At 36.2% G+C, this 142,907-nt stretch overlaps 18 protein-coding genes across 22 annotated transcripts; 10 read left to right on the top strand and 8 right to left on the bottom strand.

The window, feature by feature from the left end:
• Positions 1-3,591: 3,591 nt before the first annotated feature.
• Positions 3,592-8,039, top strand: LOC130469327 (ribonucleoside-diphosphate reductase large subunit-like). Its single transcript, XM_056838490.1, has 2 exons — positions 3,592-4,006; positions 7,801-8,039. The coding sequence occupies exons 1-2, from the start codon at positions 3,784-3,786 to the stop codon at positions 7,806-7,808; spliced, it is 231 nt and encodes a 76-aa protein (XP_056694468.1). The 5' UTR covers positions 3,592-3,783; the 3' UTR covers positions 7,809-8,039.
• A 9,819-nt stretch (positions 8,040-17,858) lies between these two features.
• LOC110797214 (pyridoxal reductase, chloroplastic) lies at positions 17,859-27,713 on the top strand. 3 transcript variants are annotated; one of them, XM_022002311.2, is made up of 9 exons: positions 17,861-18,103; positions 18,205-18,442; positions 23,272-23,365; positions 23,669-23,792; positions 23,947-24,048; positions 24,280-24,431; positions 24,513-24,606; positions 26,481-26,662; positions 27,330-27,713. In XM_022002311.2, the coding sequence occupies exons 1-9, from the start codon at positions 17,972-17,974 to the stop codon at positions 27,331-27,333; spliced, it is 1,122 nt and encodes a 373-aa protein (XP_021858003.1). In that variant the 5' UTR covers positions 17,861-17,971; the 3' UTR covers positions 27,334-27,713. The 3 variants fall into 3 exon arrangements, with proteins under 3 accessions (XP_021858007.1, XP_021858010.1, XP_021858003.1); XM_022002315.2 differs by lacking the exon at positions 27,330-27,713 and having other exon boundaries at positions 17,859-18,103; positions 26,481-26,666; XM_022002318.2 differs by lacking the exon at positions 27,330-27,713 and having other exon boundaries at positions 17,859-18,103; positions 26,474-26,623.
• A 123-nt stretch (positions 27,714-27,836) lies between these two features.
• Positions 27,837-29,111, bottom strand: LOC110796848 (uncharacterized; the record flags this gene model as incomplete). The annotated part of the gene is made up of 2 exons (XM_022001937.2): positions 27,837-28,786; positions 28,931-29,111. Coding segments are annotated over 2 exons (954 nt in total), but the record flags the coding sequence as incomplete, so codon positions are not given.
• A 75-nt stretch (positions 29,112-29,186) lies between these two features.
• On the top strand, positions 29,187-31,467 carry LOC130468994 (uncharacterized). Its single transcript, XM_056838035.1, has 5 exons — positions 29,187-29,205; positions 29,306-29,560; positions 29,660-30,583; positions 30,695-30,751; positions 30,869-31,467. The coding sequence occupies exons 1-5, from the start codon at positions 29,187-29,189 to the stop codon at positions 31,465-31,467; spliced, it is 1,854 nt and encodes a 617-aa protein (XP_056694013.1).
• An 18-nt stretch (positions 31,468-31,485) lies between these two features.
• LOC110797203 (spore wall protein 2-like) lies at positions 31,486-32,813 on the bottom strand. The gene is made up of 2 exons (XM_056838034.1): positions 31,547-32,813; positions 31,486-31,493 (listed from the first exon to the last, which is right to left on the bottom strand). Exons 1-2 carry the CDS (start codon positions 32,811-32,813, stop codon positions 31,486-31,488), a joined length of 1,275 nt encoding a protein of 424 aa, XP_056694012.1.
• A 3,162-nt stretch (positions 32,814-35,975) lies between these two features.
• Positions 35,976-38,074, bottom strand: LOC110781534 (uncharacterized). Its single transcript, XM_056841148.1, has 2 exons — positions 37,205-38,074; positions 35,976-36,987 (listed from the first exon to the last, which is right to left on the bottom strand). The coding sequence occupies exons 1-2, from the start codon at positions 37,983-37,985 to the stop codon at positions 36,215-36,217; spliced, it is 1,554 nt and encodes a 517-aa protein (XP_056697126.1). The 5' UTR covers positions 37,986-38,074; the 3' UTR covers positions 35,976-36,214.
• A 2,607-nt stretch (positions 38,075-40,681) lies between these two features.
• LOC110796831 (uncharacterized) lies at positions 40,682-42,515 on the bottom strand. Its single transcript, XM_022001923.2, has 2 exons — positions 41,653-42,515; positions 40,682-41,505 (listed from the first exon to the last, which is right to left on the bottom strand). Exons 1-2 carry the CDS (start codon positions 42,440-42,442, stop codon positions 40,733-40,735), a joined length of 1,563 nt encoding a protein of 520 aa, XP_021857615.1. The 5' UTR covers positions 42,443-42,515; the 3' UTR covers positions 40,682-40,732.
• Positions 42,516-44,736: 2,221 nt separating this feature from the next.
• Positions 44,737-46,774, top strand: LOC110796524 (uncharacterized). The gene is made up of 2 exons (XM_022001586.2): positions 44,737-45,629; positions 45,824-46,774. The coding sequence occupies exons 1-2, from the start codon at positions 44,813-44,815 to the stop codon at positions 46,594-46,596; spliced, it is 1,590 nt and encodes a 529-aa protein (XP_021857278.2). The 5' UTR covers positions 44,737-44,812; the 3' UTR covers positions 46,597-46,774.
• Positions 46,775-47,558: 784 nt separating this feature from the next.
• On the top strand, positions 47,559-52,440 carry LOC130469326 (sugar transporter ERD6-like 7). 2 transcript variants are annotated; one of them, XM_056838489.1, is made up of 8 exons: positions 47,559-47,610; positions 48,424-48,489; positions 48,607-48,672; positions 48,794-48,869; positions 48,968-49,032; positions 49,109-49,201; positions 49,303-49,383; positions 52,089-52,440. In XM_056838489.1, the coding sequence occupies exons 2-8, from the start codon at positions 48,469-48,471 to the stop codon at positions 52,287-52,289; spliced, it is 603 nt and encodes a 200-aa protein (XP_056694467.1). In that variant the 5' UTR covers positions 47,559-47,610; positions 48,424-48,468; the 3' UTR covers positions 52,290-52,440. The 2 variants fall into 2 exon arrangements, with proteins under 2 accessions (XP_056694467.1, XP_056694465.1); XM_056838487.1 differs by lacking the exon at positions 47,559-47,610 and having other exon boundaries at positions 47,617-48,489.
• Positions 52,441-52,887: 447 nt separating this feature from the next.
• Positions 52,888-54,056, top strand: LOC130468993 (uncharacterized). Its single transcript, XM_056838033.1, has 3 exons — positions 52,888-53,014; positions 53,149-53,339; positions 54,021-54,056. Exons 1-3 carry the CDS (start codon positions 52,888-52,890, stop codon positions 54,054-54,056), a joined length of 354 nt encoding a protein of 117 aa, XP_056694011.1.
• Positions 54,057-65,144: 11,088 nt separating this feature from the next.
• On the top strand, positions 65,145-67,180 carry LOC130470642 (uncharacterized). Its single transcript, XM_056841147.1, has 2 exons — positions 65,145-66,036; positions 66,230-67,180. Exons 1-2 carry the CDS (start codon positions 65,226-65,228, stop codon positions 67,000-67,002), a joined length of 1,584 nt encoding a protein of 527 aa, XP_056697125.1. The 5' UTR covers positions 65,145-65,225; the 3' UTR covers positions 67,003-67,180.
• Positions 67,181-81,205: 14,025 nt separating this feature from the next.
• LOC130470641 (uncharacterized) lies at positions 81,206-83,395 on the top strand. The gene is made up of 2 exons (XM_056841146.1): positions 81,206-82,097; positions 82,355-83,395. The coding sequence occupies exons 1-2, from the start codon at positions 81,287-81,289 to the stop codon at positions 83,125-83,127; spliced, it is 1,584 nt and encodes a 527-aa protein (XP_056697124.1). The 5' UTR covers positions 81,206-81,286; the 3' UTR covers positions 83,128-83,395.
• An 18,019-nt stretch (positions 83,396-101,414) lies between these two features.
• LOC110783079 (uncharacterized) lies at positions 101,415-103,694 on the bottom strand. The gene is made up of 2 exons (XM_021987374.2): positions 102,013-103,694; positions 101,415-101,726 (listed from the first exon to the last, which is right to left on the bottom strand). The coding sequence occupies exons 1-2, from the start codon at positions 103,100-103,102 to the stop codon at positions 101,683-101,685; spliced, it is 1,134 nt and encodes a 377-aa protein (XP_021843066.2). The 5' UTR covers positions 103,103-103,694; the 3' UTR covers positions 101,415-101,682.
• A 614-nt stretch (positions 103,695-104,308) lies between these two features.
• Positions 104,309-105,209, top strand: LOC130468992 (S-protein homolog 24). The gene is made up of 2 exons (XM_056838032.1): positions 104,309-104,597; positions 105,100-105,209. The coding sequence occupies exons 1-2, from the start codon at positions 104,309-104,311 to the stop codon at positions 105,207-105,209; spliced, it is 399 nt and encodes a 132-aa protein (XP_056694010.1).
• Positions 105,210-109,695: 4,486 nt separating this feature from the next.
• LOC110783181 (probable inactive nicotinamidase At3g16190) lies at positions 109,696-119,682 on the bottom strand. The gene is made up of 5 exons (XM_021987501.2): positions 119,542-119,682; positions 119,250-119,363; positions 111,182-111,413; positions 110,945-111,061; positions 109,696-109,978 (listed from the first exon to the last, which is right to left on the bottom strand). Exons 1-5 carry the CDS (start codon positions 119,587-119,589, stop codon positions 109,908-109,910), a joined length of 582 nt encoding a protein of 193 aa, XP_021843193.1. The 5' UTR covers positions 119,590-119,682; the 3' UTR covers positions 109,696-109,907.
• Positions 111,420-115,256, bottom strand: LOC110783180 (putative B3 domain-containing protein At1g78640). The gene has a single exon (XM_056838486.1). The coding sequence runs from the start codon at positions 112,832-112,834 to the stop codon at positions 112,220-112,222; it is 615 nt and encodes a 204-aa protein (XP_056694464.1). The 5' UTR covers positions 112,835-115,256; the 3' UTR covers positions 111,420-112,219.
• Positions 119,683-121,164: 1,482 nt separating the features above from the next.
• LOC130469325 (uncharacterized) lies at positions 121,165-132,386 on the top strand. Of its 2 annotated transcripts, XM_056838485.1 has the most exons (5): positions 121,165-130,071; positions 130,158-130,256; positions 130,340-130,459; positions 131,118-131,182; positions 132,205-132,386. In XM_056838485.1, exon 1 carries the CDS (start codon positions 122,475-122,477, stop codon positions 126,063-126,065), a length of 3,591 nt encoding a protein of 1,196 aa, XP_056694463.1. In that variant the 5' UTR covers positions 121,165-122,474; the 3' UTR covers positions 126,066-130,071; positions 130,158-130,256; positions 130,340-130,459; positions 131,118-131,182; positions 132,205-132,386. The 2 variants fall into 2 exon arrangements, with proteins under 2 accessions (XP_056694463.1, XP_056694461.1); XM_056838483.1 differs by having other exon boundaries at positions 121,165-130,256.
• Positions 132,387-137,980: 5,594 nt separating this feature from the next.
• On the bottom strand, positions 137,981-140,482 carry LOC110783179 (ubiquitin-60S ribosomal protein L40). Its single transcript, XM_021987499.2, has 5 exons — positions 140,291-140,482; positions 139,390-139,476; positions 139,075-139,177; positions 138,387-138,453; positions 137,981-138,291 (listed from the first exon to the last, which is right to left on the bottom strand). Exons 1-5 carry the CDS (start codon positions 140,391-140,393, stop codon positions 138,265-138,267), a joined length of 387 nt encoding a protein of 128 aa, XP_021843191.1. The 5' UTR covers positions 140,394-140,482; the 3' UTR covers positions 137,981-138,264.
• Positions 140,483-142,907: the final 2,425 nt, after the last annotated feature.

Here is a 142,907-nt window from a genome sequence, read left to right as displayed (position 1 = left end):
GAAAATATGTTAAATTAAATAAAGCTTGTAAAAAAAGTAAAACAAGTCATTGTTAAGAAAATACATTAGAAATACTTCTTCGTATAATGAAGTAAAAACCTGTATGCATAAAAAATAAAAACCTCTGTAGTAAGATGTTAAATTGCTGTAAAAAAAAAGGATGTTAAATTGAGGAATTGAACTATGGAAGACACTTTAAAAATAAAGAAAAGAAAAAACATGGATAATAAATGACTGGGCATAGCCAGCTGTAGCAAGAAGTAATAAAAATGGAAAAGGTAGAAAAGAGACCCAAAGAAGAATCGAACGTGAGCCGCATAATGGCTTTCATGCTCCAAAAACCAACTCAGCCAACTTGATTTTGTGAATATTATAGACATCATTTAATTTATAATTTAAATCATAGGGGGGGCCTTGGCCACCCTTGGCTAGAGCTGACAAAAATTGACCCAACCCACCAACCCAACCCGAACCCAACCCAATAATAAAGGGTTGGGTCAAGATTTTCAACCCGTTTAATTAAATGGGTCAACCCAACCCAACCCGTTTAATTAAATGGGTTGGGTCAGGTTGAAATTTTCAACCCGAAAACAACCCGTCTAACCCGTTTAAGTGCAAGCAAGTATGTAATATATATATGTATAATGTGATTTGAAAGATTTTATTTCTCATTTTCCCTTCAACATTGAATAATTATTTGACGTTTTGATTCATGTCAAATACATATTGAAAAATTACTTTTTGCAATGAGATATGCCATAACAAAATCACCTCGCAATTCTATAGTCAAATCAATTTACAATTAAAAGTGGGAAAAAAAAATTAAACGGGTCAACTTCAGGTCAACCCGTTTATAGTTGGGTTGGGTTGGGTTGAAAATCTCAACCCGTTTAATTAAACAGGTCGGGTTGGGTTGGGAAAATCTCAACCCGTTTATAAATGGGTCGACCTGATTTCGACCCAACCCAACCCATTGCCAGCTCTACCCTTGGCCACCCCCTAGTTCCGCCCCTGCCTAGCTGTATAGTGTATACTCTTCCATTAGAAAGCAAATCTCTTTTCTAAAATTTCTGTTTCACCTAGAAATGACGTTCGTGCTCTTCAACAATTGTTTAGTTACCTTAGGAATGATCTTGACTCAAGTTATACAAGCCATGATCACCCTAAGTTATAAGTACATTGCAAACAAGGGGTTCGAGTTAAGATATATGATTGCCTACGGTATGATTATCGCAGCAATAATCCTAGTACCATCAGCCTTCATTCTTGAAAGGTAAAGAAAACATTTCGACCACTTTTCTTTTTTCAATTATTTACTATGAGTAAATCCCTACATAAGGACTTAAGGAGTATGTTATTTAATTCAAATTTAAATTTATCAACATGTGTTTTTCATTTTTCAAGGAGGAAGGATCCCAATCACAGCCGGTCTAAACTCACGTGGAAGGTGATTGGATTAGGCTTCCTCTGCGGTCTTTTTGGGTATGTTTAATTAAATTAAATACTCCGTATTAAAAAAAAAAATCTCCATTATTTTGTAACTATTGTAGGAAATGATACTGTAAAATCCGAAAATGTTAATAAAATGTGGGCCGAATATTTGATGTAAATAAAGCTGTGACGTGTTACGAAACACTGTCTTAGAAGCAAAATTCGCCCCGACTATGGTGCAATCGGAAAAGGCGTTGCCCCCCAAGATTTGACACAGCGTTTCTCCAAAATGTGCACTCAACTAAGGAGAAACATGGAACTCACAATAATGCTCAGAATAGGAGAAGAGAGAGTTTGATTTTCTGTGTGTCTTGAAAACTGACCCCCAAACTGATTATAAAGCCACAAAGATTTTGTAACCGAAAATCAGCATTTAATTGGGTAATTAAAAGACCTGTAACCGCCGATCAGAATTGATAATGCAATAAAACTTCTGTTAACTGAAAATCAGTAATTGATTTGAGTAATTAAAACGGAAGCGGAAATCAAGGGACGTAATAATAATGGACCGTCAGTTACGACTTGGTCCAAAAAGGAGGCCCCCACCACACACGTGCCACGAACACGAACACGAACCGGCCGGACAGGCGGCGGCGCACGTGGGGATTCCCCCTTCTAGCTCATACCACTTGGGGAAGTACTTCAAAGTATAAACATTACTTCCCTATATTTAAACAAAGGGAAAAGCTTGTTTTCTTTCCGTGTGAGACAAAGCTCTTTTCTTTAAATACTACACTTGAAAAGCCTCCTTTTCATTTCCACCAATGTGGGACATTTTCACAATATGGTAAAACTCTTTCTTTGCATTATTTCCAACAACTATAATTGATATTTTGATATTTTTCGTAAATATTTCATACATATAAACAGAAACTAATAGTAATATCCTAACGTCCTAATAAAAGTATGTTATTGTAAATTTTTGTAGTGGATCGTTGAATTATAACACGTATGTCATGAGCCTTAGTATGGTGTCGACTGCCACCACAACTGCTATATCTAACATGTCTCTCGCCATTACATTTGTAATGGCCGTTATATTCAGGTACAAATTACTACATTTTTTTCAAATTGTTAAATTACTACATTTTTTAAAATTGTTAAGTTACTATATTTGTGAAAGTTGTTAATGACTACATTTGTGAAAATTGTTAAATTACAACATTTGTGAAATTGTGAAAATACTATATTTGTAAACATTGTTAATTAAGGGGAAACGCGGGAAACTAACTTTGGTAATCACAACTCAAAATGCTCTACGACAGTACTCTGGCCCTGCGTCTGGATCCTCTGGAGTTGGCTAAAACTCTACAAAATAGAGTTGAGAAGATCTTGACCTTCTATTATATTTAATGGTTGAGATTTGCCCCACTAACTCAAAAATTTTTAAAAAAATGAAATAAAATCATTCTTCCTCCCTGATTCACGCCTTATTTCACCATACATTTTTCCACCGATTTTCATTCTTCCTCCCTGACTCCACAAAACTCCAAACATTTTTCCACCGATTTTCATTTAGAATCAGTCACCTCGTCGGAAACCCATATTGTTCAAGCATGTTCCGGTAAGCTACCTTCAGAATTCAAAGAGTTGTCTACATGAATCCCAGGTTATGGAGTATTTAATTTCATCAATTATTTTCCCAATTTGTTTAATTTTTCGAAATTTTTTGTTGTTTTATCTTGATTATTTATGCAATTGATTGAGGGATTTTGTTATTGTTGGTGTTTTGAATGATCTATTTGAAGCTATTATCAGTTACTCTATGTTAAACATCTCAATTCCAATCAAAACAGTAAAAAGGAAAAAGAAAAAAAAGAATAAGAACTTACATGGGAAGAGTTCATAGTTACAAGAATCCATAGAAATGCAATACAGAAGAAGATAGAAGACTCTGCCATTCCCATCACCAAAATAGTTTAAGAGATCATATGGAACTCAATTAGAAAATAAAGCTTTTCAAAATATTTGTTTTTTTGTAGATTTAAGTGGGCTAGATTGAGTAATACGAAGGTGACCCATTTGCAATTGGTTGGTTGAATGAGATATTGTAGTATTTAAATGTATATGTGATGTTTTATCATACCTCGTATGCTACTCAAATTGCCTTATTAGCTACTGATATGTTCTTTTTGGCTAAATTACTTCCCTGAGTATGCTTCAAACTCTTTGGCTTACAAGAGTTACAACCACAGATTTCTTAATCTAGCCTATTAGCTCAATATGGGAGAGCATTGTGTGACAACGCACAAAGACGTAGGTTCAAATCCTGCATAGGCTACAGAAAAAAATATGTATGTAGTGAAGAGAGATGGGCGACAGGAGAATGTTCATGTCCATAAGATTACTGCAATGTTGAAGAAATTGAGTTATGGTCTGAGTCTTGATCACTGTGATCATGTTCTTGTCTCCCAGAAGGTTTGTGCTTGTGTTTATAAGGGTGTTAATACTAGTCAGCTTGATGAATTAGCCGATGAACCTGCTGCTACTATGACTGCCAATCACCCTGATGCAGGTACGTGAGGCATTATTTTTTCTGGGTTTGGTTTTGTTTCTGTTGCTGCTATGACTGCTAAGACTTGGTATTCCATGAGCATCTGTTTAATCATAAAAGAAACTGAAACTTTGGACATGTATGTATGTATCTATGTATGTCAATATTTATAAAACTCCCAAACATAATTCTTAATCCTCTAGGGACAAAATTGACTTAGGAGACAATTGTTTCTTGAGGATCTGCCAACAAAAACTCCTTGCCACAGCTAACCCAATCCATCTAATGAGATGTATAACATCACATACCTGCATACACAGAAAAAAAAAACATATCTTCATGTCGTACCAAGGTCACACCCACACACCCAAATGACCGAGTTAATAAACATCATACCTTGCCAATTTACATTTGACATATCGCTGAAATTTGTTCGGGTGTGAAGCTCTTGAGTAAAATGTTGCACGTTCATAACCTACACGAAGCAATTGAACTCTAAACTCTTAAAACATGGAACGAATAAGAGTTGACCTCACATTTGGCAAAAACAATGTAGCTAGTAACAAAAGACAATTTCCCAATAGAAAATTTCCAAATTCCATCAAACCTAGTAACAAAAGGCATACTATTCCATAGGTAACTAACACCAAGCTTCTGAGTTGGTGCATTGTTAAAAACACCCAAACCAGGCAACCAAAAATAATTGTAAGGAAACATTTCCTTGAATCCTTGATATTCCAAGTAAATGAAATTAGCACTGATGGTGTCTTTTTACAGCAAGCAAACTATAGTGATGAGATCAGCAAGGCTGATAAAGCTTAAGTTAAGAACATAGTAGAAACTATAATAGGATCAGCAAGACAGACATAGAAACATCTAGGATAGAAACAGAAAATAGCACCAGAACAACAAAAACAGAAGAACATCCTATCCACGAATGTACAACAAATACCATGTCGAAAATTATACCTGACTTGGAAATGGAATTCCTGGCCACGAATCAAAATAAGACAGATCTTGACTTCTATTATGCTCCCCCTGAAACAAAGTTCAATAATTAAAGTAAACAATTAAAATATTTTGTGATACATTGTTCTATTTAGGTTTTTAATTCTTACCAAGAGTAGTTGTGTAAAACTATTGTTAGGGACTTGCAGATTTTGATAGTTATTCCCAAGTGCTACAATATGTTGTGGTACAATTCTTCGATCTTCTCCTTGCTAAGTAGCATCGTTTAAGGAATAAAAAGCACCAAGTTATAGTTAGAATTTAAAAAAAAAAAAAAAATCATGGTGTGATTATAGCACTTTTTATATACCTGTGGCGGTGTATTGTCTGTATTAGAGTGATTTGACATCTTCTTCTTTCTACTTTTTCTCTGATCTGTTGATCCTTGACTATCTTTATCATGAAATTTTTCTGTCCAACTTTTCCTTCGCTTTCCTCCTTTTCTCCCCTCTTTTGGCTTCAAAGTAACATTGTTAGGAACATTTGTTGGTGTTGATCCTTGTTGTTCTCTTGCAGTCCCCTCAGACAATAAAGGAGTTTCACCCCTTTCTCTTTTAAGGCTCAACACCAACTTGTCAACCTCAACACTCAAATTATTCAACCCTTTCTCTAGCAGTGACGACGATTCTATAAAATTAGATGCACCAGAAGCTACTTTCACAAATTTTTGACATAAAGCTTTGTATCTACGAGTAGCATCCAACCGAGGGTCCTCAAGAATAGTTCTCCCTGAGGTATCTTGCACGGTTTCAGCCTTTGCTTCTCTAGTCCAACGCTTCAAAATATATTTCCTAGGAATCAGTTTAATGTTCATGGTATCAAGAACCTTCAAAGCATGAGCACATAATAACCCCAATCTTTCAAACATCTTGCAACTACATGAAACTGTTTCGATCAAAGGATCACCGAACACTTGGTACTCTTTATTAATAGAGCTATCATTCTCAGGGTCTGAAATTACAACTCTATACTCATTTGTAAGTTGACCTTCAACAGGCGGCTTAATAATAGCTGTTGTTGACCATTCATACTCGTCTTGAAATGCTTCGAATATATTAGAAGTATATATTTGGCCAACTTGCCTAAGTAAAGGTGTTCTTCTCATCTTAATTCTTGGCAGTTTCTCCTTAGAATCAAACTCATTGTTTATCTCATTTTGACGCTTTAGACCCAAGACTCTCTCAAATTGTTTAAAAAATCGCATTATATCCATAGTGCATTTTAGATAATCTTTTAAATCTTTATTGAAACTTTCACTTAATTGAGTGCTACGCATCCCCAACGAAAACACATTTGTCATGTAACACTCTGCCCATTTTTCTTTTACTGCATATATACTATCTAACCATGTACCTTTTGAGACTTTTCCACGCATGCACTGAATGCTTCTTCAAACTCCGCCTCTTCTTTATACTCATACATACAAGCTTTGAATGCTTGAAGAAATTCTAGGCCATCACATAGCAAGTGTTTGGTTGCATTTTCAGTTATGTGCCAAGTACATAGTCCATGCCACACATTTGGCATCACCTCTGCAATAGCCTTACCCATAGCAATATCTTGGTTAGTGAAAATAGTCTTTGGCTCCTTGTTACAGTGCGTTGCTAGAAACGTTTCAAACAACCATTTAAAAGATTCTATTGTTTCATCATATAAAAGAGCCGCACCAAAAACCGTTGTCTCCCTAAAATGGTTAAACCCAACAAATACGCCAAGTGGTCTATGTTCTTTATTAGTACCAAATGTAGTGTCAAATGCAACAACATCACCAAATAAAGCATAATCAATAAGCATCTTAGCATCAGCCCAGAATATGTTAGTTATTTGTTCTTCACAATCCAATTGAATGGAATATTGGAATGAAGGGTTCTCTATTGTTTGCAAGTGGAAGTACTTTAACAAACTACCTGCTTCCCCATACATCAAATCTCTTTGGCGCTTACTTCGTAAATAGTTTTTATGATCCCGATGAGTGTAACCAAGATTGATAGATCCACCCACATGTGCACCAATGAACTCATGGGCTGCTCTAGGTCGGATTCCAGAATCATCAGCAAGTTCAATTTCAATGGCTTGTACTTCAGATATTTTTCTTTGTGAAGACAATAGGTAGCTAGTATCTGGTGAATGGAGTATATGATTGTGTTCGGATACAAAATCATGTACTTGGTACTTCCCTGTGGCCTTAATTAAACAAATCCCCATACGAACCTTGCAACCTACTCTTTTTTCAGCTCGAGAATTGATAGTTAAATGGTCTCTCTTATCAGGTGGACGGAAACCCTCTTTTGAACAGACATATCTTCTAGAAGTTACTTGTCCATCCTTAGTCTTGTTCTCATAATGCTTGCGAACATTAAAACCCAACTTCCCGTCATACTGCAACCAAAAATTCCAAGCATCCTCCACTGAATTCCATGCCGATTTGTGGACTATATTTTTCGAGTTCCTGGATATCCATCACTCTTTGACAAATAAAAAATATTGGTATTAATCATCAAATGATAATATGTGTTAAATTGCTACTATATAAACCGAATAATTTGTTAATACGCAAGATAATGACATTATAAGTGTAATCAACACAATATTCATAAAAAAATCATTGAAAATACACCACTCCCTAAACGAATGCAGCATATAAAATGTTTCAATTCTAAATATATTAGTTTCCCTTACTTACAATGGCTGCTCGAAGTTACGACTTCAATGTTCATCGGTATTTGCAGGCAATTGTGTCGATTGTGTATACAGAGTAATTGTCTAGTTCAAGGACACTGATTGTTTCGAAATTTTTTTTTTTTTAGAAAAATAAAAACTTGTGGCTGCAAAGAATTAGGTGCAAGTATCCATGATTCTTCCCGTGAAAAACAAAGAATTGGTGGGAAAAATTGATAATGATGAAGATTTTGGTGGGAAATACCAATAAGGAAAAACTTCCCCTATAATTTAGGAGCAGTCACGCTTGATAAAATCTGATTTATTCTGTAAATCTTTTTTTATTTCTTTTTCTTTTTTTTTTCAATTTTTGAGTTAGTGGGGCAAATCTCAGCCATTAAATATAATAGAAGGCCAAGATCTTCTCAACTCTATTTTATAGAGTTTTAGCCCAACTCCAGAGGATCCAGACGCTCTGGCCCTCTCTGACTCTCTTTAATAATTATTCCAAAACAGATTCAGTTTATGGGAATTATTATGTAATTTATGTGGCTATTATGTGGTAATTTATTTATAATTTGCTACGACTCGTAGTAATTAACTTAATTAGTAATTTGATTTAAGTTCTTTAGACGAGCATGTAGATCACTTAATTAAATCCAATTCGATTGTTGCAATTGTTGTATAGGCTAGAGAGCCTACAAATTCAAACCCGGGCAACCAAATACAAGATCGTAGGAACTTTGGTTGCCATATCCGGAGCCATGATCCTGAGCTTTTGCAAAGGTCATGTAGTCCAGATATGGCCGACTAAGTTTCTATTTCGTGATTCTAATGAGAGTACTGATGGTCCCGGGCTCACAAGCTCTTCCGACTCGCACCCGATTCTAGGCGTCATTTTGGCCCTAGTCAGTTGCGTTTCAAAATCTGTATCCACTATAATCCAAGTATGATATTCACCTACCTAAATATATATTTTCTCCATTTTTTTTTACTTGATCGAACAATTAATTGATAACGTGACTTTAGGGCCGTCTTAAACTTTTCGGAGGCCCTGTTCTAATCTTGTCCAAATCTAAAAAATGGGGCCCTAATTTTTAGTCCTTTGAACAATAATTTCCAAAATAAAAACCACAGCCTTATTAGCTTCTCCTAATCTTTAGCTTCAAAACAAAAGAAGAAAAAAAAGTCAGTAATGAATTAAAGTTTGTAATTAACAGTACCATCCAAAAATTGAAATTAACCAAAAATAATCAATTGTAAAATAACGAAATTAAGAACGATTGAACGAATTAAAATAACGAATCAAGAAAGAAAATAACGAAATTTGAACGAAAATAAATGGAAAATAACGAAATTTTGAACGAAAATAACGAATCAAGAACGAAAATAACGAATTAAGAACGAAAATACTGAAATTTTGAACGAAAATAACGAATTAAGAAAGAAAAAACCGAAATTTTTAACGAAAATAAATGGAAATTAACGAAATTAAGAACGAAATTCTGAACGAAAATACCGAAATATTTAAAGAAAATAAATCGAAATTAAGAACGAAATTCTGAACGGAAATAAATCGAAAATAACGAATTAAAATAAGGAATTGTTAAATTTTCGCAAATTTAATTGAAAAATAAATAAATCGAAAATTCAATTGTAAAATAAAGAAATCGGAAATTCCATGGTAAAATAACGAAATTAAGAAGAAAATACCTTTGCCTCTGTGAATCTTGTTCATCATCTTCAAGACTTCAACAAATCCCTCAATCCCCAAATCCCAATCTGATAATTATTTTCTTGGAATGAAAATATGAAATTGATGATTTGTTTGAAAAATCTAGCCGTTTGTTGCGAAAAAATCGGTTCCATTGATAGTAAAATCTTTGTTTTTTCGGTCAAATTGATAATCTGATGTGAAATTTCAGTTGAAATTTGAAAATAATATTTTGGAATTGAGCATTTGGAATAGGAAAGAAAATTAAATTAGGGGAGATGAATCATGGTGATTGAATAGAGTTATGGAGATTGAATCTTGAGTAAGAAAAGTAGGAAAACTAAATTTGGGAAGTTGGTGAGGTGATTGATTTCCAATGCCGTGATTTCCGAATTCCTAGAACTTGAATTGAATTTCTGGAGTTTGAACGTCTGTTTCGCCGAGATTAACACGCATTTTCATTTTTTTTTTTAATAGGTGGTTGGGCTTTTCGAAATGGGCCCTTTATTTTTTGGTGGCCCTGTGCTGTTGACCAGGATGCACAGGGCCACCACCGGGCCTGCGTGACTTTAATTTCATTTTATGATGTTAAAAGGCAAAATTGTTAGAGGAATTTCCAGCCCTCCCATTTTGGGTGAGCAGTTGTATGTTGGAACTTGGAAGGTACATATACGTTTACATAATTTTTATTTTAGTTTGATTTTTTTAACCATTTTATTGTATTATTATTGTATTTTACCACCTTAAGTTTTTTGTGCCGCCAAATAAATAACATTGTCACTCTACCATTAACAAATTGACACATTTTTGTGACGGATAACGTTATTTGATGGCAAAAAATAATATGTATTTTAATATTTTTTAAAGTACAATAAAAATTAAGTAAGGTGGTAAAAATAAATTGTGTTTTTTTTAAAGGTGGTAAAAAGTTAAAAAACTTATCCTTATTTTTGTGTGAGTACGATTTTTTGTTTTTGTATTTATTATGGAGTACTAATGCTACGTACTTGTGGCTGATTTATCTAAAATGCATTTTGTTGCAGCATTTTGGGGGCTGTAATTATAATATGTGGCGTATACCTCGTAGTATGGGGCAAAAAGGATGATGATGATTCGGTAGATGAGGCTGAACAAACAGAACAAGTTTAGACGTAATAAACTAGACTTTACTTATAAATTGTAGATGTATTTTTGTGATAAAAACACAATCTAATTGTACTTAGTTGTTTAGTTTTCTAGCAAATGATGATAAGGGAAATACAAACTTTTATTAAAAAGTACTCTTGTAATTTTGGTATTTACGTAAAATGTTTATATTACCTTTATTTATATTGGATGCTTAAAGAAGATTGCCATAATAGTTAGGATTGTTCTAGATTAATCTGTATTTAAGATTAAATTGAGAAGACGGCCAATAGTTAGAGTTATTCTTCTTAATTTTTCTTTTCATAAAAGCAAGTGTCAAATTAGGAATTCCTTATTAGCTTTCTATTAATTGTGGAAGGATTAGTAAACACAAAGTTATTATAAAATATTTACTTTATAAATTTAAATTTGATGTTAGAAACTCCCTTGTTTTTTATTTGTATGACGTTAAACATTGATTTATGAAATGTTGAACACATAGAAGGTAAATTATCAGTCACATACATTTAGGAAAATTATAGTTCTTTCAAATAACACACATGCACGCATTAGGAGTGTTCGAATCGGTGTATCGTATACAGGCAATCAGTTTTAATCGACTAATACATAGTATATCATTGGTTCAATTTTACAGATTTGTTACAAATTTTAATTAGTTTTGAATTGGGTACACATTGACATTATTACTTACAAAGTTTAATTTTAATTTGCCAAAAAAAAAAAATTAATTTGATCAGACTTCGATTTTATGTGACAAACCCAATTATATCTGCCCACCTATGCTTGGTAGTTGGACTAGTTGGTACACAATCGGACAATCCGTATGCTATGATACCGACCAATGGCCCATCACTTAGTAACTAACCCACTAATGTAAGGTGAAGTAAACATGGTTGTTCCAAATAAGGACTGGCCAAAAATATTCGACCCGGTACAAAAAACGGATAACCAATCCGGTTTTTAACATTAAGGTATTTACTACGGAGTAGTATTTAGGATCGGGTACCCTGATTTATTCCCTATCGCATTCGGAACAAAATTTAAAATTTCCGGATATCCTGAATTTTTTTTTTTTTTGAATTAAAATTAATTCATTAATAAAAAGTCATACGACATCTACAAAAGAAATCAGAATCTATCAAATACATAATAAATCGAATCAAATAAAACTCGTTTTCTGCAAAACTACGATCATCGCGCATCGAACATCTTGTATACCCTCTATCACATCGTTGTTTGATACAACCTTCAACGAGGGGGTCTTTTGATCTGTTGTAATTTTGATATTGAATTAAATCAGATTCAATTGATTGTAGATGTAGAACTGACATCTGCTGCGACAACGCACAAATCTTCATCACTGAATCAATTTCTCCTGCGAAATTAAATAATATTCTCCCTCATACACCAGAAATTTAGGATCCTCTAACCTAAGAAAATTCTCCCTAAAAGGAGAAGAAAAACCCTGTCTTTCGAGGGAGAACAATTCCTCGCATAAGGAGGAAGTATTATTAAAACCCTAAAAATCAAACAAAATTAGGAAAAGAACAACAAAATAAAAAGATCGGGGCTTTCCACCGATAAAATCGATGGAAGCCCCTTAGAAATTCACTAATGGAGGCTAGGGTTTGAGAGAGGGAGAAGAGGGAGAGAGAGAACAGCTTCCGGATATCCTGAATATCCGATTTCTCAAATGTTAAAAAAAAAAATTAAAAATATAATCTTGTGTCTTAAATAATACGGAGTATACTCCCTTTTAAAATTTTCAAATATCCAAATATCCAGGCCAAAAACGGATTATCAGATCCTATGTTTTAGGTTCGGATATTTCAGATCGGTTGTCCGGATTCTTTGGGATCAATTTTGAATCAAAACTTTCCGTTTCAAAATATCCGGTTTGGACAGCCCTATCTAGTCTCAATATTGTTGGTACTTATTAGTGTAGGGCAAACGAGCCAAGCCCATATGAGTTTAACTTGTTTGAGCTAAGCTTGATAAGGATTTCACTGTTCGACCTTGTTTCAAGCTTTTTAACGGAGCTTCGTAATTATTGTTCAAGCTTTATTCGCTAAGTTGTATTAGGATGTCTCGAGCTTGAACCTGAGTTGTTAGAGAACGTATATGCTCACCTATAGCCCTAGTTACATAAAGTATATACCCTATGGAGTACAAGACATAGTATAGACTTATAAATTTTAAGCTTGTACCATGATACACATTTATGAGTTTTTAGCTTCGACCATGGTATTGACTTATGCAGTTTAAGCTTGTACCATGGAAGGAGCTAAAAATTCATAAGCATGTACCATGGTACAAGCTAAATATTCATAAATCTATATTATTTAAGGTTTTGATTTAATGTAATCGGGAAAAAAAAAATAGACTTATGAATTTTTAGCTCCTTCCATGGTACGAGCTTATGAATTTTAAGCTCCTTCCATGGTACAAGCTTAAATTGCATAAGTCAATATCATGGTCAAAGCTAAAAACTCATAAGTCTGTACCATGGTACAAACTTAATATTCATAAGGCTGTACCATGGTACAACCGTACAAGCTAAAAATGCATAAGTTTCTAAAAAAATTCCGGACAAAATAAAAGAACTCTTGTGAAGACTCGGCCATTTTGTCGCCGATGACGTGATGGTGGTGGCCGAAGATAGTGGCCGGCGATGGTGGGAGAGAATTGGAAAGTGAGGGTACTAATGAAAAATAAGGGAAAATAGTGATACGATTTTGAGTAATATGGGGCGGCTTTTAACGCTCCACTAATTTTAATTAACCTGTACTTAATAATCAAGAACGTAGAAAGACAAACATCTGGCTAGGGCGTTTAAACCCTTGATTAGTAACAACAGAAAAATAAACCCATACAATTGTCCAATTGATGATTACTGCAATTAAACATAAAATACACAATCACAAACTTGAAGGGAAAAAAAAAAAAAAAACTGAAGAAGAAAGAGGTAAATCATTTGACAATATTCCGTAATTACTTTCACAAAGCATTCATGGTTACTTGCAACGGGGAAGTGGGCCACCGCAAAGGCTTGTTCTTTTTTTGGATTGTTTGGTATCGGACCACAAAGTTGATTATAACTCACATCAATATTATATGGAGATAATCTGCCGAAATTCTCAGGGAGAGATCCATATATTATATTGTGGCTTATGTTCAAAGTTGATAAGCTTTTCCCAAACTTAACATTTGTGAAGTCAAACTTTAAAAGATTGTGTGCAAGTTGTAGATCCGTAGTGTTGCCCTCAAACAAAAATGTGGCATCCCCTAATAGTTTATTTTGACTAAGATAAATGTTAGATATAAAACCCCTCCCCAATGACTTTGGTATCGGACCTGTTAATTGGTTTCCGGTAAGCCCGACTGTTGTAAGAGAGGGATTGTTGGTCCAAGAACGGTGGTATTGAGCCATGGATATCTCGAGCTCCAATGATTTGAAGTTCGTAGACATGACCTTTAACATCTATGCCAACTCCTCTCCATTCCGATTTCCGAACAAGGAGTTTTAGGGTTCAACGACGAAAGTGAAAGAGGATTGCCAAAATATTTTTTGATACGGATCGGAGGAGCACATTTTTGTCTTGAGGATGGCAAGTGAGTTGAGACTTGAGAGTGAGAAAGGTCTACGAACAATGGGATCGGAGGAGCAAAAGGAGTGAGGCTATAAGGTGGTTTGGAGTCATTTTATTAGCAACTCACGTACTATATACACTAGTACGATTTCAATTTTCAAGTGATGCAAATAACAAGAACAAGGTGATCTCGTTATATAGAAGAAATGCTTGGTGTACACTTGTACATCTTCACTTGCAATTAAATCAAGAAGAAAAGTCATGTCCTCGTCATCTATTTACGTCATCTTCACTTGTATTTCTCATAATTTCAAATTGCAGGATCCGACTACTTGTATTATATCCGTTTCAAAATGATATTTACATTTTTCATTTTAGTATGTTTTATAATATTTTTTACACTTTATTTTAGAATAGCTATATTTAAATTTGGGGCATTTGGTAAAATAAGTTTCCTACTAGGGGCATTTGGTGAAATAAGTTTCAGAATAGGGGCATTTGGGTGAATTGGAAACTTGGCTAACGGCGGACTAACGGCCCGTTATTAGTAAGGATATGTTGGGTATTTGTACGAATTGTGAGGGGTATTTTATGAATTATTGAAACTTGATGGGCGTTTGGTGAATTATGGCAAAACTCGAGGGCATTTCATGAAATTTCCGTATTTTTTACACTTTATTTTATTCTATTTTCGGCATGAAAATTTACTATCTTACCCTTCTTACCCTATAATATTTACAATTTTCAACTCAATTTTCTCATTTTATTCATTTTTATCTTACACCCCCCACCCACCTTTTTACCTATTTATCTTACTTTATCCATATTTTATTATATTCAACCAACTTGGTAGTACACAATTTAATTGTTGGGGTTCCACACTTCGAAGTGGTCCCTTTTTTGTCCTCTACTTTTTTGGGTAAAAGAGCCGCTATGACGATCTATATATTTGTATACTTCATCCGTTTAGAAATAGTTGTACCACTTTGATATTCACGTTTGTCAACGCACAACTTTTAGCGATTAATATCTTTAAAGAAACGAAGTATATATTACCTAGCCCACACTCGCCCGATCCTAATTATATAACCTTAAAGATAGAGCAAAGAAGAAAATCATAGTTACCCATAAAGCTTTGATCTATTACCATATAAAAAGGATATTATATAATATTTCTAATTTGGTATTTGGTAATAATTAACACATACAACTATGTGTATAAGTGTATTATTATGTTGAGTAAATAATTACTATAAAACTAAAGATGATGTGAGAACTCAAATAAATTATTAACATTAGAAAAACATGGTGTTATACAACAACAAAAATTTCCCTAGTGCCCCATTTATCTTATTAGCAATTGTTGTTCATGTGCTTGTTTTAAACCAAAATTGTGTTAATGGTGATACTGGTATACCAACATTCACAGTTCATATAGTAAACGAATTGCCCAACAATGAGTCTCTTACCATCCATTGTTACTCAAAGGATGATGATCTTGGGTGGCATAACTTCGGCGTCGGCGGCGAATTTCATTGGAGTTTCCGACTTAATATTTTCCGTCGTACGCTATTCGCTTGCGACGTTCAGTGGATTCAAGGTCGGGTTCATTTTAATGCGTTCTATGTTAAAGAAAAATTCGAGAAGAAATGTGGCTTCAAAGATTGTAGTTGGCGTGCTCGAGGTGATGGAATTTATTTTTATAATGTGCGTGCTAAATCTTTTGATCTAATTTTCAAGTGGACGAATTAGTCGTCTAGTTATATGAATATGTGTAAGGATGGTATTATTATTAATTTTGTTATTATTAATAATAAAGTTTTCTTCTATATAAATCTTGTTATTGTTAATGTATGTTAGTCATATGACTTCTACGACAAATATAGTGTTGTACCCCTATATTTGTTTGATTTCTATGTTATACGGTTGTGCCCATGCATTTTCAATTTTCCACATTGTACCCTTGTACTTGTAATATATAACGACTTTATCCTTGTTGTTAATCTAACGTTTAAAATTTTCGTTAATTTTTAAACAGACTTATATTATAATCAACCTTATGTTTGTTGTTAACCAACGTTAAAGTAGAATTTTTTTGATTTTTTTCTAAAATATAACGGAAATGGTTAACATTGAGTTGGCGGCAAGGATAAAAACGATTAAGTTTTGCAAGTACGAGGGTACAATATGTTGGAAATTCTCATTGGGAAACACAAAGGGAAAAAAGTGAGTGAAAATAAAAGAGTCCCACATGGAAAAAGCTCTTCATATTCTCCTTGTTTATTGAGTGTAACTCTTGTTTAAGAAAGCGTGAGAGTGGTATGGGTGGACACATCACACACGCGCGCGCGCGCCCGGCCGGGCTCGGGCCTTGGGCTCTTGGGAATGCGGTTCGCGGGCGTGGGGTGGGTTTTGTGGGTCAACCCTACTCTTTTTGGTAACTGGACCGTTTTGGTTAAGTCATTGTTACGGGAATCTGTATTGATTACGTAACCGTTGGATTAATTACCATTAATTACGTCCGTTACTACATTCAATGGTTCTGACCGTTTTTGGCTGTTGCAATATTCATTCCCTCAGCCGTTTTTGTCTGTTGAGTTGCTCTCCTTCTGATTACTTAAATCAGAGTTTCAGTTTCCTTCAAACACAGAAAATCATTCACACAAATACGAAAACACATTCTTTCTCTCACACAAAATTGCTCTCGGTTTTGGGCATATGTTCTGACTCCATCCGGCTTTCTGAGTGCACACAACGTCGGAGTTGCGCTAATCCTGGAGGGCGACCGCATTTTGTTCTACTGCACCGGGAGGTAGCGCGGAATCGTCTTTTAGGACAGTGGGTGTCCACGATGCAACAATTGTTCTTCGTTCAGTTCATCGAATCAGATAAGTTTGTTCTAATTTTTGGTTTAGTCGCAACACAATATATAAAACTTAAAACGTTTGAGTACAATGTAGAAATCAATGAACTATAGAGGTATAACGTAGAAAAACCCATAATAATTTGAATTAAATAAAAGATTCCTTTATCAAACTACGTCATATAGTAGATTTTGCACGGCCACTGCACGTAGACAATGCTGAAACATGAAACCTTTTAAGAGAAATGGTCCAATAATTTGTAGGTAATTGTAAAATAGAGGGGGGTACTAAGAGGTACTTAGTGAATAAAAGTAGGAATAAAACCTGATCATAATCTGGTTAAAGGTGGTGTTACCTTAATGAAAAGTGAACGGTCTATTTATTTAAGATTATTCAATCATCATGAGTATAATGACAAAATCGAAGTGACCCAAATTTTTCTTCACACATTCCATCTGCATTAGCGTAGTTATCCCGCACAAAACATATATCTGATTATATCCGATTTGTAACTGACTGATAACCGATTTGACCACCCTACTTCTGTGCATCAGAAATACATAATCAAAATTAGTTACCAAACTACCGTTCACGCATGTTACAATTGAAGACGGTTGTTTCCAATATTCCTGATTCCTGGTTCTACAACACTCTTTAAGTTTCACGCAATTTGGATTATACACAGGGTGTATTGTGCACCTTAATAAACATTCATTTAATGCCTAATAAACATGAAAAATGATTTCAATGTACTCGTAGTCACGCACAATTAATTTTTTTTATTATATATATATCTTTGAATTTAAACTATATATATTCATTTAAAAACAGTACAATGGTCACCCGGTTCTGTAAAAAAAAAATTGATCACCGGGGTACATAAAGTTTAATTTCACCCTCATTCTGATTTTACGGATTTTATGATTTCTCCCAATTCCCAAACGGCTCATCTTTCTATTCTCACCACATAACACTGCAACGGAGACAAAGAAATTAGAGAACAACAATGGCGCTCTGTAGTCTCTCTACACTGACAGCATCAGCGACATCGGCTCACTTTAGCTGTTTCAGCGCTTCAAACGAAACCATCCTTTCGAAATCCTCTTTCAAGCTTCCCTTTTTATGGCCATGGCAGAAGGTAACTTATGATATAACTCTTTCTTTTCTTCTTGTTCAGACCCGCAAAGTGTTTGATTAAATGCCTAAGTGAACGAGAACTTTGATTATCTGTTTTTCTAGGAAAACAAGGTCAAAGTGGGCCCTCTTAGTGTTTCTCCAATGGGGTTTGGGACCTGGGCATGGGGGAATCAACTCTTGTGGGGTTACCAAGAATCAATGGACAATGAACTTCAACAGGTCTTTAATCTCGCTGTTGATAATGGAGTCAACCTTTTTGATACGGCTGATTCTTATGGAACTGGGAAATTAGATGGGCAAAGTGAGAAGCTTTTGGGCAAATTTATTCGTGAATATAATGGTTAGTTTGCTTCTGTTCTTCCTCTTATTGTTAGGGATTGCCCATCTATTTAGATGCTTTAATTGCATTTGTGTTTGAGGGGAGACGATAATGTCAACTAGGGTGTTGTAAATTGAAAGATTGTCTGGTTATATTTGAGGAGGCCTATGTTGCATCCACACTTCAAGCCAAATGTGAGGGGGCGTGATAGAGTATAAAACTAATCTTGGGCTTCAACCATCAGCTTAAGCTTTTGGTTGAGTTGGTCCTTTGACATGGTATCAGAGCCAACGTGACGTAAAGGTCACGGGTTCGAATCTCATCCACCCCTCCTTTCAAAGTGGAATATTTCGCGCTGGGTATGAGGAGGCCTATGTTGCATCCACACTTCAAGCCAAATGTGAGGGGGCGTGATAGAGTATAAAACTAATCTTGGGCTTCAACCATCAGCTTAAGCTTTTGGTTGAGTTGGTCCTTTGACAATATTGACAAAAAATCATAGGTAAAATGAAGAGAATTCTATGTGTATGCAACATTATCAATATATCCCATGATATCATCAGTATACGATAGGATAGGGTGATTATAGGATATTGCCAATTGTGTTTCGAAACCTAATCGGAGAAGGCCCCAGGAAGATCTCCTGCTTGCTAGGACAATGGCCGGCAGCCAGCTTGTAACTATATAGGACTGTCCATAAAATCATAGTTTAAATTCTGGTTTGTCGACGCATTGAATTTCAGGGTGAGGTTTTATGAACTGCATAAAATTGCAGATATCCTTAGCTTGTGGTTATGCAAGTTCAGGCGGAGACTGACTAGATTGGTGTGGTTAAAGGTTGAATAATGAATATGGTTACTATAGATAAGCCATACTCATATGTGCTATTAGAATATCTCATTAGTCAATAGTGACTTTCTTTCGGTATGGTCCAAATTAGAAATAGTGATAGCTTTTGAAACACCAGGATTTTTCATATAAACCGTTAGTAGTCTATCCAGAGATAACATATCTTCTTGTATAACATATCTTCTCGTACCTCAACAGAACCCATTAATGGAACTTTCACCTTGTTTTGATTGTGAGTCTATCCAGAGATTGTAGGAATACATTGGTTTTAAAATCGAGGATTTCAAATTTGACCTTTTTTTTCCGCTTCATTGGTACTTCTTGTGCTCCAGTCTTTCTTATTGTGTTTTCCAAGCCTAATGCAAAAGTGTGTCACTCGTCCTTAGGTAGCCAATCTTTTGTATTATTTATTAACCATATTATACAATGCTACGTTAAAAGGCAGAATGGAAGCAAAGAACGCTACAGTTGGTTTTGATGAGTTTGAGTCTGTTTCTTTGTTTGCTTATTTTCTTGTCTGAAAACAAATGAATGGATGAAATGGGAAGGTCTACTATTAGCAGTAACTGTGAACTATTTTTGAAGGTGGATTCGATTGGTGACTTCTCTCAAGGAATTGTACATGGGATAAAGTCTGTAATCCATATAGGTGTCCATCAACTGAGAGTCTGAGACCTTCTTCTCCCAACTAAAGTAGAACGGCAGAACCCTTACACTATGTTTGGAAAATTTTGAGAGAGAGGGAAGAAAGGGAAAGTGAGGATACATTTTTCCTTATTTGGGTAAGATGTAACGGAAGGGAATATTCCCCTTTTAATAAATCAAATCCCACCATTATTGGAAACATTTGGATGGAAAATGGAAGCTCACTATTACTCTCCCTTCACTTCCTTTTTCTTTCCTCTTTTTCACTCCACAAATGCTAAAAGCTAACCAAATGAAGTGTTAGGAGGTTAACAGGCTGTAGAAACTCAGCGGTTCAGTCCATTAACCTTTACAGGTGAAGCCATTTGGTAACTAAGAGCCTGGATGTAAATGTTGACCAATCACAGTCTCAGTGTCAATACACATATGTAGAATAACAAACTTTCTATTTGTGTTTCTAGAAACAAAGAACTTGAGGATTTAGTGGAGGAAGGATGTGGACAGAATCTGGTTTACTTTTGGTGCATTGTTGAAGTTTGTGCAGGCATCCGTTATGATTGTCTCTGTTCAGAGGGAGGTTATTGTTTACCTATGGTTCCACATGATAATCTTGAAATAAAGTTTTGTTCTGACTTCTGAGGTCTGAAGTTTTAGGTTATGATTATAAGGAAGTTGTATTCTTTTTTCCATAGAAGAATGATTAGGGAGGCTTCTTTTATTTTCGACAGTCTCGATGTTAAGCTATTAAGGATGAAAAATTGTAGAGAAGAAAAGGGAAATTGTATTGCTTACTCAATGCATAAAAACAGTACACTAACGTGCTCTTTATATAGAGCTTACTGACAACTAACTAGCACAAACTTAGGAACACATCCTAAACAAACTCTCCAAATTTCTGCCATTATTCTCCCACAATCACAACAACTAATCCTACTATGTAGGAGTAGGACACTACTAACAACTACTTGACTAAGTCAAACAATATTAAAGTAATCTTAACATTCCCTCTTAAACTGAACAAGTTCAGTTTAATTGCATACACATCTTCACTCAAGCTGCATCTTCCATTGTGCAGACCCCAAACAACCTTTTCTCAAAGCTTTCCAATTTAAGAGGCTTTGTAAAAACATCAACAACTTGATCTACACTTCTGCAGAAAAGTAGATCAATTACCCCATCCTTGGAGAGATCACGTAAGAAGTGATATCTTACATCTATGTGCTTGCATTTGCCATGAAAAACTGGATTCCTTGAGAGCTTAATAGCTGAACTATTGTCACAAAATAACTGAGTAGAATTTTCCTGTTTGAACTGAAGCTCTTCAAGAATATTTCTTAACCAAAGAGCCTGACTTGCACACGTTGCTGCTGCTACAAATTCCGCTTCAGTGGTTGATAAAGTGACTATCGGCTGCTTTTTTGAACACCAAGAAACAGCTGCAGAACCCAACATGAAAGCATAGCCAGTAGTACTTCTCCTATCATCCAAGTCTCCGGCATAGTCACTATCACAAAATCCAAACAACTCCAATTTTGCACCCTTACTATAGAAAAGCCCAAAGTTCGTAGTTCGTAGTTCCCAGTAAGTAACGGAGTATCCTCTTGCAGCTAAGAGATGAATCTCTTTTGGACTTTCCATATACCTGCTAACCATACTCACAGCATGCATTGTATCAGGACGAATTGCCGTCAAGTACATCAAGCTTCCCACTATCTGCTTGTACAAAGTACTATTAACCCTGTTTCCTGAAGCATCCTTCACAAGCTCCGTACTCCGCTCTGTTGGAGTAGTGACAGTGTTGCAGTCTGTCATGCATAGTGTAGACCACCAGAACCACCACCCCCTCCATCCCCAACATCCATTTCCTCCCCTTCCATGACCTCTCTCTCATTACCTGATTCCACCAGACCAGAAAATAAATATGTTCACCTTAAAGCTTCTTACATTTTCCGACCCTGCTACTTTGAATGATTGTTAATGTGTGTTGAACTTCCAGAATCAAACATCTTTGAAATTGAAGGGCCGTCTCAAAGTTCATCTTAAGCAAACATGAAATTTGACTATTAAAACTCGTCTTTTTCCTTAACTCCTTTAAGAAATTTCCAGGAAAAACTCTCTGAATATTGCTTCTTTGTAAAATAATATTCCCAATTTGTTTCTTTTGTATTGCCTTTTGCTTCAGAAGTAGCATATTCCCTTTATTTGTTCAAGTTGAAAACCCCAACTGAATTTGAGACTTGTTTGCAAATAATTGAGTTGCTATCGTGTACACAACTGAATTTATACGAATACAGAATACCCCGACTTAATAAGTTAATGTAATGCATGTGTGTGAATTTAAATAAGTATTTTGTTTCGTAATTCAGTACAACTGGAGATGATTCCCATTATTGAGCCTGCAAATGATAGGGTGCAAATGATAGGGTGGCTGAGGCTGGTGGGTGACCTGGCACAAATGGTGATAGGACGAGAGGTTGGTGGGTGTCTGGATATCAATGGTGATAGGACGGGAGGGCAAGTAACTTGGCTAGGCTCGCAGAGGTATGGTGGTGGCGTTGTTGTGGGTTGAGGGGGAGGGTCTGGCTGGAGAGGGAAGGGGAAGGGAGTAGCAATTTTCTTATACGAAGTATAAAAAGAAAAGAACCAATGACAACGTATCATGTGACACTTTAACTGGTTTAACAAGTTAATATAGGCCAAGGACCGTCTTGGGATGACACCCCCCAAAGTTGGAATCGTCCAAAGGTAATTAAAAGGTGAGACCGTGTAAAGAAGATGGTCCACAGTTAGGACCGATTAGACAGCTGAGTCTAATGGCTTCCTCCTTCAGCATCATGATTTTTATGATCTCGGTTGGTCAGACGAATGGAGGAGCTATGCTAGCGTCTAAAAACCACCCTCTAGTTATAACTTGAATATTAAGAAGTCCCCTTCTAGGAAACTACGGAAGTATATGTGCCTCAGTGCTACAATTGTCTGGAACCAGATATTTCATTGAACGGTTATTCCTGGGAAATTTCAGGTGTGTGTTTGAACTTTGAAGCTATCAGCATGAATCTCAGTTTCATTAGAATGTGGAAATTTGGCATTTGGTATGAATGCTTCAGGGAATTTGTTTTCTTTGGTTTACCATGTTTTCTTGTATCTTGGTGGTGTAACTAAAGCAGAATAGTTGGGAATATGTGTTACTAACCTCATTTCGTGGGAAAAAGGATACATAGGTTTGGCTTTTAGTATACTATTATTGACCACATTGATGTCTATGCTTTTACTTGCCTCTGTATAATAATCTCAATAGCTGAATTGTGAGCCTTATTAATTAAGATGTCATTTGGCATAATCATTTTATTCCTCAGGGAAGAAAGGGGTGCGGGAAAACATTGTAATTGCAACAAAGTTTGCTGCTTATCCTTGGCGGTTGACTCCAGGACAATTTGTGAATGCTTGCAAGTAATCCTCTTGTTCTCCAATGGTTTGCTTGTCTGGTGTATAATATCCACTCTAAATCTGCCCTCTTTCAGTATAAACTAAAACTTCGTAAGAAGTATATGGCAATATGTAATTATGAATGTAACGGAAAGTTATGGTTTTTTTTAACTTCAGAAAAACCAAGTAAGAACAATTATGTTTATATTTACAGGGGCTAGAATGTTTGATGTTATGCTGATCCAAAATACCTGTAGACACATGCTGTTTTAATCCTGCAACTTTGGAACTGATAGTCTGATAGTATTTGATAGTCTGATGTTTCAGGTCTTCTGTAGATCGAATGGAACTTGAGCAGATTGGGATAGGGCAATTGCATTGGTCAACTGCAAATTATAATCCATTGCAGGAGAGGGCTCTTTGGGATGGATTAGTGGCAATGTATGAGAAGGTTATATTTATTGATTAAGATGTTTGGTTTGAATGATTTGGAGTCTTGTAAATCTTATTTCCCACCCGCTTTCGCGATAGGTGATAGCTACTGTTCCCACTTCCCTGTAGTTGAAATATGGAGCAAATTGATATTGATATAATCTTGACTGCAGGGGTTGGTTCAAGGAGTTGGTGTAAGCAATTATGGTCCTAAGCAACTTGAAAAGATATATAAATATCTCAAAGACAGAGGAGTTCCTTTATGCTCTGCTCAGGTACACATTTTATGACATGTAATCAGTTTGCGTTACATTTCCTTATTTTGTTTTTTTTATTCAACAGAGTTATCAGAATAGCTGTGGTTTTTTGAAGATTCTATTTTGAGTACAGAGATATCTGTAATTTCTTTTTCTTGATATGAATGAAGGGGGAAATTGAGGTACATTTTCACTGCTGATATCTGGTAAAGCTCCGCTAATTTGTTTAATTTTGTATCATACTTGCAGGTGCAGTTTTCTTTATTAAGCTACGGAGATGAGCAGATGGAGGTCAAGAATATATGTGATTCTTTAGACATCAAGTTAATCGCATATAGTCCTCTAGGACTTGGGATGCTTACCGGAAAATATACTCTTTCAAATCTGCCAAGTGGGCCCAGGTACATCTCAATTTATTTGGTCTCTTTAAGTTTCCATGCCTGCATTGGGATTCATCTAATAAGATAACTGCAATGATACAGGTCAATACTGTTTCGGCAAATCCTTCCAGGACTGGAACCTTTGCTGCGTTGTTTGAAAGAAATAGCTACTAGGCGTCAGAAAACTATGAGTCAAGTATGTTTTAATGACTCCCTTAAGCCACTGTTTGAGCTGATTGTTTCCACTTGCTAATATGATCAAAATGTCACATTGAGTATGATATTCTGTCTTGCCTGGATATGGTTGCCTGTTTTGAGTCACTATGACTGTATTAGCATTTTCATGATCTTTGTTGTGGTCAATTATTTTCATGGGGCAAGAAAAAGGGAAGTACCAGGCCTCGTTTTCTGGGAGACAGCTGTGGTTCCCTCTCCACTTTCCCTTTGGCCTTCTGGGAGACCAGGGTTCAATTCTCATTTGGGGGAAGGGGGTGCTTAGGCATGGGCATAAGCCTTTGCTTAACATAAAAAAAAGTATACCGTGAAGCTACTGTGATTGTGCTCTGATGATTAGAAAACTAGAGCAGTAAATGCAGGTCCAAGCATTCCTGTGTATTTGTATAAGTAAAAAGTGATCTTATGCGTGCTCTGTAGAGTATTTTCATCAGTTATTACTGGTTTTTTCCACTATTATCTCCAGCTTATAGCCTTAGATTAGACATTAAGATTTTGGTGGGCGGACAAGTTAATAACATTCTACTATGTGCTATCTCAAATTGCGGGAGTAGCAAGTGTCTAGATAGCTGCTCGATGTAGACATAAATCGAGAGGGTGGTAAGCTTAAGTTGTTTATGTACTCCTTTGGTCTCATAATAAACTTCCACATTTCTATATTTGGATGTCAATTTTGTTTTTGCCTTTTCCTCTCTGCGTAACAATATATTTTGTTCTCTTTTCAACACTTTCTCTTACCCTTTTTTCCCTCTACCATCAATTCCCAATTGTTTTATTCAGATTTGACAAAAGTCGTTTTTTTGGAATGGAGGGAGTATAATCTATCACTTCACATGTACTTGTGTAGTTGCAAACAGAGATCTTTGATTGTTTGATGTAGGCATCATTTGATCAAAAATTATAGTAGTAGTGTGAAATAGAGTTATCAGAGTAACGCCACAGTTACTTTGAGCAGTGAACATTGTGTCTTTTCGGTATGAAGATCAGTTCAATTCTCTAGAGAAATTTATTTTGGAATAGAGCTGAAGTGATCTCAAGTTGAGAGTTTTGCTTCAGCTTGGAAAGTTATAAAATTAATTAGCTGAATAAATTGTTGTCTTTTGTGGAGTTTAAAAGAGAACAAAAGGTCTTGCGCGCACAAGGTGTACAATAAATTTATTGTACACCAAGATAACTTTTACCCATTTTTTTGTAACTTTAACTTAGTTTTGATTAACTTTTATATTAGTAAAAAAAAGTTGATAGATAAACATTCAATGATTAATTTTATACATTATTAGTGATTTTGAAAAAATAAGTTTTATTAAAATGAAAAAATTTATCACTAAAAAATAGATAACTTTTACATATATAAGCTTAAATTTTACGCATTTTGAGTTAACTTGTACTTCGTTGTACAATATTTATTGTACAACCCTTGTAAATAAGAATTTGTGAAAAGCGAATTGATTCAGGCAAATCCAAGTTTACTTGATCTTTTCTGATTAAATGATCAATCAAGGTCCATGCCAATTACATTCATCATTATCATTACCCCATTGCCTCAAAGAGGCTCCCTCAAGTTCCATGCCAATTACATTATCTTAAAAAAATACTGAATATCTTCTATGCGGGGGAAATTTTGAGGCATGATAAAAGAAACAATCTAGATCAATGTACTTTTGTCGGGGTATAATGTTTTCCATCACAATGCATATGAAACTATTTAATGATATTGAGTTGATTAGGTTCTTGTAATCCTGTCTGCATAATTTGCACTTACTTTTACCATGTTCATGTACTCCTTGCTTTTATTTATTGTTGTTGTTTTGCTCCTAATTTGTCAATAGTCAGCAGATAGCAATTAACTGGTGCATCAGTAAGGGTACGATTCCTATACCGGGTGTCAAAACTATCAAACAAACCCAAGAAAATTTGGGTGCTCTCGGTTGGCGTCTCAGTAGGGACGAAATGAATCAATTGGAAGACGCAGCACAACAATCTCCTCGCAAGATGATCCAGAACGTATTTCAAACCAGGTAAAATGACCTGGAAGTATGCTTTTAATTTTCTGATCAAACGATGATTACTCCTTTAATCTTATAGCTTATAATTTTTCAAGTACTCTCGACCTTTTGAAACTCGCAAACGCGGTCTTTTGTGAACAAGATGCTACTTTTGTAGTGCTCCCTCCATCCTTAAATAACAAGTCACTTTTAATTGGGAGTTGTTTTTAGAGAATCGAGTTGAAATCCCACAACAATCCTTTCACTCTCAAAAAGTTTTACATCTTCCACCTTATAAATGTAGTCTTTCTTCGGATTTCTTAGTCAAAGGTATCACTAAGGGTCATACGGGAAAATTCAAATTTTAATTCACTAAATTTAGAAAGCGACGACCTTCCTCCGTATTTTTAATTTTACCACTAAGACTTTTGCAATGTTAATGGTCAAAGTTTTGACGTTGTTAAAGGTAAAAGTCAAAATGCTCCAACTTAAAAAGAAAAGAAAAGAGGGGAAGTATCATTTTAGGAAGGCCTAAATAAAAGTGCGGCCTCATTTACGGATAGAGGGAGTTGTATTGGTGATGTTTTTCAACTTATACAATGTTATTGCAACTGGTTCAAGAGAAATTCTTAGAAAGGCTGCAGACCTGCAGTACCTTTCATGCTTTCACTTAACTTCCAATTTCTCTCTAAAACTTCAGGTGATCGAACAGTTATCAACGAAGAAATCGAGAGAACAATACTACCACATATATTCAAGTTAAGATATGATTCCAACTCCATACTATCATTGTGGAAATTCCAGGAGAAGATGATACCCACGACTCCGCGAGGCCATTGTACAGGTAATTATCAATCCACTTTTGGGTTTTACGCGACATGTGAATTCCCTGTTCTAATGCTACATTCTAGTCAAAATCAACCTCTTTGTTAATTTTCAAGTCCATGTAAAGATCTAGAAGATGGAGGAAGTAGTACATTCTTTCCTTGCTATACATTCTTTCCTTGCTATACATTCTTGCAGTTATAAAATGATTATCTTTATATAATGATTGTAGGAAATGAAATTCTAACCCTTCACTCAATAGAGATCTCTGATCTTAATCTAATCTTCTTGGTTCGACTAATCAGCTTGACACATAGTTGACTAAAGGATGATAGTATGCTTATTGTTGTGAAACTGTGACCAGATTAACTAAATAATGGAAACTTGATCAATATATACTTATATATATATGTATTTATGCAATCATCTTACAACTTGATGATTTTTATTACAAATATCTCAGGTATTAACCATACCGTAAAAAAATTAAAAATACAATAGGCTTTCAGCCTTATATAAATATTTTATTTAAAATTCTCGTAACCCGGGTTTATTTTGGTTACCTTTTGCAAACTACTGCTTGTCCATTCATCCCACTAGCACATTTTATGCTAGCATGATCCATGGTTTGCAAGGAAGTCTCTTCCAGGCCACCATCAAACTTCGAAGCCAAACAATCAGTGGCGAAAATGCTACTACTTGCATACTCCCTGTCTCCTCCCATAATTGGCATGGCTACTCCTATCTTCACTCGACTTACATAGTCATCCTTGTAAGTTTTCCCTAACACACCATCAACTCTTGAAGTCAATGCATGAAATTTGAATCCGAGATCGAGATGAGCAAAGCGATCCTCGTTGGTTATGCCATAGTTGTGTACCCTAGAGTCTTCATCTGTAATAGGTACTACTTTGGCCATGATCTTGAGTTTCCCTTGGACTTGAATGATAACATTGTTGGTTTCACTCGTCCTTGTTATTATGACTTGTGGCTTGGAGGTGGATGACCATTGAGAGCCAAGAGTTTCATCCAAGAATATGGGTTCTCCATCAAACGCCAATGAGAGACGATCTTTAGCATCGTCCCATTCGGAGGTTTTTATGGCACCTAAGAAGAGACGGTGCTTGTCGAACATGATTCCAATTGACTGAACCCATGTGAAGTCGCGACCCATGTTTTTATTTCTTTTTCCTATGAAGTGTGCGTTGATGTGGAGATTGGGGTCACTTACAAGGCAAAAGTCTTTATTCTTCTTTCCATGGAAGTAAAATGTGATTCCATCTCCTCCAATGAAGCGAGGGTCTTGACATACCGCCCCCGGATAGTCACAATCTAAGGTGTGCCAAAAAAAAGAAGAGTAAGCATCATATTATTGATCATAAAGACAACAATTTTAATTAACTACTGGAATCAAACTAGCATCATATTCAATTGTAGCTGCAATATTTATAATTGTTAGGAGTATATAAAACTTACTGCAAACAGGCTTGCAAGTGACACAATCGACTTGACAAAAGGTGGGGCAAGTGGCTGGACACACATGCTCTTGGTTATAACATTGTCCATATTCCTTGTTCTTGCATCTAACTTTCTTTCTAGAATTAGGAGATGGACTAGGATATTTAGGTGGTGCCCCCGATGATGATGATGAAGAGGAGGAGGAAGAGGATGATGATGATGATGATGATGATGATGACGAGGAAGAGGAGGAAGAGGAGGACGATGATGAATTATGTCCATTAGAAGATGGCGTATCTAATGGTGGTGAAGTGGTTGATGGTGGCGATGATGGGGTTGATGGAGTAGGGGGAGGATTGGGTTGTGGCGATGTTGTCGGGGTTAATGGATAAGTCGGAGGTGTTGGAGATTTGGAAGGTGATGGAGTAGGAGATTTAGGAGATGGTGATGGAGTGGGTGATAACACTAAAGATGGTGGAGATTTAGGAGATTGTGATGAGGTTGAAGATGGTGCTCCAGATGATGACGAGGAAGAAGAAGAAGATGAAGCAGAGGATGATGATGATGAGGATGACGACGAAGCAGAATTATTTGTTGAACTAGAAGACGATGAATTATGTGCTGAATTAGAAGGTGTATTTGATGAAGGTGGTTGTGCTGAACTAGAAGAAGATGAATTGTGTGTTGAATTAGAAGAAGTTGAATTGTGTGCTGCATTAGAAGAAGATGAATTGTGAGCTGAATTAGAAGAAGATGTATCGAACGAAGGTGGTTGTGCTGAATTAGAAGAAGATGAATTATGTGTTGAATTAGAAGAAAATGAATTATCCGTTGAATTAGATGAAGATGAATTATTAGCTGAATTAGAAGAAGATGAGCTATGTGCTGAATTATTTGGTGAATTTGAAGAAGATGTATTATTTGCTGAACTAGAAGAAGATGAATTGTTTGCTGAATTAGAAGAAGATGAATTATGTGCTGAATTAGAAGAAGATGTGTCTAATGAAGACGATGATGGGGTAGAAGATGGTGTTGAGGGTGATAATGGTGTAGGAGGAGGTATTGGTTGTGACACTGATGGTGAAGTTGGTGGATTAGATGGAGCAGGTGTTGACGATTTAGGAGTTGGGGATGGAGTAGGAGATAATGTTGAAGGCGATGGAGATTTAGGAGACGATGATGAAGTTGATGGAGTAGCAGCATTAGATGGTGCCCCCGATGACGAAGAAGATGATGAGGAGGAAGATGAAGAAGATGATGAGGCAGATGATGAAGATGACGACGAAGATGAAGAAGACGAATTATGTGATGAATTAGAAGATGTGTCTAATGAAGGTGATGTTGGTTTAGGAGGCGTGGGTTGTGACGGTGGTGGTGGGATTGATGGATTAGATGGAGATTGTGTTGGAGATTTAGGAGATGGTGAAGGAGTAGGAGTTGGTTTTGAAGGTGGTGGTGACTTATGGGATTGTGATGGAGTAGAAGAATTAGAGGGTGCTTTCGATGATGAAGACGACGAGGAGGAGGAAGAAGAAGACGATGAGGCAGAGGATGATGACGACGACGATGATGATGACGATGATGAAGAAGAAGAATTATGTGCCGAATTAGAAGATGTGTCTAATGAAGGTGATGATGGTGTAGGAGGAGGTGTTGGTTGTCGTGATACTGGTACATTCGACGGAGAGGGTGTTGGAGATTTAGTAGATGGTGATGAAGTAGGAGATGATTTTGAAATATTTGGTGATGGAGTATGAGATGGTGGTGGTATTGGTGATACAGATTTAGGAGATGGAGATGGGGATGATGGTGTGGGAGATTTAGATGGCGCTCTCGTTGGTGATGAGGAGGAAGATGATGACGACGAGGAGGCGGAGGAGGAGGATGATGATGATGAAGCGGAAGAGGAAGAAGAGGAGGAAGAAGAAGACGAGGTTGAATTATGTCCTTCATTAGAGCTAGTTTTGGGAGAAAATGATGGGGTCGATGGTGTTGTTGAAGGTGGAGATTTTGGTGGTGATTTTGTGGTTGATGGAGTGGAAGGTGTTGGAGTTCGAGTTGGTGATGGTGTTGATGGAGTTGAAGGTGGCGGAGATCTAGGAGATGGTGATGGGCTTGTTGTAGTAGGAGACTTAGTTGATGCTCTTGATGATGAGGAAGATGATGATGATGATGAAGATGACGATGATGATGCTGATGATGATGACGAGGAGGAAGAGGACGCTGAGGAAGACGAAGAATTATGTCTAGATGGCGTTGATGGAATTGGAGGAGAATGTGTAGGTGGCAATGATTTAGAAGGAGAAGGTCTTGGTGATGGTGGAGAATTATGGGATGGTGATGGTAGAGTCAATGGAGGGGAAGGGGATGATTTTGAAGGGGAAGGTTTTGGTGATGGTAGATTTGATGAAGGAGGTCTTGGTGATGGTGATGTTAGATTTGATGGGGGAGAAGAGGATGGTGTTGCGGGTGTGGGTGAAGATGGTGTTTTTGGAGAATATGGTGGCGAACCTAATGGACTAAAAGGGGATGGTGATCTTGAATCATTATCATGATCTTGTTTCTTATCACCATCATCTTCCTTTTTACCTTCTTTTTCACCACCCTTATTTGTGTTGTCTCCTTTCGTAGCACCTTTGTTGTCGTCACGTTTTGTGACACTATCTTCTTTTTCCCCTTCTGTATCCTCATCGTCTCCTTTTTTACCACCTTTGCCCTTATTGTTTTCTATTTTACCATCTTTATCTTCGTCACTTTCTTTTTTGTCATTCTCTCTCTTTTTACCACCTCCATCTTTATTATCCTTTTTAGCTCCTTCGTGATCATCCTCTCCTTTTTTACCTTCTTTGTCTTCTTTGTCTTCATTTTCTTCTTTATCACTGCCTTCTTTATTATCATCTTTTCCTCTTTCACCATCCTTGCTCTCATCTTTTCCTTTTTTATCACCCTTGTCATTGTCACTTACTTTTTCACTGCCATTTTTATCTCCTTTTTTACCACCTTGATCTTTACCGTCTTCTTTATCACTTCCGTTGTAACCTGTGTTACTCGTTTTGCCACTTTTGTTTTCTTCTTGTTTTACTTTACCGTCTTTTTCCTCAACGCTCTTTTTTTTATCACCTTTGCTCTCGCCATCTTCTTTTCTACCACCTTTGTTCTCATCGTTTTCTAATTTACCACCTTTATCTTTGTCATCTTCTTTTTCACTTCCTTTTTTACCTTCTTTATCTTCATCGTCTCCTTTGTTACCACTTTTGCTCTCATCATTTCTTACTTTACCACCTTTATCCTTATCATCTTTTTCACCTCCTTCACCATCATCCTTTCCCTTTTTACCTTCACGAGCTCCTTTTTTACTATTTTCCTTCTCACCCTCATCCCTTGTTTCCTTGGCACCATTTTCATCATCTCCTTTCTTTCCACTTTCATCCTTATCATCTTCTTTTTTACTCTCTTTGGATTTTTCATTACCTTTTTTACCACCCGAACCATCTTTAGACGTAGGTGGTGATGATGGCGGCGTTTGTGAATCATATCCACTTGGAGGTGGTGATGATCCTACATTAGAAGAAGAAGGTGCTTCTTTTACAGGTGGTGATGGTGATGATCCTGCATCAGACGAAGGTGAGTCGTATTCAGGCAAGGAGGAGGAACCCGTGTCACCGCCACTCGACGATCTTGGAGTACAAATAGGCTTGCATGAAGCACATTCTACTTCACAACTATCAGGGCAAAACTTAGGACAAACATGCTCCAAATTATAGCACATCTTGTACTTTTTGATCTTACATGATGCTCTTGAAGGATTGTTGGCGATTCCCGGAGGAGTACTTGCTGCCTCGACCACGATGGCCACTAGCAAAACAAAGTACCCAAGATATATTATCTTGGGCGTAGCCATTTTCCAAGGCTAGCTATTATGAGGTTTTTATTTATATTTTATATTTTATATTTTTTCAACGGGTGAGCTTTTATGAAAATTGAAAACTGGTTTAATGCAAATATTACTATTTTTTGTAAAATTGTTGTATATAAGAAGGTTTAAGGATAGATAAAATTAGCGCTAATACAAACAGCTTTTATAGATGTATAGGATATAGGAATTAGCAAGTCAACGTTGATGATTTATTAGTAGTATATTCCTATGATGTTGGGTCAAGGAGTTGAATATATTCCTTGAATTGAAGTCATAATCCACATGCATCTATACTTGCATGTATGGCGATCAGAATATTAAATGGCTCATGCTATGGCTTTTTTTGGTATCTAAAGTGCAATATTCTGTTTGTACTTTATAATACAATTCTTCTAATATGTTTTCTAATTCTGAAGTTAATTCAGGAATGCATAATAAAATAACGCGTCGATCCGTGTACATAATAAATTAATTTAACACGAATAAGCAAAAGAAAACTAGGTGGACTACCTAGCTCACCATTTCGAATAAAATATGGTGACTCCGAGGTAAAGAAATGAAATTAAAAAAAACATTGAAACTACACTCAAACATCAAACTACCTAACCCTAGTTCCAAGAAAACTCGGTGAATAGACTACAATGATAAATAATTATCGAACGATATAGACCTTTGATTGTTAATGCTGTTATTGACTTATTGTGCCGCTTTTTTCATTTTAAAAATTTGGAATCACTTAAATTTGAAGGGAAAAAAGGGTATTTCTTTATTTTGACATGCAGCAAAAGCTCACTTTATGAGAATAATAGTTCAACAGGGATTATGATTATGTATTAATGAAGTTGGTTATCATATAATTAAGGAATTGTGTAAAAGAAATACAATGAATTAGTAGTGTAATTCGAGGAGATTAAGAAAGAAGATTCTGCTTGATTTTGTATAAAGAAATGCGTAGTCCGTACTCCCTATTCATATCCGAGGTTTTAGGGTATGGTGGAGGGGTTTATGGGGTAAACCCTTATTAAGCAAGAGACCACTCATCTTTACAGCTATGAACACAAACATATGAGAGCATAGAGGAGGAGAATTGAGCGTCACTTACTCACTCGAAATACGTGCGACGAGACGTCGAGAAGTACGTACCAAGGTTCAGGTTGCTTGGTGTGGTTGAGGTCACAAGTTCGAGTTCTATCAACTGGCATTTTCTTCATATCTACCCAAGTCCCCTCTAAGCTTTTGTTATGTTACTTCCAAGAAATATAAGATCAAATAAGTCTATACTTGTACTAGATAAGTTCGGAAAAAAAGGGTTATCCACAAAACGAGTTTTAATAAGTTCTTGAAAAATGAGTTAATTTAGTGAATAAAATCCTGCCAAAATCTTGAATGACTTGATTTGTAATTTGGGATTAACTAGATCTATGAATCTATGACGGTCCCATTTAGTGTTTGTTTATATATTTTGGTAGATTGCATGAATATATGAACTAAGATTTGATCAAGGACATACCCAATTTTCTTATTGAAAGAAAGAATTGGAGTTTTGGTGGGAAAGTTTTGCTTGAAAGAGTGGACATATGTTAGGAGCTTAGGACATACCCAAAGTTTCTTGTCCTCATGCAAACAAACAAAAATATAATTAGTTTTTTTGTTTTATCGGAAAACACTTTTAAGAAAGAAGATATCCCATTTCTGTTAGGGTGGAAAACAATTTTGCTTGGTATCCTAAGATGCATTTCCCTTTGAAGGAAGGAATTCTACATTTTTTTTTTCTCTATCCCTCGCATCCTTTTTCTGCCCTCCGGCCCGTCATTTCCTCTCCTCTCCTTTTCACTTCTATTTTTTTTCCGCTACAACTTTTCTTGTCGATGAAACAAAGAAAGTACATCATTTTATAATTGTGGTTTCCCTTGAAATTACATGGAATATCATTTTTCATTGAACGTTTTCTGTTGAAACAAATGAAACCTTTTGACTTTAGGGTAAAAATGAAAAATATTGTTTATTAGAAATACGAATATTTTAAAATCGCATAGATAAACTCTTCTGGTGAAGTACGTAAGAAAATAAGATTGGAATTTGTTGGCCTTTAAATAAAAAATTCATCCATACGTAAACCGAAATAAATATGAAGATAAAATGAGAGCGGAGAGTGTTAATAAACATGTTGCTCGTGCCAAATTTCAAAAATGATGTCAATGCACACGGTCTAGTGCCTTTCTTTCCGTGTCAGGCTATCAACAGGCTTTTGCCGATCGGGTAAATTTTTTGTCGACCATAACCGGCCTCTATAACCATAAGGCTTTTAAATGATACTCGTTGTGAATCTCCACGATAGTCGACAGTTAGACCTTATTGTCTCACATCAAGAATAATATACACCTCTCTTCATGTACCATAATCTTGTAATCAATTCCTTGTAAATGGCTCATGTACAAAGCCAGTCAAATAGAAAGCCTCTTAAACCGTGCCTTGGAGATCGTCTATCTTCTGCTATTATTATCATTGTATAGTTGAAGGATCGGAGATAAGTAGAGGCCGAAAAATCAACCCGACCCAATCCATAACAATGTGACCGTAAATATTACTAGACTGAAAAAGACTGAAAAAGACTCGAAAAAGTACCTATAAAATCTTAACTGAGTTGACCTAGATTGACTTTCTAACGACCCATTTTCCACCTTTAATAACTCGATGATCAAAGACCTATCGTGCAAAACCAAAGTACAATACCTTGAAGGCTTGAAACAAATCATAATTTTCAAAATCTTAACTGAGTTGACCTAGATTGACTTTCTAACGACCCATTTTCCACCTTCAATAACTCGATGATCAAAGACCTATCGTGCAAAACCAAAGTACAATACCTTGAAGGCTTGAAACAAACCATAATTTCCAAAGCTAGTACTCAATACATATAACCATTGAACAAAACCTTGAAACAAGTATATTACTTCCTCCATTTCTTAAATATTGCGCTTTCCTACACATATTTCGATTCATAGTATCTCGAATTATTTATAAGAAATAATTATAAAAAGTTGATATTATAAAATATATAAACGATACGAATCTAACAAGGCCCCACATGACTATAATTTTTCTTAGATTTGAATCACAAAAATGACCAAAGGTCTAATGTGAATAGTAAAAAAAATAAGATGGTGCGATATTTATGGAACGTAGGAAATATATGTTTCTTGGTGATCATCTTACAACGTGATGATTTTTATTACAAACAATTCTGTAGGTTTTAAGTTTTCAAGCATACAATAAAAAGGCCAAACAATCTTTACGACATTCAGCTTTGTACATACATTTTTATCAATGGATAAATAGATCTTTAAATTTTAAAAATTCCCATGATGATTGGAAGTTATTTTGAGTTATCTCTTGCAAACAACACCACGTCCATTCATGCCACTAGCACAGTTCATGCTAGCAAGTTCCATAGTCTCCGTTGAAGTCTCTTCTTGTGCACCAGCAAACCTCGAAGCCAAACAATCAGTGGCAAAGATATTGCTAGTTGCATACTCTCTTTCTCCTCCTATTACCGGCATGGATACTCTCATGTTCACTCGACTCACGTAATCATCCCTATAAGTTTTCCCCAATACACCATCAACCTTTCCGGTCAATGAGTAAAACTTAAACCCGAGGTCCAGATGAGCAAAACGGTCCTCGTTGGTTATGCCGTAGTTGTGTACCTTAGAATCTTCGTTGGTAATAGGTACTACTTGTGCCGTGATCTTGAGTTTCCCTTGGATTTCAACAACAATGTTGTTGGTTTCACTCGTCCTTGTTATGGTGACTTCTGGCGTGGAGGTTGATGACCATTGAGAACCTATTGTTTCGTCTAGGAATATGGGCTCTCCGTCAAAAGCCAAGGAGAGACGGTCGTTGGCGTCATCCCATTTGGATGTCTTCCTGGCACCAAAGAAGAGACGATGGTTGTCGAAAAGGATTCCAATGGACTCAACCCAAGTGAAGTCACGTCCCATGTTTTCATTCCTTTTTCCGATGAAGTGTGCGTTGATGTGGAGGTTAGGATCAGTCACTAGGCAAAATTCTTTATCCTTCTTACCATGGAAATAGAAGGTGATACCATCTCCACCAATGAAGCGAGGGTCTTGACATACTGCTCCTGGATAGTCACAATCTGTAATGGAAGAAAACATATATAGGGAATTATTCATCATTTGAAATTGATTTGAACAATAAATTAAAGAAATACAATTTCTATTAAGGAAGTGACATTAATGTTTTACAAAACTCAAATGTTAATCAATCCCAAACTTTCTAGCAGACATAATTTCCTAGTTAGTGTATTCCATGGATATATATATGTTCATAAAAGTACTATAAGATCGACTTACTACAGACGGGCTTGCAAGTGTTGCAGTCAACTTGACATGAAGTAGGGCAATTAGCCGGGCAAACGTGCTCTTGATTGTAACACTGTCCGTAGTTCTTGTTCCTACATCTAGCTCTATTTCTTGAGCCAACATTGGATTTAGGAGGAGAAGAAGGTGTAGCTGGAGTAGTTGGAGTAGGGCTTGGAGGTGATGGAGGGGTTGGGGTAGAAGGAGAAGGCGTTGCTGGTTTAGGAGTGGGTGAGGAAGAAGCTGGGGTTGATGGCTTAGGGGATGGTGTTGAAGATGGTGGGTAATAGTGTGATGACGATGAATTATGAGATGACGATCCTGGGCCTCCTGCAGAAGATGATGATGAGGAACCGGAGGATGCCGATGATGCTGCTGCAGCGGCGGCGGCGGCAGCAGCTGCTGCGGCTGCAGATGCTGATGATGAAGCAGACGATGTGGCAGATGATGCTGATGATGATGACGCAGATGATGCTGCTGATGATGCAGCGGATGATGCCGCTGATGATGAGGAGGACGAAGATGGCCGTGAATGATGTTCACTAGAAGAAGTAGAAGAACAAATAGGCTTACAAGAAGCACATTCAACCTCACAACTATCAGGACAAAATTTAGGACAAACATGTTCTAAGTTGTAACACATTTTATACTCCTTTTTCTTACAAGAGGCTCTTGCAGGATTTTTAGCGATTCCCGGAGGAGTACTGGCCGCCTCAACCACGATGGCCAACAACAAAACTAAGCACCCAAGATAAAACATCTTGGGTTGAGCCATTTTTTTTTTTTTTATTTCGATATCTCGCTTCTCCTTGAGAAACTACGTGTTATTGTTGTAATATGTATGATTAATGGATGAGTGATATTCAGGAACAAACATACAAGTGCTTTTATAGATGTTTAGGCATTGAATATAACCCTAAGATGTCGGGTCAAAACTTCATTATTTAACTTGAAACACCTTTGATTGTTAATCTTGCCATAGTTCTGCCTTTTTCCATTTTACAAATTGGAATCACTTTTATTTGAAGGAAGAAAAGGGACATTTCTTTAGGTTGACATATATAGCAAAAGCTGACATTTAATAATAATTAGTCAAGTGGACTGATGATTATGTAATAATGAGGTTGATTATCATATAATTACGGGTATCAACTACTTATAAAATATGTTAAGAATGAATAGGGTGATGCTTTGTGTTGCAAAAAAGCAACGCTTATACAGTCGCGAACTCCCTTAGCTGGCCTTAGTGTTTGGGTGTGTTTTGGGTCGAGACCCTATTGGATTTTGATCATCCGGTTATGTGAGTTTTTTTTTAAAATTTACGCATAGCACACCCGATTCATTGGAGCTTAGCTCCGACTACATCCGAATCCGACCCGTGTCGCACACCTTGGTTATGGTGGGTAAGTCTCCCAACAAGAGTTTCTGCATACGGCGGGGCTCAAACCCGAGACCTCCTTTAAGCCGCATCAAACTGCTTACCACTTGAGCCAACTCTATGTGAGTTGAATACATGTTTGCTACACTTCGAGTTTAATTTGGTCATGTCGGTTTTAGAATAATCAAATCATCAGCAAACATTACACGAATAATCCAACCTCTTACATTTAAGCTCTGTTTGACAACACTAACATACCTGAAATAAAGTTGAAACTAATTGCAAAAGTAGTAGCTGAAATCGGTATTCCAACGTTTACTAGGAGGTTATTTTACTTTCAAGTAAGTCTCTTCAAAGGGTGATGATGATTTCATGAAATCAATGCTCTCTAACAGGTATTGTGTTGTAGACTTGTTGTGTTACTCGTTTTGAAGTATCCAAGATCTAATATTAAAGTCACCAAAATGTAATTTTCTCGTCGTCGAACACGCTTGTATCGTTTGTGCTTGTTACGTGCACAGAAGCGTTCCGATTAACCTCTTTCGAGCTCTTGTGGCCTATAAGCATGAGGTCCCTTCTAAAAAGCGAATGCTTGCTTCTACCGCTATGTGCACACGCCCTTGCAGCCATATCACCAAAATGGCGCTGGATAATATGTTAGTAAGTTTACTCTAATATTGTACTAGATTAGGTGTTATACATGCACGGATGTTCGAATATTATTATTTGACCATCTTTTTTATAAAATATTTAACTGAAATATTTATCTCTTAAAGCTAGTGTTTAATTAATAAATCTTGAATGTACTCATTTAATCATCTCGTATGCAATTTTCGTGTATTATATATTTTGTATATATGTTTAATATGATAATTTGACCAAAATATTCGTTATGCTTAATACGTTAATTTGACCAAAATATTGAGTTAATATATATTCTATTATTGATATGACGATTTGACTAAAATATTACCAAAATCGTCTAATGATGTCATATTCTATAATCCTACTTTTTCTTTCAATACATAAATATATAGTTTATACAAAAAAAATAAAAATAAAGAGTAAACGGAGTAGATATGTTTTTTTAGAAAATTGGTTTTTGACGGGAAAATTTTACACCAGGAGATGACATGTGTCATTACTGGTGTATGTTTTAGTATAATTTAATAGATAGATATATATATTTGTATGGCCTATTCGATGTTTTAATTATTTCTCTTGATAGTAAAGTCAATTAATTAAAAAAAATTAATTAAGCATCTAATAAATGCATAACAAATTCAATCAAATAAGTGTTTTTTCCATCAAAATTGCAATTCACTAGATCTTGCACAAGTACATCTCACAGTTTATGAATATCACTTGAGTACATAGTTTTTCTTTTGGTGAATAATTGGGGCAAGGCCCAAACGAAAAACAAAATCAAATCCAACAAAACTTCATTTGTTTCAAAATAAATTGTAATTTGATTAGAATTTTACTGAGACATAACTTTGATCGTAAATATCTCTAATTATCATTCTTCTCGAAATCTTTTTGTATGAAAGTACACAATGAAGTCAATCCACCCACGTTTTACTTATAACATTCTCTTTTAGTAAATTAGTAAAAATATATGTTCAAAGTTATTATTTGAATAGTGGCAAAACTAAAGTGTTGCAACTATTTTGATATGGGGAAGTAAGAAAGAAAACAAAGCAGAAAAACTAAACAAAGAAACAAAACTACATTACTGCTACAGCTGCCATGCTATCAAGAGTAGTCTGGTGATGAAGGCACCATGCTCGGCAGAGCCATTCCCCCGATGTCCTCCAATAAAATAACAAGAAGACCCTTCGGGACCGTCTTAGAGTTTTAAATTAGCTTGTAATTTAATAGAACATCATGATTTGCTAGCTAGTACTCAAAACATATAACCATTGAACAAAACCTTGAAACAAGTATGTTATATATTTCTTTGAAGTCATCATACAATATGATGATTTTTATTACAAATAATTCTTTAGGTTTCAACCATACAATAAAACGGCTGAACGATCTTCATGATACATATTCAGCTTTGTACATACATTTTATTAATGGATAAGTAGATCTTTAAATTGAAAAAAATGCCATGATGATGACCTAGAAATTATGTTGAGTTATCTCTTGCAAACAACACCACGTCCATTCATTCCACTAGCACAGTTCATGCTAGCAAGTTCCATGGTCTCCATTGAAGTCTCTTCTTGTGCACCAGCAAATCTCGAAGCCAAACAATCAGTGGCGAAAATGCTGCTAGTTGCATACTCTCTTTCTCCTCCCATTACCGGCATGGATACTCTCATGTTCACTCGGCTCACGTAATCATCCCTATAAGTTTTTCCCAATACACCATCAACCTTTCCGGTCAATGAGTAAAACTTAAACCCGAGGTCGAGATGAGCAAACCGATCCTCATCTGTTATGCCATAGTTGTGTACCTTAGAATCTTCGTCGGTAATAGGTACTACCTTAGCTGTGATCTTGAGTTTGCCTTGGATTTCAACAACAATGTTGTTGGTTTCACTAGTCCTTGTAATGGTGACTTCTGGGGTAGAGGTGGATGACCATTGAGAGCCTATTGTTTCGTCTAGGAATATGGGCTCTCCATCGAAAGCTAAGGAGAGTCGGTCGTTGGCGTCATCCCATGTGGATGTCTTCCTAGCGCCAAAGAAGAGACGGTGGTTGTCGAAGAGGATTCCAATGGATTCAACCCAAGTGAAGTCACGACCCATGTTTTCGTTCCTTTTTCCTATGAAGTGTGCGTTGATGTGGAGATTGGGATCAGTCACTAGGCAAAATTCTTTATCTTTCTTACCATGGAAATAGAAGGTGATACCATCTCCTCCAATAAAGCGCGGGTCTTGACAGACTGCTCCTGGATAGTCACAATCTTCATGGATGAAAACATAGAGTTAGTCATTATTTGAAATTGATTTGAACATTAAATCAATTAAATACAACACCCGCTAGCATGCATAACTTATATATTAGTGTATGCCATGAAAATATATATTTTTAAAAGTATTATAAGACTTACTGCATACGGGCTTGCAAGTGTTGCAATCAACTTGACATGAAGTAGGGCAATTAGCCGGGCAAACATGCTCTTGGTTGTAACATTGTCCGTAGTTCTTGTTCCTGCATCTAGCTCTATTTCTTGAGCCAGCGTTGGAGTTAGAAGGAGAAGAAGGTGTAGCGGGAGTAGTTGGAGTAGGTCTTGGAGGTGATGGTGGGGTTGGGGTAGAAGGAGAAGGAGTTGCTGGTTTGGGAGTGGGCGAGGAAGGAGGTGGGGTTGATGGCTTAGGGGATGGTGTTGACGATGGTGGGTAATAGTGTGATGATGATGAATTATGAGATGACGATCCTGGACCTCCTGCTGAAGATGATGAGGAGGAACCAGAGGATGCTGATGATGCTGCAGCAGCGGCGGCGGCGGCAGCAGCTGCTGCGGCTGCAGATGCTGATGATGAAGCAGACGATGTGGCAGATGATGCTGATGATGATGACGCAGATGATGCAGCTGATGATGCAGCGGATGATGCCGCTGATGATGCCGCTGATGATGAGGAGGATGAAGATGGTGAATGATGTTCACTAGAAGAAGTAGAAGAACAGATAGGCTTACAAGAAGCACATTCCACCTCACAACTATCAGGACAGAATTTAGGACAAACATGCTCTAAGTTGTAACACATTTTATACTCCTTTTTCTTACAAGAGGCTCTTGCAGGATTTTTAGCGATTCCCGGAGGAGTACTGGCCGCCTCAACCACGATGGCCAGCAACAAAACTAAACACCCAAGATAAATCATCTTGGATGGAGCCATTGTTTGATGATCCAACTCTTTAAAAAAAATATGTGTTATTCTTGTATAGAATGAGTAATGAGAAGGTAGGATGAGTGATATGATGAGCAAATAAACAACTGCTTTTATAGGTGTTTAGGCGTTGAATGTTTAACGTTTAATTATTAATATTCCTAAGATGTTGGGTCAAAAGTGGATTGTTTTCCTTGACACTAAGTCATAAGAACTACACGTCTACACATGCTTCTGCTACCGAACAATATGCATGGACATCAAAATAATTAAATGGATTGATCAATTGTTATCATAAATTTAAGATGATCATATCACAAATTCTTAATTAGTGTGATATCCAATAAACATTGTTTATCAGAGTAAAAGTTAACTCAAAATAATTAAAAATTACATCGATATATGTAAAAGTTGTCTATTTTTAATAATAATTTTTTTTTATTTTAATAGAAATTATTCCTTTCAAGTAATTAATAATGTATAAAGATAACCATTTAGTCCTTTAAATTGTTATCCATCAATTTTATTTTTTCATAATATAAAAGTTAACCGAAAAGTTCCATAAAACTGGGTAAAAATTATAAAAAAATAGATAAAGGTTATTCTCGTATATAATAAATTTATTGTATATCTTATACGTGCAAGACTTTCTGTGATCATATTATGCGTACATGTATCTAAAGCACAAACACACAAAGAAAATAAAATAAATAAAGGACCTTTAATTGTTAAACTTGCTTATATAGTTGTACTTTTTAATTTTACAAATTGGAATCACTTTCATCTGAAGGAAGAAAAGGGCCATTTCTTTAGGTTGACATGTAGTAAAACCTTACTTTGTGAGAATAATAATTAGTCAACTGGACTGGTGATTATGTATGAATGAAGTTGATTATCATATAATTATCAACTGGACCGGTGTAATTTTTGACCCGTAATATATCAAATTTTGTATGGCAAAAAATTATAAAAAGTTAATATTCATAAAATACATTTCGAGACGAATATAACAAGATATCCCATGATAAATTTTGATAGATATAATAGTAAGAATTTATGGTCAAAGTTTTAATTTTTTGACACATTTTTCAAAGCGTAAAGAATTTAATGAAACGGATGTAGTAGATAAAGTAAGAAAAATAGTGTAAAAAAATTGTGTGGTGGAAGAAATTAAAAAAAAAGTAAGAAAATGTTTGTCGAAATAAGTAAAATTTACGGGATAAGGTGAGTAAGGTAGTACATTTTCATATCCAAATATAGTATAAAGTACAATATAAAAAACATTATGAAGCGGACTAAAATAAAAAATGTAATTAAATCATTATGAAACAAAGGTATTAGTTAATAAAGATCGAGTTTAAGAAGATCGTGGTTCGAAGACCTCAACGTTACGAATAGAATACCCCACAAATTCTTATTTACAAGTGGTGTACAATAAATATTGTACACCGAAGTAAAAGTTGACTCAAAATGCTTAAAAGTTACCTTTATATATGTAAAAGTTATCTATAGTGATAAATGTTTTCATTTTAATAATAATAAAAAAAAGAATCTTCAAAATCAATAATAATGTATAAAATTAATCAATTAACCCTTTAAAATGTTTATCTATCAACTTTTTTTTTATAATATAAAAGTTATAAAAAAAAAGGTTAAAGTTACAAAAAAACTGCATAAAAGCTATCTTGGTGTACAATAAATTTATTGTACACCTTATGCGCGCAAGACCTTTTAATACCCACAAATTCTTAAGAACACCCTCGAGAAAAAATGTGGAGTTTTTAGTGAGTCTTTGATTAAGTCACCAATATATGGAAATTCATAAAAAAAAAAAAAAGGCCTTTCTTTTCTTAATCCGGACACCTCTATACATTCGCTATTCGTTCTTAGTTCATTAATAGATAAGCATCACTCTAGTTGAATTGTTATTCATGGCTTTACATGTCAAAACAATGAGATAACCTGTTTTCTTCCTTGAGATGAAAGTGATTCCAATTTGTAAATTAGGAAAAGTAGGATTGTTATTGCAGGATTAACAATCAAAGGGGTCGTTGTTTTAATAAGTATTTTCACTTTAGCTGCATACAAGCTAAGTTATAATCATGCGCCATTAATTGTTGTCATCTCCAAGCTTAATGTACTGTTAAATGGAAGATACATCATATCATACATGTGAAATTATATGACTTAGTTTCAAGGAAATTGTTGAACTTTTGACCCAATATCTTAGGAATATTTTAGTAATACTATAATCAACATTCAGTTCTACACATCTATATAAGAAGTTTTTTTGTTCCTTGATATCACTCATCCAATCCTCTCATCAATCATTCTACAATAATAATACACAAGTTATTTTAAGAGTTGGATCATCGAAAAATGGCTCCATCCAAGATGATTTATCTTGGGTGCATAGTTTTGTTGTTGGCTATTGTGGTCGAGGCGGCGAGTACTCCACCAGGAATTGCTAAAAATCCAGCAAGAGCCTCATGTAAGAAAAAGGAGTATAAAATGTGTTACAACTTAGAACATGTTTGTCCTAAATTTTGTCCTGATAGTTGTGAGGTTGAATGTGCTTCTTGTAAGCCTATTTGTTCTTCCACTTCATCTAGTGAACATCATTCACCATCTTCGTCCTCCTCCTCTTCATCATCAGCGGCATCCTCTGCTGCATCATCAGCGGCATCCTCCGCTGCATCATCATCCGCAGCATCATCATCCGCAGCATCTTCTGCCACATCATCTGCTTCATCGTCAGCATCTGCAGCCGCAGCTGCTACCGCCGCTGCCGCTGCAGCAGCAGCATCATCAGCCTCCTCCGGTTCCTCATCTTCATCTGCAGGAGGCCCAGGATCATCGTCTCATAATTCTTCAACATCACACTATTACCCACCATCTTCAACACCATCCCCTAAGCCATCAACCCCACCTCCCTCATCCCCCACTCCTAAACCACCCACACCTTCAACACCTTCTCCTTCTACCCCAACACCACCATCATCACCACCACCCTCTACCCCGACTCCTACTACTCCCGCCACACCTTCTTCTCCTCCTAACTCTAATGCTGGATCTAGAAACAGAGCTAGATGCAGGAACAAGAACTACGGACAGTGTTATAATCAAGAGCATGTATGCCCAGCTAGCTGTCCCACTTCATGTCAAGTTGATTGCAACACTTGCAAACCCGTTTGCAGTAAGTCTTATATTACTTTTATGAATTATATATTTCCATTACATATACTAGAAAATAATGCATGCTAGCTACTTTTGTTTCAATGTTCAAATTTTTTAAAAATGTTTTCTTCTTTATTGCGATTGTACTTTGTTAATTCAATGTTCAAATTAATTAAACGCGGTCATTAACTCTATGTTTATTGTCCACGTTAGATTGTGACTATCCGGGAGCAGTGTGTCAAGACCCTCGCTTCATCGGTGGAGATGGCATCACCTTCTACTTCCATGGAAAGAAGGATAAGGAATTTTGCCTAGTGACCGACCCAAACCTTCACATCAACGCACACTTCATAGGAAAAAGGAACGAAAACATGGGACGTGACTTCACTTGGGTTGAGTCCATTGGAATCCTTTTCGACAACCATCGTCTCTTCTTTGGTGCCAGGAAGACATCCAAATGGGATGACGCCAACGACCGTCTCTCCTTGGCTTTTGACGGAGAGCCCATATTCCTAGACGAAACAATAGGTTCTCAATGGTCATCAACCTCCACGCCAGAAGTCACCATAACAAGGACGAGTGAAACCAACAACATTGTTGTTGAAATCCAAGGCAAACTCAAGATCACAACTAAAGTAGTACCCATTACCGACGAAGATTCTAAGGTACACAATTATGGCATAACCGATGAGGATCGTTTTGCTCATCTCGACCTCGGGTTCAAATTTTACTCATTGACCGGAAAGGTTGATGGTGTATTGGGAAAAACTTATAGAGATGATTACGTGAGTCGAGTAAACATGAGAGTATCCATGCCGGTAATGGGAGGAGAGAGAGAGTATGCAACTAGCAGCATTTTCGCCACTGATTGTTTGGCTTCACGGTTTGCCGGTGCACAAGAAGAGACTTTAATGGAGACCATGGAACTTGCTAACATGAACTGTGCTAGTGGCATGAATGGACGTGGTGTTGTTTGCAAGAGATAACTCGACATAATTTCAAGGTCATCGTCAGGGCATTTTTTTTAATTTAAAGATTTATTTATCCATTAATAAAATATATTTACAAAGCTGAATATGTATCGTAAAGATATATTATTCAGCCTATTTATTGTATGGTTGTGCCTTAAGAATTGTTTGTAATAAAAATTATCAAATTGTAAGATGACTTCAAAGAAATACTACATTTGTTTCCGAAAGTTCAGTACGCCTTGGGATGTGTCATGTGTATCCAAATTATGAAAAGTTTGACCGTGAATTCTTACAATATACATCATAACGTTATCATGTAAAATCTTGTTATTAGTCTCGGTATATATTTTTATAATATCATCTTTTTATAATTTTTCACATAGGAAATTGGATATACTAGTGATTAAATATTACATTGGATCTGTGTATATAGTAAATGAACTATATGAAACGGGGTAGTATATAACATACTTGTTTAATTTCAAGGTTTTGTTCGATGGTTATATGTCGTGATTTGTGAGTATTATTTGTGGAAATTATGATTTGTTTCAAGCGAACAGGTCAACCGCTGTGAGTATTGTGTATTACGTAGTACGGAGTACCTCTGAATTTTAGGGTAACGTATACGTGAGTGTTCATGTATATATAGGTTTTTTTTTGGACAATAATTGAGTTGATGGATTATAGTGAAATTTATTCTTCGATAAGGCGGGATTGCACTCCCTCTGTTTTTTTTTTTTTACTTGCATCACTTGGATCAGCACGTTTGCCAATAAATCATTTAATCATTAAATATCGCTATTTTTCTATTTGTAAAATTTATAAAAAGTTGATATTATCAAAATATGTATGGTAACTAATCCAACAACACTTTACATAGTACCAGTTGTGATTTGCGTTGGCCGAGTTTTTCATAGAACCGTAGCTTAAATTTCCACCCCTTTAATTTTTATTCTCTGTTTTGGGTGGGATTTTTGTTGATGAGCTTCTGCGATTGCGGTGGTGTTGGTAACTGCAGACTGTTGTGCGGTATGTTGTGTTGTTATCCGGGTTGCCTCTACATTTATGTTCTTATTGCCAATTGTGCTTTTGCAAATGCATCCTGTGAAGGTTTAGGCTTTACTATCTTTCTCAATTTCAACGTTGCTAGCTACTAAAGCCAATACTATGGCCCGTGAATTTGTTTTGGGTATTCCCCCTCCGACCTCTTATTAATCAAACCGATTAGTTTGTGGGTGGTTTCATTGGATGTGATTTTTTATATTTTACTCCTGTTTATAACATCTTATATGGTTGAATTTCCCAAGATTTTTCTTGCATTTGGTGATTTCTGACTGAATATAAATGCATATTGTTGTTTTGATAGGTTATCCTAACCCACAATAGGTAAGCTGTATATAACTAGACTCTGCAATATTTGTGAATACTGGGAAAATAAATTTACCTTAACTAGTAATACAAAAGCAAAGTAATCAGTTAACAAGAGATTAGACTCTAGATATTAGGTAATTTCATTAGACTTAGATGCTACTGCTAGTTAAGGTACATTTATTTTCCCAGTATGACGTTCTGCAATGAGATGTAATTACCTCAGTATGACGTTATGCAATGAGTTGTAATTACCTCAAGAAAAGCCCAAATTTCCTCGAAAAGTTCCTTTAAAATCACAAAAATAATTAGAAAACATCCCAAAACTAGTTGTATTCTGCTTTCTGTGTGGGAGGATGGTTTTCCATATATTTTTCCAAGGTTCAGCTTCAAATATTATTAACCTCTTTAATCCGTACTGAATTTCTGTTTCAGAGAAATAAATTATCTATAAATTTCTCGTAAATTAACCAGGGTTCTTTAGCATTGGATATAGGAAGACTAGCAGGAGGATATGGAATGGGTGCCTTCTCCTATGTGGTATGTATGCTTTGGAGTTATATGCCATCTTTCTAGACAAAAAAACTCTGTTCAATGGCCACATTTTTGCAGCTTTACATTGAAGTGCTAGCCAACATGATATGGTAAAATCAACAGGTACCTGTTTACATTGCGGAAATATCACCTGTAAATCTCCGAGGAGCACTTACAACATTAAACCAGGTATTTTTGTAACTGTTGTACTTCATGTTTTACTAAAAATTCTTGCAGTTACCATATCAAATTTTAATAATGATATTATTACGGTTTTTGCATAGACTTACACTATTTTCTCCTATTGTAGGTCATGATCTGTACTGGCGTCTCAGTGGCGTTTATAATAGGGATAGTTTTATCATGGAGGACTTTAGCATTAACTGGTAAAGAATTAGGGAAAAGGAGTTCATTGCTGAGTTTGATTACTTAAAACAAAAATCTTAGACTTTGTAGCAAGAGACTTACTAGCCATATAATGCAGGACTTGTTCCATGTGCTGTTCTGCTTTTGGGTTTATGCTTCATTCCAGAATCTCCAAGATGGATGGTAAGCATACAGAATCATTTCAAAATTAGGTATAAAATTCAATTGGAACAATCATATCAAATCGAAGTAAATACAGGCGAAAATAGGATCTCAAAAGGAGTTTGAAGCTGCATTTCAGAAACTTCGTGGCAAGGATGCAGATATAACCCATGAGGCTGCTGAGATTCAAGTACTAGTTGTTCTAAGCTGGTTCTTTCAATTTGACTATTATTATACTCAAGCACTGAAGTGGCCTACTCATATTTGCACATTACGACTTTCAATTGACAGGATTACATAGAAGAACTCGAAAAGATGCCCAAAGCTAATATGTTTGACTTGTTTCAAAAGAGGTATCTACGTTCTGTAACGGTAAGACTTCTACCCTTGTTATATGTTATCAGCTGATTGTGTCAAATTTGTGAATCCATAAGTCTTAACACAACTCCCTAATCTTATAGGGTTTTCTCAACTCATTTTGTTAAATACTTCGTATATGACAACTCACACACATTAACAAATCACATCATATACGGGCCAACAAAATACTATATATAATGTTCTTTAGATTTCATAATTTAACAGTACTTTGTCTTACTGATCACTAAACCAATGAGCCAAATCTGACTCAATTTGTTTATCTGATTAAATAAGCAAGGGCAGAGGCGAGTTGCGCTACTTAAAGAGAATTGATTAATTCACTTGACCAACAACACACAAAAAAATGTTCATCAGATCAGAAATTTGAGTTCTTGAGCTTTCATTAGCTTTAGCCAAAAGTGATAAACACTTTTCCAAAAGTTATCCCTGTTCCAAACCACAACCTATGTCACTCGAAATTTGGACCGGGACACACGGACACACAGACCGCCACAATGCAGATCAGCTAGTGGTTTCTTCACTCTATGTCCAGCCTAATTTGAAGCACTAAATTCTCATATCCTACACAAAAGATAAAATAACAACTAACAATGCCTACCATCACCAAATGTATTTCTACTACCTATATAAGGAAAATATCATGGTCAAAATCCACAATGGTTTCCCATCAAAACCCACCTCCCAGCCAAATACCATTTTGACAATAAAGATCAACCACATACTCCACTCCAACCTCCATCCAATTGTGTTTGTTCTGATAGACGTTTCACAACCTCCGACAAATAAATTTGATAAGTCAAGTTATCTTTCCTCTGTACTCTTCTTGAATTACTAGAACTTCTACTTCACTAAGTTTTATCAGAATATTTCAAGCATGTTCACTTTATACTACTCCCATCTGGATTCTAAGGTCATGGAAAAATACATCAACCATGAGAAAGCATTGCAGTTGATCCACTAACAAAGCCTTTTTGTTTCACAAGAAACATCTCAATCCTTTCTTACAGAGTTACAGATCGATCAGCAAAATAAATGAATTGCAATACTGACGACTCACAAAACAGAATTGCAAGAAGAAACATACAGATCGATCAGAAAAATAAATGAATTGCAAAGTAAAACTCTATACCTAAACAAGGTTGGTAGGAGCCAGAAAATAGCAGATCAATATGGTATTGTGGCCAACAAAAATTTGAGAAAATAGCAGATCAATATGCATAGCACCTGACCAATTCACAGGAAAGTCCGACCCCCCCCAGGTGATGTAGCTTAACAACTAGCAGAAACCTACAACCTGAAGTTCCATGTAAATCAAAAGTTTTAGCAGCCATGTTGACAGCTGACCTGAACATTGCAGAATCTGAGAAGGCTGTTAGATCTATAACAATCTTTACTCAACTGCCAAAACCCTAGGAATTCAAAGGCTTTACTCCCCTAAGGTACAAATTAGAAAGGGTTTAGATTGATTATATGAGCTTCACTCACTAAATGCAATTAATCTACCTGATCTAATTTTCAGTGTTTTCACTGGCCCACAAGTGTATTTAATCTTGTTTTACTCACCGATTTACAACAGACTCTTTAGTTAAAAGTCTCTCCTTCCACAAAAGAATTTTTGAAAAATTTCCTGAATATTTATCTCAAAATCTGAAAATTACAAGCAAAGAGCTGAAATAATCTTAATAAACTGTCCTAGTACCTCACTACCTCCTTAACAAATTACATATCTAATACCTAGTCCCTAAAAAGATTCTGAAATAAGAAGACTAAACCTAATCTAATTAGGAAACCAACTCCTGGTACACAAGTACACGTTTTCAGCTCTTCTTACTTTCTTAGCACCTCTAAGTTTTTAAACAAACCAATCCTGATACACATGGGACTTGAACAAAACAACAATTACTGAAATCCCAAACAAATTTTAATTTGAATTCAACAGATTCAGGAATCCTTGATAGTGCAACTAGCAAACAGAAAAACGAGTTGAATTCACCAAATTGACACACCATTGCATAGCCTTGGCTAATAATGATATAGAGAAGATAACATGATTTTTAGAAGAGTCAACGACCTACTAGAAAGAATAAAATTCAAATAGCTCATCTGCAATCAACGACTCCTATAAACATAACATTAGAATGTATGAAGAAGATTTTCACCATATCAAAATGTAATTCACACGTAAGGAAACCAGTTTAGAATGCAAGGCGTACAAGGAAAAAGGCAACTTGTCTGTGATTCTTTTCAGCAGCCAATTGCGCTGGAGTGAGGCCAGTGTTATCTACCACAATCAGGTCGTCTTTCTTTCCAGTCTGTACCAATACCGTGCAGGCCTCCAAGTTCCCTCGAATGGAAAACCAATGGAGAGGGGTACATAGCTCGAGAGAAAGCATTTATGTATTTGTGCTTGTTTATTAACGTAAACCAAAAAGTGTGGATGGTTTATGCGATGGTAAAATTATATAATATGATTTATGCGCCGGTAAAATTCTATAGTACCATGGGGTTGTTATGAGAGAGAAAGTTGAGTAATGGTCGAGGGAGCTGCCTGCTGCTTTTAGCAGAAAGAAGGTCATGTGAGTCTAAATCATATACATTTTTACAATCAATCTCTTTTGGTCTTTATAATTCAACCCCCAAAGTATTGTATGAAGTATGGTTTAATCTCTTTCCTTTTTTACATTCTTCTTCTGCAGGTAACTCTTGAGATCCCTTGGGTCAAGTGGGAAGATGGGTGGACATGGGAAGTGAAGGCACAATTGATGGAAGCTGTTGAGTGGCCTCAAAAGCACCAGGATGCATTCGAGCGAATTGGAACCTGCCCACCAACAGGAGTGTTGTTGTTTGGTCCCCCCTGGATGCAGCAAAACGCTCATGGCCCGTCCTGTAGCTTCTGAGGCAGGACTGAATTTTCTGGCTGTCAAGTGTCCAGAGTTATTCAGCAAGTGGGTTGATGAATCTGAGAAGGCTGTTAGATCTCTTTTTGCCAAAGCAAGAGCTAACGCGCCATCAGTTATATTTTTTGATGAAATAGACAATCTTGTTGTCATCCGTGGAAAGGAAAGTGATGGTGTTTCAGTTGCAGATAGGGTCATGAGTCAACTTTTGGTTGAATTGGATGGTAAGCTATTTGTGGGTCTAGTAGCAGTATCATTATTTAATAGATTGGAAGTGTTACTTTGTCGTAAAGCTGTTTTAGCTATTTACCCTCTGTTGTCTTCTTGCTGTTTTGTTGCTTTCTTTAATCTGTACCCTTACGCCTTTCTTCAGTTTTCCTTTGGGTTTGCATTCTTATTGGAACTGGATTGTTTCCTTATTTTACACTCAATATCTATTAGTGAACTTGAAAGAACCATGTGAAGATATCTACAATCTTGGAGTATATTTAAGGCCCCCTCATGTTAAGTGGTGGCATGGTGCAATGATGGAAATTGTGTCAATTAAAAGTGAAGCAAACTAGACTTATGTATGGTCCGAAAATGTTTTTTCTTATTCATGTCATATGATGTCTGGAACCCTAAGAAGACCTGCTTTCTTCTAGGTCTACATGGAAGAGTTAATGTTACTGTTATTGCTGCTACAAATCGTCCTGACAAGATTGATCCTGCCCTTCTTAGACCAGGTGATCTTCTGCGGCTCTCTCTGATACACAAATATGAGTAATTTTTTTGGTTAAATTTACTTTTTTTTTTCTTTATCCTGCATGTTACCAACTTCTTAAATATTTTCCTGATTTTGGACCCGGTTATTGAACAGGGTGGTTTGATCGACTCCTATATGTTGGACCCCCTAGTGAAACAGATCGTGTTGACGTATTTCATGTTCATTTGCGTAAAATGCCTTGCGGTTTTGATGTTGATGTAAGCGAGCTGGCTCATCTCACTGAAGGTTGTACTGGTGCTGACATATCTTCGATCTGCAGGGAAGCAGCAATTTCAGCAATTGAAGTATGTTGTATAAGTTCTTGGGTTGCAGAAACGTTTGTTATATTTTCAGCTGTAATTTTTATTTGCATATTTCAATGAAATCAGGAGAACCTAAATTGTTCAGAAGTAAAGATGGAGCACTAAAAGACTGCAATTCTTCGTGTACACCCATCAGAGATTCAACCTTATCAAGAATTGTCGGACAAGTTTCAGCGGCTTGTACATTCCAAGTCTCCATCAGAGGCATGTGTACATCAACTTAATAGACCAAAGGAGTTATCATCCTGGTAACAGTCCTTTTCTACATTGTCTATTTGGTTTAAATTGTCAGCCTACCAACCTGCTTAAAATCCTTTTGATTGCTTGTAGTGCTCCCTTGTACTGTTATTAGCTTATAAAATGTAAAATTTCTCTAAGATATCGTTTTTCCATCTGACCAAACCTATTTGGTTTTCTAGACTATCTGCTGAAATATTCTGAGACTTGTGTTGCTGCCTAGAGATTAATAGCTGAACCACCAAAGCCACATGCTACAAGCTTAGAACTATTTGGGAAGGGGCGATTAATAGTTAGTATTATTTTGAGAAGTCCTCTAGTAGTTAGGATCAAGCCTGGTTAGGATTACTGTTAATTTTCCCTTGATTTTAAAATATGTTCATCATGCTTTGTATATATATTTGACATATTAAATTTTCTTTGCAGATTATTGATGATTCAAGTGGTAATAGTAAAATGTAGATCAAGAGATGAACACGTTATCTTGAAGCTACGCTAGCATAAAGATAGGTTTACTTGGTAATTAGTTTGTTCGTAGCCAGGAAGTTGTTTTTATTTAGTTTTGGACTATCTTGTAGAAAAAATGATAATGCCAGTTAGAAAGTTATTTTTGTTTTAAAATATCGCTTTTATTCCAGTTTGACTAGACTCTGCTAATTAATTTAATGTATATCATAGCATGACGTTATATATATATATATATATATATATATATATATATATATATATATATATATATATATATATATATATATATATATATATATATATTGCTTTAAGATAATGTACGTAGTAAGTTAATACTTGTATTTGATTATGATTATATATGGTCGATATATATTTTTATAGATAATTCATGATTTTAGATTAATTTATGTATATATATATATATGAAAAAAAATATGATGCAAATTGTGACGCTCCAAAGTGTCTAAATTATTATGTATATATGAAAAATAATATGATGCAAATTGTGACGCTCCAAAGGGTCTAAATTATTTTGGAGGGAATGAGGAGAACTTGAACGAAAGTAAACATATAGGGACTCTAATGAGAGTCTATATATTTCGGGTGTCTAAAGCGTCTCTATATGGTTTATAGTGGCTGAGAAATGTGTCTATAAGTGTGCAAATAGTGACGCTTTTTGCAGTCTAAATATTGCGACTATCTATAGAGTCCCTATATCCCAAATAGTGGCGGCGAAATACATAGATATTTTGCAAATTGTGACGCTCTAAAGCGTCGGTAAATAGCGGCAATGAAAATAGCGACCCTCTCTCAAAGCGTCGCTATGTGAAATTGCGACACAATTTTCCGTCGCAATTTGACCCAGAAAGCGTCACAATGTGCCGCGTTTTTTTGTAGTGTAAATGAACTTTATGAAACGGGGTAGTATATAACATACTTGTTTAATTTCAAGGTTTTGTTCGATGGTTATATGTCGTGATTTGTGAGTATTATTTGTGGAAATTATGATTTGTTTCAAGCGAACAGGTCAACCGCTGTGAGTATTGTGTATTACGTAGTACGGAGTACCTCTGAATTTTAGGGTAACGTATACGTGAGTGTTCATGTATATATAGGTTTTTTTTTGGACAATAATTGAGTTGATGGATTATAGTGAAATTTATTCTTCGATAAGGCGGGATTGCACTCCCTCTGTTTTTTTTTTTTTACTTGCATCACTTGGATCAGCACGTTTGCCAATAAATCATTTAATCATTAAATATCGCTATTTTTCTATTTGTAAAATTTATAAAAAGTTGATATTATCAAAATATGTATGGTAACTAATCCAACAACACTTTACATAGTACCATTTTATTATTATATATTGAAAACAATTTCAAACTAAACTTAGGATATATGAATAGTGATAAAGTCAAAACGATACAAGTATGAAAAACGGGAGGAGCATCATCATAGGGCTACAAAATAACGTAAGACGGTAAGACCTTCTATTGGTGGAGGAGGGGGATTGATTCGTGGCCAGTCAGGGGAGTTTCTCGTGGCTTATGCGCTGAATTGTGGTAGTTGTACTACGAGGATTACGGATGGCTTGGCAAGGGGAATACAAGAAAGTCCAATTATCGAAGGACTCTAAGGTAGTAGTACGATTGCTAGCAGGGGTGTCAATTCTATATCTGACCCAGTGAACCCGATGGATTTGTCCGACCGTTTAGAATCCCAACCGTTTAGAACCCGCGAGCTAAGATCCGAAATCCGATCCGGTCAGATTATATTCAACCCGAATTCGACCTAACCCGTTAATATTGATCCGATTAAGATCCAAATCCGATAACAGACCGATCCGTCACAATCAGAATCTGTTTAATCCGAACCGAAGCGATCCGAAACCCGTTTATGATCCGATCCGATTGAACCCGAATCCGTTCCAACCCGAGGAAAATCCGTTTAATCCGAACCGTTTCAACCCATGACCCGTTTAATCCGAACCAATTTCGATACGAACCCGTTTAACCCAAACCGTTCACAACCCTTAAGAGAACATTAATTATGTCTCACTACCAATTAAGCGTATGACTATTAGTTATACGATGTACTTGTACTTCATTCTCCCTTTATATACTCTGCTCAAATGAAACTTGTAATTGATGTAGATTTAAGGCGTAAAGAACTTTCAGGAGCGGATGTAGTATTAAACTAAGTTTTATACTATATACTCAATAACTTATATTATTGATCTTAAATTCTTATCTTTTAAAAGTTAGTTATCGTTTTCGTGTCCTAATTAAGTCATCGTTATTATAATTATATAATTTGGAACCAAATGGACCCGACCAAGCTAAATCCGTTTCAATCCGACCTGTGTTAGTCCGTTACCCGATTAATCCGATCCGATATGAATCCGAACCCGTTATAGTCCGGCTAAACCCTTTAACAATCCGTCATGTTCCAATCCGATCTGACTCAACCCGACTACAATCCGACCCGTTTACAATCCGATCAGATATGAACCCATGCATAAAAAATCCGACCCGATCCGATCCGTTAAGTTTTCAATCCGATCCGACCCGTTAGCCAAATTAATCTGTTCCAATCCAATCTGTTTCAACCCGAATCCGATGAGTCCGACCCAAACCTCCGTTGATCCGATTTGACACCCCTAATTGCTAGTCAACAAAATCAGCGCGTCTCCTGTGAGACCAGTCACACCATCAACTTGATGGTGTGACGAGCGCGAAACCAATAGCGTATCTCCCCTAAAACTATAAAAAAAGTAACATGTCTAAACTATAGAAGTAACATACCTAAACTAAGAAGGTATCTCCCCTAAAACTACTCCGTATAAAAAAAAGTAACATGTATAAACTATAGAAGTAACATACCTAAACTAAAAAAAGTGCTTCTCTAAAATTATTAAAAAAGAGAGTAACATGTCTAAACTATAGAACTAACATACCTAAACTAAGAAGGTATCTCCCCTAAAACTACTCCGTATAGAAAAAGTAACATGTATAAAATATAGAAGTAACATACCTAAACTAAAAAAAGTACCTCCTCTAAAATTATGAAAAAAAGTAACATGTCTAAACTATAGAAGTAACATACCTAAATTCACAAGTGTGAACTGGTCTCACCATCAGTTGATAGTGATTAGTGAGGACAGTCTCATATAAGAATTTGGGCAACAAAATACCACTGCACTGCCCGTAAGTTCATATTATTAGAAGGTGCAAAGCTTAGGTTCTGTTCGGCAAAATTAGCGTTAGCAGGTAGTTATAGTGGTTGAGTAGCGCCGTAGCGGGTAGTTGTTGGAGTAGCGGGTAAAGGTCAATAGTAGCGGGTAACAGTTAGCTGTCCAAATAGCGGGTTACTATTATGAGTGTTTGGTAAAAGTAGCAGTTGTGATTGTAAAATAGAATAAAAGCTATATATATATTGTTTAAAATTTTATTACTCACTCCGTCTCTTTTTATTCTTTACGTTTTCCTTTTTGGGTGTCACAAAATGTACTTTACATTTCCTTTTATATTATCACATAAATGCTTTAATATTCTATCAAGTTTTGTGTCCAATGATTATTTAACCAATTAAATTCATTTGGTCATTTAATTTAGGCAAATTTGTCAAAAAGGACCTTTTATAACTCAAATTTTGCGAGAAATGACCTTATATAATTTTTTTGGCGAAAACATACCTTAAAGTATTTTTTTTTTGCGAGAAATGACCTAAGGAAAGTTTTCGGCATAGACTGAGCTTTTCCGGCCATTAACTTGCACGTGAGCAGCACGTGTGGCTTACGTTGGCTAAAGACACTGATTTTCCCGACTCTTGAATTTTCAAACGTGATTTTATTTCGGGTTTTTTTTTCAACTTTAGGTTTTAAAACTTAGAATTTTGGAGGAAAATTGGGTGTGATTATCAAAATAAAGCCACACGTGCTTCTCACGTGCAAGTCAATGACCGGAAAAGCCCAGTCAATGCCGGAAATTTACTTTTGGTTGTTTTTCGCAAAAAAAAATTACATTAATGTGTGATTTCACAAAAAAAAATTATATAAGGTCCTTTCTTGCAAAAAAAATTTACATTAAGGTGTTATTTCACAAAAAAAAATATATAAGGTCCTTTCTCGCAAAATTTGGGTTATAAAAGGTTCTTTTTAACAAATTTGCCTTTAATTTATCACATTTTTTCATTGGTACATTAAATTTTTCTCCTTGTTCCAATATCAGAAGTTTGATAAAAGTGAAAATATTATAAATAAACGTAATCTCAATGCACACTAATCTATACTAATATATTAAAAGGCGTTTATAAGAACGTATATGTGCCACGTAGATCCCTCCTTATTACGGCACATCACTACTACTCTGTATCATGACATGTAGTTGACAACCAAAAAGCATGTAGCAAGGATTGAACACTAGACCTCTTGAATTAAAAGTTACCATTCTTACCATCTTAGCTAGCCACAATGATGTTATATATGTATATTTAAATAATAAATACAACCTTTTTAAAAATGAATAATAATGAATTAAAGGGGAAAAAAAACAAAAGGGAATTAATTACTTAACTTATAAATGTACAATTCTTCTCTTCTCAACTTAAGCTTAAAAAATAAAAAACTTAGGGTAATGGAGTGTAATTATGAGTGCGGAAGAGGGAAACATTGACAAGAGTATAATAATCAACTAATCATGAAGAAGAGAACTCGACTTTGTTTTGATTTTCGGATATGGGAAGGAAGTTTGTTGATCGGCCACTGATTTTGCATGGAAATCAGATACACAAATTCTTATTTACAATGGGTGTACAATAAATATTGTACACCGGAATAAAAGTTGATTCAAAATGCTTAAAAGTTACATTTATATATGTAAAAGTTATCTATTTTTTAATGATAAATTTTTCATTGAATAAAAATTATTTCTTCAAAATCACTAATAATGTATAAATTAATCATTTAATCCATTAAAATGTTTATCTATCAACTTTTTAATTTTATAATATAAAAGTTACAGAAAAATAGGTTAAAGTTACAAAAATTACATAAAAGTTATCTTGGTGTACAATAAATTTATTGTACACCTTGTGCGCGCAAGACCTTTTGAATCAGATAATAGCACCACATACACACATATTTAAAATAAGTAAATCCCATTAAAAGTAAAACCCGGAGCAACGCCCGGGCCACAAACTAGTTAGTCATTAAAACATGTGTAAAATACCAAACGTAAAGAACAAAAAGAGACGGAAGTAGTATAATTTTATCAAACGCTATTCGTTACCTTCAAACGCTACTATTTTTAACGTTTGACAAAAGCTACTCAACCGTTACCTCTACCGTTAACCACTATTTCATCCGCTATCACACCAAACATTTGCAAATTTTACAAGTAGCTTTTTGAATAGGTCAAAAAGCTACCCGCTCGAACGTTACCGCCGAACACGCCTTTAGACGTAAGGGCGAGAAGTTAATTACCATTAGTCATTGTTACAGAAAGGCCTTATTTTGATGGGTTTGATTTTGTATTTTAGTTGTGCCTTGCCCCTCTTATTCACCCAAAAAATAAAAAGCTATGTAATTTAGTGATATTTGTGAGCTGTGAGATATCGCAATCTGTGGACTATGGACCGTGGTATACATAGAGCATGGTGCACCAAAAGAACATATGTGTATAAGCAAAAGAACATGACACTACGACAAAAGAACATGCGATATAATATTTCACTTTTTTGTTATAAAAATAATACTAGTGTTCTTTTCTCGTAACAAGATGTTCTTTCAATTATATACTAGTGTTCTAAAGGTATGTTCACCATGATCCATCTTCTAAATTGCAGAGATATTGAGATGTATCTACGCAAAATCTACTCAACTATCGCAATTTTGACGGAAAAAAACCTTTACTTGATTGAATTTGTTATGCATTAGTTGATTTTGAATTCATTTTTAGATACTTAATTACTTCTTTTAATTAATTGATTTTACTACCAAGAAAAATAATCAAAACATCGAATAGGCCATCTATATTATTAAAGAAAAACGGTGAAGAATGAGGATTGAGCAAAATGTCATCCAAGCCATCTCATGCATTAGACATTATGGACCATTGATCTCGCCTGATAGAATTTCAACCGTTAGATTTCCCTAATAAATATCATAAAATTCACTAAAACACATTATTTATGCTATTAAATCTTTCATTCAAAACTTAACATAACTACATTACTAAAAAAAATTGCTTAATTATAGTATTTATATTAATCTATTCTGTTCACCTTATTTTCACTTATTTCAGGAAAAATAAGTTCAGATAAGTTCAGTTAAGTTCAGATAAGTTCAGATAAGATAAGTTCAGGAAAAATATGGGTTGATCAAGTACAACTTATAACTAAAATAAGTTTTGATAGGTTTTAATAAGTTCAGATAAGTTCAGATAAGTTCAGTTAAGTTCAGATAAGTTCAGATAAGATAAGTTCAGAAAAAATAAGTGAAAATCAGGTGAATAGAACGCAGCCTAATTTCCTAATTAATCACTCAATATTAATGACAATTTTTTAATTCTCTATGATTTAATCTTTTAAATGCTACTCCCTCCGTCTCTTTTTGTTTTTTACCTTTTCCTTTATGGGTATTTCAAAATGTTCTTTACATTTCCTTTTATATTATCACATAAATGACTTAGTATTCTATCAAAATTTGTGTCCAATTATTATTTTAACCAATTAAATTCATTAGGTCATTAAATTTTTCCCATTTTCCAATATCAGAATTTTGATAAAAGTGAAAACATTATAAATAAATGTAATTTATCTTGTTTAAATAAAAAAAATTGAAGAATCTCGATGCAAATTAATTAATCGTTAAAACGCGTGAAAAATACCAAACGTAAAGAACAAAAAGAGACGAAGGGGGTACATCATTTTAAATGCTACATTATGCAAAGTAATTACCTAAAAACACTAGGTCTTTGACCATAATACATATTACAAAACACCCACCTACAAGAGATGGGTAGTTGTTTAACCTCAGTTTATGATGATTCAGATAATACATATTACAAAAAAAAATAAAAAAAAATAGGCCTTATAGATGAAAAGGTAATTGACTCTTCCCATGACTTCCCTTGATTGTTAAAATTGCCCTTTGAGATCCAATAACAATTTTGTTGTTGGAACATTGAAAAAAATATCAACAAACACACTACGGAGGTTATCCAGCCTAACAAATTCCAATGAGGATATCCATAATGCTACAATTTCTATTACTATTTAAACATGATGTTGAAATTAATTACCAGCTTGGTCTCTGGTTAAGTATAAAGACTTTGTATCAAACATGTACGTTTACAATACACGGTTGAATTTGATAGTTTTTTTTATCACAAAAATGTAGTAATCATTATATTTTATGCACAGTTAGACACATACATTTCGAAGTAATATTTAACTTAATGTCTAATTAAGTCATTTTCTTAAACCATATATGCAGATAATGGAGAAATAAGACGAGATGAAACTTTTTACTTATTATTATTTCCAACAAGATGTCGGTAGATTTAGACATTCAGTCATTTTTATTACATTGATTTGTTGACCATCGTGATTTTTATTGAATATTACTTTACTGATTAGTTCTATATTACGGGTACTAAATATACTACAAGTCCGAATGTGATATTTAGATCATGTCCAATTTGATGTCTATAAGTAAACATTGTGATTTTTTATGTTGCTTTATCAACTTTATTCTTTTATATATATCCCGTGCGGCCGTGCATTAGCACGGACACATAGAAATATGACTTTTGTGAAAATGGTCTAGCACACCAATACAATCATACAATACCCATAAGATTATTTCAAGTTAGCTATGACAAAATAAAATTGAAAAAAAAACACCAAGCTACATCTAAATGATATTTTCCCTTAAACATCTACCAACGTTTTTGTTGTCTAACATCGTTTAAAATGATATCTATTATCTACCATCCATTTTTACTAGATGTCTAATTTTATAGAAATCTCGTGCATTAGCACGGGCATACACTAGAGTTATGCTATATCTAGGGTTCTAGTATGTTTAGGAAACTAGAGTTGTGTTAGTTTAGGAATCCAATAGAGTCCTAAACCTAATAGAGTTATGTTATAGTTTCCTATATAAACCAATGATGTAACCAAGTTATAATTAAGCCTTTCAGTCATATTATCACCCATCAATATTATTATCTATAATTTATCATGGTATCGGAGCTATCCATAATTTTGGATTGATTCTACGCTTCCGCAAATAGTCTCCGGCCGGTGGGTATGAGTTAAAATTATGGATAGCTCCGATACCATGTTAAACTATAGAGAATAATATTGATGGGTGATAATATGGCTGAAAGGCTTAATTATAACTTGGTTACATCATTGGTTTATGTAGGAAACTATAACATAACTCTATTAGGTTTAGGACTCTATTAGATTCCTAAACTAACACAACTCTAGTTTCCTAAACATACTAGAACCTTAGATATACCATAACTCTAACAGGAACTTATATGACTTTATTTGACTTATAAGGCCTTATATAAACCTTATAATACCTTATTAAATCTTATTAGACTTTATTTAAAGTTTATTAGATTATTACTAAACTTGTAACCATTCGAATATTGATAATAGTTGATTGTATATATTAATAAAGCAATTATTATTTAGGTATTATATTAATAATTATGTTTTTATGTTATTTAATAATATAAATTATTACTCTTTGATAAGTATACAAAATTTATAAAATCCAAGTACGAGTTCGACCTATTTGTAAAAAAATATTTGTAACTAACGCTTTAACAAGCATCTTTATACTTTGTAATGTAACTTTATCACGGACGGAAAACAACTCTTTGACAGACCCGGCCCTGGACATAGACGAGGAGTGCGACCGCCTAGGGCCCAAGGCCTGAAGGGGCCAATTATAGTTGACTGATCCACCAACATAGTTGTACATATATTAAACACCGCACTTAAGTAAATGTTAGAGTATTTTGGCGTAGTGGTTGCCTTTGTATGTACATTCACATTCAACCTGAGTTCCAAGCCATGCTTGTATTTTTTTTTTTTACGCACACAACGTAAAAATATTATATTAATAAGGCATTAGCCTAACAACGACAGCTTTATTTTTTGTGGGATAGCTTTTAATTTCTTTGTATCTTTTGTTTTATTTTTATCCCAGTTTTTTTGGTTTTCTTACCAAAATGTTGATCTCCATGTTATAAAAATAACAAAAAGTCAAAATATATAGTAAATATTTCTCTTGAATAAAATATTATGGTTACGTTAGTTGTTATACTCTTTGACCTTAACAGAATTGTGTTAATAGAAAAGACTCAAATAATATAAGAGTAATTAGTTGTAAATATAATTTAGTTGCTTACTTTATTTTTTAATTAGTAGTTCGTACTTTCTAATAATGTCCTTTGAAGGGTATCGTGCCCCTGGACTTATTTGTCACCAATGAATACGTAATTTTAAAAGTGTTTATTAAGCTTTCCCTTATAATAACTAGTTATTGGACCGTGCGCTAGCGCGCACGATCCCCAAGGGTATAAAAAATTGTTTCGTAAAAGGACATTTACAAATTTATGGCGAACTCTAGGAAAATAAAGTTAAAGCTCTATTTGCTCGTAATTGATAATATGTGATTATATATACGTTTACAAGAGGTTTCATTGATATTTTAACATTCCACGTGCAATTTTAAGCTCTCCGAAATTGTTATTGTAGTATTACACATGAAACATTAACAACGTGCTTAGGTTGAAAATGGATGGGGGGCATCTCATAGAAAAACAAAGACAAAAAGAATGGTGAAATAGACATTACACTATTGATAAGAATAAGACAAAAGAAAAACAAAGAAGGAAATTAGGGGTATGTAGGTAATTGCACTATTGGATGAATAGTAATAGAAGTTCAAGGCTTTATAAGTGTTAGGATATTGATAGTAATTAATAATAACATATTAATTCATATTTATGTAACATTGATAATTATTATCGTGAATTAGTAAATAATCCCAAACTATTTTAATATAATAATATTAATATGATTGATTTAATATGACAACGCAAATAATCAAAATATTACACATTATGTTTAAGACCATATTGGAACTTATACGACCTTATTAGAAATTATAGGACCTTATTGGAACTTATAGGACATTGTTGGAACTTATAAGACCTCATTAGAACTTATTGGAACTTATCTGAACTTATAGGATCTGAAAATAAGGTCTAAGTTGAAGATAACAATGCCTTAATTTGAAAGTAAAATAACCTCCTAGACTCCTAGTGAACATTAGACTATCAGTTTCACCTACTATCTTTTCAATTCCAGCTACTTTATTGTTTTAACTCTATTTCTATTACTTTAGAATTGTCAAACAAAGGGGTTGTTTGGTAACTGGCATTTTGCTTGCTTTTTTTTTTATTGGCCAAATAATACATGTTTAGTAAATGACTTTTTTCTTGGCTAAAAGCCCACTTTTCCGCCAAAACTCAAAAGCTAGTAAGAGTTTTTTTTGACAAGTAGTAAGTGTAGCTTTTTACATTGGTTATTGGATTTTCATTTTGGTAATTACATTTTATGAAACCACTAGTAGCCATAACCAAGGCCAGCTAAGGAGTTCAAGACTGTATAATCGTTGCTTTTTGCAACACAAAGTATCACCCCATTCACTCTTAACATATTTTATATGTAGTTGATTGTCTTGATACCCGTAATTATATGATAATCAACTTCATTGTTACATAATCATCAATCCAGTTGAGTAATTATTATTCTCAAAATGTCAGCTTTTGCTATATATGTCAACCTAAAGAAATGGCCCTTTTCTTCCTTCAAATAAAAGTGATTCCAATTTGTAAAATGGAGAAGGCAAAACTATGACTAGCTTAACAATCAAAGGTGCTTCAAGTAATTAAATAATTAACGTTTGACCCGACATCTTAGGATTATACTAATCATAATTCAATTGCCAAAACATCTATAAAAGCACTTGTATGTTTATTCCTGAAAATCACTCATCCAATCTTCTCATCAAGCATACACACTACAACAATAATACTTAGTTTCCTAAGGAGTAGCGAGTTTTTGCAACGGAAAATGGCTCAACCCAAGATGTTTTATCTTGGGTGCATAATTTTGTTGTTGGCCATCGTGGTTGAGGCAGCAAGTACTCCTCCAGGAATTGCTAAAAATCCTGCAAGAGCCTCATGTAAGAAAAAAGAGTACAAGATGTGCTACAACTTAGAACATGTTTGTCCTAAATTTTGTCCTGATAGTTGTGAGGTTGAATGTGCTTCTTGTAAGCCTATTTGTTCTTCTACTTCTTCTAGTGAACATCATTCACCATCTTCGTCCTCCTCCTCATCATCAGCGGCATCCTCTGCTGCATCATCAGCGGCATCCTCTGCTGCATCATCAGCAGCATCCTCTGCATCATCATCCGCAGCATCATCTGCCACATCATCTGCTTCATCATCAGCATCTGCAGCAGCAGCTGCTGCTGCCGCCGCCGCCGCCGCTGCAGCATCATCAGCCTCCTCTGGTTCCTCATCATCATCTGCAGGAGGCCCGGGATCATCGTCTCATAATTCATCAACATCACACTATTACCCACCATCGTCAACACCATCCCCTAAGCCATCAACCCCACCTCCCTCATCACCCACTCCTAAACCACCAACACCTTCTCCTTCTACCCCAACACCGCCATCATCGCCACCACCTTCTACCTCTACTCCCACTACTCCCGCCACACCTTCTTCTCCTCCTAACTCTAATGTTGGCTCTAGAAATAGGGCTAGATGCAGGAACAAGAACTACGGACAATGTTATAATCAAGAGCATGTATGCCCAGCTAACTGTCCTACTTCATGTCAAGTTGATTGCAACACTTGCAAACCCGTTTGCAGTAAGTCTTATATTACTTTTATGAATATATATTTCCATTACATATACTAGAAAATAATGCATGCTAGCTACTTTTGTTTCAATGTTCAAATTTTTTAAAAATGTTTTCTTCTTTATTGCGATTGTACTTTGTTAATTCAATGTTCAAATTAATTAAACGCGGTCATTAACTCTATGTTTATTGTCCACGTTAGATTGTGACTATCCGGGAGCAGTGTGTCAAGACCCTCGCTTCATCGGTGGAGATGGCATCACCTTCTACTTCCATGGAAAGAAGGATAAGGAATTTTGCCTAGTGACCGACCCAAACCTTCACATCAACGCACACTTCATAGGAAAAAGGAACGAAAACATGGGACGTGACTTCACTTGGGTTGAGTCCATTGGAATCCTTTTCGACAACCATCGTCTCTTCTTTGGTGCCAGGAAGACATCCAAATGGGATGACGCCAACGACCGTCTCTCCTTGGCTTTTGACGGAGAGCCCATATTCCTAGACGAAACAATAGGTTCTCAATGGTCATCAACCTCCACGCCAGAAGTCACCATAACAAGGACGAGTGAAACCAACAACATTGTTGTTGAAATCCAAGGCAAACTCAAGATCACAACTAAAGTAGTACCCATTACCGACGAAGATTCTAAGGTACACAATTATGGCATAACCGATGAGGATCGTTTTGCTCATCTCGACCTCGGGTTCAAATTTTACTCATTGACCGGAAAGGTTGATGGTGTATTGGGAAAAACTTATAGAGATGATTACGTGAGTCGAGTAAACATGAGAGTATCCATGCCGGTAATGGGAGGAGAGAGAGAGTATGCAACTAGCAGCATTTTCGCCACTGATTGTTTGGCTTCACGGTTTGCCGGTGCACAAGAAGAGACTTTAATGGAGACCATGGAACTTGCTAACATGAACTGTGCTAGTGGCATGAATGGACGTGGTGTTGTTTGCAAGAGATAACTCGACATAATTTCAAGGTCATCGTCAGGGCATTTTTTTTAATTTAAAGATTTATTTATCCATTAATAAAATATATTTACAAAGCTGAATATGTATCGTAAAGATATATTATTCAGCCTATTTATTGTATGGTTGTGCCTTAAGAATTGTTTGTAATAAAAATTATCAAATTGTAAGATGACTTCAAAGAAATACTACATTTGTTTCCGAAAGTTCAGTACGCCTTGGGATGTGTCATGTGTATCCAAATTATGAAAAGTTTGACCGTGAATTCTTACAATATACATCATAACGTTATCATGTAAAATCTTGTTATTAGTCTCGGTATATATTTTTATAATATCATCTTTTTATAATTTTTCACATAGGAAATTGGATATACTAGTGATTAAATATTACATTGGATCTGTGTATATAGTAAATGAACTTTATGAAACGGGGTAGTATATAACATACTTGTTTAATTTCAAGGTTTTGTTCGATGGTTATATGTCGTGATTTGTGAGTATTATTTGTGGAAATTATGATTTGTTTCAAGCGAACAGGTCAACCGCTGTGAGTATTGTGTATTACGTAGTACGGAGTACCTCTGAATTTTAGGGTAACGTATACGTGAGTGTTCATGTATATATAGGTTTTTTTTTGGACAATAATTGAGTTGATGGATTATAGTGAAATTTATTCTTCGATAAGGCGGGATTGCACTCCCTCTGTTTTTTTTTTTTACTTGCATCACTTGGATCAGCACGTTTGCCAATAAATCATTTAATCATTAAATATCGCTATTTTTCTATTTGTAAAATTTATAAAAAGTTGATATTATCAAAATATGTATGGTAACTAATCCAACAACACTTTACATAGTACCATTTTATTATTATATACTGATAACAATTTCAAACTAAACTTAGGATATATGAATAGTGATAAAGTCAAAACGATACAAGTATGAAAAACGGGAGGAGCATCATCATAGGGCTACAAAATAACGTAAGACGGTAAGACCTTCTATTGGTGGAGGAGGGGGATTGATTCGTGGCCAGTCAGGGGAGTTTCTCGTGGCTTATGCGCTGAATTGTGGTAGTTGTACTACGAGGATTACGGATGGCTTGGCAAGGGGAATACAAGAAAGTCCAATTATCGAAGGACTCTAAGGTAGTAGTACGATTGCTAGCAGGGGTGTCAATTCTATATCTGACCCAGTGAACCCGATGGATTTGTCCGACCGTTTAGAATCCCAACCGTTTAGAACCCGCGAGCTAAGATCCGAAATCCGATCCGGTCAGATTATATTCAACCCGAATTCGACCTAACCCGTTAATATTGATCCGATTAAGATCCAAATCCGATAACAGACCGATCCGTCACAATCAGAATCTGTTTAATCCGAACCGAAGCGATCCGAAACCCGTTTATGATCCGATCCGATTGAACCCGAATCCGTTCCAACCCGAGGAAAATCCGTTTAATCCGAACCGTTTCAACCCATGACCCGTTTAATCCGAACCAATTTCGATACGAACCCGTTTAACCCAAACCGTTCACAACCCTTAAGAGAACATTAATTATGTCTCACTACCAATTAAGCGTATGACTATTAGTTATACGATGTACTTGTACTTCATTCTCCCTTTATATACTCTGCTCAAATGAAACTTGTAATTGATGTAGATTTAAGGCGTAAAGAACTTTCAGGAGCGGATGTAGTATTAAACTAAGTTTTATACTATATACTCAATAACTTATATTATTGATCTTAAATTCTTATCTTTTAAAAGTTAGTTATCGTTTTCGTGTCCTAATTAAGTCATCGTTATTATAATTATATAATTTGGAACCAAATGGACCCGACCAGGCTAAATCCGTTTCAATCCGACCTGTGTTAGTCCGTTACCCGATTAATCCGATCCGATATGAATCCGAACCCATTATAGTCCGGCTAAACCCTTTAACAATCCGTCATGTTCCAATCCGATCTGACTCAACCCGGCTACAATCCGACCCGTTTACAATCCGATCAGATATGAACCCATGCATAAAAAATCCGACCCGATCCGATCCGTTAAGTTTTCAATCCGATCCGACCCGTTAGCCAAATTAATCTGTTCCAATCCAATCTGTTTCAACCCGAATCCGATGAGTCCGACCCAAACCCGATCCGTTGATCCGATTTGACACCCCTAATTGCTAGTCAACAAAATCAGCGCGTCTCCTGTGAGACCAGTCACACCATCAAATTGATGGTGTGACGAGCGCGAAACCAATAGCGTACCTCCCCTAAAACTATAAAAAAAGTAACAGATCTAAACTATAGAAGTAACATACCTAAACTAAAAAAGTACCTCCTCTAAAAAAAAAAAATAATAATAAAAAAAAAAAAAAAGAGTAACATACCTAAATTAAAAATGTACCTCCCCTAAAACTATTTCGTATAAAAAAAAGTAACATGTCTAAACTATAGAAATAACATACCTAAACTAAAAAAGTACCTCATCTAAAATTATAAAAAAAATTAACATGTCTAAACTATAGAAGTAACATACCTAAACTAAAAAAAAAATACCTCCTCTAAAATTATAAAAAAAAAAAAAAGTAACATGTCTAAACTATAGAAGTAACATACCTAAACTAAGAAGGTATCTCCCCTAAAACTACTCCGTATAAAAAAAAAGTAACATGTATAAACTATAGAAGTAACATACCTAAACTAAAAAAAGTGCTTCTCTAAAATTATTTTTAAAAAAAAAGTAACATGTCTAAACTATAGAACTAACATACCTAAACTAAGAAGGTATCTCCCCTAAAACTACTCCGTATAGAAAAAGTAACATGTATAAAATATAGAAGTAACATACCTAAACTAAAAAAAGTACCTCCTCTAAAATTATGAAAAAAAGTAACATGTCTAAACTATAGAAGTAACATACCTAAATTCACAAGTGTGAACTGGTCTCACCATCAGTTGATAGTGAAGACAGTCTCATATAAGAATTTGGGCAACAAAATACCACTGCACTGCCCGTAAGTTCATATTATTAGAAGGGCAAAGCTTAGGTTCTGTTCGACAAAATTAGCGTTAGCAGGTAGTTATAGTGGTTGAGTAGCGCCGTAGCGGGTAGTTACGTTGTTGGAGTAGCGGGTAAAGATCAATAGTTGCGGGTAACAGTTAGCTGTCCAAATAGCGGGTTACTATTATGAGTGTTTGGTAAAAGTAGCAGTTGTGATTGTAAAATAGAATAAAAGCTATATATATTGTTTAAAATTTTATTACTCACTCCGTCTCTTTTTATTCTTTACGTTTTCCTTTTTGGTGTCACAAAATGTACTTTACATTTCCTTTTAATTATCACATAAATGCTTTAATATTCTATCAAGTTTTGTGTCCAATGATTATTTAACCAATTAAATTCATTTGTTCATTTAATTTAGGCAAATTTGTCAAAAAGGACCTTTTATAACTCAAATTTTGCGAGAAATGACCTTATATAATTTTTTTGGCGAAAACACACCTTAAAGTATTTTTTTTGCGAGAAAGGACCTAAGGAAAGTTTTCGGCATAGACTGAGCTTTTCCGGCCATTAACTTGCACGTGAGCAGCACGTGTGGCTTACGTTGGCTAAAGACACTGATTTTTCCGACTCTTGAATTTTCAAACTTGATTTTATTTCGGGTTTTTTTTTCAACTTTAGGTTTTAAAACTTAGAATTTTGGAGGAAAATTGGGTGTGATTATCAAAATAAAGCCACACGTGTTTCTCACGTGCAAGTCAATGGCCGGAAAAGCCCAATCAATGCCGGAAATTTACTTTTTTGGTTGTTTTTCGCAAAAAAAATTTACATTAATGTGTGATTTCACAAAAAAAAAATTATATAAGGTCCTTTCTTGCAAAAAAAATTTACATTAAGGTGTTATTTCACAAAAAAAATTATATAAGGTCCTTTCTCGCAAAATTTGGGTTATAAAAGGTTCTTTTTAACAAATTTGCCTTTAATTTATCACATTTTTTCATTGGTACATTAAATTTTTCTGCTTGTTCCAATATCAGAATTTTGATAAAAGTGAAAATATTATAAATAAACGTAATCTCAATGCACACTAATTAGTCATTAAAACACGTGTAAAATACCAAACGTAAAGAACAAAAAGAGACGGAAGTAGTATAATTTTATCAAACGCTATTCGTTACCTTCAAACGCTACTATTTTTAACGTTTGACAAAAGCTACTCAACCGTTACCTCTACCGTTAACCACTATTTTATCAGCTATCACACCAAACATTTGCAAATTTTACAAGTAGCTTTTTGAATAGGTCAAAAAGCTACCCGCTCGAACATTACCGCCGAACACGCCTTTAGACGTAAGGGCGAGAAGTTAATTACCATTAGTCATTGTTACAGAAAGGCCTTATTTTGATGGGTTTGATTTTGTATTTTAGTTGTGCCTTGCCCCTCTTATTCACCCAAAAAATAAAAAGCTATGTAATTTAGTGATATTTGTGAGCTGTGAGATATTGCAATTTGTGGACTATGGACCGTAGTGTACATAGAGCATGGTGCACCAAAAGAACATATGTGTATAAGCAAAAGAATATGACACTACGACAAAAGAACATGCGATATAATATTTCACTTTTTTGTTATAAAAATAATACTAGTGTTCTTTTCTCGTAACAAGATGTTCTTTCAATTATATACTAGTGTTCTAAAGGTATGTTCACCATGATCCATCTTCTAAATTGCAGAGATATTGAGATGTATCTACGCAAAATCTACTCAACTATCGCAATTTTGACGGAAAAAAACCTTTACTTGATTGAATTTGTTATGCATTAGTTGATTTTGAATTCATTTTTAGATACTTAATTACTTCTTTTAATTAATTGATTTTACTACCAAGAAAAATAATCAAAACATCGAATAGGCCATCTATATTATTAAAGAAAAACGGTGAAGAATGAGGATTGAGCAAAATGTCATCCAAGCCATCTCATGCATTAGACATTATGGACCATTGATCTCGCCTGATAGAATTTCAACCGTTAGATTTCCCTAATAAATATCATAAAATTCACTAAAAACACATTATTTATGCTATTAAATCTTTCATTCAAAACTTAACATAACTACATTACTAAAAAAAATTGCTTAATTATAGTATTTATATTAATCTATTCTGTTCACCTTATTTTCACTTATTTCAGGAAAAATAAGTTCAGATAAGTTCAGTTAAGTTCAGATAAGTTCAGATAAGATAAGTTCATGAAAAATATGGGTTGATCAAGTACAACTTATAACTAAAATAAGTTTTGATAAGTTTTAATAAGTTCAGATAAGTTCAGATAAGTTCAGTTAAGTTCAGATAAGATAAGTTCAGAAAAAATAAGTGAAAATCAGGTGAATAGAACGCAGCCTAATTTCCTAATGAATCACTCAATATTAATGACAATTTTTTAATTCTCTATGATTTAATCTTTTAAATGCTACTCCCTCCGTCTCTTTTTGTTTTTTACCTTTTCCTTTATGGGTATTTCAAAATGTTCTTTACATTTCCTTTTATATTATCACATAAATGACTTAGTATTCTATCAAAATTTGTGTCCAATTATTATTTTAACCAATTAAATTCATTAGGTCATTAAATTTTTCCCATTTTCCAATATCAGAATTTTGATAAAAGTGAAAACATTATAAATAAACGTAATTTATCTTGTTTAAATAAAAAAAATTGAGGAATCTCGATGCAGATTAATTAATCGTTAAAACGCGTGAAAAATACCAAACGTAAAGAACAAAAAGAGACGAAGGGAGTACATCATTTTAAATGCTACATTATGCAAAGTAATTACCTAAAAACACTAGGTCTTTGACCATAATACATATTACAAAACACCCACCTACAAGAGATGGGTAGTTGTTTAACCTCAGTTTATAATGATTCAGATAATACATATTACAAAACAAAATAAAAAAAATAGGCCTTATAGATGAAAAGGTAATTGACTCTTCCCATGACTTCCCTTGATTGTTAAAATTGCCCTTTGAGATCCAATAACAATTTTGTTGTAGGAACATTGAAAAAAATATCAACAAACACACTACGGAGGTTATCCAGCCTAACAAATTCCAATGAGGATATCCATAATGCTACAATTTCTATTACTATTTAAACATGATGTTGAAATTAATTACCAGCTTGGTCTCTGGTTAAGTATAAAGACTTTGTATCAAACATGTACGTTTACAATACACGGTTGAATTTGATAGTTTTTTTTATCACAAAAATGTAGTAATCATTATATTTTATGCACAGTTAGACACATACATTTCGAAGTAATATTTAACTTAGTGTCTAATTAAGTCATTTTCTTAAACCATATATGCAGATAATGGAGAAATAAGACGAGATGAAACTTTTTACTTATTATTATTTCCAACAAGACGTCGGTAGATTTAGACATTCAGTCATTTTTATTACATTGATTTGTTGACCATCGTGATTTTTATTGAATATTACTTTACTGATTAGTTCTATATTACGGGTACTAAATATACTACAAGTCCGAATGTGATATTTAGATCATGTCCAATTTGATGTCTATAAGTAAACATTGTGATTTTTTATGTTGCTTTATCAACTTTATTCTTTTATATATATCCCGTGCGGCCGTGCATTAGCACGGATACATAGAAATATGACTTTTGTGAAAATGGTCTAGCACACCAATACAATCATACAATACCCATAAGATTATTTCAAGTTAGCTATGACAAAATAAAATTGAAAAAAAAAACACCAAGCTACATCTAAATGATATTTTCCCTTAAACATCTACCAACGTTTTTATTGTCTAACATCGTTTAAAATGATATCTATTATCTACCATCCATCTATATAATATACTAAAAGAGAGGAAATCAATGTGGTGATGACAAATGTCACTCATTGATTGGCTCTCTTTTTATATTATATAGATTAAACTTAAAAAAAAAAAAAAAAAAAAAACTAAGCAATATTTCACAGCCAAGTAATATAACGCAATTTATGCTAAAGTTCCAAAAATATAGGGGGCCGAATATATCCCACGAGGTGTGTATTTTTTTACCAAAAATTTAACTCATAAAGGGCCCATATAGATATCATATTGTTTAATAAAAATATAGAACCCATAAGTAATTAACGGATGCAGCCCATACAAAACACATGAGCAAAAATATACAACCCTAAACCCTAAAACAATGGAAACAAAAAATAAGCAAAATATTACATTCACATCGTAGTCAAACGTTAGAATAATAGGCATATTAAAATAAAGGCTAATATTCTATTTTACAACCCTATTATTCTATATTTTAGGCTATAATAATGGAAACAACCTAAAACAGAATATTAACAAGGCTGGAAATATATCACACTAGGTATAATGCTGTGAATTCTTTAGTAAAATCCTCGGCTCTTCAAAATTTTGTCAGCAAAGAATATTCTGGAGATGAAATTTATACGACATCTTTGCAACTTCTGCAACATATGTATGAAATATTAGATGATTATTATAACATATATTTACTGATAATTCACCTTCAAGCAAAAAAATACATTCCATGATAATAATATACAGAATATGCTACATTATCATAGCCCTATATAAATGACTCACATTTCCGGGTTAAATTATCAGTTTCTACACAACTATTATCAGTACTAACACTAAATATTATAGCATTCACTATGATAAAAGACATCATTCCCCTCAAAGAATCATGGAGGTTGAAGGTGAGTATTGTTAGGTTTTGGGAACAACCGGATTTCAAGGACCATACTGTAATCGGCACTCATGAATTTATTTTGGTGGATGAGAAGGTAAATAACTCAAAAATTCTAATTTTGATTGTTTTCTTATCGTTGTCGATTTTGTCTTTTTATGGTTTGTGTAAGTGATGATGAAAAATTGATCAAAAAATTCTTAGATGTGAATAGGGTGGCACAAGTAAGTATTGATCAAGTTTTCTCACTATTTAATTCTTAATAAGAATAAACTGTCAGATGAAAAATTTATGTTTATTTTTATCCCTTTGACAGGATATTGATGCGTAGGTCGAATCTACTAATAATTCGAATAAGACTTTATCCGAGAAAGAGAAGGTTATATATAAATCCCTAAAGTTTCACAATTTGATTTATATTATACTTAATATATAAAGTAACTTTATATTATCAAGTAATAGGTTTACTAATTGTACGTAGGACCCTACATCTGCTATATGCGATAATGAAGATTTTATTGAGGGCACTATCACACCCAAAAAAATGACCTCTTGAGGAACCTACAAGTGATGGGAACGATAGTGAAACAAGTTCGGCACAAAGATCTATGAATAGAAAGTAGGTTGTGATCAAGATGGAAAAGAAATAAGCAACGGAAATGAGGCTGGTCTATTTTTTTTCTTAAGTAATAGAGTATACGATAAAACGTGTGGTTTAAGACCTCTAAGGGTTATGGTGTTTTCAATCTAGAATAATTTTGGTTAAAATATTAGATTTATTATGACAGTAGTCTAATTAATATTTATATTATGGCACGTATTAATGTTTTAATGGTTAGTTAAAGAATGCTTGAATTTGTTTACAGTGAAGCTTTCTACTTAATTTACTTTGAATGTCATTTTTCACTATGTACTGTACGTTCGACTATCTGTCAGACATTAATTTATTAATTTATAAGTGATCATGTTTTATACTACATACTCCGTATTATATAACAGCAAGTTATCCCAACCAATGATATGACACCAGGGTGAATGCCAGGCTATTACCTTTTGTTTGCAACTTTAACCAATTGTCCATTGATTTCAAGAGTTGAATCATCCACAACTTTAATAGTTCCCCTAATAAGTCCATGTGTTGAGTCATACTCAAACATATACGCATGAGTATATGGGATGAAAAAAAAGAGGGCGGTAATCAACCACATGTATGATGAGAATGAGAGGAAAAAAAAATAGCAACCATATCATTATGATGAGAATGAAGAATAATTAACCACATCGTGAATAATTTAACAAGAATGCATTTGGTACGATGATAAAGAAAACTCCTTTATTTATCATCATTACATGGTATTCATATAATTTACTTTCCAGGAACATGTTTGAAGTATTAAATTATGCATTTCAAGATAACATGATCATGGGAAATCTGATGCTCCAGCTACCATGTTCACTAAATTGCTGCCTATTATTTTTTAGGATACATACAAACTGATACACATGAATAGGTACTACAGAGTACATAAAAGTTTACACATATACTTCGGTATTGCAAAAATAAACAAAGTTTGAGGTGTTTCAAAAAATAAGACCATAATCATAATTAACAATATAGGTATTTCAAAAAAGTAAAATACATGGAATATGCAGTTAGTTGGACCGTATAAACCCAAAATTCACACAAAATTCACGTCATTGAATTTTAATTTGGCAAATCCATCATGCGAATAAATAATTGTTTGGAAATTGGTTAAAAATAATTAACATGACTTAAACAATTTACAACAAATTTCAGAAAAATGGGCCGTTAAAACATTAGAATTTATATAAAGAAAGATTACTAAAGAAACGAATAATATACCAGAAAAGTAGTTTGGATGCATCTGCACCCGCCGATTGTTCTGATTACGTTACCCCAGTAATTTATTCAAAATTCAAAGATCCATATGCACTGAAGAAGATGAAGAGGAAGATGAATATTTTTGCTAATTTTTTTTTTTTTTTAATTGGGAATGGAAGAATGGAGAGCAACAAGAAGATGAAATGCAAATCTTGGAAAATTAAGATAAACAACAATTTCAATTAACAATTAACATATTGAAACTAACCAACTAATTCGTATTAAATAATTGATTTTATAAAAAATTACTTCACTGGTCTTCAATCAAATTGGGCTTGAACTGTTTTGTGTGAAGCCTGGAACACCGATCGTCATGTTTGCGTGCACATATCTTAAATATGAAATACGACGTAACTATTTCTGCCATTGTCGTTGATTTGAGCTACTTTCTCTCTCCTATTTTGGCATTGATTTGGGTCTAAGCTGAACATCGGTTGTTTTGTGAAGCTCGGATGATATGGATATTGAAATTAAAATGATGAATCATGGTTGTAGATAAATTAAGCAATGAAATCACAGTTGTAGATTGAATACAAAATGCAGAAGGATAAGGGGCGGAGGAAGATGAAGTATCGGTGGGCGGTGGTAGCAAGGAGGATTTCTAAACCTATAATGACTTGTGTCCATATGAACGCAACTACACAAGTGACCCAAATACAATTATCTTGAGTACCAACACATAATATATCAGTACCAAAACGCAAAATCGCTAAGAAGTACCACCAATACAAGTCATTTTGTGTTATTGGTATTCAATATTCTCTATTGGTACTAACATATTCTGTATTGGTACTCAAAATTCTGTATTGGTACTCACTTGTGTCCATATGGACACAAGCCACTTGAGGCCAAGACTTCCTCGGTAGCAAATGGTATTACCACTTTCACTTTTTTTTATTTATTTTTTTATTTTTTTTACAGGAACTTCTTTGTTTAGATATTAGTATTATAATTGATTAGTAAATTTTTTTGGCAGCTTTTATTAATTAGTTTTGCATGCTCCATTTTTTTTTTTTTTTTTAGATATTATTATAATTGATTAAGTAGTCGTTGGTATATCAAGTGGTATAATTGATTAATTGGTATAGCATCTCCACTTTCTTTTTAATTTAAAATATTTAATGCATAATGTATTATGGGTATGATTTCTTTCTAATTTGATTATATATCCACTGTATGTAGATGAAATCATCGATTACTATATACGAAGTATATACATATGTGTAAGTAAATCTTAGTGATACGGAATAGTAGATGTGTTGTATTATTGTACCGTCTAAAAAAATATATATCTTCTTTGTTATTAAATTTTATTTGTCGTATAGGGTACATATTATAAATTAAAATACTATAATTTTACATTGCGACGAGTTAGTTAATAACTCCTAATTGTTCAAGATTATTGCAAGTTTGATAATTGAATTTCGTAAGTCGTGCATCGCACGGGTATCATACTAGTTTTTACTAGATGTCTAATTTTATAGAAATCTCGTGCATTAGCACGGGCATACACTAGAGTTATGCTATATCTAGGGTTCTAGTATGTTTAGGAAACTAGAGTTGTGTTAGTTTAGGAATCCAATAGAGTCCTAAACCTAATAGAGTTATGTTATAGTTTCCTATATAAACCAATGATGTAACCAAGTTATAATTAAGCCTTTCAGTCATATTATCACCCATCAATATTATTATCTATAATTTATCATGGTATCGGAGCTATCCATAATTTTGGATTGATTCTACGCTTCCGCAAATAGTCTCCGGCCGGTGGGTATGAGTTAAAATTATGGATAGCTCCGATACCATGTTAAACTATAGAGAATAATATTGATGGGTGATAATATGGCTGAAAGGCTTAATTATAACTTGGTTACATCATTGGTTTATGTAGGAAACTATAACATAACTCTATTAGGTTTAGGACTCTATTAGATTCCTAAACTAACACAACTCTAGTTTCCTAAACATACTAGAACCTTAGATATACCATAACTCTAACAGGAACTTATATGACTTTATTTGACTTATAAGGCCTTATATAAACCTTATAATACCTTATTAAATCTTATTAGACTTTATTTAAAGTTTATTAGATTATTACTAAACTTGTAACCATTCGAATATTGATAATAGTTGATTGTATATATTAATAAAGCAATTATTATTTAGGTATTATATTAATAATTATGTTTTTATGTTATTTAATAATATAAATTATTACTCTTTGATAAGTATACAAAATTTATAAAATCCAAGTACGAGTTCGACCTATTTGTAAAAAAATATTTGTAACTAACGCTTTAACAAGCATCTTTATACTTTGTAATGTAACTTTATCACGGACGGAAAACAACTCTTTGACAGACCCGGTCCTGGACATAGACGAGGAGTGCGACCGCCTAGGGCCCAAGGCCTGAAGGGGCCAATTATAGTTGACTGATCCACCAACATAGTTGTACATATATTAAACACCGCACTTAAGTAAATGTTAGAGTATTTTGGCGTAGTGGTTGCCTTTGTATGTACATTCACATTCAACCTGAGTTCCAAGCCTTGCTTGTATTTTTTTTTTACGCACACAACGAAGAAATATTATATTAATAAGGCATTAGCCTAACAAGGACAGCTTTATTTTTTGTGGGATAGCTTTTAATTTCTTTGTATCTTTTGTTTTTTTTTTATCCCAGTTATTTTGTTTTTCTTACCAAAATGTTGATCTCCATGTTATAAAAATAACAAAAAGTCAAAATATATAGTAAATATTTCTCTTGAATAAAATATTATGGTTACGTTAGTTGTTATACTCTTTGACCTTAACAGAATTGTGTTAATAGAAAAGACTCAAATAATATAAGAGTAATTAGTTGTAAATATAATTTAGTTGCTTACTTTATTTTTTAATTAGTAGTTCGTACTTTCTAATAATGTCCTTTGAAGGGTATCGTGCCCCTGGACTTATTTGTCACCAATGAATACGTAATTTTAAAAGTGTTTATTAAGCTTTCCCTTATAATAACTAGTTATTGGACCGTGCGCTAGCGCGCACGATCCCCAAGGGTATAAAAAATTGTTTCGTAAAAGAACATTTACAAATTTATGGCGAACTCTAGGAAAATAAAGTTAAAGCTCTATTTGCTCGTAATTGATAATATGTGATTATGTATACGTTTACAAGAGGTTTCATTGATATTTTAACATTCCACGTGCAATTTTAAGCTCTCCGAAATTGTTATTGTAGTATTACACATGAAACATTAACAACGTGCTTAGGTTGAAAATGGATGGGGACATCTCATAGAAAAACAAAGACAAAAAGAATGGTGAAATAGACATTACACTGTTGATAAGAATAAGACAAAAGAAAAACAAAGAAGGAAATTAGGGATATGTAGGTAATTGCACTATTGGATGAATAGTAATAGAAGTTCAAGGCTTTATAAGTGTTAGGATATTGATAGTAATTAATAATAACATATTAATTCATATTTATGTAACATTGATAATTATTATCGTCAATTAGTAAATAATCTCAAACTATTTTAATATAATAATATTAATATGATTTATTTAATATGACAACGCAAATAATCTAAATATTACACATTATGTTTAAGACCATATTGGAACTTATACGACCTTATTAGAAATTATAGGACCTTATTGGAACTTATAGGACATTGTTGGAACTTATAAGACCTCATTAGAACTTATTGGAACTTATCTGAACTTATAAGATCTGAAAATAAGGTCTAAGTTGAAGATAACAATGCCTTAATTTGAAAGTAAAATAACCTCCTAGACTCCTAATGAACATTAGAATATCAGTTTCACCTACTATCTTTTCAATTCCAGCTACTTTATTGTTTTAACTCTATTTCTATTACTTTAGAATTGTCAAACAAAGGGGTTGTTTGGTAACTGGCATTTTGCTTGCTTTTTTTTTTATTGGCCAAATAATACATGTTTAGTCAATGGCTTTTTTCTTGGCTAAAAGCCCACTTTTCCGCCAAAACTCAAAAGCTAGTAAGAGTTTTTTTTGGCAAGTAGTAAGTGTAGCTTTTTACATTGGTTATTGGATTTTCATTTTGGTAATTACATTTTATGAAACCACTGGTAGCCATAACCAAGGCCAGCTAAGGAGTTCAAGACTGTATAATCGTTGCTTTTTGCAACACAAAGTATCACCCCATTCACTCTTAACATATTTTATATGTAGTTGATTGTCTTGATACCCGTAATTATATGATAATCAACTTCATTGTTACATAATCATCAATCCAGTTGAGTAATTATTATTCTCAAAATGTCAGCTTTTGCTATATATGTCAACCTAAAGAAATGGCCCTTTTCTTCCTTCAAATAAAAGTGATTCCAATTTGTAAAATGGAGAAGGCAAAACTATGACTAGCTTAACAATCAAAGGTGCTTCAAGTAATTAAATAATTAACGTTTGACCCGACATCTTAGGATTATACTAATCATAATTCAATTGCCAAAACATCTATAAAAGCACTTGTATGTTTATTCCTGAAAATCACTCATCCAATCTTCTCATCAAGCATACACACTACAACAATAATACTTAGTTTCCTAAGGAGTAGCGAGTTTTTGCAACGGAAAATGGCTCAACCCAAGATGTTTTATCTTGGGTGCATAATTTTGTTGTTGGCCATCGTGGTTGAGGCAGCAAGTACTCCTCCAGGAATTGCTAAAAATCCTGCAAGAGCCTCATGTAAGAAAAAAGAGTACAAGATGTGCTACAACTTAGAACATGTTTGTCCTAAATTTTGTCCTGATAGTTGTGAGGTTGAATGTGCTTCTTGTAAGCCTATTTGTTCTTCTACTTCTTCTAGTGAACATCATTCACCATCTTCGTCCTCCTCCTCATCATCAGCGGCATCCTCTGCTGCATCATCAGCGGCATCCTCTGCTGCATCATCAGCAGCATCCTCTGCATCATCATCCGCAGCATCATCTGCCACATCATCTGCTTCATCATCAGCATCTGCAGCAGCAGCTGTTGCTGCCGCCGCCGCCGCCGCTGCAGCATCATCAGCCTCCTCTGGTTCCTCATCATCATCTGCAGGAGGCCCGGGATCATCGTCTCATAATTCATCAACATCACACTATTACCCACCATCGTCAACACCATCCCCTAAGCCATCAACCCCACCTCCCTCATCACCCACTCCTAAACCACCAACACCTTCTCCTTCTACCCCAACACCGCCATCATCGCCACCACCTTCTACCTCTACTCCCACTACTCCCGCCACACCTTCTTCTCCTCCTAACTCTAATGTTGGCTCTAGAAATAGGGCTAGATGCAGGAACAAGAACTACGGACAATGTTATAATCAAGAGCATGTATGCCCAGCTAACTGTCCTACTTCATGTCAAGTTGATTGCAACACTTGCAAACCCGTTTGCAGTAAGTTTTATATTACTTTTATGAATATATATATATATATATATATATATATATATATATATATATATATATATATATATATATATATATATATATATTTCCATTACATATACTAGGAAATTATGCATGCTAGCTACTTCTGTTCAATGTTTAAATTTTGTAAAAATGTTATGTCCTTTATAGCGATTGTATTTTATTAATTAATGTTCAAATAAATTAAACACGGTCATTAACTCTACATTTATTGTCCATGTTAGATTGTGACTATCCAGGAGCAGTGTGTCAAGACCCTCGCTTCATCGGAGGAGATGGTATCACCTTCTACTTCCATGGCAAGAAGGATAAGGAATTTTGCCTAGTGACCGACCCCAACCTCCACATCAACGCACACTTGATAGGAAAAAGAAACCAAAACATGGGTCGTGATTTTACTTGGGTTGAGTCCATTGGAATCATCTTCAACAACCATCGTCTCTTCTTTGGAGCCAAGAAGACATCCACATGGGATGACGCCAACGACCGTCTCTCCTTGGCTTTTGATGGAGAGCCCATATTCCTGGACGAAACAATAGGCTCTCAATGGTCGTCCATCTCCAAGCCAGAAGTCACCATAACAAGGACTAGTGAAACCAACAACATTGTTGTTGAAATCCAAGGCAAACTCAAGATCACGGCTAAAGTAGTACCTATTACTGACGAAGATTCCAGGGTACACAACTATGGCGTAACCGATGAGGATCGGTTTGCTCATCTCGACCTAGGGTTTAAGTTTTACTCATTAACCGGAAAGGTTGATGGTGTATTAGGGAAAACTTACAGGGATGATTACGTGAGCCGAGTGAACATGAGAGTATCGATGCCGGTTATGGGAGGAGAAAGAGAGTATGCAACTAGCAGCATTTTTGCCACTGATTGTTTGGCTTCGAGGTTTGCTGGTGCACAAGAAGAAACTTCATTAGAGACCATGGAACTTGCTAGCATGAACTGTGCTAGTGGTATGAATGGACGTGGTGTTGTTTGCAAGAGGTAATTCAATACTAATAGAGGATACTAAGGGTATTCACAAATACAATTTCCAGGTCATCGTCATGGGAAATTTATTAAATTAATTATTCATTAATAAAGTGTATGCCTAAGCCTAAATCTCTTACAAGATTGTTCAGGCTTTCTATTGTATGGTAACTTAACGACCTTATGCTTCTAATAAGAATCATGAAGTTGTAAGATTACTACGCTTACAAATATGTACTTCATATAATTGAACTTAATTCTTCTATCTATGGTAAAATGTTGCAATACATCACCTTACTTTCATTTTGTAATATTTTACAATTGAGGAATGAACCCGAAAACCCAATAAGAGATTGAAAAGGAAATTTTGGTTCATTTATAAGGCCAAATAAAATTCTACGGTAAAACCAATTTGTAATTATAGGAGTTACTCTTCTAACTTATACGTAGTACTTCATCCGTCCCTTAATACTTGCACTGTTTTGACTTTTTGCACTATTTACATAATTCACTTTGACCCTATTTTATTTCTAGTATATGAAAACAAATGTTATTATATAATATATTGTAGGGTTCATCTTAATATATATTTTCAAAATATTAATATTTTTATAAATTTTATAATATATAGTTAAAGATATTGGTGGTCAAAGTTGTGCATTGGCAAGCGTGTCCAGTCAAAACGGTGGGAGTATTAAGAGACAGAGGGAGTACTACCTAACTTAAGCATGTAGTAAGTTGGTATTTTCTCCTTTTTCTACAATAGAGACAAGTGAGACATATCACAAGTGGATACAAGTGAGTTTCAAGTTTCAACACATTTTCAAAGTAATCTGATTAGGCAAGTAAAAATAGACAACGAGGACACCAATAACGCAGCTTGAATGCCTGATCACGAACATACATGGTTCTGATATGACCAAAGCAGCAATTGCTAACTGCTATACCCGAGTACAGCCAACTCTGGCTGTACCCCCCAAAAATGACGCGCTCATATTGTTTGTTCATTCTTGTCGACTGTTTGTTCTTTTTTATTGTACTGTTTGTTCATTCTTATTGTACTGTTTATTCTTTCTTGTTGTACTGTTTGTTCATTTTTGTTGTACTGTTTGTTCTTTCATGCTGTTTTTTAAATTCATCATCAAATTTTCATAATTGTTGTATTTTTTGTTCTTTCTTCTAGAACTTTATGTTTTTTTTAATATTGTTTGTTCTTTGTTGTCTATTTGTTTGTTTATAATAATCATATGGTTAATGTTCATAATTAAACTCTTCATTAATCTTTTATTATTTCTTTTTGTATTGTTTGTTCTTTCTTGTTGTACTGTTTGTTCTTTCTTGTTGTTTTTTAAATTCATTCATCAAACTTATTGTTGTATTGTTTGTTCTTTCATGTTGGCTTTAAAATTCATCATAAAATTGTTCATAATTGTTGTATTGTTTGTTCTTTTTTCTGGAATTTTATGTTCTTTTTTATATTGTTTGTTATTTTTTGTTGAATTTTTTGTTATTTTTTGTTTATTTTTTTGTTCATAATAATTATCTGCTTTATTGTTTGTTCTTTCTTGTTGTATTGTTTGTTCTTTCATGTTGGCTTTAAAATTCATAATGAAATTGTTCACTTCATTGGTCTTTTATGTTTTTACAAGCGCCTATATTGTTTATTTCCCAATAAATAAATAAATGTTCATTTCCAAAATAGTAAATGTTCATTCCAAATAAATAAATAAATGTTCATTTCCGAAATAGTAAATGTTCATTTTTGTAGTTTATTTCCAAATAAATAAATAAATTTTCATTTCCAAAATAGTAAATGTTCATTCCAAATAAATAAATAAATGTTCATTTCCGAAATAGTAAATGTTCATTTTTGTACCAGTATTTGTTCTTTCTTGTTGTATTGTTTGTTTTTTCATGTTGGCTTTAAAATTCATCATAAAATTGTTCATAATTGTTGTATTGGTTGTTCTTTTTTCTGGAATTTTATGTTCTTTTTTATATTGTTTGTTCTTTTTTGTTGAATTATTTGTTCTTTCTTGTTTATTTGTTTGTTCACAATAAATATATGGTTAATGTTCATAATGAAATTGTTCACTTCATTGGTCTTTTATGTTTTTACAAGCGCCTATATTGTTTATTTCCAAATAAATAAATAAATGTTCATTTCCAAAATAGTAAATGTTCATTCCAAATAACTAAATAAATGTTCTTTTCCGAAATAGTAAATGTTCATTTTTGTAGTTTATTTCCAAATAAATAAATAAATGTTTATTTTCAAAATAGTAAATGTTCATTCCAAATAAATAAATAAATGTTCATTTCCGAAATAGTAAATGTTCATTTTTGTACCAGTATTTGTTCTTTCTTGTTGTATTGTTTGTTTTTTCATGTTGGCTTTAAAATTCATCATAAAATTGTTCATAATTGTTGTATTGGTTGTTCTTTTTTCTGGAATTTTATGTTCTTTTTTATATTGTTTGTTCTTTTTTGTTGAATTATTTGTTCTTTCTTGTTTATTTGTTTGTTCACAATAAATATATGGTTAATGTTCATAATGAAATTATTCACTTCATTGGTCTTTTATGTTTTTACAAGCGCCTATATTGTTTATTTCCAAATAAATAAATAAATGTTCATTTCCAAAATAGTAAATGTTCATTCCAAATAACTAAATAAATGTTCTTTTTCGAAATAGTAAATGTTCATTTTTGTAGTTTATTTCCAAATAAATAAATAAATGTTCATTTCCAAAATAGTCAATGTTCATTCCAAATAAATAAATAAATGTTCATTTCCGAAATAGTAAATGTTCATTTTTGTACCAGTATATTAATGTTCATTTTAAACAACACAAAACGACATCGTTTTGGATGGGGGTACAGCCAGCTTTGGCTGTACCCGGGTATAGCCAAAAATTTGCGCCAAAGCAGTTCAATAGAACAGGGCCCAAAATTTTTGGAGTCCCAAATTTATAGAAGTTCAAAAATAAGAAGAGGTATACAAAGGAGATCAATTGATCTAGTATGGGATGTTTGGCTTCTGGATAGTACATCTAGCCTTATTAGTTTTTAGCCTGAGTCAGTGGTTCGATTCTTATATTCAACAAGTTTTCTTTCTTTTCAATACTTATTTTCATTTTAGTCCCCCCTTTCTGTACCATTTTATATTCCTTTTTCTCTCCATCATATTGTGTTGTAAATTAATACAATAATACCCCATATGTTACTCAAATGTAAGATGATTTTCCTATTCATCCCATTATACTTTTTTTAATCTCTTTTCAAAGGTGAAAACTCGTTAAATACATTGATAGTTTAAAGATGTTCAATATAATTATATTTAGCCAAATTAACAATGTCTTGTACGTATTTTCGTTGTCATACTCGTAATACTCTCATTTTCATGACGATGCGGTTTTGGATCCTCTAGAGTTCTAAAATAACTCTACACGGTAGAGTTTGATCAATATCAACCATTGAATGAAAAATCAATGGCTCATATATTTTGTCACCAAAATCTTCCTTATTTTTTCTCATCAATATCCAACTCTTCATTTCCCATTCCCATTAATACGAGCCATTGATTTTAAAATGTATGGTTTAGATACAACTCTATTTTGTAGAGTTTTATTAAAACACTAGAGGATCCGAGTGATGATGATAAAGAGAAAAACGAGGTACCCTGAAACGAAGAACCTGGATATTGGAGTATTTGTTATAAATGTTTTTGGGCTAATTTGTTGTGCTTTGTGTCATGGGCTTAGGCAACATTAGCCTAATACTTTCGGTTGTAATTTAGTTTGTATATGTACCTAACTGATACTCAATACAAATATACTTCTATCTAATTTGTAACTGGAATTATAGAATAATATCTATGTTCTTTATTATTAATTTGGAACACTTATGAAACAAAAGGTATAATATATATCGTGTAAAATCTGTAAATATGGGACGAACGAACGGTAGCCTATGACATCCATGCTCAATTATCCATACCCGAATTAAGAAAAACGATTAAGGAAAGCAATAAGAAATTATAATGCGGGTATTGTTAAACTCACGTATGCCCAACTTGCGCATAAGAAATCCAAACTGTTGTCGTCCAAGCGCTTTTGTCAAAATGTCTGCTAACTGATTACCCGTAGGAACATACGATGTAGACAAATTACCCTTTAATATTTCATCACGAACAAAATGGCAGTCGACCTCAATATGCTTAGTACGATCATGAAACACTGGATTCTTAGCAATATGTAGAGCAGACTGACTGTCACAAAATAATCTCATAGGCTTGGAATGCATGACACCAAGGGAAGATAACAACGACTTCAACCACTTTAACTCACAAGTGGCTACGGCCATAGAACGATATTCGGCTTCTGCAGACGAGCGAGACACAGTAGGTTGTTTCTTTGTTTTCCATGACACAGGAGATCGCCCTAAAAATACCACATAACCTGTTAACGACCGTCGAGTCAACGGACAAGCCGCCCAATCACTATCACAAAATGCTGTCAAACTCATGTCTGAGATGGGACGTAACAAGATTCCCTGTCCTGGAGTACCCTTTAGGTATCGTAGGACACGAAGGGCTGCATCCCAATGCGGGACTTGCGGACAACTCAAAAATTGGGCCAGAACATGTACAGAATAACTCAACTCAGGACGAGTAACGGATAAGTATACTAGTCGACCAACTAACCGACGGTACTTGTCGGGATGCTCAAAAGGGTCACCAGACGCATGTGCAAGGCGATGATTTTGCTCCATAGGTGTGTCAATAGGCTTACAACCTAACATTCCGACCTCCGTCAAAATATCCAGAGAGTACTTACGTTGACACAAAAAAATACCTTCAGGGCTACGTGCAACTTCGATGTCCAAAAAATATTTTAATATGCCAAGATCTTTCATATAAAAACAAGTGCTCAAATAAGTTTTAAAGCGCTCAATCGCATCATGAGAAGAGCCTGCAATAATCAGATCGTCGACATAAACAAGAACATGCAAAGAAATTCCTCCTTGGACATAACTAAACAATGAGTAATCAGCATATGATGGTTGAAAACCAAACGCCCTCAAGGCACTGGACAACTTTGCAAACCACTGTCTCGGGGCCTGTTTTAAGCCATACAATGACTTTCGTAATCTGCATACCTTCCCAGGAGTAGGAGTACTATAACCGGGTGGAAATTTCATATATACCTCTGAAGGAAATAATGCCCTTGGTCCAAGTATGCATTCTATGTTAAGTCTAATAAATGCGGTTCAGTATTAATTAACAAGTTAATAATTCAGTGAGATCAAGTGAGCTGAATGCCTAGCTAGAGGCCGCTTCAGTTCAAGTGGAATTAATGATATTAATCCACAGCTTACTCTTGACTGAACCCGTAGGGTCACACAAATAGTACGTAAACGGATCAAGTATTTAATGGCATTAAATACTCCATCTATGAATATTCGGAACCGACGGATCTTGGTTTCAGTGGGAGCTAAGATCGTCACAGGCAAGAAATGAATACTCCGGAAACGATGATATTGCCGGAAACGGAAATATGGATCGTATCGGAAATATGAATATTATCCAAGTCGTAGATGTTGCCGGAAACGGAAACATGGTACGTATCGGAAAATATTATTGGAAATGGAAATATTACCAGAATCGGAAATATTGCCGGAAACGGAAATATTGTCAGAATCGGAAATATTGCCGGAATCGGAAAATAATTCCGAAAACGGAAATATTAAATATTTGTTCGAAACGGAAATTAATTCCGGAATCGGAAATATTAAATATTGTTCGTATCGGAAATAGATTCCGGAAATGGAAATTTAATCAGAAGCGTATCGTACGAATTAGCATCGGACGAGGCCTGCCGGACGAAGGCCCAGCACGAAGCCAGGCCGTCGCCCAGCAAGCATGCGCGCCACAAAGCCCAGCCAAGGCAGCGGCCAGGCCTACCGCAAGGCAGGCCCAGCGCGCGCCAAGAGGCCACGGCTGCGTGGGCCGTGCTGCGCGGGCTGCTGCTCGCACGCATGGGCAGCCCTTGTGGCTGCCGTGTGTGTGTGAGTTTGTGCTCATGCATGATTCCTGAATCTGCAAGAGTCAGTGTATGATTAAATGTCTATTCCTAATTGGATAAATTAATTAAATAGAATTCATGTAGGATTCTAATTCCAATTAATTCGCATCCTACTAGGATTACGATTCCTTTTCCATAACTCTATAAATAAAGGCCTAGGGGTCATAATTTATACAGAAGTTTAAAAGTATTCAAAAGTGAGTTTTTTGAGAGAAAATTAAAACACATCTTGCTCATAAAAGTGCCGAATTTTCTAGTACCTTAAGGGCGATTCTAGTTGGTCAATCTTAAGGCGGATCCGGACGTGCTGTGGACTATCTACGGAGGGACGACACTTGGAGTCCTAAAAGACTTGTTCTTGTTCGGTTCGGGCGCAGCTAGGGAGGGCACGCAACAAAGAGTATGCATCTAATTATGCTATATGATTATGTGTAAATAATATGTTTCCTGGGTTAATGGTTGTTTCCGCATGATCTATGTAAATGTCATATGTATCATAACCTAACAGTGGTATCACGAGCCCCTTATTATTTTCATAATCTAAATTGCATGAACATGGTTAAATATTACAAATTTGCAAGAATTAAAAGGGGTGATTAATTTTCGTAATTGTTAATTAATTGCAAATTGCGTTTATTTAATTATATGTACGCAGTTTTTCGGCAGTTTCTTCGTTACTCATCCGAATTGAGTGATTTTTGTGTCAATTCCGCATGTAAAAGGCATTCTAAAATTTTGACAAAAATAGTATTTTTCTGCCGAACCCAGAATTCTCAAATTCGAAGCCTAACTATGACTTTTCGAAGGTTTTAGTTTTTCGAATGCAAAATTTCGTAAATTTAAGATGTTAAATTAAATATTTGCGATTCTTGTTGATAAATCTTGAATTTTTGATTGACCTACTGCATATGTTTAACAAGTTTGAATGCCTAGTCTTGTTAATTATGCAATCTAATTTGTAATTATGATTAATTTGTTGAAAATTAGAATAATTTAGAATTAATTTGATTTTCATAATTAATTGTAATTTAATTAGAAACCTATGATTAAAAACCACCATAAAAATTGTAAATTTACGATAAATTTTAAATTTTTATGACCTAGACTTGAATCCATAACAATCGGAAATCAATTGGATAATAAATTTTCGATTTTTCGCCCTAAAATTATGAAATTAATAATATTTATTAATTTGTCATTAATTTTAAATATAAATTTTAAATTTTTATGCGATTCGTTCAAATAACTTGCACGCACGAAGCAATGGACGCTTCGTGTTACCCTTAAGGGGTGTTGTATAATGCGGGCATGCGACGACGAGCAAGGGAGCTCGTCGCCCGTGCGGCACGAATGCAATGAGCAAGGGCGTAGTGCACGAGCGCAAGGCAGCAGCCCTGCCTTGTGTCGTGTGCCACGAGCAATGAACGTATGGGCATGGGCGAGGGGCGAGCCAAGGCAGTCGCGTGTGGGCAGCAAGCGAGCTGCGCCACAACGCGCGCTGCCTCGCACAAGTGCGCGCAGCCTCGCGCGCAGCGAGCGCAAGCTCGCGTGCCACGAGCGCTGCGCACAGCATCACTCGCGCGCGCGCAGCGAGCGATCTCGCGCGCCAGCGAGCGATGGCTCGCGCGCGCGCAGCGAGCGATCTCGCGCGCCAGCGAGCGATGGCTCGCGCGCACCAGCGAGCGATCTCGCGCGCCAGCGAGCGATCTCGCGCGCCAGCGAGCGAGCCAGCGCGCCCAGCGAGCGATCTCGCGCGCGCACTGCGAGCGATAGCTCGCGTGCGATGGGGCGCTGTGCGGAGGCTTGCGTTGGGACAGCAGCAGCTATGCTACGAGCGCATGGGCTGCGCGCACATGGCCAGCAATGGCTGTGTGCGTACGGCCCATGGGCGTGCAACGCGTAGGGTGTTTGCGTTTCGATTAGATCGTTTTGAATGTTTAATTTGAAAATTTCAGTTCACGTAATTTTAATTAATTTTAAAATTAATAATTTGAATTAATTTCTTGGATTTTAATTTTGAATATTATAATTATAATAAATGGAATTTATTCTAATTATTTTACTAAAATTAAAATCATGAATTAATTTAAATGCGACTGAAATTAAATTAAATTTTTGGATTCAATTATAAATTTATATGAGCTTTAAATTTTAATTAAATTTGTATGTTTCCGGTTAGACTAGAAATACAATTTTATGTTTAAAATTAGTAAAGCATATGAATTTATTGGTTTGAGTGGGAGCGCTTTTTAGTCATAAACTCTTGATTAGGTCTACAAATCCTTAAGGTTAAAACAACTTGATTAGAATTAATAAGGACTGAATAATTGGTAGATTATTGGTGCCCTTGATTAATTGCTGCAAATGTTTACGTGATGCATAATGTGTTTTACTAACCAGCTATGTGGGCCATTCATGATAATGAATGGGTGAATGGTATATATTGTATATGTACTGTTTTGCAGGTTATGAAGTGACTAGTATGGCCCAAATAGGATAGAAAATATGGTCTGCGTACCATTAATTTGAATGTAATTGGTCTAAAGTACCAAAGTTATTTTTCAATTCAAATATGGTCTGCGAACCATCAAATAGTTGTAATTAGTTATAGCTTATCCTATTTGAAGAAAATGGTGCCTCCCACGGAGATTTTCAAGACGGACTTTGAAGTCAAAGCTTCAAGATGAAGTCGGGCCATACTAGATCACAAATATCTTATGCATGTTTTAAGTTATTTATTGCTTTTAAATATGTCTTAAAATGCATGAGATCAAAAGCTTGATTATGTTGCATGATTAAGGATTTTAGTTCACTTAAAATCTAACCAACATAGTAAGAGCCTTAAGTTCCAAACTTAAAAATTGAGTTAAAAGGTGCCATGCCAAAATATACACTTGCTTGGATATCCTTTACATCAATCTAGTAATAGTTTTCGCTCAGCGAGGTGTTACTTATTGGTCCTAAAGGGGCAAGGTACACAAATAATTGTGAGTACATGTTAGTTTTGGTGAAACTCAACGATATAAGTAAGGAGTCCTTTTATGTCGTGGCAAAATCGATAGGTTTACCTAATAAGTTCTTAGACGTACCTATCAACCAAGAGTAGTTTCTAGACTATTAGCAAAAGGCTTTTGCTTACCTAAAATGTTTTAGAATTGAGTCGACAAACTGTGCTTAATTCTTCAATGGTTTTAGGGTCTTGGAATCATTTTATTCACACCTGCCGGAACAATAAAATCGAATAAAATGCTAATAACTTGTTTGAATTGCATGGATGCTTTAATTTCAAGTTATTATTCATGATAAATGTTTAGACTTTGCATGCTTCAATGTATGTTTTAATTATTGTTTATAATTAAATATCTTGCACTGCAATAAATCCTTTTAGAAAGGTAACAGTAAATTTCCTCGATTGGTAGTGAATCCAAGAACGATTCACGGAAATGAGAGAAAATGAGCAATTTAAAATGTACGTTTCTTATATCGACTTTTATGGTTGTTTTCGAGTATCAAAGTCGAATGGCAAACCGATTGGTGCTTGTGAATTCAAAATACAACGTAGTTTTGAGATCATAAAGCATTGAGCTTAAACGCTCAGCTTTACCAATGGTTAACAACCTAATATCTTTGTCCATTTAATTCTCGAATGAGTCTAGTCCCTAGACATTCGAATAGATCGATACTTAGAGAACTTTAGAAGCTTCTGGTAAGATCATCTAGTTGAAACAGAATATTCAACATAAATTAAAATGGTAAAGAACCTTGTTAGTGACATTAGACATGTCTAACGAAGTATAAAAGTCAACACTAAAGAATTCAATTCTTAAGACTATAAGAAAGGGTACAAGAAATAGGAAAACGAGGAACAAATGAAAGGAATTTACGATTCCGTTTCTACCTATAAGTTTATGTTTAAAGAGAAGTGACCTAGCAATCAAACTTCCTTGGTATCATATACCGCTTGAGGTTCTTACTTTGGTAATAACTCAAACAATGGAAACTAGGATACACTAATGACCTACAAGTGGGAAATGAAGCATGGCAATGCTACATTAGTTGTAGGGTCATCTAGTTTGTTTTAAGTCCTTTCAAAGGCTGGAACTTAATGGCTATTTTGTTCCATAATCAGCATACCTAAATTTCTGCTTCAAACACAGAAAGACTCACATTCAAAGAAAAACAAAAACAATGTTTGTTTGTTTATTTGAATGAAATGGTCAATTACAGGTTGAGTCAATATGCTTGATTAAAACAAACAACTCTTTAAAGAACTTTACTAGGTTCAAATCAACCCCTTGATTTGAGTTCCACAAATCTTTGGCATTGTTGCTTAGACCATATCAACAAGTTAACATTCATAAGCTCTATTTTGATGGACTTCTGAAAGTTGATTGATTTCTAGATCATTTTTAAGACTACTAGTCTTACTTGTTGAAAGTAACAAAAGATATGAACTATTGTTAGAACGCCTAGACAATGGAGTTCAAAGCTAAAGAAAGATTTTATGGCTTTATTATTTCACATGAATTTGAGTGAATATAGGTTTATTTACTCAAATGTGATATAAGTTGAATCTGTTTGGCTAGTTCAAAGATTCAGAAGTATAAAATCCACTTGGCAAGAAATCATAAAGATCTAGGTTAGATCATGTTCATGATTACTTGAGACCAAATATGATCATCAATGATTGTGTGTTGTAATTTCACAATCTAGGTCCATAAGATATGGCATATCTATGTTGGAATGATCGAGGTCAATTAGTACTTGATTCGATCAATGATGAATCATAAAGACTTTTCCTATAATTTCTAAAACAAAATGCTCAACTACCACCAAACTAAACCAAATTCGTCAAAGCTATTGAAAAGTAATTTCAGGATATCTTTTCAATTATATATATCTAAAGAGTTGCTAAACTCAGTGGGAGCTTAGTGTTTGTTATTCAACAAACTAAGGCCCAAGCATAGATATATGTTTCATTGTGATTTATTCAAATGAGACACAAGGGTATTGTTTCTACCACGAATTTTTGAGAACATAATGTTTGTTTGCTCGAAATAATGTCCTTTTGGAGATTCGTTTCCAAAATGACAAGTGGGAGAAAATAGACCTCGAAAGTTTTCGAGGCGAACAACAAACATAAACGGACATTCCGGAGGCTTTTCGAAGTGCTTCAGAAAATCTGAACTTATTCTTTAAGGACTTTAGAAGTGGCTTTAAAGAATAGACATCTCTTAGAAGACTTTACAAGTGCTTCAAGGAGAACAGAATATTCAAAGGACCTTCAAGTGGCTATTTGATATTCTATTGTTTGATACCCTAGTAGGCATAGAGTTCAAGTCACTGGAACTATGAGATTCTTCTATTAGATAGTGAAGAAACATGGAGTTCAGGTCATTGAAGCTATGCAATTCTTCTATTAAATAGTGAAGAAACCTACAACTTGCAGTCAAACTATTATCATGTAGATTAATGAGTTTGTGACTTGTAAGAAAGCTATGACGAAACCTAGATTCCCTAAAATGGTTAGAGGCCATATATAGACTCAAATGTTTTAAATGGTTAGAGGCCATAAAACATACTCAATGTTTTGATGACAAAATTGAAATTTTGTTGATTTGCAAAAATGGGTTCACACCTATTGGTTGCAAGTTTGTTTTAAGGATAAAAACCATCAAACATGGAATTGTGTTCACACACAAAGCTAGATTAGTTGCTAAAGGTTACAAGCAAATTCATGGTGTAAATTGTGTTGAAACCTCATGCATAATCGTAATGCTCAAGTCTATAATTCAAGCAATGATTGCATATTGGTACATATAGCAATTAGATGACAAAACGTATTCCTCAATCAAATGTTGGAATAAACTATGTACATGGTATGTCATAGGATTTGTGGATCCAAATAAATGCTTGAAAGAGAAAGCTAGCTTATAAAATCTAAGTACAGATTTAAGCAAGCAATTGGGAATTGGAACTGTATTTTAAGTGAAGCTAATAAGCATTTTAGTTTCATAAAATATACATGATTCTTATACATAAGAAGTTTAGTGGGAGTACATAAAACTTAATTGGTCCTATGTGTATTACACACATATCTCTCTATTGTGAAATAACATTCAAATGCTAATGACTTAGATTTGAAATTATTCATCAATGATGGACCATGGCGAAACTTAGTACATATTGGGTATTAAGATCTATTTACAAAGATCTTATAATATTGTTTTAGATTAAGTAATGGCATTTACTAAATCAAACACGAAAGTCTCCATTGGAGATATTCGACCCATGTGAATAAATCTAAGTAAAGAATGTTTGAACTATGTATAAGCATTTACTAAGTTAAACATCAATGAGTCTAAATGAGATTCTTAACCTATATTATATGTCAAAGAATTTAGCTGGATTCAGTATCTACTAAAATTGAATGAGCTAAAGTTACATGAATAGAATTCAATTGGGAATTATTCTGCAAAAGAATTTATCATGTATGATATAATATGAGGATCGCCAAAAACGTATCGTATGACTTTAGGCATGACGAACATATACCAATCTCTATTGATCTAAGTGAAGATCAACTAGATTGAGACCAAGAATACTTATGGTACTTGAAAAGGTACATAGGAATAGTTCTTGATTCAAGGAAATAAAGATACGCTAAATATTGATGCTACACGCATAAACACTGGCAAAGGATCAAGCAAGACCCTTTGGAGTTAACCATTGATAAGGACGAGCTATAGAGCATCGTGTTTTGAAATGGCAACATGGATTGGAGACCATGAGTTGTTGCGTGGGAAATTAAAATATTAATTTCTATGTTCTAAGATATAGTTGGAGAGTCTTCCACATATCTATGAACTGCTTGGATAGGTAAATCCAAACAAAGCATCACTAGCAACCTATGCAGTTGAAGTAAAAGTAATTATTGCCTAAGAAGCAATAAAACAGGGTTGTTTAAAGTTCTTCACTGAACTTGGGTAGATCACCTATCTGCTGGCTTGATGGTTCTTCATTGAAAAATGCGTGGAACCACTCTTGAAGCAAGAAAAACGTCTGCTAACTTAATGGTTCTTCATTGCAAAATGCGTAGAACCACTAATGTAGTAAGAAAGACTAGATCACATAATAAACAAACTCGAAAAGATCTTATCATCATATCTCGAAGAACATTCGATGAAAAGGATATTAAGATTGGCAAAGCATAATAACTAAACCTATGCAACAAGTGAGAAGCAACACTTACATTGTAGCACTGGAAATCAAGCATAGCTTTGAAATTCCATGAACTGTTTTAGAAGATGGGTTTGAGGCCCATGGTTGTAAAACATTGGGGTTGAACATTTATCATATATGAAATGTATTTTCATATTCCATTTAATCTTGGTTTAGTATTAAATGATGAGTCCCTTCAATTTGACGATATATTCAAGATAGACTGTCAGGACCAGTCCTGTGACTAAGAAATGTCTATCAAGTGAACTTGAATGTCAAAGGTTGAAAATGGTCCCTAATCGGAGTTTTCTATAAAATTGGACGCATAGAAAACGTTAGACGATTAGAATGCAAGATGACTAGTAGTTCTGTTTCTTGAACTATGTGGACATGGCAATGTCATAATCATTTGCATAGATACTTACTTTGGGAAGACTAGTATCGGACAAGACCTATGAAACTTTACTGTAAGAGATGAAAGTCTGTCATAAGTAAATTTCATTAAATTATTAGACACTAAATCCTCAATACCTGAGTGATTTGAGATTACTTGTTTGAGAACTGGTTGCTTTGACGTTGACCAACCGTCGCACCGTAAAAGGAGGCTATAAAGGCAACGCTCAGGTAATCACCTATCAAACGAAGTCTAATCTCAAGATCGCAAGATTGGGATTGTCCTCCCATAAATCGGGATGAGATGCTTAAAAGTTGTACAAGGCCACTCGGAGAGCTAGAAACTGTGAAATGCATGGCCGTGCTCGGATGAATCATAGGCTATGATTATCTGTTTATTTGATCAGTTGAACTCTGAAACCGAGGAACACCTCTGGACATAATAAGGATGACAACTCTTACCTTATGTTCAAGAGCAAGCATCGAGCGACAAAGGAATTAGGAAATGCACACTTGTCCCTAAGGACAAGTGGGAGACTGAAGGAAATAATGCCCTTGGTCCAAGTATGCATTCTATGTTAAGTCTAATAAATGCGGTTCAGTATTAATTAACAAGTTAATAATTCAGTGAGATCAAGTGAGCTGAATGCCTAGCTAGAGGCCGCTTCAGTTCAAGTGGAATTAATGATATTAATCCACAGCTTACTCTTGACTGAACCCGTAGGGTCACACAAATAGTACGTAAACGGATCAAGTATTTAATGGCATTAAATACTCCATCTATGAATATTCGGAACCGACGGATCTTGGTTTCAGTGGGAGCTAAGATCGTCACAGGCAAGAAATGAATACTCCGGAAACGATGATATTGCCGGAAACGGAAATATGGATCGTATCGGAAATATGAATATTATCCAAGTCGTAGATGTTGCCGGAAACGGAAACATGGTACGTATCGGAAAATATTATTGGAAATGGAAATATTACCAGAATCGGAAATATTGCCGGAAACGGAAATATTGTCAGAATCGGAAATATTGCCGGAATCGGAAAATAATTCCGAAAACGGAAATATTAAATATTTGTTCGAAACGGAAATTAATTCCGGAATCGGAAATATTAAATATTGTTCGTATCGGAAATAGATTCCGGAAATGGAAATTTAATCAGAAGCGTATCGTACGAATTAGCATCGGACGAGGCCTGCCGGACGAAGGCCCAGCACGAAGCCAGGCCGTCGCCCAGCAAGCATGCGCGCCACAAAGCCCAGCCAAGGCAGCGGCCAGGCCTACCGCAAGGCAGGCCCAGCGCGCGCCAAGAGGCCACGGCTGCGTGGGCCGTGCTGCGCGGGCTGCTGCTCGCACGCATGGGCAGCCCTTGTGGCTGCCGTGTGTGTGTGAGTTTGTGCTCATGCATGATTCCTGAATCTGCAAGAGTCAGCGTATGATTAAATGTCTATTCCTAATTGGATAAATTAATTAAATAGAATTCATGTAGGATTCTAATTCCAATTAATTCGCATCCTACTAGGATTACGATTCCTTTTCCATAACTCTATAAATAAAGGCCTAGGGGTCATAATTTATACAGAAGTTTAAAAGTATTCAAAAGTGAGTTTTTTGAGAGAAAATTAAAACACATCTTGCTCATAAAAGTGCCGAATTTTCTAGTACCTTAAGGGCGATTCTAGTTGGTCAATCTTAAGGCGGATCCGGACGTGCTGTGGACTATCTACGGAGGGACGACACTTGGAGTCCTAAAAGACTTGTTCTTGTTCGGTTCGGGCGCAGCTAGGGAGGGCACGCAACAAAGAGTATGCATCTAATTATGCTATATGATTATGTGTAAATAATATGTTTCCTGGGTTAATGGTTGTTTCCGCATGATCTATGTAAATGTCATATGTATCATAACCTAACAACCTCCTCTTCCAAATCTCCATGTAGAAAGGCATTATGAACATCCATCTGGTGTAATTCCCAATTCATAGATACCGCAACGGCTAAAAACAAACGAACAGTACCCATTTTTGCCACAGGAGCAAAAGTCTCATTATAATCAACACCTTCAACCTGCCTATTACCATAGACAACCAAACGTCCTTTAAGACGTTCAACTTTGGACTTGTCAGTGTATTTAGTTTTATACACCCAACCACTACCAATAGCTTTTTTACCTGGAGGAAGATCTTCTACTGTCCATGTACCACTACGTTCAAGAGCATCAATTTCCTCCTGCATTGCTTTTCGCCAGCCAGGATGCTTAACTGCTTCTTCAAAAGAGGTTGGTTCCTTCCCCTTCGTAATAGCCATCAAAAAACACTTGTGTCTCACAGAAAATTTATCATATTCAACATAACAAGTTATAGGAAAGGGAGTACCTGAGTTACGTGATTGAGGAGGATCGACAGATAATGTAGATGGGTCTATATTTTTCGTAATGACAGTATTAGTTACATAATCACGTAATTTTGACGACGGTATTTTAAGTCGATGTCCTCGACCGAGGGTTGCCGTATTAGTAGTACCCGAATCCGTAGGCAAACTCCCCCTCAAATTAAGGGGTGTTGAAATAATTGTTTCATCATTTATAATATTTTCAATATTAATGCCTCCATTAATGCCACTTGCATTAATTTCACGTGAACACTTTGTCAGGTTGTTTTGTTGCTCACTATTGTTGTCGACATTAGAGCTGTTAAAAACTGACCCGATCTGAAAATCCGACCTGAACCGACCGAACTCGTAACCGACCATGACCCGAAATTACGGTAAAATAGGTAACCCGAAACCCGACCTGTACCCGACCCGAAAAAACCGATAACCGATTTTAACCCGATTTTGTAACACCCGAACCCGAACCCGACACCCGACCCGAAAATGACCGATAACCGAACTGACCCGACCGAACAATGACCCGAACCCGATTCGATACCCGACCCGATGTCAACCCAAAACCGATTGTAACTCGATGAAACCTGCTATTGACCCGACTTGTGACAACCCGCTACCCGATTTACCCGAGTTATCAATGACACGACCAAATATTAACTACATTGATAAATCTATTTTAATTATTTATTGCTAGATATTGAAAAATTTAACTCTAAAATATGTTAAACAAAATTTTTTAGAATATAAAATAATTAAAATGTATAGGTTAATTATCACACCCGAGTTTGACCCGTCCTTGAGAGTGACCCGATCTGAATTCTATTTGATCTGATTATTATCCGATCCAAACTAAGACACGAACCCGAAAATAACTGTGTTGCAAACCGACTTAAACCCGACTCGATAAGACCCGAACCCGAAATTATCTGCTACAAACCGACTTAAACCCGACCCGATAAGACCTGAACCCGAAATCAAACCTGACCGAAATGTAACCCGACCCGAACCCGACCTGAACCCGGGATAGGAAAAAAACCAGATATGACCCGACCTGAAATCGACCCGACCGAACCCGAACTCAACCCGAATGAAATATTGACCCGACACGACCCGACCTGATCATGACCCGAGACCCGAGATGACCCGACCGAAACCCGACCCGATGACCTGTTTTGACAGCTCTAGTCGACATACGCATCAGACACACTACTTTGTTATCGCAACATCTCACGCTGATTGCTACTTTCGGGCCTTACTGCAACAACGTCTTGTCTTACTACACCAATATTTTGGTCACAGAGGATAGCTGGCTCAATAGAGGGAAGATCGTTGCATTGCCCATTAATACTACTTTGCCCAGCAACATCCAAGACAACCGGTCCAGCGGGTACGCTGGCTGATCCAGCGGGTAACGCAGACCCCTCAACACTCATATTTATCAAGCCATCCATTGCATCATACGACTCATCGTCCCATGCCGGTGGTGACGCAAAATATTTCTCCCATTGCAACCGCCTATCGTTGGGAAGTGACTCAAGATAAGGAAATTGATCCTCAAAGAATTGTACGTCACGGCTCACAAAGAACTCATTAGCATCTAAATCATACAGACGCCATCCTTTCTTCCCAAACAGATAACCAACAAAAATACACTTTCGAGACCGTGAATCAAACTTATCCTTAACTCGAGGTCGATTAGCAGCATAACATAAGCACCCAAAAATACGAACACTATCATACGAGGGTATTTGGCCGAACAAGCATTCATGAGGTTTCTTACCATCTAGAACGGGAGTAGGTGTTCTATTTATTAGATAAACCGCAGTCATAACACACTCACCCCAAAAATACTTAGGTAATTTTGCCTGAAACCTTAAAGCACGAGCAACATTCAAAATATGACGGTATTTACGCTCCACTCTACCATTTTGTTGGGCCGTGTCAACACAAGACGTTTGATGCAAAATTCCCTTTTTAGCAAAAAATTGTTTTAAGCTTAGAAACTCTTGACCATTATCACTCCGTAGTACTTTTATTTTACTTTGAAACTGGGTTTTAACCATTGCACAAAATTCTTGAATTAACTTCGCAACTTCATATTTGCCAACCATAAGAAACACCCAGGTGGCACGAGAATAATCGTCAATGATCGTGAGAAAAAAATCTTGCATCACAACTAGCAACAATTTTATTCGGACCCCAAATATCACAATGTACTAAATCAAATATTCCGGATGCTTTATTATTGCTTAAAGGAAACGAGTTTCGGGGTTGCTTCCCCATAAAACAAATATCACAATTGAAAGAACAAGAACGACTACTATGAGCATTACTACGACTACAAGTCACCCCAGGAAGAGAAGAGACTACTTGTATTGACGGATGACCAAGACGCCTATGCCATAACAAACTTGCATCTGAAACCACTACTTTGTTTGCCTGAAGACTCCGAGCACGAACAGGACGAAAAATATAGACCCCATTAATCTGCTCCCCCGCGCCAATCAGGTGACTCAAACTGCGGTCCTGAATAGTACATAGCTTGTTAGTGAACATAACAATAAATTTTTGTTTCTCTAGTAATTGAGACACAGACATTAAATTGCAAGTAAGAGCGGGAACAAATAGGACATTATCCAAAATTAAATTATCAGACAAAATAATTTTTCCTCCTTTGTAGCAGTAGTACTTTTTCCATTGGGCAGACCAACGGGCGATGAAATATCAAACAATTCAGTAAATAGATCAATATTACCAGACATGTGATTCGAGCATCCTGAGTCAATAATCCACTCAACGGAATTAAACGTACCAAGTTTGTTAGCATCTGACGAAGTAGAAGCCTTTGAACCCTTTACGACAGCCATAAGTTCATGCCATTGAGCATCTGTGATAGTGGGTACACTCCCACGATCTGCCTCGGACAGGTGCTCATGTGCACCACCCCTTGTGCCAGTGCCAGCGCCAACATTGGCTGCGAAGCCACCGCGACCTCGTCCCGTATTCCTACCTCCGGGGGCACCTCGGCCACTACGGCCAGCAGTGCGACCCCCGCGAGAACCCTCGGAATATCCATGAAGCTCAAAACATGTCTCTTTAATGTGACCAAATTTGCCACAGTGACTACATTCTCTCCTTTCTGTTGTACGACCAGATGCCGTACCACTAGCAGTAAACCTAACCGCCTCAGTACGAGAGACCTCATTGGCCTCAGACACAGCTTGTTTACGTTCATCAGCAATAATCTTAGCATAAGCAACATTCATAGTAGGTAGGGGATCACTCATTAACAATGTAGAAACCACAGTACCAAATTTCTTTGAGTCAAGACCAATACAAAACTGATGCAACATCTCAGTATCTCGAATTTTAGCATATTCACTCGCAGCAGAACAAGTACAAGCAGGCAATTTGGAGTAACTAGACAACAAATTTTGATATTTATGTAATTCACCATAATAAGTAGCAACAGGCCTACCCCTTTGTTTACAGTCAGAAATAGCATGTTTAATTTCGAGAATACGAGGACCATTACCAAGAGAATATGTATGCTTTAAATCATCCCACAAAATTTTAGCATCATCAGGAAAAGTAATATTAGACCGAACACTAGCATCAAGAGTATTATAAATCCAAGCAACAATAGTAGAATTAACAATACCCCACTGTCGAAAATCGGGAGATTCCTCATCTGGCATAGTAATAGACCCATCAATGAACCCAAGTTTGCTTTTTGCGCGAAGATTATTACGAAAAGATCTAGACCACTCCTCATAATTGTCCGTCGTAAGCAAGATAGGGCTGATTACCAAGTGAGTACCTTCACTCGGATGAAGATAATAATCTGTGAATGGTTCATAACGAGTAGTACTGGAACCACTCGGCTTCTCCCCTTCAACCATTATAAATTTGTTAGAGAAAAAGAAAACAAAACTTTAAGTAGCCAAATAATTGAATTACCGACGAGCGAAACAAAGGAAAAACCGATGTTGTCGTATATTTGGCACTAGGAGACAAAAGGAATTGACAAATTGAATTGTCAGGTGAGTGATAACGTGAAGTACGAACACGGCAACACGCAGGACACTCTTGTTTGAAATTGCGCAAAACAACGAACAAGATACAATCTTTGTCCGATAATAATTTGCGTAGAGATTATCAAGATTAATAACTCTTGATCGATTAATTGAAGCCAGGAATTCTCTCAACTGATTGTGCGGAAAAAAAATCTTTAGGGTTGTGTTTAGACAAATGATTGAAATAAATCTCTAATCTTAGAGAGGCTGTGATACCATGTTAAACTCAGAGTAGATTAGGAGAAAACGGCTTAGCCTTCTGTATATTATTATTGACGTATATATAATATACAATTAGGTACACAACCCTAACACAATATAAACTCCTAAAATATAAGCCTAATAACAATCGGGAACTTTACAGTTTACAAACTTTACAGTTTACATAATACGAGGAATTCTATATATGATATAATTCCTAATAGGTATATCATTCAAGGAAAGCAATAAGAAATGATAAGGCGGGTATATCATTTTATACCAAATACGCACTTTATAGACATTATATTATAACGTATCGAAGTATATCATATAATACCAAATATGTACAATTTTAGGATGCGTTCTATCTTTTTAGACACTGATCCTTAGAAATACGGAGTACGTTATAAATAAATACGTAGGTTGTCTTCTCTGAAATTATACTTACTGTTCCGGTGTTGAAGCGGCTGGAACAGTGGGCTTCGTATGAAGGCCCGTTTGAGTTGTGTTGAAGATCTTGCTAGCTTGAATGAGTTGTGTCCGAATTCACCTGCACAATAACAAAGTTACTAGCCTCGGGGGTGGCGGTAAATTGGACGTACCTTGAGGTGTGAGCATTGGCGGCCTATTTATAGTGTTTGCGTAATAAATGTGCCCATATGTCATTTATTACTGTTAGGCCTTGAGCCTTGTTGGTGGCTGACAAGCCATGTTGAGTAGGCAATGGGTTTGATGTTGTTATATAGAGCCATTGGGCTTTGCACTTAGTGGCCCAATTAGTGTCCAATTGGGAGCCCAACCACTTACAAAGAAGAAACCAGGAGCGAAACAATGTCAACCTATAATGTGAACTCTTTATTATCAATAGCAATAGTAGTATGTGTACTAGTTTTAAGTGATGAGAGTAGAGTAGTAAAATGTGACCCGGTAATTTCAGTGGATGTAGTCAATGAATTGCCCAACAATGAGAGTCTTACCATCCATTGCAAAGAAGAAGGCCGCGAAGACGACCTTGGAATCCAAACCCTTGGCGTTGGCCAAAAATTCAGTTGGAGTTTCAGGGTCAACCGTTTTTGGGAGGTACAATATCGTTGCTACATGCATTGGAGTAAAGGTCAAGGTGATTACATGGTATTTAGATTTTTTACAGAAACTTTTCCATGAGACCGTCTCACGGGCGCGTGTAAGAAAGACCGGGTGAGACAACCACGCGCGCGTGGCCTCACGCGCGGTATAAATTGAATTATTTTGTACGGGATTCTCACTTTCCCCTTCTCTCTTCTTAACCTCTTTCTCTCTCCTCCAAAAATCTCTGGATCTCTGCCCCCTCTCTCCTCCAAAACTCAGGAACCTCACCTTCTCGTCGCCGTCCCTCCAAAACCCTAGCCACCTTCATTCTATCTTCTCCTTCCTCGATCTCTCCTCCTCGCTGCCGTTGCAAGATGTGCGACCATGGATTTCGACTATCTCAGCCTCGTAGTCTCCGCCGACAATGGATGCGCGGCCATGGATTCCGCTTGAGGTTTTTAGGTTTTCGGTTTTATTCCTTTGATTTTGTTGAATTTGCGATTTAGGTTTTGATTAATTTGGTTGATATTATTGATGTTTGATTTCATGACAAGAGGTGGCGGCCCGTGACGGTGGTGGAGATGCGGCTGGTGCTGCTAGGAAGACGGTGGGTTTCGGTGATATGACAGGGAGATGGTGGAGGTGCGGTAGGATTAAGGATTAGGATTCGCTTCCACCGTGCTATTCAATAACAGCGAGCATATGACGGTGAATTAGGCGGCGGCGAGGAAGTTGATCGGAGGGAGGAATGGAGTTACAAGCCTCAATGTTGATGTATTCCAGTGGATTGCAAAAAAAATTAAGAATAGTTTTGTTTTGTATAGATTTTTGTTTTAGTTATAAATTTTTTATATTTAGTAATGAAATAAAGTGCTTTAGTTACCTTTTTGCATTTTATTTTTGGTTATAAGCAAAAAGTTATCAATGTTTTTTATGTCAGTTTTCTAAATCTGTGAGATTTGATTTAATAGATGAAATTATACACTTATATTAACTAAAACTCAAAAAAAATTAACTAAAATGCAAAATAACGAAACTAAAACCGCTGAATTCTTAACTAAAGCTCAAAAAAAATTAACTAATACTCCTTCCGTTCCTAAATTCTTTTAAACTAAAAACATGTAACTAGAACTCAATTTTTTTTGAAATCCTAACTAAAACTTCAAAAGCGATAACTTAAACTCAAAAATTCCTAACTAAAACTCAGAAAATCTTAATTGGTTCAATTGCTTCACTAATTGAATTTCAGGCTTAACTAATTGGTATCATTGCTTAACTAATAGGTTACATTACTTGACTAATTGAATTTTAGGTTTAACTAATTAGTTATAGTGCTTAACTAATTGGTTTCATTGCTTCACTAATTAGTTCCATTGCTTAATTAATTGGTTCAATTGCTTAACTAATTGGTTCAGTTGTTTAATTAATTGGTTTCATTGATTAACTAATTGAATTTCAAACTTAACTAATTGGTTCAATTGCTTAACTAATTGAATTTCACGCTTAACCAATGCTTTCTTTATATTTTTAAAGTAATTAGTTCAATTTGAACCAATTATTTTAATTGTTTAACTAATTGGTTTCATTTCTTAAGTAATTGAATTTTAGGCTTAACAAATGCTTTCTTTATATTTGTAAACTAATTGGTTACACTGCTTAAATATTTAGTTTCATTACTTAACTAATTGGTTGCATTGCTTAACTAATTAGTTTCATTGCTTAACTAATTGGTTTCAGTGATTAACTAATTGGTCACGGTGCTTAATTAATTTGTTCCAATGATTAACTAATTGATCATAGTGTTTAACTAATTTATTTCATTGCTTAACTAATTAGTTCCAGTACTTAACTAACTGGTTTCATTGCTTAACTAATTGAATTTCAAATTAACTAAAGAGAAATTATTTTAATTACAACAAAAATTTTCATAACTAAAACGAAAGTATTCTTAACTATAAGAATTGTAATCTTAACTAAAACAAAACTATTCTTAACTAAACTCGTCATAAAATCACAACTATTTTTTAAAAAATCATATAAACCTCAAAAATTTATTGTTAACTAAAACAAATTTAATCTTAACTAAAACAACTTTATTCATAACTAAAAAAAGAAATAGTTTCAACTAATACAAATTTAACTTTAACTGCAATAAATTTCTTAACTAAAACGTAATTATTCTTAACTAAAACATAATTATTCTTAACTAAAGAAAAAATTTATAACTACATATTACAAAAGTATTGTTAACTAAAACCAATTTAATCATTTCTAAAATACATAAAATAAATCAAGAACAATGTTGTTAGCTTGGCGGCCTTAATCTCATGCCGTTGAAGTCTGTGACAATAACTCGTGACCTCGATCACCATGTCTTCGCATACATGAAAGGTGCACCTTGAGTACGTGTTGGTTGTGTTTATGAAAACCAATCTTCTACCAGATTTTTCAATTGGTTAAATGAAATGTTGCATTACTTAACTAATTGAAATTCAAACTTAACTAATTTATTCAATTGCTTAACTAATTGAATTTCAGGCTTAACTAATTGGTTTCATTGATTTAACTAAATCGCTCCATTGCTTAACTAATTAGTTCCATTACTTAACTAATTGGATTTCAAACTTTACTAATTGAATTTCAGGCTTAACTAATTGGATTTCAGGCTTAAATTTTTTTTTCGAAAATGAAATTTTCAATTAACTAAACTAGTTTAAAACATAACTAAAAGTAATAAAAATCATAAATAATTGAATAACAAAATAGTTAAGGTATAAAGACAAATAGTTAAACTTTTGAGTAAAATAGTTATTAATTTTAAACAAACTTATCATTAACTAAAACTCATGAAATCTTAACTAATTAGTTGCAATGCTTAACTAATTGATTTCATTGCTTAACTAATTGGTTTCAGTGCTTAACTAATTAGTTCCGTTGCATAACTAATTGATTTCGTTATTTAACTAATTTAATTTCAAACTTAACTAATTGGCTCTAGTGTCTCACTAATTGATTTCAGTGCTTCACTAATTGCTTCCAGTGCTTCACTAATTGGTTTCATTGCTTCACTAAGTGGTTGTATGGGTTAACTAATTTATTACATTGCTTAACTACTTGGTTCCAAAACTTAACTTATTAGTTTTATTTTATAACTAATCGATTCAATTGCTTATCTAATTGGTTTCAATGCTTAAAATTTTGTATCTTAACTAAAATTCAGAAATTCGTTATCTGAAACTCAAAAATCTTAACTAAAACCAAGAAAATCGTAACTTAAACTCGTGAAATCATAACTAAAACTCGAAATGTCGTAACTAAAGCACTGAATTGAAAACTCAAAATACGTAACTAAAGCTCAAAAAAACTTAACTAAAACCAAGAAAATCATAACTAAAACTTAAAAAATATTAACTAAAACTTATACAATTAAAACCCATAAAATTGTAACTAAATATAACAAAAATGTAACTAAAATGAAATTATTCTTGACTAAATGAAAAATTTTATTTACATCTACAATATAGATTTAAACTAAATTACAATTCTTTGCATTTTGCCACCCTGCTGCCTGTCTCACTCCTCTCCATGCCGCCCAGCAACACGGCAGCAGAAGCACCAACAAAGCAGCCACGGGAAAGACAAGCCTAGCGCCACAAGCAGCAACAACAACAACAACCACCAAACAATCACCAGTTCAACCGCTGCTCCACCACCATCTCCACCGTCAACCGCTTGCAATCCTCCAACATTGCAGCCACCGTCACCAACGCAACAAAACCAAAAACAAAAACAAAAATCAAAATCAAAATCAAAAGAATTAATTAAAAAAAAAGAAAACAAAGAAACAGTAAACATTACCTAAACTTACAATTTCAGATAAATCAAATTAAAAGGACAAACTCAAACGATTAACCTTAATTTGACATAAAAAATCATGCGTTCGGCCATACTTAGGGTTTGAGATAGAAATCAATACCTCAGATAAATTACAAACTAAATTATAAAAACTAATTAAAAAAAACTGATTCATTACCTCACTACAAAGACCGCTGCAGTCGATTCATGAACACCTACGAAAACCTCCGCCGATTCCACATTTCGACCACCGCCTTCACCGCGACTAATATCGACCGTAATTTGTGCTAGTTCTTCTGAATGACCGCGGCTCTTCAACTCCGACATAAATCATTCTCTATGACCGCCGCCGCTACCACTTTTTCGGTTTCTAAATCATCAACAACTTAGGTTTTCGGAAATAAAAATTAGAAAGTGAAGATATTCAGAGGAGATGAGTACCAGAGGAGAGCAACGACGACAGTGAGAAGTTGCCGGCATCAAATGCTCAACGACGGCGGCGAGAAGTTGCTGGTGGTAGATGATAAACGACGGCGGCGAAGAGAGAGAATGGAAAACCCTAATCTAATGAAGGAGGAAGAGAGAGAAAATTTTTGGAAGAAATGAAAGTGAAAATGAAAATAAATCATAAAATTGTTATATATATTTTCTTTTATTAATGCTGACGTCAGCAATTTACATGGCAGCTTGTGTGGCAGTCTAGTTGACAACAAGGCGGTCTTTCCCGTAAGACCGTCTTTTACAAAAGTTTGTAGATTTTTTATGGGTTTTGTATTACGTTGTGGAGAGAAAGATTGTACTCCCTCCGTCTCTTTTTGTTTTTTACGTTTTTCTTTTTGGGTATTTCAAAATGTTCTTTACATTTGCTTTTATATTATCACATAAATAACTTAGTATTCTATCAAAATTTGTGTCCAAAAATTATTTAAAACAATCAAATTAATTGGGCCATTTAATCTCTCACACTTTTCCATTGGGACATTAAAATTTTCTCATTTTCCAATATCAGAATTTTGATAAAAGTGAAAACATTATAAATAAACGTAATTTATCTCGTTTAAATAAAAAAATTGAGTGATTTCAATGCAAATTAATTATTCGTTAAAACGCGTGAAAAATACCAAACGTAAAAAACAAAAAGAGACGGAGGGGGTAGTTGGGATACACAAGACCTGGGATAGAATCCAGATGTTCTCTTGTTAAAATTTATATTGTACCCTGATTAATGTGTTAAATTTATCCAAATGAGGGGAGAAAAAATTAAAAATCCATACTATATCTTTAGAAAAAGACCATTATATCAAACAAAAATAATCATTCATTTAGGCGAATTACTCATCTTTCCAGCACATAGATGAAGTACAAGTGTATCAGTGTATGTTATGGACTTTATGGTACAAAAATCCTTTTGGGCTGCCTTCCATCGCGGCTCAACAACTAGCAACTAGCAAGTACATTATTAACAGGGCCATATAAAATGGTGTTACAACAAAGTAAGAAACTTGCATCAATTTGCCTCGCACCATTCGCTCAAGGTTGGAGTGGCTACCCCAATATTCTTCATGTCAAAAATATTGGCTGATTGAAGAGCACAATGCATTGTTAGTCACAAACTCACAACATTTACTCGTAATTAAGAACATTTGAAATATAAGAATAAGATTAACATTTGGAAGAATTAATCGGAATATGATCACGTATATGATTAAACTCTTATTGCCTAAAATTAAAACTGATATACCAAAAAGGAAAAAATCAACTAAAACAGAGAATTATGCAGTAAATACAGCATAATGAAATACAAATGAATATGAATAAGGCGGTTCAACTGATTAAGGGGATGCAACTGGAGAAACTCGAGAATCTTAACCCACAATCGATCTAATACAAGTACAGAGTAGCAACTTACATGATATAGCCAAAACAGAACAGAATGATCCATATTTGGCTGTAATCAAAGATCCCACTAAGGCAAAAGGCACTATTGCAAAGGATAACTGTTCGGTATCTATGTGAGTTTTTTTTTTTTTTTTTTGGTTTTGTAAGTCATATGATTTAGATTGAATCATGAACCTAAAAATAACCATACTTATAGTAATCATGTTGATTTTAAAAACTGACAACAAAAAACTGTAAACTTATACTTTTTGTGGTTTTTATATTTTGGTTTTTAGTTTTTGTATAAAACAGAAAACTGGAAACAAAAAAAACGATACCGAACGAGACTCGTAGTTTTTTTTTCTTGCCCCGAAGTTAATCAGAACAGAACTCTTTATCATACCATTTCTTGGTAGATTATTAGATATGACATAGTTTGTCTCAAACATATGCACTTTGGAAATGGTCATAACACATTTAAGCCATTTCCAAATTGTCACCGAATTATTACGTGACTAAACTGTTTTCGCTTGGAAACAGCCTATAAGGCTTCCCTGATCAACAGAAAAACACGAACTAACACTTCTATTTCTTTCATCAAAACAGAAAATAAGATTAGCAGATGAAATTTTGATTGCACAGATTAACAAATTATTTCTCTCTTACCAGAATGAACTTCGGGAGTTTTAGCAGCTGTGGCATCAACAATAACAGATACAGAAGGGTAATCCAATGCTACTGCATCAAATACTGTCTGCCTGATGCAATTAGGAGTTTGAATTCCTGGATATATAGTAATAGATGGTCATGATCTAACTAACTTCAAAACTGCACCTTTTGCAAAAGAGAAATCGTTGAAAAAAATCTAACTTGAAACATTAAGCTTAATTCGTTTTCACTTACCAACAATTACCAAGCTATCAATTCCTGAAGTCTGCAGAAACGAATGAAGGTGTGTAGCGAAGAATGCACTAAACCGCGTCTTAACCAACTTATAATCCCCTTCGTGTATCTCAAGTCCTTCCACGAGTTCAGCACCTTCGCGTCCTTTTACAGTAGGTCCCCCTTTCTCGGTATATAAGTGCCTTCTAAAGAGTTCAACGTCTCTCCCTAATGAATCATGCTCCCGAACAACCTGCAAACCAATGGTTTCCTCTGTCAGTAGTAGACCAGGTTATTGGACGGGTCGGGCTAGGGTTGGTGCGGGTCAAAAGCAAGGTCGGGTAATGAAATGGTCAATTTTAGCCCGTTGGTACATGGTAGTAGTGTAATACTATAATCCTTTTCTCACAGAGAATCAAGGATCTGAATCATTCATGGTCATGAGTTCATCACAAACTTGAAGTAATTGTGTCTCCTAGGAAGGCTTATAGGGTTTTTTTAGAATGAAAAAAATAAAAGTAAAAAGGGTTGCGTCAAGTAAAATCAGGTTGCGTTTAGAACCGTCTAAGAGAAGTTCTCACCCTAAGATGGTTTTCACCGGAACCTAAGATCGAATCAAACAAATACTCCCTCCATCCCATAATTATAGTCCCGTTTTTCTAATCGAACATCCCACATTATAGTCAATTTTCTATTTTGCACATTACATTCTCCACTTTCTCATGTACTATATTACATATATGGAGTATTAATTAAGAATGCATTTAAAACACAACAAAACAAAAACTTGTACTTCGTATATATTATATAAGAAGATTCAGAACATAGGGAGTATGAAGTACTACATAAAAAAATTGAAGTTTTTCATAACAAATGCAACTCGCTCGATACAAGAATTATTCAATTTTATAAGACTAAATAAAACTTACTATAAAAAATTAAAAAAAATAACATCTAACTAACAAAACTAAGTTTGACTAGGGTTGACACTTTTTGGCGGGAAGCATAATCAAAACCCTATTATTTCTTCAAATCCATCTGTTTTGTTTGAAGAAAGGGCTAAATTTGAGGATGAATTTTTCTTTCCAAGACTGCAAAATACAAAATCCTGTTAATTCTATCCCAATGAAGTCCAATTTTATCTCCTTCGTGTAGCCCTCTTCGTTGGCAAACTCCTCCTATCCAATTTTCAGTGAGTACATAACTTCCGGTTACCCAACTCTTCAATTTCAATCCAAGTAGATATTTTTCATCCCAATCAAAGAAATCAATCGGAATACCACCGTTCTTAATGGCTTCTTCTCTCTGTAATTCATTCTCAATTACGTTGTTTTTCACCCATGGCTTGTTGAGCAAAAGTCGGGCTTGACCTTTATCACAGTCGGATTTTGACAAGTGTTTTGTGAATGTCCACTCCGGTTGAAATTGATTGTTTGGAGAAGAAGGGACGGCTTCGGAATCAGTAGAAGTACTTCCATAGACAACTATAGAAGTAGTTCCATAATAGAAAGACGGAGAAGGAGAAGGAGAAAGAGAAAGAGAAAGACATAGATCACCATCATAATATTCTTCTTCTTTCTTGATCACTTTCTTGATTACTTTCTCTTTCCCTATGCAACTTCCATGCCAAAGCGAAAGCGATAAATCAAGAGGTTCATCATCCTCCACATTCATCCATTTAATAACCTTTTTCTTCTTGTTTGGTTCAGAGCGAAAGACAACTGTTAAGATATGTTAAGATATTAGATATTATTCTGTGAATATTCTGTAGAGTCCTAACTATGGTAAGTTACCTAATGTGTACCTAGGGTTTAGGTAACTGAGTTGTACTATATATACGTGTGTTATTAATGAGAATGATACGAGATTGCACAATATTTGACATGGTATCAAGAGCCTAGGTTAAAAACCCTAGATTTTTTTTCCGCACGAGTTTGAGAGAGTTTGAGAACAGCGAATTCCTTCGCTTGTTGAGTACTGCGTTCTGAGGAGTTACAAATTCCTAGGGCATAACAATGGGTAATGACGAGGAGCCACCACAAAAGACAATCGCCGCCGCCGTCGACCTGGACTACTATCTTGGGTCAGGTGACGGCCCCGGTATTGTCATCACCCCTGTAAAACTTCGAGGAGCGTCGAACTACGATGAGTGGGCCAAAGCGGTTCGTCGCTCGATGATTTCAAAATTCAAATTTGGTTTTCTTGATGGGTCTGTGAAGGAGCCCATTACGGACGAGACGAAGATGAAACATTGGATTGCGGTCAATTCGATGGTGGTGTCTTGGATCACAAACACCATTGACGAGAGTTTGCGTTCGAATCTGGAGGACTTTGATATTGCTCACGAGTTGTGGAGTCATTTGAGGACGCGGTACTGCGTCGTGTCGGGCACCAGGGTCTGCCATATTAAGATGGCTCTGAGTGGTTGCAAGCAGGGCACGTCTGAGGGCGTCATGGAGTACTATGGCCGCTTGTCGAAGGTATGGAAGGAGTACGTACAGTATGCACGAGTTCCCAGGTGTGTATGTGCGGGTTGTACGTGTAATATAGCGAAGCAGGTGGGGGAAATTCACGATGAAGATCGTCTGCACTATTTCCTAATTGGCCTGGATGATCACTATGAAGCCATTCGTGCACAACTGTTAGCACGATCGCCGTTGCCAGGACTCGATGAGGCGTACCAGACGGTTATGAATACCGAGACCATGCGCGCCAAGGCTGCGAGAGGTCCGGAGAGTGTCATGGCGTTCAAGGTCGAGACTAAGGCTCGGTCGAGGTCGGGAGATGTCAGTGGCAGATTTTGTGGTCATTGCAATCGTGAGGGTCATGAGGAAGAAACTTGTTATCAGCTGATTGGATTTCCTGAATGGTGGGATGAGAAGAAACGAGGAGGACGAGGGCCTGGTCGAGGAGGCAGGACGTCGATTAGAGGAGGCAGAGTAGCTCGCGGGGCAGCGTCGTCGACCAGTGGTGTCGCTCGTGCCAATGCCGTGAGCAATGCCACAGGAGGGGCGACAACCACTGTGACGAGTGGAGACGGATCGCAGGGTGCAGTGACGACAACCAATCATGAGCTTGTTGGGGTGACGAAGGAGCAAGTCCAGCAAATAGTTGACATCTTGTCACGACCTTCAAACAAGTTGCAAGGTAATCTTGATTTACGTTGGATTGTTGACAGTGGGGCATCACGTCATGTGACGGGTGATATTTCAATCCTGAGAAATATCAAGACATCAAGAAATCAACAGGTTGTGTTGCCGGACGGTCAACCTGCAAATTCAAACCAATATGGTTCGGTGGTCTTGGAGGATGGTTTCGTGCTCGATAATGTTCTATTTGTGCCTAAATTGAACTGCAATTTAATTTCTGTAACTCAATTAAGTGACGAATTACATTGTGCTGCTCAATTTACTAACAAAATGTGTGTTCTTCAGGACCGCTCGACGAGGATGGTGATTGGCGTAGGTGATCGACAGGAAGGACTATATTTTTTCCGTGGGGCTCCAAAGGTTCGTGTGCTAGCAGTGGAGTGTGTGGTCGACTTGTGGCATCAACGGATGGGGCATCCGTCGGAAAAAGTGTTGCAGTTACTTCCTCATGTGAGTCATAAGATTAGGAAGAATAAAACAATTTGTGATGTATGTCCGCGGGCGAGACAATGTAGGGAGAGTTTTCCAGTTAGTGTTAGTCGTGCTAGTCGCACATTTGAATTGGTTCATCTTGATTTATGGGGACCCTACAAGACTCCCCCGTCTTGTGGGGCAAAGTATTTTTTTACCATTGTTGACGATTATTCTAGAGGTGTGTGGATTTATTTACTGAGTAATAAAATGGAAGTTGCATCGACATTTCTTGATTTTGTTGCCATGATTAAGTGTCAGTTTAATAGATCCCTTCGAGTAGTACGCAGTGATAATGGTACTGAATTCAATTGCTTACAAAATTATTTTCGTCAACATGGGATTCTGTTTGAGTCGTCGTGTGTTGGGACGCCTCAACAAAATGGGAGAGTCGAGAGAAAACACCAACATATTTTGAATGTTGGGAGGGCGTTACGTTTTCAAGGAAATCTTCCAATAAAATTTTGGGGGGAATGTATTTTGGCCGCCTGTTACTTGATAAACCGTACACCTACCCCGATCCTTGACAATAAAACACCTTATGAGATGTTGTTTGGTAAACCACCATCGTATGTGCCTATCCGCGTGTTTGGGTGTCTGTGTTATGCATATAATCTCCGGTGTAAAGGGGATAAGTTTGAGTCTCGGAGTCGCCGATGTGTGTTTTTGGGTTATCCGTTTGGCAGGAAGGGGTGGCAACTTTATGATCTAGAGACACATGAGTTCTTCATCTCACGGGATGTCAAGTTTCATGAAGGGACGTTTCCTTTTGTAGATGAATCGGATGTGTTGCCACTGGTGCATGATGGTCATGGGGGGCTTGACCATTGGAGTTTGGATGAGAGTGGGACTACGGGTCCTGAGACCGTGTCGTCGCCTGCAGGTGATACTGCTGGGGTGTCGCCGCCTACAGGTGATACTGAGGGAGTGTTGTCGCATCCGGGAGCTGATGAGGGGGTGTCATTGACCAGTGGCGACGACAGGGGAGTGTCGTCGCCTGTGAGGGAGGAACAACAACATGAAACACCTAGTCGAGTGGATTCAGACGTCGTCTCCTCACAGACAGGTGTAGAGGAGACGACGGGTAGTGACGAGAGTGAGACAAGGCAGTGTGTGGAGGATACGGAGTTAGGAAGGGGGAAGCGTGCGAAGTTTCCGTCGACAAAGCTGAAAGACTGTGTGATACATACAATACGGGAAAAATATAGTACTTCCGACAAAACACCTACGACGTCATCACTCTCAGGTACTCCTTATCCTATCACATATTTTGTTAATTATGAGCGTTTTTCGTCAAAGCACAGGCATTATATAGCAGCATTGCAAGAAGGGCAAGTTCCTAAGAGTTTTAAACAAGCGATGCAGCATGAGGGGTGGCGTCAGGCAATGGCTGCTGAAATCGACGCGTTGGAGGAACAGGGGACATGGACGTTGGAAAATTTACCGGAAGGGAAGAAAGCACTGGGGAGTAAATGGGTGTATACTGAGAAGCGTGATGAGGATGGGAATTTGTTGAGACTGAAGGCTCGATTGGTATGTTTAGGGAATCATCAGGAGGAAGGGTTGGATTATAATGAGACATTTGCTCCCGTCGCGAAGATGGCGACAGTTCGAACTTTCCTAGCTGTCGCGGCTGTCAAACAGTGGGACGTGCATCAGATGGACGTCCACAATGCGTTCTTGCACGGTGACTTGGAGGAAGAGATCTATATGAAGATTCCTCCTGGATTCCAGAAGAATCACTCTGACAAAGTGTGTCGAATGAGAAAGTCGTTGTATGGGTTGAAACAAGCACCTAGATGTTGGTTCCAGAAGTTGTCGACGGCATTGACGCACTATGGATTTCGACAGTCGCTGTCCGATTATTCGCTCTTTACTCTGTCTAAAGGTACGTTGCAGCTGAGTGTGCTCATTTATGTGGACGACATGATTATCGCGGGCAATAACAAGTTTGCGCTTGAGAGTTTTAAGGCATACTTGAAGGAGTGTTTTAAAATGAAAGACCTCGGGGCTCTGAAGTACTTCCTTGGGTTAGAGGTGGCACGAAGTAGTCAAGGGTTCTATGTATGTCAGAGAAAATATGCCCTCGACATCATCTCAGAGGCCGGATTGTTGGGAGCAAAGCCTGTGGACTTTCCCATGGAACAGAATCATAGGTTGGCATTGGCAGACGGGCCAGACCTGTCGGACGGTGAGCAGTATAGGCGTCTGATCGGACGTCTGGTTTATTTGGCTGTCACGCGACCAGACGTTGCCTACTCTGTACATGTCCTATCTCAATTTATGCAAGCACCAAAGGAGGCACATTGGGAAGCAGCTTTGCGAGTAGTGAGATATTTGAAGAAGTGTCCGGGTCAAGGTATACTACTTCGGTCGGACAGTGCGTTGCAGTTGGAGGGGTGGTGCGACTCGGATTGGGCAGGGTGTCCAATGACGCGTCGGTCGGTGACTGGATGGTTTGTGTCACTTGGTATGTCGCCAGTTTCTTGGAAGACCAAGAAACAGCATACTGTTTCTCGGTCGTCTGCTGAGGCAGAATATCGGTCGATGGCAGCTCTGACGTGTGAGTTGAAGTAGTTGAAACAACTACTACGCGACTTGGGGGTGACACACGACCAAGGCATGAGGATGTATTGCGACAGTCAGTCTGCGTTGCATATTGCACAGAATCCGGTGTTCCATGAAAGGACAAAACACATCGAGTCAGATTGTCATTTCATTCGAGATGCAATCAAGGAAGGGATCATCAGTCCGTCGTACGTGTCGACGAAGGTTCAGTTAGCAGATATCTTCACCAAAGCGTTGGGGAAGGCGCAATTTGAGTTTTTTTTGAACAAGATGGGCATTCGAGATCTACATGCTCCACCTTGAGGGGGATGTTAAGATATGTTAAGATATTAGATATTATTCTGTGAATATTCTGTAGAGTCCTAACTATGGTAAGTTACCTAATGTGTACCTAGGGTTTAGGTAACTGAGTTGTACTATATATACGTGTGTTATTAATGAGAATGATACGAGATTGCACAATATTTGACAACAACACGAACGACATCAGATTCTTTTTCGTTGGTTTTCTTTATGATTGGAAAGTTAATCATTTTTTTTTCTCTGGTTTTGGGGAATATCAATTAAGAAAGTTCAAAGGAGGTTTTCTCTGGTTTTTCTTTTCTTTCTTTCATGGAAGGGAAAGGTTAATTTCAATTTGTATTTAAAAGAATTATTTCCAAATTATAATCGAAATAGTCAAATAGAATTATGAAATCCTTTTTTAATTAGGTTCATGAAAAATGTTGTAATATTAATCAAATCAAAGTCTTGTAATATGACAAGTTTAATTTTCTTAAGGTTGTCCAATTTATAATCGTGTAGATGAATTTCACTTGAGTATGTATATAACGCTTAACAATCAATTTAGCATTACGAGTCTACGGCTACGAGCTTCATTTAGCGTTCGGCTTTTCAATTTAGGGTGCTTACTATTCACTTAATTTTCACTTATTTTCTTTTTTTATGTTTTATCATATCTGAACTCAACTGGGCTAATCATAACTTATTTTAGTTACAAATTTACTTTAATAGCCCTTAATTTTCTTAAACTTATCTTACCAAACTGGAAGTAATTGTGTCTCCTAGGAAGGCTTATAGAGTAACTGGTCAACATAAATTAACTTCTAACTAGTTTTTGGGTTCGGGTGATGCCCGAGTTACTAATTCATAGCATTCACATTTAGTTAGATTTATTTTGCAATGATTATGTAACATGAAACATGTCATATCCTAGTGGGTAAAAGCTTTATTGTTTAAACTTAAGGTTTTGGGGTTCAAACTTTACACCAACCAGCGTAACCATTCACTAATCATCCCAATCCGATAGCAAACACCAACTTTCAGCTAAGTACATACGACCTATGGCCATCAATAAACTACCTATGAAACTACCAATTGAGGTTGGCATGAGTGGTTAAGGGCTTCTTTCTCCTTAACCAAGGTCTCGGGTTCGAGCCTTGATAATGGAAAAAACCTCAACTGGGAGGGATGCTGCCCATCGGAGTACCCATACAAACTCCCGCGGAAAATTAGTCTACTCGCCCAAGGCGGTGGGAACTCCTCGTAGTAGAAACAAAAAAAATAAACTACTTATGAAACTTGACAAGAACCCGAAATATGGAGCTATGTTCATGAATTTCATATCAACCTCTAAAAAGTATCATCCATTCTCTTCGAATAACAGAGACTCCATTCATTATTTTAACCATCAATTACAAATTCACAACCAAAATTACCCAAATAATGTTTGACTATCAGTAGCATCATCTCTTTTCTGCTCAATTTTTCTCAATTTCACAAGCAACTTTACAAACAAATTACCACAATAACATATGAAATCACTAATTTATAACACTAGCAAATCAACAACAATTGCTAAAACTCTGCATAATTTTTTTAAAAAAAGGGTTGAATAATACCCAAACAACAAGCATGCCACGCTCTCTTGCAACTTGAACAGCTTTGATAACATCAGGAACAATAGCAGCAGCACCATCCACCAGCAACGGCGCACCCGGCAACACGAAATCTTTCTGCAATTCGAATCAAACCCAACTTCAATTATAAATGTTGATGATCATTCAACATTAAAATTTATTAATTTACTACCCATTTTTTAAGGAGAGAAAAAACCCAGTTTGAATTCTAAACAAGAAGAGAAGGGATGGCGTGAAAAAAAATGGGAATTGAAGCAATGAAGCATGAACTTACTTGCATATCTATGACAAAGAGAGCTGTCTTCTTCCATTTTTCAGCCATTTTTGCTGCTCAATTTACTGGAATTTTGACTCTCAGACAATTTTACAAACAGATGGTGGGCAAGAGTTAGTCACCAAATTGGGTATGATAAGCACATTATATAAGCGCAACTTTCCTTGTCATTATTGGTTAGTCACTTGTTTTGTAAAGACTGAAACAGATAAGGTTGACCATCAAAATTAATCATAAGATTACCATCACAACAACCATGGATAATCAGTTGATTAAAGTACTTGAAAAATCAATGTATTAAGATAGATTATATTAGCGGCGGAAGCCTAATACTTCCTCCGTTCTTATTTACACGACACAATTAGATTTTGGACACTACTCACACAAATGTTTTTAACTTTCTTTTGTGGTTTGTACTTAAGAAAAAATATTGTCGTGTGGGGTCTCATTGGATTCATCTCAGTAAATATTTTTTAAAAATCAAATTTTTATAACTTTTTCTTATCCATAATTAGAGATATTAACGTTTGAAATCGTACATTAACAAACGTGTATAAATAATTGAGTCATTTAAAAAAGAACAGAGAAAGTAAGAAAATACAACAACAAATTAGTAAAGTGCTCTACAATAAACCAACTAAGGATACTTTGGGAAGTATAATACAGCAAAAATTCACCCTTTAAACCCCAACCGTCCTACTTAATTTGTCACAATAAACTTTCAAAAACATTATATCCAAGTTAATTTCACAAGTCACCTTTGCACAAACCGGAAATGCAAAATGTTATACTCAAAATTCGGTGTTAATCACATCTTCATCATTTGCCTTGGTGGTTATATCTAATTAAACTAATTTTAAGTCTATCCTCTCAATTATCATATATAATAATGTCTTTAACCTGATCCTCATCAACCTGAAGTATTTGCAGCACAGCATCCCTAAGCTCCCTCCTCTCATCATCTTCAAACTCACTAACACAACCCCTCAAACAATCCTCAGCACTAATTGCAGGATCACCAAATCCTTGAGCCTGGAATATCATAGATACGTTCTTGAGTCGACGCACTGAACCGCCGTTATCGGCGGCGGGGTGGCGGTGGCTCGTTGTTAAGGCTACCGTTGGGGCAAATTTCATAATTACTTTTTGAAGATGGGAAGTAGGTTTACCCGCGACATACGGAAGCAGCGGCGGCAGCGGTCCGATCCTCAATCTGCCATTTTTTCCGGCATCTTTACTCACATACTCCTTAATCCCAGGAAGTGAGAGGGAAAATCGGATACAGAAATGGAAATATATTTGACGTAATACCATCTCTTGTTCATCATCTTCCGATGAACTTTCATCATCTTCCGATGAGCTTTCGTCATCTTCTCCCTGTTCATCAGCTTCTTCTTGTTCGTCATCTTCGTCGCTAATAATGTCGCCGAATACGATGACAACACGATAGTCGTTGATGCTGTAGTACTGAACATCCCACCTAAACCATATGGTAGAGGCGATAGTGACGTAATCAGCCTCAGGGCTCAGGCGGTGGAGAAACCTCAAGCTCCATGAACTCAAGGCGTTCGAGACGGCGGAAAAACCGCCGCCCAGATGGAGAAATTCTCGGTGAATGAAGCCAGGCTTTGAGTAAATCTACAACAAACGATGCTGAATAAAAGATATTTGGGCTAAAGGGGCTCATAATACTACCTGTCGTCTTTCTTGCCATCTTTATGAGGTAGTGTTTGAGTTTGTATGCTAAAAAAACAAGGATTTTACCATACCAGAAGGTGGTTATCGCAGGGAGGAAGATGGAGGGAGGCACTGCGGTGGAGAGAGAAAGAAGATGGTTGGGTAGGAGGGAAGATAGCCCCTGCTTTGAGACGGCGGTACAGCGGCAGAGGGTTGCAATGTCGACTTTGCTGAGGATATGACCACCCAGTACGTCGATTGGTAGTTTAGCTAGGGATTCTAGGCCGCCACTGTCTCCGTCGTGATATGGTAAGGATTCCTCGTTTAGTAGCTGAGCTAGGCCGCTGTAACCGCCGTGAGATGGTGGCGAGAATTTTAGTTTAGAAATTGATGGGGAAATGGAGGTTGTAATTTTGTTTCCCATTTGTTTGTCAAAGAAGGAATTGATCGGAAAGAGATGAGATAGGGTGGGGAACGAACTGGTTGTGTACGGGGTAGAAGTAACCTAGCAGATCATCCATGTCACAGCAGATCATCGGACATCTGATAAGACAGATCAAGCAAAGCAATCGCAGGAAGTACCTATTGAAAGTACCACAAGTCCTCAAGAACCGCGCAGACCCTCAGATCTGCGGGGAAACGACCTACTAGACGACAACATAGATACGTCGTTAACCAAAAGGACAAACAATAAGTACATCACTAGCGTACACGCGGCAACATCTGAATAGGCCAAAGTACTGAATAGTACGCCTATAAATACTGCCGTCCCCATTCATTTGCGGACACGTTCAATACAAGTACAATTCTTAACCCTCTCTACTTTCTCTCTCTAGAGCATTATCTCGTTTGCTGACTTAGGCATCGGAGGGGGTTTCCTCGGTTAAACCCCCGAGGTTAGCTTACGTTCGTTCTGTCTGACAGGGCAACATCACCAGGCAGGGCTCCTCCAGTTCCATACTCGGAACAAGTGGCGCTAGAAGGAGGGGGACCTCCCAGACCTCGCTCTTTAAAAACCTATCCTCCCACATAATGACCGAGTCAAGCGAACCGGTAATCCAACAGATAGAACCACCCACCTCAAAAAACAACCAGAAAACCACAAACATACCCTTGTTTGGCATACCTTAAAGTCTTGGTCCGCCAAGAGAAACACCACAACCCAGAGCTATGGCAACCCCCAGCCAGGCCCAAGGTATCCCAATTCCGATCAGGCCTCGCTAGCACGGCTGGGGGCACAGTTCTCACCTGACCAGATGCGCACAGCAATAGAAGTCCTGACATTCTTTACTCAAACAACCCCACAAGCCCAGGTCATGAGAACAGCCTCAGAGGTTGAGGTTGAACAGAGGAGAAAACGTCCCAGACCCCAACATAGTCCGAATGTCTGGAGGAGGAATCTGCAGCAAGACATGGAAGGGGCTGACAATCAAGAGTATGAAGCAGAGAGTATCACACCAAGCAGAGCTCAACCCCGAGCAAGGACTGAACAAGCACCCAGTCATAGACACCACTCCGTGTCAGGTACGCCCAATCCCATCCGAGCAGTAGTTAAGCCTGATAACTCTCCCTTCTGCGATGAAATACTCTCTGAAAGAATGGAAAAGATAAAAATGCCCACCTGCAAATACTCTGGAAAGACAGACCCAACGAATCACCTCTCTGCCTTTGGGGGACACATGATGCTATATACCAACACAGACTCTATGTGGTGTAAGGTCTTTCCTTCCACTCTAGAGGGGATGGCACAGAGCTGGTTTGGTAAAATACCCAAAGGCACCATAACCTCTTTCCGGCAGCTAGCTATCTTGTTTCGCACCCAATACGTGGCAAACATTTCCAGAGAAAGGATGACAGGGGAGCTGATGTCAGTCATCCAGGGGCCTCAGGAATCTCTGAGGGAATACATATCCAGATTCAATATGGAGGCGTCGAATATACCCAAGTTGCAGCAGGAGGTAGCAGTCCTGGCCATGATGACTGGTCTGCGGGATGGAGAGTTCAAGAGTTATCTGGGCAGAAAATCATTCACAACCCTGGCAGAGGTACTAGGAAAGACAAATGAATTTATAAAGAGTGAAGAAATTGGCAGAGCAACCTCACGTCGATATGTGGCAAGTGAGAACAATTACGGTAATCAGAGCAAGAAAGAGCCATACAAAAAAGAATACCCAGACAGAAGAGAAAACCCACAGCCCAGAAAAGACTGGCAGGGACCAGGCAGAGGCAGAGGTAACGAATTCAAAACTGAAAAAAGGGGGAAGTTCAATGAATATACCCCCTTAGTGGCATCCAGAACTCAAATTTTTGCCATCAGCAAAGAAGACGAGAAGTGGCAAAGATCTCCCAAAATGTACAACAAATACAGGGACCCAAAAAAGTACTGTGACTTTCACAGAGATCATGGCCACCTCACAGAAGAATGCACTCATTTGAAGGATAATATCGAAGATCTAATTCGGAGGGGATACTTGACTCAGTTCAAAGCAAAAAGCTCGTATAGCAGGACCTATGAGAATAGAGATAATGATAATAGGTCCGACAATAAGAAGGTGGAACCCAAGCAAAGCTACCCAGCAGACCAAAAGAGAATAGGCGACATTTTGGTCATAACAGGAGGGCCAGTTTACGCAGGAACCACTGTTAGCGGGGCCAAGGCCAGTGTGAGCGAATTCAAACACCAGGTTAATTACCACAATTCTGGCAGGTGGCCTGCCCCTCCAAAAATCCCGCAGTGCACTTTCACAGAGGAGGACTGTAAAGGCATAATATACCCCCATGACGACCCTATGGTACTAGCCCTGAACGTAGCAAAGAGAAAAATCCACCGTATTCTGATAGACGGAGGTAGCTCTGCAAACATCTTGTTCTGGCCTGCTTTCCAAGAGTTGCAAATTGATGAGAAATACGTAAAGCCAGTCAATTACCCAGTAATCGGATTCACAGGAGCCACAGTGATACCAGAAGGGATAGTCAGTTTGCCAGTGCAGATTGGCCAAGGGAAGGATATCAAGGACATCATGGTAGACTTCATGATTGTGAAAGTCCCCGCAGCCTACAACGTCATTCTTGGCAGACCATTCATTCATGACGCAGGGGCTGTAGTCTCTACTTATCACCTCACCATGATGTATACGACAAATGATGGCCGCTTAGCCAAGGTCAAAGGCAGTCAGGAGCAGGCTAAGAAGTGCTACCACACAGCGCTAAAACAACCACCCAGACCCCCACCACTGGCAGAAGAAGAACTTCCCCAATCTCGAAAAAGAAAGAGAGCAGAGCGCAAAAAAGACAAGTTGCTAAGCATGGAAAACTTCGAGCATCGGGAAGAAGGTCTGTTGGAACCCACGTCAACTGACGAAACTGAGGAGATAGAATTAGAGGAAGGGTTGACAGACAGGACGGTTCAAATTGGCACAGACGTAGATCTATCCCTCGGAGTGAACATCATTGGTCTGCTGAGAGAGCACGCAGACATATTTGCTTTCTCAGCGGACGAAATGCCAGGGATTGACCCCAGTGTTATGGTCCATAGACTGAATGTCAGCAGAGAAGTTAGGCCAGTGAAACAGAAGAAGAGAAATTTCTCGGCAGAGAAGAATGTAGCCATCCAAGAAGAAATCAACAAATTGCTAGCAGCCAAGTTTATAGAAGAGTGCGATTGCCCAGAATGGCTGGCTAACGTTGTGATGGTAAAGAAAGCAAATGGTCAATGGAGGATGTGTGTAGACTTCACAGACCTAAACAAGGCATGTCCGAAGGACTGTTACCCATTGCCCAGAATAGATCAGCTGGTTGATTCCACCAGTGGACACGCTCTCTTGAGTTTCATGGATGCATTTTCCGGCTACCATCAGATCAGTTTACTCGAATCAGATCGTAAGAAAGCTGCTTTCATCACAGACGCTGGAGTTTATAACTACAAAGCTATGCCATTCGGCCTAAAAAATGCGGGTGCAACTTACCAGAAGCTTGTAGATAAGATATTCGCACAGCAAAAGGGCCGGAATGTGGAAGTATATGTGGATGATTCCATAGTCAAGAGCAAAAAAGAGGCTGATCACATCGCAGACTTGCGGGAAACATTTGCTACGTTGAGACAGTACGGCATGAAACTAAACCCAAAGAAATGTGTGTTCGGTGTTAAGTCAGGAAAATTCTTGGGATTTCTGGTCAGTGAAAGGGGAATAGATGCCAACCCAGAAAAAGTGGAGGCCATACTCAACTTGCCAGAGCCAAAAAACATACGAGATATACAGAGATTAACTGGAAAGATGGCAGCACTCACTCGTTTTATCAGTAAATCTGCAGATAGATCCCTCCCATTTTTCCAGGTACTGAAAGGCAACAAAACATTCAAGTGGGAAGCAGAGCAAGAAAAGGCATTCGCAGAGGTAAAGAATCATCTGAAGAGCCTCCCAACCATAGCCAGACCAGAAGTAGGAGATGTTTTGCAGTTGTACATCTCTGCCTCCAAAAAGACTGTAGCAGCAGCCTTAATAGTGGAAAAGAACAAGGCCCAACAGCCAGTATATTTCGTCAGTCACATTCTCAACCCCGCAGAGCAAAGGTACCCCCTGATTGAAAAAATGGCCTTCGCAATTATGATAGCTGCCAGGAAGCTGAAACCATACTTCGACGCTCACAAGTTACAAGTATTAACAAATCAGCCTTTAGAGAAATCATTGCGAAGGCTGGATACCTCAGGCAGACTGCTGAAATGGGCGGTAGAACTCTCAGAGTACGATATTGAATACAGGCCAAGAACGGCCATAAAGGCACAGGCACTAGCAGACTTCATAGATGAGGCATCTTACGAGGAGGAAGAGGAGCCTCTGGGGACCTGACAGATATATGTAGATGGCTCAGCCGCAGTTACAGGGTCAGGAGCAAGCATTATAATGACTTCACCAGAAGGTAATGTCTTTGAATATGCCATAAAGTTCAAGTTCAAAGCCTCAAATAATGAAGCAGAGTACGAAGCAGATCGCAGGCATTCAAATGTGCAAGGCAGCGGATGCTAAGAAAATCGTGTTGAAAACAGATTCCCAGTTAGTGGCCAGTCAGTATAGAGGCGAGTATGAAGCTCGAGAACCGTCCATGCAGAGGTATTTGGCACTGATGAAAGAAGCAGTAGCCCAGTTGGAAAGCTTCGAGATTCAGTTAGTCCCCAGAGCAGAGAATAGCCAAGCAGATGCTCTCTCAAAATTAGCAAGCTCTTCGCTGCAAGACCTTGAAAGAACAGTGATGGTGGAAGTACAGGAAGAAAAGAGTATCGATAAGAGGCCTATGGTAAATACCATCAACACAGAGCCTCAGTGGTACGACAGTATATTATCATACAAGCTTGGCAGGGGTCTCCCTACAGCAGAGCCAGAACAGAAGAAGATAAAGCGAAACGAACACTGGTTTGTGATCTACCAGGGCAGATTGTACAAAAAATCCTTCTCCCTACCCTGCTGAGATGCGTCTCAACAGAGGAATCACAGAGAATCATTGAAGAAATTCATGAGGGAATATGTGGTAATCATATTGGGGGTAGAACACTAGCCTTAAAAGCTCTCAGAGCAGGGTACTATTGGCCAACCATGGTGAGTGACTCGCAGTCATACGTGAAGAAATGCGACAAATGCCAAAAGTTCGCTCCAGTAATCAATCAGCCCTCAAATGATCTGCAACCAATCATCAATCCCATACCATTCGCTCAGTGGGGAATGGACATCCTGGGTCCGTTTACAGCCGCGAGTGGAGGAAGAAGATACTTGATCGTGGCATTGGATTATTTCACCAAGTGGATAGAAGCAGAGCCCACAAAGAGCATAACAGCCAAACGAATGAAAGACTTCATCTGGAGAAACATCATCACAAGATTTGGCATCCCAGAAAGTTTGGTCTTTGATCACGGGACACAATTCGATTGCACACCGGTAAAGGATTATTGCGCAGAGCTAAGAATCAAGTTTGCCTACGCATCAGTATGCCACCCACAGAGCAATGGACATGCCGAGGCGGCGAACAAACAGATCCTTGGAGCTCTGCGAAAGAAAATCGAGGATTTTAAGGGTGCATGGGCAGACCTCATACCAGAAATTTTGTGGTCCAATAGAACAACTGAGAAAGAGGCGACAGGAGAAAGTCCCTACAAGTTAGCCTTTGGAGCAGAAGCAGTATTACCGGTAGAGGTTGGCCTGCCCAGTTTCAGAGTGCAATACTATGATGAAAGCACCAATGAACAACTCATGAGGGAATCATTAGACCTTCTGCCAGAGGTAAGGTTGCTAGCAGAGCTGAGACTCACAGCAAACAAAGAGAGAATGAGCAGAGCTTACAATAAAAGAGTCAAACACAGACCTATGCATGTGGGAGACCTGGTGCTCCGACGAACAGCGGCCACAGGAAAGGGCAAGGCAGAAGGGAAATTCACTGCAAATTGGGAAGGGCCATACCAGATCACAAGGGAAATAGCCCCTGGCTCATATCATCTCATGACAATGGATGGAAAAGAGTTAAAGAACAGCTGGAACGCCAACATGCTCAAAAAATACTATGTTTAGTATAAGTGATCTATACAATGATAAGGCAAGATAAGCCAAAATTATCCCCTTTTGTACTCCTTTTTACAGAATGCATATAATGAAATGAGCTTGGCGGTTCCAGAAAAAGATATGATGATAAGCAAAAGACAGTGTAACTTAGAAATACACCATGATACACACATTCAACAGATAACTTGACTTGATCACTCAAGTTAGCTGGAGAACAGTGCCATGATGAATTTCTAAGCTAGAATATCGCAGAGTAATTTCCGAGTTTTGCCTTGGCCAAAGCCAAGGCAATTCAAAATTGAAAGCAGCCCAAAAGGTTAGCTAGAATATCGCAGAGTAATTTCCAAGTTTTGCCTTGGCCAAAGCCAAAGCAGTTCAAAATTGAAAGCAGCCCAAAAGGTTAGTTAGAATATCGCAGAGCAATTTCCGAGTTTTGCCTTGACCAAAGCCAAGACAATCCAAAGTTGGAGGCAGCTCAGAAGGCTAGCCAGAACACCACAGAGCAGTCCCTGAGTTTTGCCTTGGCAGAAGCCAAGACAGTCCAAAAGGGGAGGCAGTCATGAGACATGCTATAAAGCTTGGCTCTGATCGAAACCAGAACTTTCCAAAAGGCAAACAAAATATCATAAATTGGCTAAGTACTTAACAAAATATGCATATCAATGCCGGCGGCTATACCTTCATTAAAACCAAGAAAAAGAAGAGATAAAGTACAGCCCTACAAAATGGCTCTGGGCAGTAAACACACCAGCCCAACTCGAAAATATCTAAAAAGAAAAGCAGAAATAAACTAACTGCAAATTGTTCCAAAAACAGAGTGGCACAAACGCCACCACCCAACAGGGTAAACTCTAAATAATATTGTTCAAAAACTAAACTATTACATAACAGGCCCAGTCACACAAGAAGAACAGGGGGATAGCCGCCACACCCATTATTCGTCATTGCCTGCAACATCATCTTCATCTGAGAAGGGCAAATCTCCTGGGTGAATGTTCTCAACGCAAAAATCGGGCACATCACTAGGCTCTGTGGCATGACCCTCAGCAGCTTCAGCCTCTCGCAGTTCCTTAAGAATGGTAAGGTGCAGGCCAGCGAGCCAATCCTCTTCGATCAAGCTCCAATCGAACTGCGGATATTTGCGCTTGATTATAAGAGAGGCTGCTTTCCACCCACCATCATACCTCTGCGTCAAAAGGGCATATTGAGCGTCAGATCGACAAAATTCCCGCACAGCAGCAGCCACCTCCTTCTGCACAGAAAGACGAAGGTCAGCCAGCTCATCAGCATGCCTCTGCTCAACAAGGCTTAGTTGCTCCGCCAAATCCTCAGTACGCTTCCTCTCCGCCTCTATCTCCGCCTGAGCCTTAGCTAAATTCTCCCCAGCTAGGCGCAGAGCTACAACCTCACTAGCCAAGTTGTCTCTCTCGACAGATATCGCTTGAACATTGGCATTGGCAATAGTAAGGGAAGAAGATGCTCTTTCGTTTTCCAGGGTCAGGTCTCGGATCTGCCTGTCCCTTTCTTCAAGAAGAGCAAGATGTTCATCATGCTTCCTCTGATAGAAGAAAAAGAAGTCACAGAGCTCCTTCACAGCAACCCCAGCCTGCAAATGGAAAGCAACGCAAAAAATAAGGATAAGTTATAATAAAAACACGCAAAAAATTGACTAAGTATAAAAACAGCATAGATTCATAAGCTTCTTACCTCTAGCACCTTCTGGCAGGCGTTAGCCCCAGGGGTATTGTAATCCCCCGTAAATTTATAAATTTTATTAATATATTTTAACGTATATTATTTATATTTAAATAGAATTTATGAATTTTAGTAATAAATATATAATTAACGTATATTTATTTTATTTTAAGTACGTTCTAAATATTTAACGATTTTCTTGAACTTTATTATATTCATATATTTAATGTATATTTAATTGTTTTAAAATATATTCTAAATATTTTAACGGTTTGTGCAATCAAGAATAATTTTAGAATTTTATGTCGAAAAGAATTTGAATTAGGAAAACTCATTGAATTAGGAAAAACAATTCGAACCGGTTTTTTATTCAAACACTAAAAACTAATATCCTAAGTCTAGCCCAATTTGGTAAAGCCCAAAATATCAAACCCACAACTCTCCTCCACTCTCCTATTTCAATTCACGTAAAAACCAAAAAAAAAACAAAATCAACAAAACTTTTCTCCCTATTCACGTGAACCACAAAACCCTCTCAAGCCTTCTTGTTGCTACTGTTCAGCCGCCACCCTGAACCCTCGCCGGCGACCACCGCCGTCCGCCCGCGCCGCCAGTAAGCCAACCCCTCCTCATCTCCTCCGTCGTCTCTTCCTCCCTCTCTGTTTTCGTCCTTCCTCTCAGCCCTTCGTTTTTGCGCAGCAACACCGCAAGCCACGCCCTGTCACCGCCAGCAACCGCTCCAGCCTCAGCCGCCGGCCGCCGCCACTACAAGCCGGACCACCGCCGTCGCCGCTCACGGTAGTCCCTTCTCCTCTTGCTCGTTCTTTTCTCACGCTACTATTTCTTGCTCTCCTCCTCAATTGCCTTTCTGTTTCACACAGTTCTCCGCGAGTCTCACCACCACCCAGCATCACGACGACAGCCGTCGCACTGCCGCCCAGTCGATCCGCTCCGTCGCGCTGCCCTACCCGCCGGCCAGCACCTCCCCTCTCCTCCTTTTGGTTGTTTCTTAAACCCTAAGTTATTTAAATCTCTTAATTAAGTTTATTGATTTGAAATTATGTTTCTTGAAATTAAATTATTAATCTTTATAGTTAAATTATAAATTTCAGATTTGGTGTTGATGTTATTAATTAATTATTTTCAGTTTTGGTTGATTAATATATAAGTTAGGGTTTTAATTAGTTTAGTGATTTAATTCAGGATTATTGAATGTAAATTATAAGTTATTATGATTAAATTATATTTTCAGATTATATATTATGTTTAAATAATAAATTTAATTTTCAGATTATGTAATCGAATTGAAATAAGGAATTTAATTATTAAAGCATGGATTTTTAAGGTTTTAATATTCTAAAATCATAATAGAATGACTATATATTATTAAAGCTATTATTTTTCTGATCTTAAGAACGTTGATTATGTTTTGTGGACGTTTGAAATTATTTTATATTGCTGGAAATTTTAAAAGGAATGTTTTATTGGAGTTTAGAACGTTTTGGGATCATTAGTTTAATAGTTATTATGCTTGGAGGTTATTTAGTTAAGTTTCGATATTTGGGATGGTTCAAAATATGTTTGGGATGTATTTAGAATACTTTAGTATTGCTGTAAATTGTTGGATATTAATTGGGGAATTTTATTGGTTGTTTTTAGGCGGAGAATTCTTTGTAGGCGATTTTTGAATTCGTTAAAGTGGCCTATCGGTTTGTTTACACAAGGTACGTACATACATTGTGTGCTTGGAATGTGTGTGATTTGTTGAAACCATATTGAAATGATTTATGAACTTCGTTATGTTGAAACGATTGAGGAACTTGGTTATGTTGAAATTGTTGATGAACTAGGTTATGTTGAAAGTGCATGTTTAATATTGTTGGATGGACATGTTAAGCATATATATTCCGTTATGAGAATTATAGCATGTTGGTATGGATGATTGATGCGAACATGTTGGTTGGGAACATTAGATTATTATATATATTGATTCAGATCGATTGTTCATTGTTCCCTTTTAGCTTTTCACTACTTTATAAGGGCCGAGGACCTTGTTTAGTAAGTTGAAACCTTATACCCATATAGAGGGGTTGTATCAGTATTAAAGGAAAGGTTGAATTAATTGGAATAAGTCTTGTGTGGCATCTCTGTGATCACTTGTTTAATTCAAAGATAAAAGAAGTTGTGTTTACTTGTTGAATATAATATTTATGTTTGACGAGTCATAACCAAGTATTAAAAGTTAAGTCATGTAAAGTGAAACTGAGTAGCAATAGCTTTAGACTGTGCACGTCTAAAGTGACGGACAATCAGGAGTTGGGGTCATGGGTCGCCTATGGCTTTTTCTGGGGCCGGATTGATCACCGGTTCTATTTTTTATTTAAAAGTCCCTCGATATCGCAGGTCATTGGGGTTTACGGAGTCGCGCCCGTACCTCGTCTTCCTTAGTGAAGAAGAAGAAGTTTCTAGTAGACAACTCAGTCCATTGACTATTTCAATTTAAATAATGTTAATGATACAAAAGTCTAGTTCAGTCAAACATAGTCTTCAAGTCAATATATCTTGATTATCCTTGCTTATGTTTTATTTAGTACCATGTTAGGATTGTTCGTTTAATAGAATCATGTTAGGATTATTATTGATTTAGTATGTAGTACTCAGCTTTGCTGATTACGTGCTTTTGCTTGTGCATGTTGATCATGGCTATGCCTTATTGATCCTGTGATGACCCAATCTTGGTGAGCAGTCTCTAAGGATCAATAAGCATTGTCCATCTGCAGGTTTGAAGATGATGCATCATTGGGGATCGGGATTAGAGAGCTTGTAGTTAGATTTGCTTTATTAAGTGATTTGGTTTGTTAACTTAAATTTGAAATTTGTCGTACTATTCGTATTTCCTTATTTCAGTTAAATGGGTTTTGGACTAAATCTGTAATCGATTATTTATAAACCTAAAGTTAGTTTTATGTTTTCCGCTGCAAAATTCTGAATAAGCCGTTACGTTTTCACACGGGCGATAATGCCTTGATAATTCTCTACGTTTTATATTAAAAGATTATTTTAGAAAAGAGAGAATTGTCGGGGTGTTACAATAAACACGCTCAAGAGGGCGGTCGGCTGGCAGTGTTAATCCCTTCAACATCCGGTATGCCAACGTTCCGCCTTTCTCTGGGAAGCTGGCATACAAAGACTCGTTAGCTCTAACATCCCAGTGAGGAACAAAGATGTCATCGCTAATCGGCGCAGGGGAGAAGCAGGCAGCCAACTCAGGGTTCACCGCAGGGCGAACATCAATGGTCTCCTTCTCCAGAAATTCTTTGTTCCTAATGTTCACAAAAGAAGGAACAGAAGACTCAGGCAACCTTAGTTGCTCCTCCAAGTAAGCAGCAAGAGCAGCAGATGAAGTAGGGAGAGAAGCGGTACTTTGATTAGCAGGGGCAGAAGCTTGGGCCTTCTCCTGCGAGCGAGAACCCTCCCCAGTGCAAATGCGCTTACGCGGGCGCTGCACAAAAGGGACGTCCCGCTCTTCGGTCACGATCTCCAACTGCTCGGAGATAGAGGAATTCACGACCTGATCAGGTTGAGCAGATCGCAATTGATCTGTGGCAGTTCGCGTAGCGTCAACAGAAACGCTTTCCGTCTCAGGGCGAGGCCGACGTTGGCCCGCAATATTACCCCCTCCACGAGTGGTCTGACCACGCCGAGCAGAGGCTGATATAGAAGGTGCAGCCCGAGAAACAGGGGCAGAGCGCGGCGTCGAGGTGCTCGCCCCAGCAACTATTCCTGCAGAGCCTCCCCCTCTGCTAGTGCGGTTAGCCACAGAGCCCCCACCTCTAGCAGTACGGCTAGCAGCAGAACTCCCCCCTCGAACAGTCCGTCGAGAGTTTGCTCTGCGTCCGCCAACAACATCAGCTATAGTACGATAAGCGTTGGCGGGATCTTCAACTAGCTCGTTAGTCTGGGAGGTTCCATCAGCAGTTAAACCCAGGGAGCTCATATCAAGGTGTTGGCGACCTAGCAGGACAAAGAAACACAAGAAAATGTTACATAAAAAATTAAAAAAAAAATAAAAAAAAAAGAAGAGAAAGAGAAGAAAAACATCTAAGTATAAAACAAAAAGAGCAAAAAGGAAAGAAAAATGTACCGTGAGGATGAGTGTTGCACAAGTGCATAGCGGAAAGAACATCATTCCGCAGAATATACATCGACTGAGGCAGCCAGTTCTTGGGGGCGAGGCCGATATCCTTCCCGTTCGCGTCGCGCTTAATCACTGAGTCAAACCACTCATAAGCAGCGTCCTCCAAGTTGTGACCAACCAGAACCTCCACACCCTCCATCTTGCCATTTGGAGAGACAAAGGTGCGAGGCGGAGGAAAGTCAACGGGAACTCGAAGCCAGAAGAATCGACCCTTCCAATCCCTCTGCCCAGTGGGATTGCCCAAGCAGGTCATTTTGCCCCGAGCAGTGTAGGTGGTAAACCAACCAAATGCTTCCCTCCTTGTTATCGCTGCTTCGGACACAATGCAGCCGTTTACACAGAGAAAGGGTCTCAGGAAAACCCTTGAAGCGCACCACCCAGAGGTAGCAAATTAGAGTCCTTACAGCGAAAGGATGCAGCTGCGCCAAGCAGACGTTGAATGCCTTCAGAAACTTGGCTAAGGTTGGATCAAGGGGAAAGCGCAGACCGAAATCCAAATGGTATGAGTACAGCCCAATATGACCAGGAGGAGGAGCAGTAATACGGGCATCGTCTGCGGGAACGACCAACTCATACCCAGGAGGAAAGGCATAAAGCTCCTTTCCAACGCCGGGATAGTCATGCTGGCGAGCTGCCTTAAGCCAGTCCGTGTCTGGCGCAGCGTTTAAAGGGCCAAAAGAAACCTCAGGACTCAGATACTCATCGGTCGGACCAACGGGCACATCCTCCTCGACATACAGAGGAAAGGGACGCAGATGCTCCACCTCCTCGAGGATGGGATTTCCTACATGACGCTCTGCGTCACCGGAAGCACTGCCGGAACCAGTTGCCATCGGAGAACGTCTGCGGTAAACATGCAACGACCCATCAATACTCCTAATAAAAGGCTCGTCTAGTTGATCAAAACTGTCCAACCAAGCTACTTCTGCCAGGGGTTGGAGGTCTAGCCCAACAGGGGCATTAGGGGGAGGGTTCAATCGAACCGCACTGGCCAAATGCTCATGGCGCAATTCTCTAAGACGCTGACGAAAGGCAGGAGTAGGCCCTGACACAACAGGCGTAGCCCTGCCAACAACGGGGGACCCACCCCCAGAGGAAGAACCACTGGAGATAGATATCACCGCAGGCTCAGAACGAGAAATGACATCATGCATAGACTTAGTCCTATTCTCTGCTATTGTCCTAGCCTCTTCATCAGAGGGTAAAGAGACAGAGGAAGGGGAAGAAGGAGAGTATGGCTCGGAGGAATCACTCATATACCCAGGGCTACTAGGGTTGGCACTATCAGAGGTATCAAACATGTTGACTGAAAGAAAAAAGAAGAAAGAAAGAAGAATAAACAAAGGGTAGAAGGAGAAAAGTCAAGACAAAACGTAAAAAAAGCACTACAGAATACAAAACGACAGAGAAAAAAGAGCAAAACGACATAAAAATATACATGTAGTATAAAAATAAAAAATAAAAAAAAATAAAAAATAAAAAAAAAGAGAGAAGGAAGAAGAAGAAGAAAAGCTCCAAAAAGCGCAGAAATGGCGAAGCCAAAAACACAAACACTCCCACATTTCACTCAAAGAACACATACCACAAAAAACTCGCAGAAACTACTAAAACAGTTGAATGTACATGCAAAACCAAAGAAAACAACAAGGAAAAAGCAAAAGAATTACCTGGAAAAGAGAAGGGCGAAGAGAGAAGTTCAACAATGGCGGACTAGAAACCCTCGAAGAAAAACGCGAACCCAAAAAACCTCGACAATTTCAGAAGAAAACGCCACCACCAACGGATGCGCAATCGCCGGAATAACACGAAAACACAAGAAAGCAAAGAACTTGGAGTTAGAGCGCTCGGAAAATGGTGAAATTGAGTTCAAAGCGAAGTGAAGTTAGAGGAGAGTAAGAAAATGAAGAAGGTAAGAAAGAGGAGAGAGAAGAAGAAAGTGATTGAAACCCATATTTAAAAGAAGAAATAAACGGCCAAGATTTGAAGACCCTTCGAGTCACCTACCTGGATGAAGGACACGTGGGGCGCAATAAACCGTGACGGTTTATTTTCCTTTCAAACGCTAACTACAGTAAAACCACGACGGTTTAAAAAAAAAAAAAAAAAAAAAAAAAAAAAAAAAAAAAAGGGCAAAGATACATGCAGCCAATCGCGCAGGTTATGGTCAGAAAAAGCAGGCCTAACTCCAAGTAGTCAGCCCTACTCTTGGGGACTAGTTGTACAGGATGCAGCCAAAAAACACAGAAAGAGCAGGTCTAACTCCAAATAGTCAGCCCTACTCTTGGGGACTAGTTGTACAGGATGCAGCCAAAAAACACAGAAAGTGCAGGTCTAACTCCAAGTAGTCAGCCCTACTCTTGGGGACTAGTTGTACGGGGTAGAAGTAACTTAGCAGATCATCCATGTCACAGCAGACCATCGGACATCTGATAAGACAGATCAAGCAAAGCAACCGCAGGAAGTACCTATTGAAAGTACCACAAGTCCTTAAGAACCGCGCAGACCCTCAGGTCTGCGGGGAAACGACTTGCTAGACGACAACATAGATACGTCGTTAAGCAAAAGGACAAACAACAAGTACATCACTAGCGTACACGCGGCAACATCTGAATAGGCCAAAGTACTGAATAGTACGCCTATAAATACTGCCGTCCCCATTCATTTGCGGACACGTTCAATACAAGTGCAATTCTTAACCCTCTCTACTTTCTCTCTCTAGAGAATTATCTCGTTTGCTGACTTAGGCATCGGAGGGGGTTTCCTCGGTTAAACCCCCGAAGTTAGCTTACGTTCGTTCTGTCTGACAGGGCAACATCACCAGGCAGGGCTCCCCCAGTTCCATACTCGGAACAGGTTGTTAAGGAGGTGAGGAGTAGAAATGAGAAGAGAGAGTGTGTTTGTGAGAGGAGAGAAGGCACGAGACCAGAGAATTCAATTCAAGTCATCATTCAATTTCCAATTGTCAATCTACTGCTCCTGCCTTGTTCAGCAAGACTACTCCTGTTTTTTTTTCTGCTATTGAATCTATTATTTCTTTTTTTTCTTTTGCTAGGGGAAAACCTGGTACTCCTATGTCTTGCTTATAAGATATAGTATAGTAACATGGGGTCTTGTTAGATTTGTTTCAATATATGAAGTATTGTTTTGAAATACGGAGTATTAACTTATACTCCCTCCGTATTTTTTTAAGAGATACACTTGACCGGACACGGGTATTAAGAAAAATAATTGAATGAAATAAAATAATAAAGCAAGTGGGGTTGGATAGATATTTTAATAATTAAACATGTGGGGACCATGTCATTTTTGTGGGTGGAGGGTGAGGTGGGTTTATGAAAATATTTGTTTAATAGGATGGTGGGTGATAGGGTATATTAGATGTATTATTTAATTAGATGGTGGGGTTGATAAGTTACTAAAAATGGCAAGTGTATCTCTTAAATAAATACGGCCAGAAAAGGCAAGTGTATCTCTTAAAAAAATACGGAGGGAGTAACTAGTTTTTACCCCGTGCGATGCACGAGTTTTTTAATTTAAAAATTCGGGTACATCATTTATGTCATATAAAGTAGGATACGCAAATTTTAAAAAAATAAAATGTGAAACATTTGGAGTATAATGAAATTAAATTTAGCATGTGAAATAAATAAAAGTATTTTTAAAATAAAATGAATATCTAAGTAATTAAAGAGGAGAATTGGAAAGGACTATAAATGATGATTTAACAATAAAATAAAATAAAATAAAAGAGTTGACACGTGGCATCATTACATGCAAACATTGTGTTTTAAAATATTAGAATAGATTTTTACGCGTGTAAAATTAGAAATACTTATATTTTAAGTCGTGTCTTGAAAACTGTAAAAAATCAAAAAGGGCAATCTTTGAGGGACGGTTGGAGTGATATACATATAATAAGTTCAGGTAAGTTGCAATGAGGTCCTACCAGTACTATAAGTAACTATTTCAAGTTTATTCTCTTGAAATCACGTTGGATCGGTATCTATTAAGTCAATAAGGTTTAATCAGTTATAATTAAAGATGTTAGTGGTGCAGGTTTCGCGGTACCTGCCCCGTATCCATACCAAGTAGGCAGGAATGGAGGTATGTTTGATGGGGCGGGGATGGGTATAAAATTCGTATCCGCCATGCGTGATGGCGCAAAACGATTATGAATGAAGTTTGGCGAAAGAAACATCTAAAGAACCAAAATAATAAACTCTTTTTTTTTCTTGAAAATTTTCCATTACCGTGCAACAAGTATCGAATAAGGACTGAAACACAAATTTTGATCGCCAAATAACACTTCAGCCGACTATAAGAATGCAGAAAAAACTTGGATAGATAAATGAAAATTACCACTAACATACTTGCTCAAAACCCAAATTAAAGATCCAGGCAACAAAACAAAATCTGATATCTGAACAAACGAGTCATATACGCCTTATTTGAAGACATAAAATATAAAACTACTAGAACTAAAATGACCAAATCTTTTAAACCTAATTAGAAGTATATTATCCCTACGAGCCATAGTAAACAGCTTCTTTCGAACATCAACTTCATGGAAACTGTTGCCCGAATATCAGCTGCAAACAAATGAACGCTCTACTTGATCTTCTTCTTTGGCCTCAACTGCAAAACAACAGTAAAAAAGTTCAACATCAAACCAAAAGAACCGTGAAAACTAGGGTGAATTTGCAGATTGAAAGCTGATTATGTTAACCAACCTGGTTGGAGTGGCCACACTTCTTCTTCCTGCAGTTAACAGCACGGGGGTGCAGGCGAGCATAGCATCTGAAACATTAAAACAGAGTTAAGCAAGTACTCCATAGGTCATGGTTATAATACAGTGCTAATGACTTATGGATTTCAACCCCTCTAGTATTGTTCAACATAGAGTTTCTGCACTATCGTTAGTGTATAATATATTGTTGGCTTTAATATATATTTTCAAAATATTAACATTTATAAGTTTTGATAATATGTGTTAAATATTGATTATCAAAGTTGTGTGTCTGGTTAAAACGAACGGTGACGGAGGGAGTTAACAGAACGAAGTAGAATGTATGTGAAGTATAAGGTATTGTGTACCACAAGGTATCCATATCAACTATGTTATTGAAGCACTTCTTACAAGATTAGTCAAGTTTAAGATTGATACAATGTAGGTAGAGAATCCATGCCAAACAAAATTTAAAAGCACATCAAAGCCATGCATACAATAACAATTGGTTACAGTAACAATTGGTTAGCAAAGATATGTTCTTGACTTCATGAGAAAAACCTATCATTGAGTTGAAGCTCAACAACCGAATAGCAAAAAGACTATGAAAAATAGATAATCTCAATGCCGATCACCATAGAAAGCATGCAGAAAAAGAAAAGAAAAACATTAAGAAATTCCAAGATACTTACTTGCGGCATATCATCTTCTCTTGGTTGAATTTCCTAGCTAGGGCCATCAGAGAAGGCTCAATAATTCCACCACGAAGCCTCAGAACCAGATGGAGAGTTGACTCTGCAATTGTGCATAAGATTTAATAAAATAATCCAATGAATGAATAAAACTGTAATTAAACTAATTGGCATACAGAAATATGTTTGATTTTTGATTTTTGATTTTTGATTTTGAACCCATGTTTAACTCAATCGACATACTTATATACAATTAAGTAATCGACCGAATTGAAAGATGAAAAACAACAGAAACCGGAGTGTGATTCAACTAACCCTTCTGAATGTTGTAGTCAGCAAGAGTACGGCCATCTTCAAGCTGCTTTCCAGCAAAGATCAGCCTCTGCTGGTCTGGTGGAATACCTATTGTAAAGAAAATAATCAGTTTCCCTCTCATTTGATACAACAAACACCAATTCTCAAATTCAATTAACTTACAAAATCCAAATTCAATTAACTTGCGAAATCCAAATTCAATTTGCCTTGCCACATTCAACAGGAATACAAAGAAAATACATTGTTGTTGTCATCTAGTTTAAAATTCAATTACTATTAAATAATTTTCCAAAAACAAGCAAATTACAATCGAATCTCAGTTCACAATTTACTGTATGTTTGAACACTTCCCAAAATAAAAGTTATATCAATCGAGATTATAGCTTTATAATTACCCACTTTAGAACACTTACCCAAAATCAGGCTTATTTCAATCAAGATTTACCTTTATGATTACCCAATTCAGATTTCAATCAACCACATACAAAGTATCAAATTACAAGAAAAATTAAATTGAAATTCAAACTCAATTAATCAAATTCAATCAATCAAAACGATTAAAATCACACTCATGTTATAACCTACATCAATATTCAATCACCCACAACCCCTAAATTCAAATAAAATTACAACTTTCAACTAAATTCAGCCACTATAACCCACAAGATTACACCTTTATCATCAACCACCCAAATACAAATTTAAACACAATCAAACAAATTATAACATAATACCCAATTAACCAAAAACAACAAGTTAGATTGAAAACTACAAAGATTCACCTTTATCATCACACATTCACACACAAAACAATTTAATCACCAACAAATTATTAAACAATCAAAACCAACAAAAATAAAAATAAAAATAAAAATAAAAATAAAGAGGACAGAAAATTTACCTTCCTTGTCTTGAATCTTAGCTTTGACATTGTCAATAGTGTCGCTAGATTCAACCTCAAGGGTGATGGTTTTCCCAGTAAGAGTTTTGACAAAGATCTGCATCTTGAATGACCTTCCTACCCTCTCTGAGTGTTTTCTCTCTGCTGAGTTTCTGAGAAAATTGAGATTGGAGGAAGGCGATACCTCATTCTTGTGGTGTGCTTTGCCTTTTATACTGCTTGCCTCCTCAAAGTGTTTAATTAGGGTTTTTGTGTTTTGGCCGGGGACTTGTACCACTGTGGGCCCCGTGTGAGTTTGGAAGTCTTAGATAGAAGGGGCTTTTTGGTCATTTAAACATTGATTAAAATTGAAACGCAGCGTACAAGTTTAAAAAATAAACTGAAGATTAAAAAATAAAATTGTACTTTTGTCGCATAGTTAGTAGTCCGTACAAGTTTGAAGTACTTCGTATCCTATCTTACATTCTTAGTTTCTTACCTATTGAAAACATGATCAATTAAAGTTCTTGTAGAGTTATAATATGCTTAAAGTTTTTGTATGGTTATAAGATTAGAGTTTGTGTTAGTTTAACGAATTAAAAACATGCTTAATTAAAGTTCTTGTAGAATTATGATATACTTAGAGTTCTTGTATGTCTATAAGATTAGAGTCTATGTTAGTTTAACGAATTAAAAACATGTTTAATTAAAGTTCTTGTAGAATTATGACATACTTAGAGTTCTTGTATGTTTATAACTTCATAAGATTAAGTTTATGTTAGTTTAGTGAATGGAAAAATCTGAGTCTATAACGAGATAAATTATTACTTTCATACGAGTATATCTCCTTCTTTTTTTCTTAGCAAAATAGGATATATATATATATCATCTTTTGATATCTTCTAGAAAGTGCTAGCCTTTTTCTTTTCTTTTTTAATCAAAGTACATAAACAAACAATAAACGTTATTGATTAGCCAACAAAATCTAATCAAAGGAAGAAATGATTATATGATGGGTATTAGTTATATAATCAAATACTTTTTTTCCAATTTTGTGCTCATTTTGAGCAAGGAAAGGGTTTTAACGATTACATACGTTTAGTTGAGACATTATCTTAGTTAGACAATTGCTACGGGGTTTTGATGACATAGACAATAGTAGAAGTTAATACAAACTTTTATGTAGGGCGATCTTACACAAAAGACCACATTGGTGTCATATAAGTTAAAGAATAAAATCAATTAGTTAAGCAGTGCAACCAATTAGTTAAACAATGAAACTAATAAGTTAAGAACTAAAACTAATTAGTTAAGAAATGAAACCAATTAGTTAAGCAATGCAAAGTGGTCTTTCCAGTAAAGCGGTCTTACACAAAAGTTACCGAGAAGTTAAAGGATTTGGCAAATTTGAACATCTTTGATTTAGCTTTTTCTAAAAGTCAAACCTCTAATTCACTTCAAAAAGCTCTTTTTCTCTCAAACTTTTCCTAACCAAACACCCCCTAAGTAAATCATTATGAAATAACAACGTTGTTTTCTTGACAAGGGGATTTCGATCATCTTTGGCATTGGCTTAAGTTATTAAGAAACCATGATTAAGGGTTGTAGTTTTTACATATTTAAGTATTGCTAGGCTGTTCTATACAGAGTATATAGTTGTATATTTTTCTTGATGTATGACAACTTGTACATAACCAACTATATATTGAAGTCAACTCGTAACTTGATATTGTTTGGCGAATCAAAATGATATGAATAACGTGTTCCACATTCGTAAAAGTCATGTAAATCAATTAAATTCATTCAAAATCATGTTAGTTGAATGTGCATTGGGTCATATAAGTAATATGGAGTACAACATCAAAGTTGCCATAATTCATTCAATATTGATCACATATGATTCTAAGTCAATTCATTCACGTCAAAGTAAGGTTATATGATATAAATTTGAACAATTAGAATGGAGTAATTTAGGTCAAATTTTGGATAAGCTTATTCTAGCTTGCAAGGTTTGTAATGAGTTGTAATACACATGTACTCAGTATATAATTTGATCCAACTAAAATTGAACTTCACGTTTATAATTTTACAAAGAGAAGTTAACAATTTCAAAATGATACTTGGTTGCTAATTTTATAGATAGTGAGGTATATAAACAAGTAATTTAAATCGAGTTCATGTTAAGTCCATGTCACGGTGAATAGTAAATAATGAGTTACTCAAATTTCAACCAAAATCCTCCGTAACATTTTATGTTAATGTTGATATTTGTTTTTTTTTGGTGTGAATTGTTGATATTTGTACTTGATCGAACCACGTAACCAATTTATTTTTCATAATTGAAATCACACTCATTTCAATATATCAATATGAGAAAGTGGCATTCAAATGCTCTACGAATCATGGGACAAAGGATCCGTACTTAGGTACCGTTTGATTCACTTGAATTTCGCTTATATTATATTATCATATCTTATTGGGCATGAACTTATCTTATTACCCATCATCTTTCATTCCGTATTACCTTATTGACTCTTATGGGAAGCTACAAAAAAAGGCGTCAGTTGAACTTGTTGACCATTTTCTTACACTATCTGAACTTATCATACTTAAATATAATTTTTTAACCTTTATTTTC

Source organism: Spinacia oleracea, chromosome 3 (assembly GCF_020520425.1).
Source record: "Spinacia oleracea cultivar Varoflay chromosome 3, BTI_SOV_V1, whole genome shotgun sequence".
In the NCBI taxonomy this organism is placed as follows: domain Eukaryota; kingdom Viridiplantae; phylum Streptophyta; class Magnoliopsida; order Caryophyllales; family Amaranthaceae; genus Spinacia; species Spinacia oleracea.
This window is presented reverse-complemented; position numbering and strand designations above follow the sequence as displayed.

Coding starts and splice junctions, on each gene's coding strand:
- LOC130469326 (XM_056838489.1), top strand. CDS start 48,469: ATGGGTGCCTTCTCCTATGTG. Junction 48,673..48,793: donor CACTTACAACATTAAACCAG/GTATTTTTGTAA, acceptor CTCCTATTGTAG/GTCATGATCTGTACTGGCGT. Junction 49,033..49,108: donor CAGAATCTCCAAGATGGATG/GTAAGCATACAG, acceptor AAGTAAATACAG/GCGAAAATAGGATCTCAAAA.
- LOC110797214 (XM_022002311.2), top strand. CDS start 17,972: ATGGCGCTCTGTAGTCTCTCTACACTGACAGCATCAGCGACATCGGCT. Junction 18,104..18,204: donor TTTTATGGCCATGGCAGAAG/GTAACTTATGAT, acceptor CTGTTTTTCTAG/GAAAACAAGGTCAAAGTGGG. Junction 24,607..26,480: donor GTCAGAAAACTATGAGTCAA/GTATGTTTTAAT, acceptor AATAGTCAGCAG/ATAGCAATTAACTGGTGCAT.
- LOC110781534 (XM_056841148.1), bottom strand. CDS start 37,985: ATGGCTCAACCCAAGATGTTTTATCTTGGGTGCTTAGTTTTGTTGTTG. Junction 36,988..37,204: donor CACTTGCAAGCCCGTCTGTA/GTAAGTCGATCT, acceptor CTTCCATTACAG/ATTGTGACTATCCAGGAGCA.
- LOC110783079 (XM_021987374.2), bottom strand. CDS start 103,102: ATGGTTGAAGGGGAGAAGCCGAGTGGTTCCAGTACTACTCGTTATGAA. Junction 101,727..102,012: donor GTCAGATGCTAACAAACTTG/GTACGTTTAATT, acceptor TGTACTATTCAG/GACCGCAGTTTGAGTCACCT.
- LOC110796524 (XM_022001586.2), top strand. CDS start 44,813: ATGGCTCCATCCAAGATGATTTATCTTGGGTGCATAGTTTTGTTGTTG. Junction 45,630..45,823: donor CACTTGCAAACCCGTTTGCA/GTAAGTCTTATA, acceptor TGTCCACGTTAG/ATTGTGACTATCCGGGAGCA.
- LOC130470642 (XM_056841147.1), top strand. CDS start 65,226: ATGGCTCAACCCAAGATGTTTTATCTTGGGTGCATAATTTTGTTGTTG. Junction 66,037..66,229: donor CACTTGCAAACCCGTTTGCA/GTAAGTCTTATA, acceptor TGTCCACGTTAG/ATTGTGACTATCCGGGAGCA.
- LOC110797203 (XM_056838034.1), bottom strand. CDS start 32,813: ATGGCTACGCCCAAGATAATATATCTTGGGTACTTTGTTTTGCTAGTG.
- LOC130468993 (XM_056838033.1), top strand. CDS start 52,888: ATGTCATATGATGTCTGGAACCCTAAGAAGACCTGCTTTCTTCTAGGT. Junction 53,015..53,148: donor TCCTGCCCTTCTTAGACCAG/GTGATCTTCTGC, acceptor GTTATTGAACAG/GGTGGTTTGATCGACTCCTA. Junction 53,340..54,020: donor CAGCAATTTCAGCAATTGAA/GTATGTTGTATA, acceptor TTTTCTTTGCAG/ATTATTGATGATTCAAGTGG.
- LOC110783181 (XM_021987501.2), bottom strand. CDS start 119,589: ATGGCTGAAAAATGGAAGAAGACAGCTCTCTTTGTCATAGATATGCAA. Junction 111,414..119,249: donor GTGGCATGCTTGTTGTTTGG/GTATTATTCAAC, acceptor ATTGGTTTGCAG/GTTGTTCGGGAGCATGATTC. Junction 109,979..110,944: donor AACTCCCGAAGTTCATTCTG/GTAAGAGAGAAA, acceptor CTCTTCAATCAG/CCAATATTTTTGACATGAAG.
- LOC130468992 (XM_056838032.1), top strand. CDS start 104,309: ATGTCAACCTATAATGTGAACTCTTTATTATCAATAGCAATAGTAGTA. Junction 104,598..105,099: donor GCATTGGAGTAAAGGTCAAG/GTGATTACATGG, acceptor TTTCATGACAAG/AGGTGGCGGCCCGTGACGGT.
- LOC130469325 (XM_056838485.1), top strand. CDS start 122,475: ATGCGCACAGCAATAGAAGTCCTGACATTCTTTACTCAAACAACCCCA.
- LOC110783179 (XM_021987499.2), bottom strand. CDS start 140,393: ATGCAGATCTTTGTCAAAACTCTTACTGGGAAAACCATCACCCTTGAG. Junction 138,454..139,074: donor GAGAAGATGATATGCCGCAA/GTAAGTATCTTG, acceptor TTAATGTTTCAG/ATGCTATGCTCGCCTGCACC. Junction 138,292..138,386: donor AGTGTGGCCACTCCAACCAG/GTTGGTTAACAT, acceptor GTTGTTTTGCAG/TTGAGGCCAAAGAAGAAGAT.
- LOC130470641 (XM_056841146.1), top strand. CDS start 81,287: ATGGCTCAACCCAAGATGTTTTATCTTGGGTGCATAATTTTGTTGTTG. Junction 82,098..82,354: donor CACTTGCAAACCCGTTTGCA/GTAAGTTTTATA, acceptor TGTCCATGTTAG/ATTGTGACTATCCAGGAGCA.
- LOC110783180 (XM_056838486.1), bottom strand. CDS start 112,834: ATGAATGTGGAGGATGATGAACCTCTTGATTTATCGCTTTCGCTTTGG.
- LOC110796831 (XM_022001923.2), bottom strand. CDS start 42,442: ATGGCTCCATCCAAGATGATTTATCTTGGGTGTTTAGTTTTGTTGCTG. Junction 41,506..41,652: donor CACTTGCAAGCCCGTATGCA/GTAAGTCTTATA, acceptor TCATCCATGAAG/ATTGTGACTATCCAGGAGCA.
- LOC130469327 (XM_056838490.1), top strand. CDS start 3,784: ATGTATGTAGTGAAGAGAGATGGGCGACAGGAGAATGTTCATGTCCAT.
- LOC130468994 (XM_056838035.1), top strand. Junction 30,584..30,694: donor TGTTGGTTGTCGTGATACTG/GTACATTCGACG, acceptor TTGGTGATACAG/ATTTAGGAGATGGAGATGGG. Junction 30,752..30,868: donor TTTAGATGGCGCTCTCGTTG/GTGATGAGGAGG, acceptor GTCCTTCATTAG/AGCTAGTTTTGGGAGAAAAT.